Source organism: Nothobranchius furzeri, chromosome 6 (genome assembly GCF_043380555.1).
Source record: "Nothobranchius furzeri strain GRZ-AD chromosome 6, NfurGRZ-RIMD1, whole genome shotgun sequence".
Lineage (NCBI taxonomy): Eukaryota > Metazoa > Chordata > Actinopteri > Cyprinodontiformes > Nothobranchiidae > Nothobranchius > Nothobranchius furzeri.
Window position 1 is genome coordinate 37,889,692 of NC_091746.1, and position 106,073 is coordinate 37,995,764.

The 106,073-nt window shown below is 41.8% G+C and overlaps 2 protein-coding genes across 8 annotated transcripts; both read left to right on the top strand.

Annotated features, from left to right (window-relative positions):
• The first annotated feature begins 15,798 nt into the window (after nt 1-15,798).
• Nucleotides 15,799-18,615, top strand: cetn3 (centrin 3). 2 transcript variants are annotated; one of them, XM_015973817.3, is made up of 5 exons: nt 15,799-15,959; nt 16,811-16,949; nt 17,315-17,429; nt 17,513-17,704; nt 18,074-18,615. In XM_015973817.3, exons 1-5 carry the CDS (start codon nt 15,943-15,945, stop codon nt 18,115-18,117), a joined length of 507 nt encoding a protein of 168 aa, XP_015829303.1. In that variant the 5' UTR covers nt 15,799-15,942; the 3' UTR covers nt 18,118-18,615. The 2 variants fall into 2 exon arrangements, with proteins under 2 accessions (XP_015829303.1, XP_015829312.1); XM_015973826.3 differs by having other exon boundaries at nt 16,814-16,949.
• Nucleotides 18,616-31,196: 12,581 nt separating this feature from the next.
• mef2ca (myocyte enhancer factor 2ca) lies at nt 31,197-90,413 on the top strand. Of its 6 annotated transcripts, none has more exons than XM_054744022.2 (12): nt 31,197-31,415; nt 34,636-34,752; nt 56,807-56,976; nt 62,299-62,502; nt 73,403-73,546; nt 73,623-73,809; nt 75,677-75,721; nt 85,075-85,241; nt 85,324-85,347; nt 88,741-88,855; nt 88,941-89,064; nt 89,836-90,413. In XM_054744022.2, the coding sequence occupies exons 3-12, from the start codon at nt 56,923-56,925 to the stop codon at nt 90,179-90,181; spliced, it is 1,410 nt and encodes a 469-aa protein (XP_054599997.2). In that variant the 5' UTR covers nt 31,197-31,415; nt 34,636-34,752; nt 56,807-56,922; the 3' UTR covers nt 90,182-90,413. The 6 variants fall into 6 exon arrangements, with proteins under 6 accessions (XP_054599997.2, XP_054599999.2, XP_015829277.3 ...); XM_054744024.2 differs by having other exon boundaries at nt 73,626-73,809; XM_015973791.3 differs by lacking the exon at nt 85,324-85,347.
• Nucleotides 90,414-106,073: the final 15,660 nt, after the last annotated feature.

Consider the following 106,073-nt stretch of genomic DNA (forward strand, 5'->3'; position numbering starts at 1 on the left):
ATAAAGTCCACATACTTTTTTCAAAAATTTGTTGAATAAAAATTAATTACTCCAGAAATAAATCCAACCAGTAACAAAAAAAGTCAACGCATTTTCATTTAAAAGTAAAAAATCCACTTTATTTTGTAAATGAGGGTTCTTTATGTATGTGTATATTTCACAAACTATATCAACTTTGGAAAGATGGAGAAATGCTCTGCAGACTCCCAGGTTAGACCATCGACATAACTATACTGGACATCTCCTTTCCATAGGCTCCAATATCACGTTTTTGAGGCCAAATGGGAGGTGGCCACCACCGCCATTTTGACCGTGTCACAGGTTCCGTCAAGCCCAGACAATTCCAAAAAAGGGAAGAGAGGAGGAGCTGAGGGTGGGGCTGTAAGCTGGGATCAACTGACGACACCCGGTCGAACTAGCTACAAGCTAACCCTGGCTAACCCAAAGCTAATGCAGAGGTGTGAGCTGAGCTAATGGAGGTAGCAACCTAGCTACAACCGGAGTTAACTGTGCTTCATATGCCAGGCTGACCGCTGGGTAAAACCGGGTGGAACACAGAAGTCTCCGAGACCTCCACAGAAGCCGTGATCAGATAGAGATGGACCGGGCTGCGGGGAGGGGATAAGGGTGGAAAACATCGGTCTCCCGAGAGCTCCACAAGCCGATAGTCGGAACCCAGCTCCACCAACATGTTATACTTCAACCCATTTTCTAAAGTGCAGCATTATGTTAAATGCATTGGGTTTTACCCTATTACATTTAAATGTCATGGTTAAACTGTACTTGTTAAAATCTAAGCTCAGCTCGGCAGTGACCTAAAATATATAAATACAATTTTACTTACCGAAAAAATGAAGTGGAGACTCCTTGGACGCTCTATTAGTGCAATTAATGCCACAGCAAGTCATTTTGTCCAATTGCACAAATAATATCCAAACAAGAATACACAAACACAGAGACTCCCGGAGCAGTTTCCAAGCCAGACCGAGCCTCTACTGAGGCCTTTCCACGGAGCTAGCTCTGTGGTCACGTGGGTCTGATGCTCATTAATTATACAGAATTTTAGGCTTTTAATACACTTAAACAGAAGAGTGAGAAAAAAATTCACCCCCCTCAGAGTTGTCATGAGTGTAAACTAGATCATTTAAACAAAAAACATGTTTTGGTACCAGGCTGTAAACATGTTTATTTCTGCTGTGAAATTGTTATTTTTAACATGGGAGTCAATGAGGATTTGCTCGCTTCTGACACCAGCCCCCAGCGGATGAGGGTGGAACTAAAATTTATTTCATTTCCGGGTTTGCCTCAATTTAAGAGCTGTATTGTGGGGGCTTGGGTGAGACCCACGCAAGCTAACCGGTCAGCCAGAAGAACATTCCTTTGGCCAAGTAGCCAGGGCGCATCATAAATCGGGTCACACTGATATGACCACCCTGTCAAACGACGATTCTAATTTGTGGGTTTTATTTTAGTATAAGAAAAAAGTAAGTTTTCTCCAGAAGATCTTACCATTTCGCATTAGGCTACTGCCCCCGCGACCCCGACTCCTGATAAATGGATGAAAATGGATGGATGGATGGATGGATGGATGGATGGATGGATGGATGGATGGATGGATATGTGATGAGTATTTATCTGGGACAAGAATGACGGTGAACCAGGTGAGGTAGGTAAGCAGGGACGCAGGTCAGGTTTTCAGGTCATTAGAGCTGTAGAGCTTGGTGCCTTTAGGAGCAGTTTTGGCATGACAGGCTTAAGCCACTTTACAGGAATTGGAATTTGAATACATATTAAGCTGATTGAGTTGTTATAATTAAATGGACAGGGAAAATTTATTTATTTATTCACATATTTTTGGGAGGATGAAAACCTCTTGAGATGAGCCATCTTGTTTTCAAGTGGGTCCTCCATAGATATTAACAATGACAATAAGAAAGACCCAAGATTACATAAACAACATTATAACACAAGGTCAAATGCTGAAATATACACAGTATAAAATAACTAAATATACCAGGAAATAAGTAAATAAGGAAAAAAAACACATAACTTATTTCTCGTGTTTTTATGAATACAGATACAGCTATTGTGATTTTCCAGTGGTTTGCTCAATGTGAACCTTTAGTTTTTTAGTAGAAAAGATGTTTTGCTGAATCATCTGCTAACTGTTTATAGTTGGTTCTTTGTAATTAACCATCTGCTGCATCAGAAATGCATAAGATTTGTTTTGGTTTTGATGCAAATGTCAGTGACTGTGCACCACTGAGGTAAACGTATTATTTTAACCCCGAACTCTCATCCTGCTGTTGCAAACACCTAAAAACTTGAGCCTGTACAGGACATCTGACCATTCAGAGGTCACAGATCAGTGTGTGGTGAACAGTATTCTGATATCTTTCATATCAGTTTGATGCGAGGACTGATCTGCTGCTGAAGAAATGTAGAGTGGTTAGACCTGCTCAGAAGCAACAGCGTCACTTCTGTAGAGCAGTGGTCTGTACAATGTGCATACACACATTGAAAGTGATGACTGACAAATTTTCTACAGACATACAGAGGTTATACAGAGTTAGACTACTATTGGGTGTGTTGTTGGGATTTTCAAAAGATTGTTTTACAAAAATAATATTGGTAATCTCACAATCTCAGCACAAAGATGGGGACCCCCTTGAGGACACCATTGTTGTAGAGGACATTTACATCATACCCAGAACAAAGAACATAACAATGAACAACACCCATTCAGCCTGTAAACTTTTCACAATCCACTTCAAGCAGAAATTGATCAGAATAAAAACTTGAAGAGCAGCTTCCTCACTCATAAACTCTGACCCCTGTCCAGTTGAATTCTGCTCTTTGTTTACTACAGTAGAATTTAGGGTATGTTATTTATTTAAGCTGATCTGCATTACCCATTTAGCTCTCTCATGTCTCAAATGCTGATGAACACAATAAATGCATGTGAATGTTCTCTGACCTCAGCAGGCACGAGACACTCCAAGGGAGCCTCTGTCTGAAGGTCTGTCTCACTTTCCTGTGATTAAAATCAGATGTTTAGACTGATTCTGTTAAAGCAATATCCGGTACACACACACACACACACACACACACACACACACACACACAAACACATTTTCCCTTCAGTTGAAGGACAATGACATCAAGCCACATTTCTAAACATAATCTAACCTTAGACAAATGGAAGATCCAGTTACGTCTGTCCTCACATCTAGGGTGTGACTGTTCATTTTTATTGTACATAACTTTAATAATTCAGATACGAACACACACACACACACACACACACACACACACACACACACACACACACACACACACACACACACTGATTGTCCGTCTGTTGAATCTCATTGTGGATTCATTAGCAGGCTGGTATAGTAAGTGTTTGAGAGTGTCAGGCTGTGGACAATGCATGGGAGTGTTTCTCTCTGAGGGGTTGTTAGTGTGTGCCACAGCACAGAGACAGTACTGTTGGGCCCGTTCCACAAACTAAACAAAAGCCAAGTCTGCTGTCAGATGTTCCAGGGAGGGGGTGAAATAAAACTCCCAGAGTTGTTAACATTAAAGAACTGCTTAGAATTTCAAGTTGTAAAGTCAGCGACAGTCAGACAAGTCAGGATTCACACACACACACACACACACACACACACACACACACACACACACACACACACACACATGTATTGACAGGAAATCACTTTTTGTTTACTAGTTAAACAACAGGAAATCTGCAGTTGGCTTTTACTTTGAAAGTTTCCAGATGTCTAACACTGCTTGGCTGGCTTCCTGTCAGGCCCGATCTGAACTGCAGAGTTTGATGGATTCTTGAAGTGTAGCACATAAAAATTAGATTTCAAACATAAGATCCCTAGCCCCAATGCTTCTGGTTCGCTTCCAAAACATCATGCTATGCAGCCGGTGGAAACGTACCCACCCACTATAACGTTGACTAATTTCTGTGTACAACATTTTGCGGAGATTACGCGGTGCTCGCGTGTCTGGTTGAAAGGCCAAGTAAGAGTTAAAGCTCCTGCCATCTGATGCTACTTTCTCCTCTGGCTGAATGCTCTATATGCTGAAACAGGCACATCTGATCTTTTTTCCCAGAGTATGGCTTACGAGACATTCATTCATACTAGAGACCACTGCAAATGTAATAAAGTTTGAGTGAAGTACCTCTTTAAATGGTCCCTCAGTCTAAGTTGAAATACTGGAATAAATGGACTCTGTATTAGATTTGCCTGGTAACATGGTGTTGGTGTGAAATCACCCCACCCCCTGCAAATCTGGACCTGGGTCAGTTCTGGTCTTCATAAAGTCAAGACAAAGAATATCAAATGTGATGATTTTGATTGTTGTGTTCTGCAGCAACACACCAAACTACATTATTGTTTTTATCTTTAATATATGTAGCCTATTTTTCCCTATAACAAAAAAGAAGGTTTTGTATGTGGTTTCACAGATAAAGTAACTGAACTATATCCATGTTGGACCTGTGCAGTGGAGGAATCAAATCCAATTTTTGTATTATCAGATGCATTTGTATGATCAACAGTTGTCTGAGAGATGGTGAGCTGAAGCCACATCAACCCCAGATCCAGACTAACGTTGACTTCTGATCTTGTTAAACCACAGTCTCACCAGTCGGTGGACCCACCCAGACCAGAAAGTGCAGCCAAACCCCAGGCCAACTGTTAGAATGTGCTATACTGATTTATAACACACACACACACACACACACACACACACACACACACACACACACACACACACACACCTACCTACACCTGGATGTCAGTTGTTTTTAGTTCATTGTCAGATTTAATAATCCCAGAATGTATGACGTGACATTTAATTAATGATGAGCTATTCAAAATTCTGGATTTATCAACCCTGTGAGCTCAATAGTTGGATGAAATTCAAGCTCCAAATGACCCATTATTACCTTTGAAGTGACAATGTGTATTTTCCCTGGTGATAGGGAGCAGTACATAGCTACAGTGGTGTGACAAACTATTTGCCCCCTTCCTGATTTCTTATTCTTTTGCAAATTTGTCACACAAAATGTTTCTGATTATCAAACACATGTAACCATTAGTCAAAGATAACACAAGTAAACACAAAATGCAGTTGTGAAATGATGGTTTTTATTATTTAGGGAGAGAACAAAATCCAAACCTACATTGCCCTGTGTGAAAAAGTAATTGCCCCCCTTGTTAAAAAATAACCCAACTGTGGTGTTTCACACCTGAGTTCAATTTCTGTAGCCACCCCCAAGCCTGATTACTGCCACACCTGTTTCAATCAAGAAATCACTTAAACATGATTGAGTGGTGGAGAGCAGGTCTGTCTGGCCGGGAGAGAGGATATGGTCCAGAGATGAGGCTCATCTGGTTATGGCTGGAGAGCTGGTTGTGGAAAGGATACCCAAAGTGAGTAATCATCTGGCAAGTTGGGGTTGTCTCCCTGCTCCTTATAAGCGCAGACCGGTGATGGAGAATGTGCTGCAGCTGCCCGCACCCCGGCTCCACCCACCTTCAATTGAACACTCACATAGGTTATGGTAGAACCACTCACCTCAGATCCTGACAATTATGGGGCCGCCCAGATCCATATCCAATGGATATTTCCAGAGATTAATGGTAAAAAACTACACATTACTTTAATAATGCTCTCTGAAAAATAAAGCAAAGTAAAGGTGCTGGACAAGCTTCACCCAACAGTCTCTCAAATGTATTGTAATTTGTTATTAATAAAGATACAGAGATGAGATTTGGTTTCATCAACATCCTGTTTACTAGTCTGGATTGGTTTGTTGCTTCCAATAAAAATGCTTCCTTACCTGTTCTCAGAGTCTCAAGTGATTGTCAGCTACGCCTTCGTTTTGAAATGCAAAGCACATAAAGAGTATTGCAAAACCTTATGTTTAAATGTAAAACTGGTCAAAATTAAATAACTGTAGACTAAGAGAAAACAAATGTCCTTCTCAGGGTTACTGTTTGACCAAGTACATAATCCATCCATCCATCATGCATCCAGTCATTCATCATCCATCTATCCATATTCATCCATTCATCTATCTGTCCATCATCCATCCATCCATCCATCTTTTCCCTTTCCCATTCAAGGTTTGGTCATGAGTGGACCAATCCAGTAGCCTAGTGAACTAGACCAAATTCTTGCTTTGCAAAGAATGGTCTAGGCATGCTCCATTGGAACCTCAGCAGCTCCTACCAGGACTCTGGCTAGCCAATCACAGCTCTCTAGAGGGGTTTCAAACACATAAAGAGCTGTGATTGGTCCATAATGGTGGGCCAATCATAGTGCTCTATCTGCTTAGTGAACAAATCACAGAGCTTTATCCGCTTTGTGGGCCAATCAGGGCACTCTATATGCCTGGTGGGTGGGATGATGCAACAGAGTGAAACAAGAGTATGTCACATTCATTGTCCAGTGGAATGCGGAGATCATTTGAAAGACAACGGTAGATCCCGCCCCACAACCGAGAGCTGTCAATGGAGCGTTGCCAGACTAAATAATACATTTATTTAGTCTGGCTTGCCAGGCTACCAATCCAGGAGACAAACACAGACATTTTCTTCGCAGGGACACGCTACAGCTCCTCCTGGTGGACTCTAAGGGATTTCCAAGCTAGAGAGGATTTTCATTAGCCCAGCAGGTCATCAGCTAACTGACGGAGTAGATCAGTGGTACTCAATAGGCCACCTAAGGGGTCCCCTCTTTGTGTCCTTCTACAACCCCACCCCACCCCCAGACCGGCCCTCAACATCATAGGAAGTTTTACCATGGCCCTCGGCCACCCTGGTCTAGATTCTAGGCTAGATGTTTATTTATTTAATAGTTAGTTCTGTCAGTCCCGGGCTCTCCTCCCAGTGGGAGAAAACCTCCAAAGGAAGGCTTTTATAAAGGGATCCCAATCAGATGCCTGAACCACCTCAGCTGAGTGTTTTAATGCTAAGTAGTAGCACCTTCTCAGACTCCATTGGTCATGGAGCTCTTCACCTTCTCTAAGACTGAGTGTGGCCACCCTTCAGAGGAAACTGATTTCAAACACTTGCACCTGGGATCTTGTTCCCCTGCCTTATATTACATAGAACTTATTTTTTCACTAATTGAAACAAATATGTATATGCTGTTCCTTCAAGGGCTTCTTTGGGCTTCAACTGGCCTGAGCTCATGTACAAAACTGGAAGGGAAACAGCCTCAAAAAAGTCTAAGTTTCCTCAAAGCATCAGTCTGATGTGAGACTGAATAGTTTCTATGTGAGGTACGTTAAATCCTCTTATTTACACGAACATACACTTTGGTGGGTGGTTGAGCCCAATCCAGTATCCGTTGGATCTTCAGTTCAACACCTTCACCGTTCAGTCATCCTGCTGTCCATAAAACTTCTGACACCCGAGTAGCCATGAAGCTGTAGTCTGGTACAGAACAGAGGCCACAGGCAATTTATCATTTCTCTTCTGCTCTGTGCAGCAAAGCTTCATGAAAGTAAATGTCACCCAAGTGCAGACTGTGAAAAGTCTTTTTGTCAAGAACTCAACCATCCACACACACACACACACACACACACACACACACACACACACACACACACACACACACACACACACACACACACACACACACACACACACACACACACACACACACACACACACACACACACCAATTCAGCCACCTCCCTCTATAAAAGACAGAGTTTGAGACAAACATGCCACAAACTCAGGAATGTGGAGTTTACACGGGCAGCTTTATTTGGCCGGACGAAAATGTTCCCTTTGAGTTCTGGAAGCCACATCCCTCACACACACACACACACACACACACACACACACACACACACACACACACACACACACACACACACACACACACACACACACACACACACACACGGGCTGCAGTTGCAGAAACAGGCACACATGCAGCACATATCCAACATAAAGCTCCATCTGTTAATGGCATTTGATACTTCAAGTTTCCTTTCTAGAGCTTCTGTGGTTTCTGAGTCACAGAAGTTCAACTGATTCTTCATTATTCTTCTAATGAAGATATTTTTTAAGAAGGAAAATTATTAGAATTCAAAAAGAATGCAAGCATTCGCAACACACCATGAATGTAAAAAAACATCTTTAAAAAGTCCTAAATGAGCACTAATTATTCTAATAAAAATAAATAAATGCAAGATTTAAAAAATAATAATAATTAAAAAAACAGACAACACATTAAAAAACTAAGGGTACAGAAAACATTTTTAATCTGGTCCCTGAGGTTGAATACTGGATCTGAAAAAATCTGTGGATATCTTTTTTGAAATTCTGTAACACCTGCCCTGAGAGAATTCACAGATTGGCCACAGTGAAGCTGCTACGACATGAGATTCATGAAGTGAATAAGTGAGCTCCCGTTCACAATTATTTAACGTTTTCATCTTTTTGTAAACATAAAAACACTCGTGACTTAAAGGAGCGGTTTTGGCCCTTTTGACGAGTTACTGTAAAACAACTGGAGGAACTATCTTGTTCAGCAAAGTAGCTTTCAGATCTGAAACATCTCCAAACTCAAATGATAAACTTTTACATCATATAAAGGTCAGATGTGACCCTGGGTGTGCCAGAAGTGCTACACCTACCTGCTGCTGCTGATATTTATACTAACTTGTGAACAACCAAAGATCTCCAGAACTGTGAAGATTTAAAATGGTAAAACACACTCTGCTTTTGGTTGCACGCAGACTAGCCGTTAGCTTGTCATGCCTGTGTCAACAGTACACCCTGTTTCTCTGAACAGAGGCTTTTCATGAAGGTATTTACAGCAGTTAAGACAGAGATTAATTCTAACTTTTACACTGAAACACACATAAAAATGGCCTGTTAACCTATTTAAGCAGTGAAGGTGCAGCGTATACTGTAGGCTCCAGGAAGGGTTAGTTTCAGTGTAAGAGAAATGGTTGATATCTCGGATTCTGACAGATTTTTACATTTTACAGCTTTAAAAACTTTAATTTCCTTTAACCCTGCAGTCCAAACAAACCCACACTCAGCTACAGTTTGTGCAGACACCAACCATTTCAATATAAACACCTCCAGCCTTTGCATCCCATCAGCCCAAGTATACAGTAAAACAGCACCAGTTCTGTGTAATGTTTACATCCTTCTATGGAAATCCACCCACCGGTTTCCTAAAGCACTCAGCCAGCAGAGAACGAGACGTGTTGTCTTTGGCACTTGAGACACAACTCAGCTGATCCTGTTTGGCTCAAGGCTGCAAAATATGAAACCATTACCAACTTAGACGCACGAGATAGATTTGCTGTTAAAAGTTGATTTTTCCACTAAAGTCACTTGCAAGCCCAATAAATATAGCTTAAACCATTTGAGTAAAATAAATGTTCATTTACAAATATTTATCTTTCAAGTAAAACTCCAACAGTTAAAATGTGGGGAATTTTCATATGTTTTGTTATTAATGCATGAAGGACCTCCATTCAGTAAAATTAAATCTTATTTTGTTTTAACAGTTTATTAGCTTGTTATTTCATTGTGTTTTGTACATGAATGACAGATTTGTGTAGTCTAAACAATCAGACTTTAGTTAGCTTAGACGTGTCCAGGCTGCTCCAGGAAAGGATGATAAAGTGGTCAAACAGAAAACAGTGTCTTGTCTGTCTCAACATTTTAATGCTGTGATTTGTCAAACTGTGAAACATTTTATCTTGAGTAAATGTAGAAACCATTCAGGGAAAATTAATGATACTTCAGTAGCTTGATGAGGTAAAATAGTTTTTATCACTCAATATTTTTGTGCTAAAATCCCTTTTAAAAATTCCTTTTCATGTAATTTTTTAAGAAATTTTCTAATTTGACACCACATGAGTAATGACCAGAATAGAAATGTGTTGTGGATGTCGAGGCCAAAAAAAATATCTAATTATAACTCATTACTAAAACAAATATTAGAAAGCATGAATTAATTTAAACACAGAAATGTGCAAAAGTTTTTCATCTGAACACAAATTAAAAAGCACACTTTTAATGAGACAGGTGAATCTATTCAATATAATAATAATAATCATCTAGATAATATGTGATAATGTATGTTATTTAAAGGTGTGGAACACTGAAAAACATCTTTCAATGATTATTTCTGATTATAATCAGTTCCTCTGAGTTTTTCATGCAGGCATTAGCTTGTGATAGAAAATACACTCAACAAAATATAAACACAACACCTTTGTTTCTGCTCCGATTTTTCATGAGATGGACTTAAAGATCTAAAATTCATTCCAGATACACAATATTACCATTTCTCTCAAACATTGTTCACAAATCAGTCTAAATGTGCGATAGTGAGCACTTCTGCTTTGCTGAGATAATCCATCCCACCTCGCAGGTGTGCCACATCAATATGCTGATCCGACATCATGAGTAGTGCACAGGTGTACCTTATACTGCCCACAATAAAAGGCCACCCTGGAATGTGCAGTTTTGTCTCACAGCAAAATGCCACAGATGCCACAAGCATTGAGGGAGCGTGCAATTGGCATGCTGACAGCAGGAATATCAACCAAATCTGTTGCTCGTGCAATGAATGTTCATTTCTCCACCATAACCTGTCTCCAAAGGCGTTTCAGAGAATATGGCAGTACATCCAACCGGCCTCACAACCGCAGACGACGTGTAACCACACCAGCCCAGGACCTCCACATTCAGCAGGTTCACCTCCAAGATCGTCTGAGACCAGCCACTCAGACAGCTGCTGAAACAAAACTGTCAGAAACCGTCTCAGGGAAGCTCAACTGCATGCTCGTCGTCCTCATCGGGGTCTTGACCTGACTCCAGCTCAATTCTCCATCAACTGCAAGATGCTATCCTATCAATATGGGCCAACATTTCTAAAGAATGCTTTCAGCACCTTATTGAATCAATGCCACATAGAATTAAGGCACTTCTGATGGTGAAAGGGGGTTAAACACTGTATGGTGTTCCTTATAATCCTTTAGGTGAGTGTATATGCAGATGACATTCAGCTTAACTGCTCCTTTAAAGATTCTGAGTTCTACAGTATAAACTGTCTGAATTACTAGAATGTCTTTCAGCTATCACCAGCTAACTAGAAGAAAACTTCCTCCTGTTAAACTCTGAAAAGACTGAATGTCTGGTCATTGCCCCTAAGAGCATGGTTCCCCTGATTAGCCTAAAATTTGGTCATTTATCCTCTGCCGTCAAGACAAACTTGAGAAATTTGGGTGTTGTTTTTGAGCAATCAATGTCTCTTGAAGGCCACTCAAAATCATTGACTACGTTTACATGCAGCCAATATCCGGGTTATGATCGGGTTAAGGTCGGTATTCAGGTTTCTGAGTTGATCAGAATAACCCATTTACAAGCATAAATAGAAAGAGTTACCCCTGACTTGCATAACCCGATTTAAATGCGGACGTTGGGGTAGCGTCAGGACGTATGGACTACGTCAAGACGCAATATGCTGTTCCCTTCTTGTATATTTCGCTGTCTCTGTACTTTCGGCCATCAACAAAAGACATAATGTTCATACTTTTCACCAGACCGATGAAGACAGAGGTTTCCTCGTCACTTCAAAAGTGTGGTGCTGTGCCGCGACTCGCTATGTTGCTCCCAACTTGTTGTTTACTTCCGGTGTTCTGGCACATACAAGACGTCTCGCTATTCAAAAGACCAAGATTCTTTGCGAACAGAGCATGCGCAGAACACACGCTTTGATGGGGATGTCCCGATATGCGTTTACACGACCAAACATTTGGGTTAGAAAAGGGTTACCCCAGGTGTAGTAACCGGGTTTTTAAAAACCCGGTTATGAGCATTTCCGGGTTTTTGGCGGTGTTTACATGGCCGTGCGGAACCGGGTTATTGTGAATATTCAGGTTTTAAAAGGGTTACTGGCTGCATGTAAACACACTGATTGGTCCGAAACAGTTTTTATCACTTAAGAAATATCTCCAAACTGCGAAGGTTGGTGTCAAAACATGAACTTGAAATGGTCATCCATGCCTTTATCTCCTCCCATCTAGATTACTGTAACACACTTTTCACATGATTTTTGACCGCCTTCAGTTGGTCCAGAACTCTGCAGCAAGGCTCCTAACTGGAGCAAACAGAAGAGCACACATCTCTCCTAATGACTCTGCACTGGTTAGCTATTAACTTTAGAGTTCAGTTTAAAATACTGATTCTAACTTTCAATGCTCTGTATCAGGGCAATTCAATTCAGGACCTCAAGGGCCGGTATCCAGCACGTTTTGGTTTTAACCCTGCTTTAACACACCTGATTTCAATAAGTGGGTGATTAACAGGCTTCTGCAGGTCCTGATGGGCTGCTGCACAGGTTATTCACCCACTGTGTTGGACCAGAGAAACCACTAAAATGGGCTGGATACCAACCGTCAAGGCCCTGAATTGTAAAGCCCTGCTCTTCCTGGTCAAGCTCCAACCCGAGACCCCAGGTCCACAAACCAAAACCTTCTAGAAGATCCAAAGACCAGATATAAAAGTCGAGGTGATTGGGCCTTCCAAACTGTTGCACCCCGCCTTTGGAAAGATCTTCCTTTATCCTTATGTAGCATTGACAGTCTGGTCACCTTTAAAAATCTGCTGAAGACCCTTTTATATAAAGCTGCTTTCACAGAAATCTTTTGTTTTCTTATTATTAACAAAAAATTGTAATAATCTTTGTTTAATGAAATTTTATAATTTTATGACTTTAATTTTTTCTGATTTTAATCTATTTCTATTTTGAGATCATAATGTTTTATGTTGTTTTGATCTATGTGAAGCCCTTTGTGATTCAATGTCTGTGATGGGTGCTATATAAATAAAATTTACTTACTACTTGTTGGTTTAGTGTCCAGGAAACAGCAGAGAATGCCTCGACTAGTAGAAGCTAACCGTTAGCATTAATGACTCTACTACAAAGCAGAACTCCTTCAGACTTGTATTATTTGTGGAGATAAAACATCAACGTTGCAGAGTGAACGGAGTCAGTGGCAGAGTCACATAGCTGTTATCCAATCAGAGATGAGATGTCCAAATATGACACATATGACTCCAAATCCCATCGTCTGAAGATCAGCTGTGATGTGGCTCACTTCTAGTTCCTGAACCTGGCGCACCAGAGTTTTTTTTGTTTTTTTTTTTTTACCCAGAGTATGACTTACAAGGCTTTCATTCCTACTGGAGAGAACTGCAAATGTATTGATTGGACGAATGTTTCACTCCTTTAAAATACAGGGTGGCTTTCTCTCTGGTAATAAAAATATATTTGCATTTTAACAAATTCATGCTAAAAATAAAATTAGATGAGAGTTTAAAAAAAACAGGAGCTAAATGTTTTTTTAAAGTGAAACACTATTTGCTCACAATGTTTTTAGTCTTGACTGAACCCTGCACATGTATTAAAGTATGATGAGACCCTCTGGTGTTGCTTCTGCACCACAAACCACCAATCAAGCCCCTCCACCTACAGCCTCATTTCCCAGAGTAAACGCAGCACCACAATGGGCTGCAGCGGTTAGTTGGAAGACAACAGACACAGCCCAGCTCGCTGGTCCAGGCTCACTGTTCCTGTGATAGCGTGCTCACACTGGCTTTTGAGCCTCAGCTCTGTTTATAGAGGGGGCAACCTGTTTACAAGATCCTGAGTTTACACTCAAGAAATGAGCTTTAACGCGTCAAAGACGGAAATGGCTATTTAAATTGGCTTACCTCTTGCAAAAGGCAGATTACAAAAATATCAGGAGTTGCAGGTTTGGAGCCCAGATCTGGACGTCTGTTTTGTTTCAGGTTTACAAACGGAAACAGTTTAATTGTTTTATTGTCAGCAACTCTCGGAGGAAAAACCAGACAAGCTACAGTTTTGAGTCATGTTGCAATTCCCTCAAACACAGAGCGTAAAGGTTGAACTTTTAAGGCAAGGCCAATAAGACTGGCATAACTATGAACCATTTAGAACGAGATCAATACAGTGGGGCAAAAAAGGTTTTCCCACTTAAAAAGATGAGGAAGGTCTGTAATTGATATCATTAGAGATGCATCAATACCACTTTTTTTCCAAACCGATACGATACCGATACTTGAATCTGATTACTTGCCGATACATATTACCGATACTTCTACCACACAAAAAATACAATGAACTGGAATACAGGTTTAATTTAATTTTCTGCTTTCAACAGGAAAAGACTGTGATGTAGATTATATATATATATATATATATATATATATATATATATATATATATATATATATATATATATATATAGATAGATAGATAGATAGATATAGATATGTATATGTATATATATACATACATACATTAATAAAAATGATCACAAAACTAAAATTTTAGGTGAACAGAAATGACAAGTTACAGTGAAGCCACTTTCAGGCAGCTGCATTGCTATCGGTTCCTTGTATTGGTTAACTTTTATCGATACCGATACCAGTATCGCATCGGTGCATTCCTAGTTACAGTTTGCTTCAACTATGAGACAGAATGTAAAAAATCCTGGAAGTCACACTGTAAAATTTTCTAAGAAATTATTTGTATCATGGTGCAGAAGATACATATTTAGTGCCTACATATGTGCAATAATTCTGGTCCTCACATACCTGTTACTTCTTCTTTAAGAAGCTTATCTATCCTCCACTTGCTGACTGAATTAGTGGCAACTGGTATCTGTATAAAAGACACCTGTCTACACCTTCAGTCAGTCAGACTCCACCATGGCCAAGACCAGAGAGTTGACAAACGACATCAGTGTCAGGATTGTACACCTGCACAAGATTGGCTTGAGTAAATCCACAACAGGTAAGCAACTTGGTGGGAAGAGATCAACTGTTGCAGCAATTATTAGAAACTGGAATAAATACAAAATCACTGACAGTATTCCTCGACCTGTGGCTCTGTGTAAGATCTCACCTTGTGGGGTACAAATGATCTTGAGAATGGTGAGGAAACAGTCCAGAAGTACATATGGGGAATTAGTGAATGACCTGAAGAGAGCTGGCACCACAGTGACAAAGGTTACTACTGGTAACATACTACATTGTTATAGATTAAAATCCTGTGGCACTCAAAAAGTCCTGGCGATGTTAGAACATCCACAACTTAGTTTAGAGAAAGAAGATTTTTCCTATGAAAGAGCACTCTTTGGTGGGCAAAAACTAAAAGCAGCACTTTTTGGCAACTCTGAACTCTGGCTGCTTAGAATTTCTGAAAGTTAAGATTTAACTGGGCTTGGAATAATAGTTTTATAAAGCAGCTTGAACGTATGAGACTTTAACAGCTGGTGGAGAGGGTGTCCCCCCACCCCAAAATTTTTTTTAAAACAAAATCAAGATTTGAGGTTCATAAAGACCTTGTGAGTGTTACATTAGCACGTGAAGTCATTAGAATAATTCTCTATGTCCAAATTCACCAGATATTGAAAATTTTAGGAGAATTTAGGTACCTTACATAATATACAGGCCCTTTCTTCTTCTTTATGCAATGGTGATGTGTCAGAATATTTTTGATTCATCATTGGTTTGTATGTGTATATATATATATATATATATATATATACCGGGCATATGTATATCCATCCATATGTATAATATAGACTGTGGTATCAGTTATGAACACGAGGTGGCAATAGTGCTCTAATTGACTGCATAGAGCAATGACAACGACCGGGTAAGCGGCCTTGAAGAAGTAACATTAACCAACCAGATCTCGCCTAACTGCTGCCTGGCAACCAGCGACCAATAGGATTCCTGGTGTGTGAGCGCGGATAAACGGATTTGTTGTGTTTGCTGGAAGCTGTAGCCACATAGCATTCAGAATAACATTTGGTTTAAAGGTTTTATAAATTCACCTGGAATGAGTTTATCTCTAAGGTAAGGAGCTAACCTTTTGTCGCGAGATGTGGCTGTTACAGTTCAGTTGAAACCGGTGGTACGTCGAGATTTGTTCCCCAGTTGAAAAACGTACGCCTTCGCTTGTCTCGTCAAGATGATTTCGTCCTGCCAAATTGTACAATTATAGGCGTAGATGTTATTTTTTTTATCAGGATAAGACATTTATGAGGGAACGAGTCCCTTGTGTATAACTGTAAATTGAGTAATATTATCTAATTGTATCGTAATCTGAATTAGATTAGAATTAGTGATATTCACTAAACATGATGAATTTCACAGCTACAGCAATGACCAAATGATTAAGATATATATTTTTAGGGATTTTCTTGAAATAATATTGCTAAACACAACAGTTTACAAAGAAGCTGGCGGAGAAACGGTGGGGGACCCGAATGTACTAGTTTTTTGTTTTGTTTTGTTTTTTTCCATCTGTCAATAAACAATTTCCCCCAGACTTTTGGAGGTCCTCCCAATGTTTTTGGTAAATGTGGGTTGTTTTTGTTGTTGTTGTTGTTGTTCAGCAGAGGCTTTGGAGAATGAGGTTTACCTTATTGTTGACACATGACCTTAAACCTTAACCAAGTTTGACCTACAAAGCTTTAGATGTTCTTCTGGGTTATTTTGCTTTTGATTTTTTTTAGAACAAGGCATAAGGTAGATTTTTTTAAGATCCTTTAGCCTACCCTGTGTCATCAGAGAGACCCCAATAAACATTACAGAAAATGGTTTAGTTCTCATTGGATAACAAAGTGTATGGGTTAATGCATTAATAAGTCATGGCTGTGATACAGGTAGTGTCTGAGGTGAGACTGCATGTGTGTTTGTTTCAGCAGAACTGATCTTGCAGCTGAGACAACCAAGCGCAAGAAGAGGAGGGAGCTCACCGAGGACCAAAAGCATGAAATTAAAGAAGCTTTTGACTTATTTGACACGGATAAAGATAAGGAGATTGACTATCACGAGCTGAAGGTAAGAAAATGGGCCATAGTGGTGGTTGTTATGGTTACCTTATGGTTTTTGTGCCTGAAATAATGCCGTATATAAGTTATGCTTTTATAACCTCATCATTCCTATTTTTCTTTAACTGCTGTGAATGTGGAGCACCAGGTATTTATGTATTATTATGTAAGTAAAAGTAACTAAATACCATTTAATCACCTTTTGGAGAAACGCTAATGGGTTTTCCATGTCTGAAGGCACCCTGCTGAAATAAAGCTCCAGGGGAATTGGAGCTAACGTTCTACAGCAATAACATTTATTTGTTGTTTTAGTGCTAGTTACTAATTGTTCTAATCCTGAATTCAAACCAAAACAACATTTAAACATCTTGTCAGGTGGCGATGCGCGCTCTCGGTTTTGAAGTGAAGAAAGTGGATGTTCTGAAGATTCTGAAGGATTACGACAGAGAGGGAAGTGGGAAAATCACCTTTGAGGATTTCAGCGAAGTGGGTAAGGTGGTCATCGGCTCTGGTATTACCTCATAGCTTGAGGTGCTTCATTAGCTACTAAACCTTTTCCCTACCCCTCAACAGTTACGGATCGCATCTTGGAGCGAGATCCCAAAGAGGAGATCATGAAGGCTTTCAAGCTGTTTGACGATGACGAGTCAGGAAAGATCAGCCTGAGGAACCTGAGACGGGTTGCTCGAGAACTCGGGGAGAACATCAGCGACGAGGAGCTACGCAGCATGATCGACGAGTTTGACACAGACGGGGATGGAGAAAGTAAGACCGGAGTCTGAGATGAGAGCAACTCTGTCTCTCTTTTGTTGTGATTTTGTGTCTGATTAGAGCCGCAGATGCAACAATACCAACATCATCACTGCATCTTCTGGCACACACAGGCATTTTAATTATTTATATGATTGTTCCTAACATTGTTGCTTTCACTGTTAGACCAGATCCTGTCACGTCAGCAGGCATCTGCTGCCCTGGAACAAAATAGATTTACTAACGACAATGTGTAAACATGTTCAGTTAAAGTAACAAAAATCCACTGCTGCTTCGCTTTTTGTTTGTTTTCTTTCATTCTTGCGTCTAAGCTTTCCAGGTAAATCCAGTAGATCTGACCAGGTGTTTTTCCCTTCTTTTCAGTAAATCAGGAGGAGTTCCTCTCCATCATGACCAGAGACCCATGAAGAGGTTTCCCCATCTGTAAGTTGGACTCTTTGCCCATATTGGGAGGAGATATGGGCCTTGTTCTCTTGCTTCTGAGGTGGACTGGACTTTATCAGGAGCCTGGAGCTTTGTTCTGACTTGGTTTGATAAATAAAAGCACCAGATCGTGTCTGGACCAACATCTGCTCACACTGCTCAGTTCCTCTCGTAGACATGAAGTGTCAATATGATGCTGACCTGCTGGCATTTCTTTAAGAAGCGAGCTTTTATTCATGGAGTGTGTTTGTGTAGAAGACGAGTCTGAAGCTCCGTTAGGAACGTGTTAATGTGATGTAGTAAAACACAGAAGATCAGATCTGTTTCACTCGTATCCTATTTGACCTGTTGCAGTTATTAGTTAAATGTGGCATATTTATTTTTAAATTGTTTTGCCAACCCTACTCATTTGTCATTTCCCAAAGAGCCAGAGTCGTCAGACCCGGCACCATCATACTTTAATAAAGTACTTTCAAAGTTCAGCATCATGTTTGAATGGTTGTTTTGTGTTTGACATGTGCGGTGGCCACAGAAGAGGCAGGAGAGCTTCAGAGTTTCTAGTAAAACACGATAAATTTAGTGTTAAACATGAAATACACACCCCTCAGAAGGTTTGCTCCAGGCTTCAGGAAAGGATAACAGTTGTTGAACCTCAGAATCAGGATTGTGGCTTTTGTCCAGTTCACTGAACACCGGATCAGTTTGTTGCCGAGGTAATCCAGTCCACGTGTGTTTGGTTAGTATCTACATTCTTAGCGGGGATGCATGGATCCCTTTAGGACCATGTAAAACCAAAAGAAGAGGTCCGTCCATGTTCCCAGTGTTGAGAAACTTTAATGTCATGGTTCTGCTGTGGTTTAAACCATGGCCGTTGGGGTGCTCTGGGCCAGTTCACAGTCAGGAGATTCAGCTTCTCCAACTATAAGGTCATGGTTCTGAATCGGATAAAGGTGGAATGGTTCATCTGGGTTTAGAGAAGAGGAGGAGTTTGTGTATGTTGGTGTCTTCTTCACACGTGGATCATGGCCTCAGCTGCAGCAATGGCACAGTTTCTCTGGGTCGTCGGGGCAAGAAGGAGGAGCTGAAAGGAGAATGTCTCCATTTACTTGTGCATCCTCCAGCCTATACGGCCACAGGACTTACCCCTCTTTACCAAATGAAGTCATCTAAGGTGGTCTGGGCATCTGATTAGAATGCCTGCTAGTTACAGCCATCGCAGAACATCCGGGCGCTGGAAAGACATCTTGGGCCTGACCCAGGACTCTCCGGAGTGGACATGTGTTCTCTCTAGCCTGCAAACATATTTGGGAGGAGCTAGTGAGAGTTGCTGAGAAGAGGGAGGTCTGTAATTCCCTCCTGGACTATCACCTCCACGATTGACAGATGGATGGATTGATTTACAACTCTGCAATGAAATAGGACGTCATCTGACTCCTGAACCTAATCGTTTTTGCAGCATGGGGTTATTGATTCCTTCAGGTTCTTCCTAAACATTCCAGAACTGGAACATCTTCAAAGTACATCCTAACATCGCACAGGTGATGGATGGATATTAAAGTAAACACCCGCCAGTTAAACTGTAAGAGACAGAACTGCTGTCAACAAGTAGAGCTCAGTCATTACAGGGAAAACGCTCAACTAAGACGCTAACTCCTGCTAACCGGGGCTGCATGTGGAGAAAGCTAGCCTGGCAAGCCAGACTAAATAAATGTATTATTTAGTCTGGCCATGCTCCATTGACGGCTCTCGGTTGTGGGGCGGGTTCTACCGTTGTCTTTCAAATGATCTCCGCATTCCACTGACTGGACAATGAATGTGACATACTCTTGTTTCACTCTGTTGCATCATCCCACCCACCAGGCATATAGAGTGCCCTGATTGGCCCACAAAGCGGATAAAGCTCTGTGATTTGTTCACCAAGCAGATAGAGCACTGTGATTGGCCCACCATTATGGACCAATCACAGCTCTTTATGTGTTTGAAACCCCTCTAGAGAGCTGTGATTGGCTAGCCAGAGTCCTGGTAGGAGCTGCTGAGGTTCCAATGGAGCGTGCCTAGACCAAACTTTGCAAAGCAAGAATTTGGTCTAGTTCACTAGGCTAGGAGAAAGCCGGACCAGTGCGCAGAAGCTACTGCTTAAAACAAGCAGATGCTCTCTCCTGGACCTGAGAAGCTCCCTGCTGCACTCTAATGGTCCACTAGATGGAGACATTAACTCAGGACTACCGCCAAGAATCAACTGTCAGGTCCACATAATCAGTCTGGTCTTTGGGAGTCTCGAGGTGGATTATCAGACCTTGCTGGGTTGAACTGTGAGCCAGTAAAACTATCTGTAACATTTAAAATATGACACTTGTTAAAGGATAATTAAAAGCAAAAACATTTATAGGCCTACTGTGATGGTGCATCTGCATTACCAATAAGTTGAAAGTCCAGGATGAGTTGTGTTTGCCGAAGCTATCAGAAGAACAGCTGTTTTATTTTATTATAGTTCAAATAATAAAAACGGGCTTACAGTTCTAATGACATGAAAACAGACAGGGCATTATGGTTATACTGATTTATCCATCAAACTTGATTTTCGTAACTTTTATAAGTTGCTCATTATTTTCTCACACTAACACACAACACAACAGGAGACGATGAATAATTCAAAAGCATCAAGCTGACTTTCATCCATGTTCCTGGAATATTTGCAGGTGTAGATGATAAATTAGCATTTAGCAGATTGGTGTTGGAATCACGCTGAATTGGTAGCTAGGTATTCTCACTCTTCTCACATTTTCTAAGCTGACAGGTGACCAAATGTAGATGTGATCCTGACGAGTGGGATGCCTGAGAGAACATTTGTGTTTTCGACATGTTTGAAATTCCAGCAACATGACGGAGCGGCTCTGAGACTCGTGAGGAAGAACTGGAAACCAGCACAAACATTTTGGAAACTTAAAAAGTACGTATGCTGTTTGTTATGATAACTGAAAAATAAAAGTACCCTAAACACAAGTCTGATTTAGCTGGAGCAATAAACTGTTTCATGAACAACATTTGTATGTCGCAAAATTAGATGAAAACATTTGTTCAATGTCTTATTTATTGTCTCCAGTTAATCTGTGTTATTGATGGGGGTCTCCTTCTATTGTCTGACATTTCACACCAATTCTGACTCAAAGTGAATAAAGACGGGGCCAGGACTGGCTCCAGACGTCTGTGACAGCTCGGAGACAGTTTTGAAGAAGATCAAAGTTCCACCATCATGACAGCAAGACCCAAAGAATCCTCACAGATGTTTCAAGCCATTTTGGAAACTTCATCAGTCACAGTCCAGAGATAATGATCATGTTAGAAAGGTCCCATGCTGAAGTGATGGGCTTCTGTATCAGCTCCTGCTCAGACCACAAAGGCAGAGCCACAAACCCCTTTAGGAGGATCCTCGTGAGAGGCTCCCTGTCATTAGCCTCTGCAGGCCTTCCAGGCTGCTCCGGATCAAGGTCTCTGGTGGTGAGCTGCTTCACTGTCCCCGCTCCCGTCTGCTGCCCACAAGAGGACCAGGACTGTGGCTCACTAACCAGTAATAACAGCCGCCCGTCTCACAATGACAGAGTCGGGGATGCTGTGGTTTCTCGGCAGACAGCAGAACTCTCTAGAAGGGTAAACTGGAAGTAAAGCAGTGATGAGCGGCTGGGAAACTGTGTGTGTGTGTGTGTGCGTGCGTGTGTGTGCGTGTGTGTGCATGCACATTCAGGCTGAAGGTCAGCCCTAACGTTGGTTATCAGAACCTGCATCTGGTCTTCTCAGCAGGGATCGAGACTCGCCCTTGTCCTGGCACATGCTCAGCTGTTGGTCCCTGGACCGGAGCGACGCATGTTCCAGAAATAACCCAACCCAGTTCCTCCCCAGCTACAACCTCAAAGCCCCCCAACACACACACACACCCCAGTGGTTTCTACTTTACGACTCTACACAAACGCACAGCCTTTTGTATTGCTAGTATAGTGATCTTTGCCGATGAGACTCCTAAAAATACGTTGGACCGGCGGGGTTCTGCCGGTTCTGGTTAAGATGTGATGGCAACGCTTCCTTAACGCTTTGATTTCTGATGGGCCAACAGGATGAGGGCACATTTACTGAAGCCCTTTAAACTTTGGCTACTTTGTCGATGTGATGAAAATTCAGCATGTGCACTCTGGCAGAAGAAAACTCAGAGACAGAACAGAAAACAGCGGGAAAAACGAACTAGAGCTACGTTTAAAGTAATGCAACAACCGCTGACAACCAAACTTTATTCATTTAAAAGATATTGAAGTAAACGTAGCATCATATGTATTTAATAAAGAGAAAATGTTCATATAAAGGAGGCAAAAACTATTCACTAAAATGATATGAAAACAGTCCTTCAGCACACACATCTTCTAAATATTTCCTTAAAATGCCACTCTCATCCTCACCCACACTGCTCCTCCAGCTGTTGCTGAGTTCTGTAGCTTGTATGAGAATTTGATCCATCTCGTTGGGATATGAAGTATTTGTCAGGATACAACTGGAGACAGAGAGGCATCTATGAAAATGGAGCCAAAGCAAACATTTGATCAGGTGAAATTAGCTCAGAAAAACTCCAGAGCTACATTAATGAGCCTCAATCATAAACTGCCTATCAGACGAAGATGAGTAAAGAAGTCAATCTGAATTTTCAGGAATTATCCGAACTCATCGCTGGCCTATTTCTAACTTATACCAGCATATGTGTAGCAAATGTGTGTGTGTGTGAGTGTGTGTGTGTGTGTGTGTGTGTGTGTGTGTGTGTGTGTGTGTGTGTGTGTGTGTGTGTGTGTGTGTGTGTGTGTGTGTGTGTGTGTGCCGTGGGTGTAACTATCAAGTGTCTGATTGATAACTAGAGTCAGATTTCAGCTTGAGTGTTCACCTGTCAGTCATTAGGCGTAGCTATGCCAACCATGTGACAACATTTCCCCTTTGACCTGCTCTAGCATTGGTCTGGTCCATACAGAATATTTGTTTTCATTTGTTATTTAATTTGTTAGGATACAATGTTCAGCCAGATTTGTTCACAAGTCAAAAGCATAATTTTAGCATTTCAGTAAACACTTTTGAAATGTTTAAAGTCATGTCAATAATTGACAAACCACAGATTTTATTGTCCAGGTTTTTATTTAATTCCAGGGATCTGATATATATAGAACATAAAAGATTAAACTACAAATTAAATATCTCCAAAAAATAATAATGTTTTCTAAACTAGCCTACATTTTAGATTCAAAGTTAAAGATAATTTAAACTAGTCATTTTTTAGTCCTACAATATAGAATTTTAGAAACTGTCATATCTATTCATTTACTTTTCATATGCTTAGTTATTTATTATTACCCCTTTTATTGACCCAGATGAAAAATAATAGAATCACATGTAGTTACAAATAAATCACATCAGTGTGAAACATAGAAATCAATAGAGATCCAAAATCGGGTTCCATGAAGCTAAAGTGCCCCCCGGTTGTGTAGGACTTGCCTCCACATCGTGAGTGAGCAGACTCTGGTTATAAAGACACAACATGGCGGTCCCTGTGAACGAGCTTTAGTTTTCATCAACAAAAATAGGTCAAGATCTAATCTTTTAACGCAACTCAATGTTTTGTGCAGTGACGATCTTTTCACATTTAACTTGTTTTTTTTAAAACGTGTCCATGACTAAATATGCAATTTAGGATTTAGAGCTCTTCTTTAATGGTGATGGAGCTCAAAGCGTGGCATGGTGATTACATCATATCTGATTATAAATTTCCCCAGAATAATCTTTGATACGTGTGAATCAGAGACGGTCAATGTGATGGAGGACGTCTCTCAGGCCGGCAGACACAGACGCGGGGAGGAAATGCTCCGAGACATGCTGTGGACCGTGGACTATGCCTGGCAGTTGGGTGAGGTTGGATTAGTTTACACACGCTCATGGCTTTCACTGTAATTGTATCTCCTGGATTTGCCAGCTTCACCCAGCCTGCATCACAAAGCAGCAGAGCCTCTCGGAGAACCCAAAACCCGTTTTTGCATTTTCGACCTCCTTACATGTTGTCAGAGGAAAATTAAGCACCACCTCACTGTGGTGCTGAGACATTTTTAGAGGATTACAGAAGGAGTGGATGAAGAAATGATTCCAGGAATAATATTTTTAGGGTTTTTCCTTCACTCCTCACACATCTGGTTCTCTTATTGCTTCTGTCTGTGCTTGTTTGCGTTTCTGCAGCGCCTCATCTGGCCGTCCGCACTGAGAGGGGAGAAGGAAGGTCACAGGCAAACACAGGAGCTGTTCTGGAAATGATCTGGTGATGCAGCAGCCATGCTTGTGATATAGAAAAATGTTTTTAATTTCACCCCCATCTTCGCCAACCTACGTACAACTTAACTCAAGTAGCCCAGACAGTCCGAGGAGGACAGAAACACTGAGTCCTGCAGATGAAAATGATCTGTTAAAAAAGAAAGGCCAGTGTGAGAAGAATGAACTGCAGAGGTCAGCTTAGTGTTGTAGGTTTCAGCTAAAGCTGCCCAGGCGTAATTTAGAGGAATTGTCTTTTAAATAAATCCTGAAGCAGAAACTGACTCAACAGCTGTCGATCAATGTCACAGCCCTCATCACGCAGGCATGATTGATATGAATACACTGCATCAAAGTAAAATGCCTTGTTTAAAAGTGACAATGTGTAGTTTTTACCATTAATCTCTGGAAATGTCCATCGCAATGTTCATGTAAATGACTTAAAAGATGCCCAGTTGTTGAAAAATGTTGGCAGTTTCATAAAATATGACCATAAAATACATGGGAGTGGGTCATGTCTCTGGGCGATGCCATGTTTCCTTCCATGGAAGCCCGTGAGGACAAAACACATTTAATGATTTGTAACAAATGGTTACAAAACTTTCACCAATAATAAACATTTAGCTTTACACATTTACTTCTACACTCCTTGCTAGTGATGAAAGGGACTCTGATGTGTTTGTCATTTTGCTGGAGGTTGCACTCCCAGGGATTTTTTACCCTAATTGCCATCTGTTGGTAAGGTCTTATACTTGAACACAAAAATAATGCTTGCTTGCAATGTTATATGCACTGCACCCTATCGCCAGGGAAACTACACACTGTCACTTTAATAAGTAAATCTAACATTAGATTCATGTACTAGTTTTAAGAATTCTAACCAAGCAACTTTTGTTTTCACAGATTTCTTTTAACTCAAAATATGAAAATTTGGATCATATTCAAGAATATTGACCTCATTTAACACTGTGCTGTTTTGGTAGAGAAGAAATGTATTTTTTTATAGACTAAAAATGAGATAAACTGTCTAAAAACAAAGCCTTTTACTTTCTTTAAAATCATTTTTTGAAGTGTTTGGCCAATCCCATGAGGGCCAGTGGATCCAGTGGCTTCTCTGTGTGCTTGACTGAAGCCTTCTGCACAATCAGATTGCCCTAACCCTTTACACTGAAGGAATTTAATTACCTGAGTGGTGGTTAGTTTCCTTACTGGTGGTGAGAAATGATCCTCTGGTAACTGTCTTTTCACTCTTGTAAAATAATACAATAATGTAATAAAATACAATTCAGTGGTCACCCCTGCCAAATTAATACAATTAACAAATTAACAACTACAGTGGATCTAATATGTCTTGATTTCATGTTTTTTCCTTTGACTTTTTGCTTCTATATATTTTACAACTATTGTTAAAGTTTTATTAATTTCATGCATGTATGGTGTAATCTTACCTGTGGATGGGTTTAGCATGTGGTCACAATCCACTTCAATTCAATTTGATTCTGAACTCATGAATGTTTATTATCATTTAATAAAAGTTCTCTTATTTTTTGTTGAAGGAAAAGCACATTTCCATATAAAGAAACTTGGAAAACTATTTTTTTTTCATGTTCTAAATGTAAAAAAAAAGAAAGCATTTTAAATAATTTCTCACAGTGAAAAAATTAGAATAGCATGAAACAACAATATTTTTTCAAGTTGTCTATTTAGATCCTGTTATGCATTTTTAACTGTCTTTTCTAAAACTGTTTTCTGGTCAAAAAAATAATCTGACCACATCTTTTTGGTTGCTGTCTGTGATCTTACAAAGGAACGACTTTGATTCTAATTGTGTCATGGTCTGTGTCTGCGTCTCCCTCATGTGTCTCCTTGTGTGCTCCATTTCCCCCTAAGAATCCCCCTTATGTGTCTCTTTGTGTTCCTCATGTGTCCCCTGGTCTTCAGCCCTCCAGATATCTCTCCCAGGTCCTGTGTTCCTTTAGTCTTCCCCAGTCACCCCTCTGACGTTTTTATAGTTTCAGCTTTTCATTTTATTAGTCTCTTTAGTGTGTTTTTCCCACCGGTGTTTGTAGTTTTCCTTCCCCTTAGAAAATTTGTTATGTGGTTGCTTTTCTTGTCTTTAGGTTTTTCTCTTAGGTCATGTTAGTTTCCTCCCTGATTAGTTAATTGCTTTCACCTGGTTCTCTCTCCACATACCTGCAGCCCATCTGCCTCCCATCATGCCCCAGTGTATATAAGCCCTGTCTTTGTCTCACTGTCTTGTCAATCCATTGTGTTTGTGTCAGCGCTGTTTTGTGCTCCATGTGAGCTTTTGCGCCTTGTCTATAGGTTTTGTGCTCTAAGTGAGCTTTTGTACCTCGCCTCTAGGCTGTGTGCTCTGTGTGAGCTTTCATTCTCCTGGTACTCAGGACTTTGGTTTTTGGCTTCCTGCCATTTTGCATTTTGGTTCATCTCCTAAATAAAAAGGATTTTACTTTTAAACGCTCCTGCCTCGTGTCATCTGGGGTAATCTGCATCTTGGGTCCTAACAACCTCCTCCTTGCTCTCAACGTGACAAAGTCATAATTGTTCCTTTGTTTCATGTTTAAATATTTAGGCTTGAGTAACAGCACAAAAATGTTAGTCAACATGATAAAATACACTGCCTGATCCAAAAAAAGTTGCCACCATACAAAAAAGGTCACGCTCTAATATTTCGTTGGACCACCTTTAGCATTGAGTACAGCACTGTGGCATTGTTTAAATAAGCTTCTGCAATCGCATTATTTGGTTCTTTTCAACACAGAAAAGGATTGTTTTACCTTTTTAACCCTCCCACTGTCTTTATGGGTGACCCCGCGAGAAAAGTTGACCACTGAGCAGGATTGATGGTTTATCCCTTGAGGTCCACGAGCACCATCTCACCCCTGCCACATGGACCCAAGGGATAAACCATCAACCCTGCTCAATGGTCAACTTTCCTCACGGGGTCACACACATTAGGAAAGTGGGAGGGTTAACAAATAATGCAATCAGAAACACACAGAATGATCGCACAAAAGAAGCTTCTGCAATGTCACCAGATTTATTTCCACCCAGTGTTGCATTAATGTGTCACCAAGATCTTGCATTGATGATGGTAGAGTCTGACCGCTGCACAAAGCCTTCTCCAGCACATCCCAGAGATTCTCATTGGGGTTAAGGTCTGGAAAATCTGTGAAAATGATGTGTCATGCTCCCTGAACCACTCTTTCACTATCTGTGCCTGATGAATCCCAGCATTGTTACCTTGGAATATGCCCGTGCCATCAGGGAAGAGGGAATAACCTGATCATTCAGTATATTCAGGTAGTCAGCTGACCTGATTCTTGGAGCACATCTTGTTGCTGAACCTAGACCTGACCAACTGCAGCAACCCCAGATCATAGAACCGCCCCCACAAGCTTGTACAGTAGGCACTAGGCATGATGGTGCATCACTTCATCTACCTCTCTTCTTACCCTGATGCTCCATCACTCTGGAACAGGGTCCATCTGGACTCATCTGAGTTTTTAATAATGCGTTGGACAGTTCTTAACCCAGTTTTAGTCATTCCTGCAATCTCCTTATGTTTTCTCCGCTTGATGCCAATGATCCGATCCATTGTCAGCAGAGTTATGCAAGTAAAGATGCTACAGCAGAAATCTGTTAATTACAGTCCAACATCTTTTACACATGGTTGTTTAAGAAATGAGAAGCAACTTATCGCACCAGTTGGGGTTAAATTACTTGTTGCCAGATAATCGCCCATGCAGTAATTATCCAATAGGAGGCATGTACCTGTTTGCTTAGTTAAATCCAGGTGGTGACTCTTTTTGCCAGGCAGGTTGTGTATGATGCTGTCTTTTTGGTTTGAAATGTAAATGAGCCAGAAACAAAGTGAGGTGTCTGACAGCTTCAGCCGTGCCTAATGTTTTGACAGCTTCTGTGACTCGGACTGAAGTACAAACAATCACTGTTGGCTCTTTCTCCTCCCTCCCACCACATCCCATTTACTCCCTGTCTCCATAAGTCAAAACGGTGCAGACAGCAGCCTTAACAGCTCACTGGAGCAGCAAAAGCAGAGGGTTAAATAGACTACTGGAGCAGCAAAAGCAGAGGGTTAAATAGACTTTTCCGTTGTAGGAGATGAAGGATGGATATAAACCAACGATGAAAAAAATATGTAATTTTGACACACTCAGACATTATACACATTCCTCTGATCCCTAATGCTAAAACTACCTATCGTGTTTGAGACGTGAGACAGTTTATTTTTAGTTTATACTCTAGTAGTCTCCATCAACAGGTAATCACTGACCTACAGCATAAAGGCTGGATGGCCTAGTCAGCAGAGTTATGCAAGTAAAGATTCTACAGCAGAAATCTGTTAAGTGACGTTTCTGATTTGCTCTTTTACCTGCAGAGGTTGTCTCCTGAGGTAAGCAGACAAGAAATGTTTTCAAGCTTGAATAAAACACGTCCCTTTCTGGACCAAACATCCTGCTTCATGTAGGTGGTGGAACAAAGATTGTGCTTCTACTGGGGCAGCAGTAGCTCAACAGGTTGCGCGGGTTGTCCAGTAATCGGAAGGTTGCAGGTTCGATCCCAGCTCCGGACAGAGAATTCTGCTGTTGTGTCCTTGGGCAAGACTCTTAACCCACCTTGTCTGCTGATGGTGGTCGGAGGGACTGGTGGCACCTGTGCTCGACAGCCTCACCTCTGTCAGTGCGCCCCAGGGCAGCTGTGGCTACATCGCAGCTCATCACCATCAGTGTGTGGATGTGTGTGTGAGTGGATGAATGACACACTGTAGTGTAAAGCGCTTTGGAGTCCTGACTCTGAGAGGCGCTATACAAGTGCGGGTCATTTATCATTGTCATTTCAAACCTTGGTTCTCTGCATGTGTTTATGGTGCTTATGGTGATTGTTCATCATTAATGTGAACATCAGCCTTCCCATAAGCTACATGACACCGCAGTTTTTATATTTTGTCCATCCCACTCATCTGCATTTTACTATAATGACAAGAAAGTAAACCAATCCTAATCCAATGCCCAGACTTCCTCAACTGGCTCCTCTCAACGTGGAGGAGCAGCAGATCTCTTCTCACCCTATCTTTAAGGGAGAGCCCAGATACCCTGTGGAGAAAGCTCATTTCAGCCGCTTGTATCCACGGTCTCATTCTTTCAGTCATTACCCAAAGCTGATGACATTAGGTGAGGGTAGGAACGTAGATCGATCAGTAAATCAAGAGCTCTGCCTTCAGGCTCAGCTCTCTCTTCACCACGACAGATCGGTACAATGCCCGCATCACTGCAGATGCAGCCTTTCGTTCTTGTGCTCCAGCTTTCCCTCACTCGTGAACAAAACCTAGAGAATAACATGAGAACAAGAAGTAGTGCTGTTGTCAGTAGTAACAAGCATCAAGTAAGGAGGCCGCCGGTTATGGCAGCCGCGCCGGGGATGACAACACGATCCCAAGCCCTATGGTGTTCAAGCAATAGGGAAACACTGTATTCAGCTGTAACACCCTGGGCTTACGTCTTCACTCTTCGTCTCTCTTCAGATGCAATGTTTAGGCATCTGATTCTCAACCCTGCAGGTCTTTTTTAAGCTGCATCAGGGTCTTCTCCTGTTGCTTCCACCCTGTATCAGCCATCAATTTAGTATGAGGAGTAAAGGCTTCACCAGTAGACCTGTTGTAGGGATGACGGCTACAGTTTAAGCAGAGATCTCCAGACTACAGCAACCTCTTCTAGCTCATCCAGAGGTTAGAGGTGAACTGTCCACCAGACGGTGTGAGGTCTTATCTGTCCAGAAAGTCCTGGTTCTGCCCAGACGTTACTTCTTGGTGCATGGAGGTGTCCAGAAGGTATAATTCCCTGATAAACAAACCACCTCAACTGATTCCTTTCGAGGCAGGAGAGCAGCCACTCAACTCTGAACTCCTCACGTTATCCCTGAGGGCAAGTCCAGACTTTGGTCATTCCCCAAAACTAACAACCTTAGATGAAGATCAACACTAAGGACTCTCTTTACTGACAGATAAGTACAACATCCATGTTACTACAGAAACTGCCTGAATACTAATACTTCTCTAACTCCAAGAGTTGGTAATCCACACTTTCCAGATTTAGGACCATAGCCTCATACTTGAAGATACCGATCTTCATTTTGGCTTATTCACACTTCGCGGCAGACTGTTCCAGATCAGTCCACATCTCTAACTAAAAGCAGGGATGCAATCTGAAATCCCCCAAAGCAGACCCCCTCTGCTGCAGCTTGAACTTCTGTCTATAAAAGTTATGAACAGAATCAGCCCGACACTCAGTGGAAACATCTCTGGTTTATCACCAGCTAGTAAAACCAAAGTCTTTCTTTGGGACTTAAATGTGTAGCTTCAGACTTTCTCATTTCCTTTTTCAAGGGGATATAGCTCAGTGGCCCCTTCCAGGTGAGACACAGATCAATAAATAGAGGCCTCACAGTGTCAGCAACACATTTTTCTGCCTGGTGTACACACACACACACACACACACACACACACACACACACACACACACACACACACACACACACACACACACACCCTGGCAGAATCGGTGACACCTCGCGGCTAAATATACAATGAGTGACAGCCGCAGGTGATCGTGCTCCTCCACAGACTTGCACCCAGCCGGATCGGAGGTCATAGGGTGTGTGTGTGTGCTGATGGGATGGAGGGGGCGGCGTTTGTGCGGTCTACCTCAGCTGCTCAGCTTGCATAGCTCAGATCCAAACGTTGCCCGGCTCTGGGTGCCCCGCTCTCGTAGGCCAGCTGGTCTGGCTTAACGTTGCTTCTTTTTTCAGCATACTTTGGGTTTTTTAAAAGTCAGTTCTTGTTTGATACAAAGGACTGCGTGCTCTAACCCACAGCTGGAGCTGCTGGGGACTCTTCCAGGCGAAGACAGAACACAAAGCGCTGGTGAGTGAGCTGAAACTGGAAAAGATGAAAACAAGATTCCTCTGGGAGATCACTAACTGACCAATCAGGGAAACCGGTGTTTCTGTTCAACTCTGTCTATATAGTAAAGCCACATTTGGAAACAGAAATTAAACACTACGTCTAACTTTTTGTCCACTGGGTGGCAGCAGACTCACCTTAAATCCAACCTCCCACCACTCTAACCCAGATGATTATGCCACATTGCCTTTCTTTAAGCTTAAATTGAAGTTATTGAAACTCCAAACGAGCAGTTTTGACTTTGTTTTTCAAAAAAATGCTATTTTTCTTTTGTGTTTTCTGCTGTGATCATTTCCAAATGAGAGTGTGGCTCTAAGGAGTAGAGTGGCTTTTGAAAAGTGTTTTGAAATGACTAAATTTAGTTCATTTTCAATATTTCTCTATTTATTGTAGTCACAACAGTTTCTACTAGAAATGGCGGAGGAAACAGTGGATCAGTCTTTAGAAAACAAGTTTCTCTTATGGAAAGTATGCAAAATATTTTTTCTGCTGCAAACCTACTTGATAGGATTAAATCCAGGGATGAAAGCTGTCCGTCTTTTAGAACAGTTCATATCTGTTTATGTTGGGTAAAAGTCTGCTGTTAGAGATATTGTGAATGATGCGAACCCCTGAGGCAGATCCAGGATCACAAGAGTTTACACTGCTATTTTAATCATTTATTCATTGCTTTGTTTTTGTTGGACACATGTTGAGTTATTAAGATTACTTTCACTCATTTTCCTCTTTGATGGTCGAAATAAACTTTTCTCATCAAAGCTGATTGCTTACGGAATTATTATTTGGGGTCAACAAGGTGGTTGGTCAGTTTTTCATGTGCCGTGAATAAATCAAACGTTCTTTGGAAGATTAAAGTTGGAGTTGGTAACGGGACCTTGTCTTCTTCTAAAGGTTTTTACATGTGTCGTAGCGTGACCTTCTGTCGCAGTTTTCTCACACAGATTTTGTTCAAGTTGAAATTACAATTAAAATACATTTTTCTTCTATAGAAATAAAGGAAAATAGGGTCAGAATCATGGCTTCTTTGATATTTAATCAACAAAAAGTGTTTTTTATTGTTATTATTTTCAAGAAAAGTATGATTTATTTTACTTTTCATCACTAAAATGAAACCTACAATCAAATTGACCAATTTGTTCTGGTTTGAAACAAAAACTTCAGTTTGATCATTTGTTCACGGCTCTTTTGAAGTCAGGTGTGACTTTTCTTAGGCTGGGTTTGTATTTGATTTGAACCTTTTTTGCTTTTGTTATGAATTTTGAAGTTTTTATTTCCCTTTTGTTTAGCTTGTAATCTTTTAATGGCTTGACATCTTCTATCGTCCAAACAGAATAAACACCTGAACTCTCAGTATTTTGTAACCTAAATCCATGTAGAGAATGAGCTGGTGGTGGCTCTTTGGTGTAACCAGAGACTGCGTGTCCTACACCATGTGTTGGAGTCACTCGTCTTCATACAGATCACATCCCATAATGCTATAGACAGAAACTGCTTCAAAAACTATTGAGGCTGTAAATTCAACATGAAAAGCCAGATCTAAGTGTTAAGACAGCAGCAGAGTGAGAAAATGTTGTGATTATATCAAACTTAACATGCACTCCTCATCCGGGGAGAGCGAGGCTGTGTGTTCAGATGACCTGCAGGTGTTTGATGCTGTTCTGCCTGGCAAACTCGTTATGATGTAAATTTATGAGGGAATTTTGGCTGCTTTCAAGTCTGCATAGGTAACAATAAGATAATGTAATTTGTTATCACCCAAATCATAACAATAAAGTAGAAGAGATTATAATACAATAAGAACTACAGAATATGTTTTAGGTAAAATAATAACGTTCACGTGCTGCAGATTCTGAGCCTAACATCTTAAGTTACGTTTAAAAGTTTGCTTGTATTTTTGCTTAGAAATTAGTGCTAGCTGCAATTTTGAAACAATTTGGTTGTAATGAACTCTAGCAGGGTCTGCAGCTTTTAAAATCAGTTGAAGTCAATAAACAAAACATCTTACAATGCATACAAATATTTAAATTATCCTTAAGATTCACATCTCTTTGCTATAATTGTTGTGAATTTCACATAATTTGACTCAGTCCAGATTTCATTCTGTCTTTGATTAAAATCTGAATATATTAAAATGCTAAAGTCGTTTGCTGGATTAAAGTCACCGTTAAAAATGAACCTGTTGGTTCATAAGTTACATTTTCAATGTTCATTTTATTAGAAGTTTCTAATGTTTTCAGAAGTGTGTAAATATCTCAAAATAGTCCTGTTTGTACAGAGAAAGGCTAATCGAAATGATTGATTTGATCAGATTTTACAGATGAATAAACTTGTGTTCTGATTTTAAGGTGCACTTATTTTAACAAATCAGGTTAAAATAAAGAAACCGCTATTGTTAATGTAATACTAACAATAAAGAAACAGCACAGAACTAAGAAAAGTTTCAAATAAAACATTATAATATTGTAAGTTTAATAATATGAGTATAAGAACAGAAAATTGTTATTATTATTATTATTATTACTAAGATCATTATTAATAATAACTATAATAATAAACTAATTAACTTTCAAATTAGATACTCATCTTTCAAACTTGCAAGAAGCTTCCTCTTCGTGGCTTAATTAAAGGCATTATGTTACATTTAACATTTTACTGCGTAAGTATTACTAATAAGTATTAATAATTGATTTCTTAAAATTCTAAATCAGCAGATAAGCATTTATTACATAATTCATTACATTTTGATCATATGTTTTGGGGCCAACGTGTTAAGTAAGGCTAAACGATTTACTAAAGAATAAAACATACATAATTTTTTCATCATATGCAACGAATTTTATTTTAAATTGCGTCCTAAAAAAGTTTCCTATTTTTCTATTTGTTTCACTTGTAAATTACAAGTGAATTGACCAAGTTGTAATCGGAAATGGTGTGGAACCGATAGTCGCCGCTGGGAGGCAGTGGAGTGCCTGAGCTCTGACTCTGACGCTTAAACCTGTTGAAAATACTAAACTAAACTAGGCAAACAGTTCGTCACCTTTAAACTGGTTCTGGTTCTGGTTTAGTGTTTTGATTAAATAAATGAAGTTTAAATTTAGCAACGCCGACTTCAAACTTTATCTCTTTGTGCGCGTGCTTGTGTGTGCGCGCCCTGTGATGCTGCCTCGTTCCGTGCCTCCAGGTGCTCGCTGACAGCCCGGGAGGCGCTTGCTCAGGAGGAGAGGAGCGTGAATGGACTGGTGAACCGCTGGACGGAGACACGCGGCAGCGGGACGTGACATGCGGGACTGAGCGGGAAGTAAGTGCTGTTCTGGTTCTGTGTGTGTGTGTGTGTGTGTGTGTGTGTGTGTGTGTGTGTGTGTGTGTGTGTGTGTGTGTGTGTGTGTGCGCGCGCGCGCGCGCGTGTGTGTGTGAGAGAGAGAGAGAGAGAGAGAGAGAGAGAGAGAGAGAGAGATCAGAAGCCGGTCATCCTTCTCTGTCCGCGGGGATTTTAACAACAGCGTCACAAGAAGCTGCTCACTTTCTGGAAACTTTCCCTGGCCGACTGAAGCGTTCGGAGCTTTAAAACGAGATAAGAAGCTGGACCGGGTTGAGTTTCTCGCTTGAGACCAAGAGGTGGGACACTCGGAATTCATCACATCAGGAGAGGAATAAGAGTTTCACTTTTCTGCAGCAGCTCAGGGTAAGAGAGCAGGAGGGTATAGCTGTGGGGAACCAAATCAGCTGGGTGAATGTACAGGGCCGGTCCTACCTCCTGGGGGGCTCAGGGGGCAACAATGAGCTGATGTCGGTTCCCATCCTACAGACAACACTGCAGTTTGTTCCATCTGTAGTTTTGTGGATGACTCATTTTTCACTGAGTGCTTCTGTGCAGCGTTCAGCTGCAACACTTTACTGACTTATTGTATTTGAATGCAAAGCGTCCATTTTTTATTATTACATCTGATTCCACGCATACAGCTACAAAGGCTTTAATAAATGCACGTTTCAACTGATTTATTTTCATGTGGTAATTAGTTTTAAGTCACACCAGCTCATGTTTTCTGTTGCTGACTTATTGATTGAGTCATCACAACATTATTTTGCGTGGTTCCAGTCGAACACACACCAACATGACTTACTGAAAATTTGCCAAAACCACCTATGGATATTATTTTGTTCTGTGGTGAGTGCTAGCCTTGGTTCACGTATCATGTCCCCTTCTGTCTTCATCGTCCTTGCCTGTCCCCTCCCATCTCACACACACACACACGCACACACACACACACACACACACACACACACACACACATGCTACTGGGGTATATGCAGAAAGACTAGCCTCCCATTAATAGCAAAAAGTGAAAGATGTGAAAATACATTGTTTCTAATTGAAAGAGGAATTACTTTTGGTTTTTGACGTAATTTCTGGTTTTAGTGTCAAATTTGTTCCATCTGTCAGTTTCTTGCAACGCAAAAATCTTTTTATTTACTTTGAATGGTTTGAGCTATAAATATAACTGTGTTTTTCATGTTTTATAGTGGGTAGATTAATAATTACTTGTTTTACAGTTAATTAGACCTTTACATGGAAGAAGCTGTTAATAGAATATCATTCATCAAGTGTGCGGCTCAGTGTCTGTACCACAAAGTGACTCACTAGCTGCTTGTAAAGGACCTACCTAACCAAACCACATGCATGAGATCATGTGACATTTCATGTCCACATCTGAGGACCTACAAGGTTTAATCTGTAATTTAGTCTGGGTTTGAACATCCAAATTGATTTGGCACTTTGGTAACGTTTTCCTCCCGTGTCATGCATTCAAACATGGTGCTATTAACACATTTTGTAAAACATTGCACATTCTAGGAAAACAGCTGTCATCACTGGTTTAAAGTCACAGGTTCTTTTTCTACAGATTTTCAAGTCGTTCAATCTAATTTTCTTAAAATTTTCCAGATGAAAGATCATATGTGTTTTGATTTGCATTTCAACGGGAGGACCGAAGCTTCAAGAAGTGTTTAGTTCCCCTTCGGCATCAAGCTCTGAACAGATGAAAAACTAAACAAAACTGGGACTCAGTCTTCTTCCAAAACCTTCTAAATCCAAACTAAGAGATTTTATTTTACCACAATAAAAGCTGTGATTATTTGAAACTCATTCATTTACAGAAAGCATGTCACATTTTTGCATATTGCAGCTTATACATGATAACCTTAAGTTATTACTCCAACAACAGCAAGACAACACCAGGACACGTCATTTGGAATTCTAAGATGTCCAAGGAAGATCCCGCCTTTCTCGTCTCTGATTGGCTAGAAAGGCTCTACTACGATTGGCTATTTCATTTAACAGCAAACTGGCTGTCCTCACCAAGTGCAGACTGTGTCCTTTTGCCACCAGCAGAAAGCTGTTTTGGGGAGTTTAGTAAAGAAAATGTGAACTTAGCGCTATAATAAACATTCTGTCCTGGTTTGCAAAATAGTTTATGTTTTATGTTTCATAAAAAAAACTGAAAAACGTAAAATGTTATTTTTAAATCTTGTTGCATTTATCAAACTGTTGGACTTACTTTATATCTCTTGGCTATGAAGCATTAGAGAACATAAACATATGTGCCTTACCTGGGTATGACATTTAATAAAACTGCCCTGTTCTGCCAGCTGTGTGCATCGGGTCTGCTTTTTCTCTAGAATAATGAAAACTGGTGAAAAATAGGTCTAAATCATAGTCAGCTCTAACTTAATTTTTGATTAAATGATTTGCATTTAATCTGATGATGAGAGATGTGCTCTAACTTGTAAACAGCCTTAACCTTTTAAAGCAGGATAGCCTAATAATGAAGTAATAAGATAACCCCAATAGTGCCAGCAGATATAAAGTCAGTCTACAGTGTGATCAAATGCTCCAAGAATTATTACAAGTTGACATTTGATGTTTTTCAGGCTCTTTTATGAAAGAAACTGAACCTGGTTTGTTGCTAAACAGGTAAGGATGTTTATTGTAGCGATGAGTTCACATTTTCTTCAAAAAACTTCTCAAGATCTGGCTGTAAACATAAAAAACCTGCAGCGACTCAGCGAGGAAAACTGTTTCCTCTTACATGAAATAAAATGGTAAATGGTAAATAGCCTGCATTTGATATAGCGCCTTCTAGAGTCCTGGAACCCCCCAAGGCGCTTTACAACACAACCAGTCATTCACCCATTCACACACACATTCACACACTGGTGGGGATGAGCTACGATGTAGCCACAGCTGCCCTGGGGCGCACTGACAGAGGCGAGGCTGCCGAGCACTGGCGCCACCGGTCCCTCCGACCACCACCAGCAGGCAAGGTGGTTAAGTGTCTTGCCCAAGGACACAACGACAGCGACAGACTGAGCGGGGCTCGAACCTGCAACCTTCCGATTACGGGGCGAGCACTTAACTCCTGTGCCACCGTCCTTCCTTGGACATCCTAGAATTCCAAATGACGCCACCGGGACTCATACAGCTTCCTGTAAAATAAGTCTTAATTTGTGGCACGTATACTCAGTTTTGTCTACATTAAACCTTCTAAACATCTAAAGCATACTCATCGACTTGGGAAACACTATTAATCTTATTCTTTCACCTAAGAAATGTGGAAGCTGTTCTTGGGCAGACGCTGCTTTTTAACTCTCAACTGCAAGAGTTTTATTACTTCCTGTTAGCTCCTGCTCATCTCTTCCTTCTCGTCTTTGTAATTAAATGTGATGCCAATGTCTTTTTCTGATAGCCTGACCAATGCACACTGCATTCAGGCTGCAGCTGAATAAATAACATCTTTCTGATCAATCAGTGCTGAACTTGGACACACTATATACTCCTTTCTCTTGTTTTGAACCCAATCCCTGTAGCCTAGGTCACACACACAGTTTCCTACATTAACTAAAGGCTTCATGGGCCTGCTATTGACTCGGTGTTGCCTTATCCAATAACTTGGAACATGGTTGGAACAAATGAACCAAGGTGGCCACTTAGCCAAGCCAAGAAGCTAATAAGGGACTCTGGAGTAGTCCACCTGCACGGCCACCTGGCTTCCGTGCGAGGCTCTAGTCATGCTGGTTGCATGTAGAGCTATAATATGGACTGTTAAAATACAAGCAGAGCCTCAGATTACTGCAGTCAAAGCTGGGCACCCTGGCCGCTTATGTGAGGTCATGCACTGCCTCGGTCGGAGTAGATCAGAGATCAGCGGGAGATTAGCTACATGCTAACGGAGGTTTTTGGGTTGCTTTTAGTGAGAGAAACATGGTTAAGCGTCTCCAAAATCAACTCAAAGAGCAGCAGTGTTTCTGTAATTTCCCTCAGAGAGCTACACATGTGAGCAGAACAACTAAAACCAGGTGTATGCGTGGCGTGTCTTGGCCCCCTCAGGAGATGAGACCAGCAAAGTCCCAAACTCTCTTCAAGCTAGCCTCGATCAGCTTACGAGTTTCGGTACCCAGTCAGCCAGCCATCCCCACCAACACTTTATAATTCAACCCATTTTTACCAAGCAGTGTTATGCACAACATTTACCCATTCAACCAGCAAAATAAAGTATAGAAATATACTTACTGATAAAAATTAAGCAGAAACTGGATGATCTGTCACTGCAGTCAATAACCACAGCTTGCCCTCTTTGTCCAAATAATTCCATGATTAACATCCAAACATGAACACACAGAGGACACAGCTAAAGTTCAGCGTCGAAATAGCCGTGAGGCCAAGGCTGAGGCCTTCGCTTGAACTAGCTGCTAGCAGTGGCTCTGATGCTCATTAATTATTAAGAATTTCAAGCATTTAGTTACACTTAAACAGAGGAGTTTAAAAGGAAAATTCACTCCCATAAGAGTTGTCATGAATGTAAACAATATCTATTACTTTAACCCTCTGGAGGCAGGCGTTGCAGATTTTCAACGTTAAAACCTGCCTACCTGGTTACTCCACATACGTATTTCATGAGCATTTTTTAACTCAGAAGTACCCCTGAAGGACTTAGTTGTTCGTCCTTTTATCAAAACTTATTTTTAGCCTGAGAGGGTTAAACCTAAAAAGGTTTTTTGAACCAGGCTATAAACATGTTTATTTCTGCTGTGAAATTGACATTTTTTAAAATGGGAGTCAATGGGAACTCACCTTTTGTAGAGCAAGCCCCTAGCAGATGAGGGTGGAACACCAATTTTAGGCCCGTCCTTGTTGGGAACAGGTCTGGATTTGGAGGTCCAAGAGTCGTTTGTTGTCTTTGAATTGTGTTTTACTTTTTGGGACTCTGATAGTTTGTACTAAAGTGGTAGCAGCTGGCTGTTCTCCTTCTCTGATATTATCAGCAGAGAACCTCTCACACAAGCGGGTAATGTGTAGAGGGCCTAGGTAAACATGGAAGTGCTGTGGTTTGGTTAGACCGGGGGTCGGCAACTCGCGGCTCTGGAGCCGCATGCGGCTCTTCTATCCATCTGATGCAGCTCTCTGTGCTTGTAAAATAATGAATGGATATTTAAATAAAATGCTTTATATTTTACTGCATTAATTTTACATCTGTATGCCAATTCTAAATGTAAAGATTGTCTACGTAAACCTGAACAGTTCCAACCCGGTCTTACTGTGACACCGGGTTGACGCGTCACGCTTGTGCGTAATCGTAGGCGCTTTCTGAGCTGAAGAGGATGTCAGATTCTGGGATTCTCCTCAGACCGGCTCCTGGATGTGCTGCCACATTGGAGACAGGAACAAGCACTATTCAGCCAAAGTTTCATAATCAGGGAACATTTTCTGTGACAAGTCTCGCTTCAGTCGGAGGAATCTTCCTGCATGCGCTCTGGTTCTGCGACGTGCTCCAAGCTCCTCTCCACATCTTCAGCTCGCTGTGGACCTCACGTACGCGCTGACAGTGATCAGCGTCCAGCTCAGATGTTCAGATGGGAATCATTTCTTGAGTGATTTAGCTACATCTGCGATTTGCGTAGAATAAAGTGTCAGTTCGTCTGCATGTGTCGGGGTAATTCTTTCTATTCTTTCTCCGTCAAAATAAACAGTCAAATACGGGAACTGTCCGGTCAACACAACACATGCCCTGCTTTTAACTGTTCTGTTTTCTTGTTAAAATTGTTGCAAAGAGATATAATTTAACTTGATTAACACCAGAGCCAGGCGCACTGCACCGTTAACTCCGTCGCTGTAAATGAGGGAAAAACAAAATGATCGGATCCTTTTCTGACCTTCCCCACCTACAAAGTTTAATTACAACAATCAAACATGACAGAGCCTGTATTTGTATTCTGAACAGTCTAAACATGTTTTAAAAAGAAACATATGACAAAAGTGGCACCTGCTCAGTAAAACCACCAACAGGGTGAAAAATATCAAAATATTGTTGGCAGAGACGGGTACAACTTCTGGATCCACTTTATATAAATCGTTTTATTGATTATCGTCTTATGAAAGATAACTTTGACGTACACGAGCGACCGGTACTGGCTGCTGTCACCTGTTCTGATTGGTTAAAGCAGCTCTCTGCTGTCTGAGGGTAGGCCCCACCCACAACGCCGCGGCTGCTGTGGCTCCCAGTGTTTACTGTGGGAAACGGGTAATTATGGCTCTTTGATGGGAACAGGTTGCCGACCCCTGGGTTAGACAGACAATCCAGATGGTCCAATTGTTGGTTTTGGATGAAGCCGTGTTATTGGTGGAGGTTTTTAGACAAGAGAGAACTACTTCTTCTTTTTAATTTGTTGTTTTCTTTAATCACCACAATTTATTTATTGCTATACTATGTTAGAACGTTGTGAAGAGGCATGAAAAATAAGTTTTAAGCTAGCTTGTTTTGTAGATTTGCTATTGCAGCTTGACATGCAGTTAAATGGCTGAAAATGGATGCATATCAGAACATCTATGTTCATAAAATCAATACAGTTATTCATCATAAAATAAAAAAATATGTAATGATCTCATGTTTTTATTGATTGTTAAGCTTTTAGCTCCACAGTAGTTTAAAGGCGCGAGATCACAATATTAAAAAGTTTAAGACTTTAATGTTTTAGAAACTTTCAAACAAAACTTTTAATAAATTTATAAATAAAAAAGCTAGCTACTTTAAAGAAAACATTGAAGCTAACACTGCAAGACGTGCAGAGCTCCACAGTACAGAAATGTTCTGGTTAAGGCCAAAACACCTGAGTTTAAAATACGTTTATGTTGCCATTTTTAGATTTAGATTTACAGCAAATGTTTATTTCTGAACATCTGTTTAGTTCTAAAGCACCATAGGGTCAATGAAACTACTCATATGTTGGAAAACAAAGACTTTGTTCTCTATACACGTGACAAGATGAAGCTATGTCAGTATTATGTAAAAATACCTTTAAAACGATTACAGCTTAATTTACCTGAGTTTTGTCCCAGCTCTTATGGAGCTAGGATTGGGACAATATTACAATTTTACTTGTACCAAATTTTGTAACTTGTAACATGTTTTGTAACTGTCATTTTGTTACATGTGATTCTCATTATGTAACTCATAACTTTCGTTTTGTAGCATGTAATTCTTGTTTTGTAACAGGTAACTTTCGGTATATTAAATTTTCATTTTGTAGCTTGCAGAAAAAAATGTGTGTACAAGTTTCAAATCACAATTCTCAAAACACACATCTCAGTCCACAGTTACAAAACTCAAGTCAACGTGTACAAAACATTTACTCCCAACTCTAGCTTCCTTTCTTAAGAACCATTGATTGTCTTATCAGCCAATCATGTGTCTCCGATATGAAATCCTGCTCTAATTTAACATGTAAGTTCTTTATTTACATCAGTTTAATTTCTCTATAAATTACCACCATCTACTGGTAAAGAGTGAGGATCATGGACGTCACTAGGATTGAGATATAGGGGGGGCTTAGCCCCAGGAGCTTGACCTTGAACATTTTTTTCACATCCTGCAAAAACTTTGTCAATTAATTCATTATCTGAAGAACATTTAACAAAACCTATTATTTTATCACTTTCTTTTCCTTTCCTACCTTTGTGCATTTTCTCTCTTCTTTTTATAAATAATAACACTTAATCAGTTCATTAGTGGGGTCTATGTTGAAGAAAGATTTTATATAAGTCCATTAAAAATTAGATATGTTATATTTCCAAATAAAGCTATTCATTTCAGTCTACTGCACTTAACAGGGGGAAATGTTGTAGTCATTTGTTTAATTACAACTTGCTTAATTATAAATGTTACTGAAATATGACAAAGAACAAATGAATAATTGTTAAACTTTTATTCTGCTAAATGAGTGTGCAGTTGACAGTTTTAATATATGAATAACACTGAAAGGAGTATGTAATTAACAATTAAAAGACAAAATAACAGTATATATAAAAATGAGGGCTGGGACTTGATTAAAATTTTTAATCTAATTAATTAGAGGCTTTGTAATTAATTAATCTAAATTAATCGCATTGTAATCATTCAGGAAAATGTGCTCTCAAAGCAAAACTTAATTAAAATTATGAGACAGAGAATTAAACATTAGACATAGTTATTACTGTAAAACTAAAGCTTTTAATAAAAAAATGCAGTTTAATTAATCAAATGTCACTGTGTGATATGAAACAAGACCCAAATCAACTCAAATTTATAATTACAAATAGAAAACACCTGTAAAGGGTTCCCGAGCCTTTAAATAGTCTCTCTGTCTAGTTGAATTACTGAAATAAATTTGACTTTGCACCAGATTCTAATTTTTCCAGTTTCACTTGTTTGTATAATTGGGAGTTTTTATTAGCATTTCTACTCATAATGTAGTAAAAACACATAAATAATAATCCTTCAAAATGACAGTAGAACAGGCACAAATATGATCTAGGACTTAAATGTACTAACTTTAAACACCAGAGCAGGCGTGGCATATTCTGAGAATGATCAGGAACACTAACTGGTTCCAGTTGGATGACTGGAGGTTGATGGGATGATAAAAGATCATGGCGAGGAAATAATGATCTGACGAACATGTGAGCGGACCTTCCTTATATGGGAAGTTCTGCTGTCACGTTAAGAAGGGGATGCTGCAGACCGATCACAACTTCCTCGTTCCTCGCTGCCCCTGATACACCGGGCGGGCAGCTGCAGCAGAGACGATCTCTGAAAAATGTCCGCGACACGGACTCCGTTGTTGTCTGGAAGTTTGTTTTTTTCAAGTTAAGAAAAGAGGCGGACGGGTTTCCTAAATCCTGCATCAGTCCAAGCAAGCCAACTTCTTTCTGTTTTTATTCCGTTAGTAGCCATTAGCACTGTGCATTGTTGTGTGCGTCAGTGATATTCTGTCTACGAGGAAGTCGTGCAATGACAAAGGTTCCGCCGTGCTCGAAATGCAAGCTGCGATTAAATCATGCGTGAAATTTTTTTAACGTGTCGTTTTTTCTAATTAATCATAATAACGCGTTAAAGTCCCAGCCCTAAAAAAACTCAAAATGATAGGGGGGCTTGTGATTATTTTAGGGGGGCTGAAGCCCCCCTAAAACGGACCTAACGACGTCAGCGGTGAGGATGTAAGCAAGATGGTTGTGAGCAGTACAACAGACCTATTACTTCTTGCCATGATTGGATAGGACTCCGAGACTCATGATTGGCTGGTCAGACAAAGCCTGAGTTTTGTAATTGCAGGGCTGCCAACTTTAAAACTTTTCAATGCACGAGAGCGCGGGGGTGGGGGGAACGTGTTTCACGTTCAATGCGTGAGCATTGGCAGCCCTGTAACTAGATTCAGATTAGTGTTTTGAAAATTGTGACATGAAACCAGTACAGAGGTTTTTCTTTCTGCAAATTACAAAATTTAAGTTTCATGTTCATACCAAAACTCACACGTTACAAAATGAGAATTACATGCTACAAAATGAAATTTACATGTTACAAAATGTGAATTGCATGCTACAAAAAGAAAGTTACATGTTACAAAATGTGAATTACATGCTACAAAACAAAAGTTACATGTTACAAAATGTGAATTACATGCTACAAAAAGAAAGTAACATGTTACAAAATGTGAATTGCATGCTACAAAAAGAAAGTTACTTGTTAGAAAATGTGAATTACATGCTATAAAAAGAAAGTAACATGTTACAAAATCTAAATTGCATGCTACAAAAAGAATGTTACATGTTACAAAATGTGAATTACATGCTACAAAACAAAAGTTACATGTTACAAAATGTGAATTACATGCTACAAAACAAAAGTTACATGTTACAAAATGTGAATTACATGCTACAAAAAGAAAGTAACATGTTACAAAATGTGAATTGCATGCTACAAAAAGAAAGTAACATGTTGCAAAATGTGAATTACATGCTACAAAACAAAAGTTACATGTTACAAAATCTAAATTGCATGCTACAAAAAGAAAGTTACAATGTTACAACATGTGAATTACATGCTACAAAACAAAAGTTACATGTTACAAAATGTGAATTACATGCTACAAAACAAAAGTTACATGTTACAAAATGAGAATTACATGCTACAAAACAAAAGTTACATGTTACAAAATGTGAATTACATGCTACAAAACAAAAGTTACATGTTACAAAATGAGAATTACATGCTACAAAACAAAAGTTACAGTTACAAAACATGTTACAAGTTACAAAACTTGGTACAAGTTACATGAAATGTTGTTGCAATCCTAGCTCCACAGACCTCGACCAAGAAGTAATTTTACCTTAATTTAGGTCTAAGTTTCTAGACATTTTTATTATTATCATTATCAAAATAATTTTTGAACTTTTTAAAGTCAAATCAGTTATGTCTTCATCATGATGCATCAGAAACCAGCATCACCACCCTAACACTACCATTTTTTTTTATTACTCAGAAAATTGTTTGTGTTTTATTTTTTTCCGTAACACAGCAGTACCTTTCCATCTTGTTTTACATGCAGGTTTTAAAACTTGGGTTTAGTTGGTCTACTCTCAGAAGGGATGAGAGAAATAAAACAAGACTTTGGACAATGTAATATGTCATTCCAATTTTCTGTTAATGAAAGGAAAAAAAAGGGGGGGGGGGGGATTAAAATTCGTAACAAAAACTGGTAGATTTTATTTTGAAGCCATATCAGCCAGCCGAAGGTGCCACAGAAGCAGGGAGTGACACTTGTATCCCTGGATATTGCCCCACAGAGCATGTAGACATAATCACTGAAAACAATGGAGGGAGTTCTTTGTTCTACACTGCCATTGTGCACTCTTTCTTACATTAGCTCTTTTAAACGCCACCACAAGACACTTGTGATTTTAGGATACAATAGGGATGGAAGTGTGTCATTTGGAAGGAAACACAAAATAAAGAGAGCTTACAAAGTGAAATGTGACAGAAAAGTTTTATAAAATATGAATAGAAATACTATATAATTAATTTGGCCACATTTGTATTTAATGTGGCCGTAAAAAGTATACTTTTTGGTGACTATTAGGAATCAAGTTTAATTTGCAAACCAAATTTGATTAACTGCATATCCCTGCCTCAAAGCCAGAGCTGCTTGTTATAACTTCCCTTATGCTCCATGAGCTGCAGGCTTCTGTAAGATGAACTCAGACAGAGGAGGAACTGTGTGAAAAGTCGCAATCCCTCGGGGAGTTATCCCACGTTACACAATCAGAAAGAGTCATGCTTTATCATTAGGATCATTTGTGTGATTAACTGGTAATAAATCAGATTTATTATGTGTTTAAGTTTTTAAGAGCTCAATAGTCTCAAATTGAATTCCTTAATTAAAATAGTTACTTAGTTGATATCAGGTGATTAGTAGAATGTTCTTCATCTACTTAGCAGCCCTAGGCAGCTCAGGCGAGCAGCTCCTCAGCTGAGGATGTGTGAATATAGTTTATATTTGGTTGCAGATGCCTTCAAGATATGATCACCCTCAAAAGCCTTTTAGAGGTGTTAGGTGAGGCGGTGTTCTCTGAAGAGAGAAGTTTTCTGGAGAATCGTGGAGTTGGATAGGAAGTCCTGTTCAGGCAGCATTTGGTGCCTTCTCCTAAAGCTCTGGGACCTCAAATGAACAGGGCAGTCTGAAGAATAAGCTTCCTTTTTAGTGAACCTGGGTAGATGTTAGAAATCGAAAAGCAGTGGAAGTGTCACTACACCACTGTTGCAGGCATCGTCCTAAAACAGGTGGAGAATCTATCCTGCATGTTTTAGTTGTTTCCCTGCTTTAACTCATCTTAATTTAATCAGGAAGTAATTAACAGACTTTTGCAGAGCTTGATAGGCTGCTGAACAGATGATCCATCCACTGAATCAGGAGTGTTGGAGCAGGGAAAGGCAAGGCAGCTTTATTTGTCTACCACCTTACAACAGTATAAAACCGACCAAAGTGCTTCACAGAAATTAAAAACATTAAAAACAAAACAAAAACTACAACCTCTGTCTTTTTATCATTAAAAAGAAGGGAGTTAGAGAACATTCATTGCCTAACCTCAACAAAACAATCTAAAAGAGACTGCAAAACATGAATAAGGCCCCTCTTAAAGGGCACGTATACCTGGGTATCATCTGCATAGCAGTGAAAATGACACCCGTGTTTCTTAAGCATTGAACCAAAAAGTAGCAGATACAAAGAAAACAACAATGGGCCCAACACAGAACCCTGTGGAACCCCACAAGAGACGGAGGCATTAAAGGAAGTAAAATCCCCCAGTGAGGTATTGTCAGCCAGGCACGACACAAACCAGTCCAGCACGCCCCCGCAAACACCCACAAAGTGTTCCATCCTTGAAATTAGGATAGAATGATCAACTCTATCGAATACAGCCGATAGGCCCAACAATACCAAAATAGCCAAGTCTCCGGAATCAGTTGCCAATAAAATGCGATTAAAAACCCTGAGCATTGCCGATTCTGTACTGTGCACTGGCTTAAAACCAGACTGGAATTTTTTTTCTAAATGTCATTTCCCATCAAATACTCAGTCAACTGTGAGTGGATTACCTTCTCCGGTACTTTAGAAATAAAAGGAAGTCTGGAGATGGGTCGATAAAAGGAAAAAACAACTAAAACATGCTGGATACCGGGCCTCGACGACTAGGGTCCCCACCCCTGTCCTAAAGGATCAGCATCCTGATAGTTTTCATACTGTAGAAGGGAAAGAGAACTGAGGAGAAGAGGTCCAGTGTTGGGAAATTACACATTTAACACTAAACATAAAGTTTACAACCAGGGTCCGAAATTAACACTCGCCACTCGCCAAATGCGAGTAAATTGCTCCATTTGGCGAGTAAATTTTTGAGCTCTACCTGCCACCTGGCGAGTAAATGTTTGCACCAATTAGTTATGTTTATCAGTCATCTTCCATGGATTTCTGATACTCCTCCAGCCTGCATGCAACGTACACAAACGTATGCGAAACGTGAGCGCCGCATCCAACGTCCTTTTCATCCTATCCCATTCAATCAGTTTATCAAGTTAGCAGTTAGCTTCGTGTTAAAACTAGCGGTGAAAGGTGGCGGTTTTTAACTGGAGTCAGCCAGCCTTCCAAAGGAAAACTCGTCGAACTGGAAGAAAAACCACCAGGACCAGTGGCAACCAGAAGATTTTGTGAAAAGTGGCGAACTGGAGATGGCGGAGTCGTGAGACAATGGCTACATTATGATGGCCACATAGCGTTGCTGCCTTTCACAGACAACTTTCCCTCAGCATTCTTCAAATATCCAATAAATGCCCATACTTCCGACTTTGTCTTCTTTGAGGGATAATACATGTCCCGAGTGCTGCCGTCTCCTCCTTTGGCCATTATTTCCGCTTTAGCTTAAAGAAAGTTTTGGTCTTAAACAACAAAGTGCGCATGTGCCGCCGGCATACGGTGGCTGGTAAGGGTCATCACGCCTACACCGCAGCCACGGTAACCCACCGAGATCAATTTTTAAAAAAAAAGAAGGTTATTATTGTTATCAACTTTTTCACCGGGGTTTACCGCTACACCGGTTACCGTGACAACCCTAGCCCTGACACACTTTCAGATATTCTCATGGTACAGCTGTGTTCTCCAGAGATCAAGGACTATGACCCAAATGAGGCTGTAATGCTTTGGCACAAAGACGGTATCAGAAGCAGGAGGCCAGACTTCATGGACAGAGAAAACAAGGAGTCTGACTAGATTTCAATGAAAGAGTTCATAAAAACATCTCTAAAAATAAATAAACAGTAAAAATGACAAAAGAGTTGTTTTTCTTATTAATTGATGTTTTAATTATTTTGTCACTCTGTTTGGAATCAACATAATATAGAATAACATGCTTTAGGTGGATCTAAATCATTTAGAATTTTGGCCGGTAAAAAATACGCTTGGCCGGTAGATTTTCATCATCTACCAGCCAACTTGGCCGGTGAGTAAAAAATTTAATTTCGGACCCTGTTTACAACACAACAGCATCCAGACAATCTCTTACTTTTCAGTAAGCTTTGACTCACTGGATCCAGAAAAAATAAATAAATATACAAGACCGAAACAATCAATAAGTCTCATCAGAACAGAAAGGAAGATGGCCAACGTTAGCCATGAGTTTATTAAGGCCTTCATAGCTGGATAAGTAGAATGAAATATTCAGATTTTGTAAAACATCATAGTAAAGTAATTCCCATTTACTGTTGCCAATTGTTTGTTTTCCAGCGTTGTCCTACCTGTTACTTGCAGTGAGAGTCTGCACAAACATTAGCTGTTAGCCACATGAGTGGCGATGGAGTTAAGAGCTTTGAACTGGAGCAGCTAGATGCTGAAACCAACCCAAAAAGCTGTGTGTTATGAAGACAACACTTAAGCTATCATTGCATGTCAAATTGTATCACATTACAAAGATTTTAATTTCTGAACTTAATTCTGGGCGGTTTATTTATTTTATTCATTTTTTATCTCTGTGACAAAAAAGCTGTAAAAACAAACTCTTCTTTTTAGAAAGAAGTAACATTCAAGTCTCCACCTGTGAAACATCCCAGGATTAATACATTTAATTATCAGCTGACATTGCTTCGGGTCAGGTTCCCAAGATGAAGCTACTTCCAGGTGTCACTAATGCAGAAATACACAGGTTATCAGGACAATGAATTTAGGAAGTTATTGGTGTTCAGACCTGCCTGAATGGACCATCCCATTAGGTTCATCTCAATGTCAGACTGTTGTTGCAAAGAAAACAGATACATATCAGACTCTGTGAGCTTCAGCTGGCTCATGAAGTTCATGCCAGGACAATCTCAAGATTGAACTAGTAAGGCTTGTTTTATGAAAGTCCTCCTTTAAAACGTGACAGCGCCATTTAGATTTGGAAAACAGTATTTGAGCAAACCGTAAGACATTTAGTGCAGTTATCCTTAGACAAATAAAGTGAAAGAGTAGATGTTTACAGCACAGCATAGCAGTAAGTTAAGTGAAATCTTAGTTCTGTTAGCACGGAAGTGGAGTGCTGATGGTTTGGGCACCCTGCCATTATTGAGTCCACCATGATAGACCACCTGGCAGACCAAAGTGTTTTAGAGTTAAATTTGAGTTAATCCAGTCCTGCAGCTGAAAAGTGGACCAAACTGGGTCATAAACCTATCCCAAAAACAGTATCGGTTCTGCATCAGATACATATTACGTATCTGACTTTGTGTCTGACTTCTTTCCACTGCACGTTAAACGGCCGCGAAACGTACTACATGGCAATTAGCCACCGTCATAGTGGATGAGTTCCTTTCTACTGGCAGCAAAGTGTAACATCCCAAAAGCAAGGTGACGCTATCATTACATTTCGAGTTTGGTGTTTTTGGCGCTACGCTTCCAAAACATGGCAAACCCCACAGTTTAGATTGCGCCAGAAAGGAAGTCAAACACAAAAGCAGTGTAAAACATTCAAAAACTTTCAAAATAAAAGCCACATGCATGTAAACATACGTAATTTCCTGTTAAAAAAAACATAGTTGACGTAAACAAAACTGAAAATAAACCACAGACCTCTTTTTGATACATGCAGTTATCTTTCTCCTTGCTTATTATTGCGTATGGACTTCTGAAATCACGCATGATGTTGCAGTTCTCCCATGATTTTGTAGTCTTACTGGATCAGTTGTGTGGAACGCTTTCACTCCCGTTTAATGACAGAATTGCTATCAGTTGGGAATGAGCTGGCAGGTAAAATGCCACACACACACATTATTAGTTGTCTTACAGCTTTTGGCATCAGCTTTTGTTTTCAGGCCAGTTATGAGATGGTTTGAAAACAACTTTAACAAGAGGGAGTGTTCCTCTCTTTCCATTTAGTCTGTCAGCCCCAAGCAGGAGAGCCTGACCACCCCGACCCTCACCTTCAGCCCTGCTGCTAACACCCATATCCGCCCTTTCCGAATCTCACTTATCTAAAGCATCCTGCCAGGCAATACAAGGGCACGACCACATGTAACCCATTAGCTGCTGGCCATGTTCACACAGAAACACACTAAACACACAGCTCATACACAAATACAGTCTGAGGTTTCACGTGTTGGAAAATAATCATCAAGGGAGCAGCTGAAGAGAGTCAGACAGCTGATTTCCATCTCTTCCTCTGTTTGGAGCTCGCTCTACTTTCTGAGCACCAGAAATCAGACGTATTGTTGTTTGGGGTAAAAAGTTCATTCTTTTATTTTTGGAGTCCTTCTGTTTTACGCAGTCTATTATTAGATGGGAGGTTTGTGTGCATGCAGGAGGGTGAGCCGGTTGGAGATTTGCCGTCATCCTGGAAAAGATCAAACTCTTCATAAAACAACACCTTGATGGGTTTTGTTGTTCAAAGCCGTCTTCTTTAGCTCAGAGTTTCTTTTTGACTGCATCGTGCTGAATGTGCACGTCTCTGACTGCTCTTAATTTAAACTGTTGTAGTGTTGTCCTGCAGCGAGGAGGACTCACAGGCGTTGTGACTCACGCTGCAAATATTCATGTACCACTCGACTGACAAGCTCCGGCTTGCTTCAGAGGATTCTGATATGATCACATCCCTCAGCCTAATGTTTTTGTTGTGTTGTGACAAAACACCATTAAAACCAGTCAAAAACAAGAGCAGCAACATCAGGTGAAATGTTTTCTGCTTATTTGGGGGATTTTGAAAGCAAATGTTCACTTTACAATCACATCTATCAATAGAAAACATTTAAAGCTATTACCTAGATACCTCAGATTCAGAATCGTGCCTCATTCTCACACCTTGGATAATAAAAGACAGACTCAGTTGTTTACACTCAAGAAACAAAATGTAATTCAAGTGCAACATCTTCCTTGTGAGAAAACAAAACAGTGGCTCTGTCTGCTGAAAGACCACATTTTTTATGTTTCTGATGATGAGAATTGGAATAAAACCATAAAAAGAGATGGTTAGCCTAGTGGTTGACCGATGTGGTTTTTTTTTAAGGCCGATGTAGATTTTTAAAGAATTTTGTTGCTGATGACCAATATCTAACGCCGATTATTAAGGCTTATATATATATACATACATTGTAGCAGCACATTGATTGTGTGTTTATTTCGATGGTGGCACAGGTGTTAAGTTCTCGCCCTGTAATCGGAAGGTTGCAGGTTCGAGCCTTGCTCAGTTTGTCTGTTGTTGTGTCCTTGGGCAAGACACTTAACCCCCCTTGCCTGCTGGTGGTGTTCGGAGGGACCGGTGGTGTCTGTCCTTGTGAGACTCACCTATGTCAGTGCGCCCCAGAGCAGCTGTGGCTACAGTTTAGTTTATCACCACCAATGGGTGAATGACTGATTGTGTTGTAAAGCACCTTGGGGGGTTCCAGGACTCTAGAAGGCGCTATATCAAATACAGACCACTTACCATTCATTTCAGTAATCCAGCTCAAACTGAGAAACCACCTAAAGGCTCACGAACCCTTTATAGGTGTTCTGGATTCATTAGCTGATTAGAGTGTGACACTTTGAGTCTAGAATAATGAACCTCTTTATAACATTCTAATTGTATGAAATTCTGAATGTGAGGTTTTCCTAAGCTGTAAGCCATGATCATCACTATTATAACAAATAAAGGCCTTGCATATAATGAGTCTTTCTCATGTATTTGTTTTACCTTTTAAGTTGAATTACTGACATAAAAGAACTTTTGCTCCATGTTCTAATTTTTCAAATTTCACCTCTCATATTCCAGCGAGGGACAGATTTTAGTGTAATCTACTGAAAAAAATGGGTAACATTTAAATTTAGAATAAAAATATTGATGACATTTTGCTTCGGGTTTGTTTAAATCATTTTCTATATTTAGGCTAAAAATTATAATTTAGTGGTGGAGCTCAAGTGTATGTTATTACCCCTACTTCACACTGGAAGCATCAGTGGACGGGAACGGCAGCAGAACGGTTTACTCGCGGGCTTCGCTGTGTGCCAGTACACACCGGGAGAATCTCAGCTGCAGAGCGGCTCCTCTGCTGTGCTCTTCGCAGGACTCGCAAGATCACAAAGTCCTTCAAGACTTCAAAGGTCATGGTTTGTTCATGCCATCGGTCATCAAACCAAGAACAAGGAAATCATGTTTGATATTGCTGTTTGATGTCATGATGTTCCTCTCCACTGACAGGATTAAAGCCACGAAAAACACACAGAGCACTTGTGGAACAATGCTCGAAGTAAATAAGCCATTGGGTCACACATGCTGATGTAATATACATAGATATGAAGTAGCATCACTGCAATAGTCTTTTATTTTAAAAATTACTCGAGGCTTTACACTGAAATTGTGTGTGATTTCCTGTCTAGTCCTATGTGAACTGTGGAAATTGATGCACTCCAGAAGTGGCTCGTGGCGTAAATAGAACTGTGCCGCTTCCGGGACGCACCTGTAGATCTCTGCGTCGTGACTGGCTTGAATCACCCTCATAGACTCTAATGGATTGTTTCTGAAGCAGTGACGTTCCGCTACTGTTCCGCACATTGAGTTTAATCTATTTATAAAGTAATTTTATGTTTATAATGGGTTGGATAAATTCATGCTTTCCTTTCGTGTGTCTAATCTATTTGAAAAGAAAGTTTTTCATGTCTAGACCAAAAACCTGTCGTATTACTGAAAATCACCGCTGACACAGCAGGTTCTTGCAGCTCAAATCTTAACACATTTTAATTACGATGATAATTAGAGGCAGGTAGTGTGAAAAAAGTTGCACCATATTTTTTCAGCCCTTTGTCCAGAGTGCAAACTCCGTCGTCATCACCTTACCCCGTCACTAATCCTCCGTTTCATCTGGTGAACCAGAGGCTGCCTCTTATGTCCTCACCTCACTCTGACGACAGCAGACAACACTACCAGCAGAATTGCATCTGTGTGTGTGTTGCAGTGTGTGTGAACATCCATTTAATTTGGCAAGCTGAACATTAAACCTCACTTCAGGAGGTCACATGGTATAAACACACAGAGGATTTGTCACAGTAGAGCACACACTCCTCTTTGAGCTCTTTAAGTTGGGTTTCTTGTGGCACACACAAAATTAACAAAAGTCTGACTACTAATAAAATATCACAGCACTCTGAAGAAGACTTGTTTGTATGAAAGTGACATCCCATTAAAGGTTTAATTTCCTGACCACTCTGCCCTGTTGTGATGTCAGATGTGTGACCTGAAGGAAAGCCAAGAGGTTGAGTCAAATTTGGACTACATTTAAATTTTACAATTTCTGGCACATTTGAAGCAACTGATTTAAAACCTTTAATTGTTTCAGGTTTTTCTGAATGCAAACGTAATTAATCTGAAAGCAGAACGAGGTCTAGACCTCACCTGCTTAGAGAATGAAGTCCTTTGCTGTCTTTGGTCTACACTGATGCCGCCACAGCTGGAGATACTTCGCTGGCATCTAGAAACAAACAGAAGGATGGTGCAAAATAACAAATGACAAACCGGAAATGTAAACACACTTTTTAATAAGTTCAGTCACCTTTCAGCTTTGTTAACAAACAGGAACAACTTCTCCTGCAGTGTAACCTTAAGCCGACACACTTTACAAGCTGCTCTAGAGATGAAAAGTGAGTAACAGGCAGAAATAAATGAATGTGTGTTGAAAGTGTTGCTACTTTACCAGGGATAGTTTCATTGTTCCTGGAGTCTGTTTTGTCTCAAATACCTACAGAGGGATGCGAAATGTGAAGATCTAGTGTATGTAAAATAAATGTTGTTTTACTGGAGTCATAAACACATTAATATATAACCATAATTTATATAGTTGTGACACATAAACCGAGAAATATTAATTTAATAATTTGGTCATTTTGAAGCACTTTTCATTTTAAAAATTATCGCTTTATTATTAGTAGTTATCTAAATAGCAGGTAGCTCCCTGAATGTTCTCTATTCAGAGCTTACTTTGTGCATGATGACAACAACAAATTGCTGCCACCTTTAAAAACTCGTAACATTTCATAAAGCAATGTTATTTTCTAAAGCTTTTACACCTCCGTTAATATCTAATTACAATTATTCACAAGCGCCTCTGATGGCTTCAGAGATCGAGTCTGGCTGAAATTCCCTATTATTGCTGCGATAATAAACATATTACAGTAAATTAGTGGTGAAATAAAGGTTAATAGGATTGTGTTTTCATAAACTGTGATAAAAATTTGAAGTTTGGAGCATTTTTAAGAGAGCAACAGTATATAACAATTAGAACTGGAACAAAGAATTATTATAATTTTTGAAAAGAAATACACTTAAAGAGGAAGAAAACGTTAGCCAGAGAGGGGAGCAGAGCAGGTTTTAGAGTCCTATGTCCTGATTTTCAGATGCCTCACCTCTGATTGGCTAACAGCAACGCAACTCTACCACTGACTCTGTTTGCTTTGCACTGTGGATGTTTTACCTCCACAAATAACACAAGCATGGAGGAGCCTCTGGCGTGTGGTGCAGTTGCTAATGCTAAGAGTTAGCTTCTACTAGTCGAGGCGTTCTCTGCTAATTACTGGACGCTAAACCGATAACAGCCTTCCCCGTTGCAAGATAAGATAGGAGTCCATGAATGCTGATATTCAGTGTGTCGTAGATCTCGCTGGCTTTTCTAATCCTAGCGTTTCACCGTTTATTTTCTATCGCAGGCTAAGGCAGGAAGTAGGGGTAAGAGACCAGGGCTCGAATTACACACAGGCTTCTGAGGGAGCCCAGTGAGAACACTGTAAGTGCAAGGAGGTGGAGTGGGGGGCGGGGGATTAGTCCGTCCGATCACCTAGAGTGGGCGTGCTGGGGGGCGGACAGATCATGTTTTTGAGGTAATTGATTAACAGCAGACAAAGCCTGCATTAATCTGAGGTCTTTATCCCCAATTTCGTTTTCCTTCCTCCAGCTGTGCACACACAAGGAAAACGGAAAAGGCTTTGGATGACATTATATGAACACTTTTGACGTGGTTAAATGTTTCCCTGTAGCTGAAATGTTTAGATTGGGTTATCTTTAGTGTTCTCCACAAGCTTGTGTTCTTCATTTTTTAAGTCGAGGAGCAAAAACACCTTCCAATAGTCAAAGATGCAGAATAGTTCCCCGTAACTGGGCATGATTGTATGTCAGGAAAAAGGAAACTGCTCGGACTCAACCCTGATGAAGGCGAGGTGGTTGTTCAGGTTTTTCTACATGTTTTTTTATTTCATGCAGCTGAGTGAATATGCTGACTCCAGTTGTCTCATTGGGTCTTAAAATCAACGTTAGCAGATCTGAGCCAACCCTTTGTACAATAAATAACAGTAAGGCTTAATCTGGGAGTATTTTTAACTCAGCTGTGGTGTTTCCCACTCGCCGGTCCTGATTCAGCTCCAACAAGAGAGGAAGTCCTCTGGTAAGTGGTTGAGAAAAAACTCCCCTCTCTGAGCGTGGCTTTTCAAAGCAGCAGATGGTTTTTACCCGGCGAACGGTCCAATCAAACTACCGCTCTGTGTTATTTGCATTCTGACATGCTGACTTGTTTCACTTCCTCCCAAATGCGTGGTAACATCCTGAGGAAGCTGTTTTTTGGGCATGTTGGGGATAAAGAAACAGTGACACGTAAAAGGAAGGTTTGTTGCCTGTCTGAGCGTGCACATACCCTGAACTCTGCACCGAAGCACGACTCGGCACCAAAAAACACTCATGTTGTAATTAGATGCAATGCCCATGCATGTTTCTGCTGGAGGTTTTATTCTGCATTCATCATGTTTTAATCTCATGAAATTAATTGACAGGAATCCAAAATAAAAGAATGATTAAATAAACAGTATTTTGTGACCGTTCGGTAATTCAGCAAGTAATTGTTTCCCTGTTTTAAGCTGTATGTCCTCTAAACACACCTGGTGTTGTGATGATTCCTGATTTCAGAGGCCACCATTTTCACTTTTAACTGAACATGGTTGTTGCTGTTCCTCTGCAGGTGCCAGCCAGAAGTTTGAGACTGAGAAGTGAGAATATTCGAGCACCTGGAAGTGAACTGAAGTAGCCAGAAGACACGTGCGACAAAGAGGAAAAGCAGCAGGAACAATTGCGAAGATGGGGAGAAAAAAGATTCAGATTGCACGGATTATGGATGAACGGAACAGACACGTAAGCAAACAGAAACTGGATTCAGATCATGTGCACTTCCTCCTGTTTATTGTGTAGGCCCTAAATCTGGGGAAAAAAAGTACACATAAAAGTGACAGCAAGAATCTTAAAGTCAGATTTCTGTTCAACAGGGTTTAAAATCTGTTAAAGTATTTAAGCAAACATGTGTGTGTCATATTTAACTCATCAGTTATTTGTTCAGTTGCTTACTTATCTGGTTTGTACCACCCGCTGCTGAAAAGCAAGAGGTGGGCAAACATGTTTTTGCCTGTTAGTGGGTTAGTTAGCAAACTATCTGGTGAACTGCTGAACAGATTTTAATGAAACTCATAAAGTCATTGGATGTTGGGGTTTACCTGCACTGGCTAATTCCTTTAGCTGATTATGTTCTTTATCTGTGCAACGTGAGGCAAGAAAGTCAATGTGACGAGGGAAACAAATATCTAACAGGTCATCTGCATCCAGTGGTTAAGCTACAGCTAATGCATCTTAACTGATGCTGTAGTCCTTGATTTGAGAAGCTTTACCAGTTTTTAATCGCGGGTTGTTGCTTACAATCCTTTTGCAGTTTTAACCAGAGGTTATGAGTGTAAACACACACACACACACATACACACACACACACACACACACACACACACACACACACACACACACACACACACACACACACACACACAGGTTTACAGAGTCAGAGTTTCATCTTTATTTTCCAGCAGTTTCTCCAAAGTGAAAAAACACTTCCTTTCAAACCCCTTCATAATAAGAGCTAAGGGCTAATGTAAATACTACCCCTCATCGCCACAAACAGCAAAATTATTCATTTTGAATCTTTTCAAATATATTCAGATTCATTGTGTCTGCATTGCAATGCAATAAACAAAGGTCATATCCCTCATTTAACTAAGATGTGCTCTGGCACGACTAATTTAGTGAGTTAAAACCACTGATGTTAACATCCTGGTTAGTTCGGATGTTGCACCAAACACAACTGTCGTCCTAACACCAGATAATAATTCATCTAGTGAAAAATAACATTTTTATATCTATTTGAAGCTGTGGGGAAAAGTTTGTAATTTTGTTATTTTTTTGTTTTTTAAGTGCAGGTTTCTAAGCACAGAGAGATAAAACACCGCTGTAAACACACACACACTCATACACACACACACTATCATGTGACGCTCACAAGCACTCACTGAGTGCAGCTCAGTGCTACATGACAGCTGAGTAACGAGAACTCATTTTCAATAGGACTTTTGCATTGTCACACGTCACACTGAAGTGCACACAGAAGAACACACACTCACACACACACACGTTCTGTCTGAGGGAACGGTTCCTCTCTTCCTGTTTTGACAGGAAATGCAGGTACATGTGCATCCTGACCCCATACCAGGCACAACTGACCTCAGTGACTGTCCGAGCCTTCTATCGTATGAAATATTACACATCAAGTTTCAGTTCATTAGTTCTGGTTACAGTAAAGCCAAAAGCAGGTCCAATAAACACAATCTGATCACACAGGAGAATAAATTTCATCAGGATTTTATGTATCCAGGTTTCCATAAACGATTAAAAGCTGTTAACCCTCTCAGGCTCAAAATACGTTTTGGTAAAAGGACGAACAACTAAGTCCTTCAGGGGTACTTCTGAGTTCAAAAATGCTCATGAAATATATATGTGGAGTAACCAGGTAGGTAGGTTTTAACTGTTGCAAATCTGCAACGCCTGCCTCCAGAGGGTTACTTATTGGGTTCAGATCATCCAGATTAACTTTTAACATTCTGAGCCCACAGGAGGAGAAACCTCTGATCCTTTAGCTTTGTCATATAAAGGTTTACACGAATAGGCACTTTGTATTGCACCAGCGTCATGTTCTCCAATTTAGTTTGGTTTTTAAGGGATTAATATGTTTGGAATGGACACAGTGAGTTTTGATGATGCCTGCTAGTTTGCTAACAAACCACTTAGAAGAGTTAAGCTGTTAGCTTGTCTTCAGTCTGCAGAAGCATCCTGCTGCCTCAAGCCAACAATACAAACCAACACTTGTTTTGAAATGAGCTTTATTTATTTTTATCTAAATTCCATGTTTTTATCACCTAAAGACTGTTTCATTTTATTGTGGGTTAGAAATAGTACCAGTTCAATGGAAAAATATAAATATGAAATGAAAAGCTTTATTTGTCCCAGGGAAGGGAAATTAGAGTTTCAGTACACACAATTCAGAGATCAGACATACTGGGCAAGGCACATGACAAGAATTGGTGACTGTGGTCATTCACAACTGAGTCGCGCTACCTTAATAGAGAGAGAAAAGGACAACATGAATATAAATATAAAAACATTTTGGGGTATTAACAAATAACAACAAAAACAAAATAAAATGTTTCAGAATGTTCAACGATTAATTAAAGGCCTAACAATCGGCCTGACGGTTCTCAACTACACTATGGGAGTGTCTGAATCCACGGGTAGGATGCTTATGAGTACGGATCCTCGCCGGTCTTGCAAGGCCGGGTCCTTTAAGACCGCTAAAACCGGAACCCAGCGACTCTGAATTTGGACAGTCTAGCCTTCACCTCTACGGTGGCCCGTAGGTCCCGTCACAGCCGTGGCGGCAGCTACACGCAAAGGAAAAATGCTAAAGCTAACGAAAATCGAGCAGGAATATTAAGGAGCTACAGCAGCTTCACGTCCATCAGCAGCGTTTGTTCACAGCCGTTTTCAGGTAAAGTAACTTTGTTTATTCTAGAAGCTTTCAGGACTTACATGTTAACTTTAGATCATTTCATGTATGTTTTAAGCTACAGAATGAACTTGTTAAATGTACACAACAAATTAATACAGAGTATTATCATGTAGGTAATTAATATAAACCAAATGCATTATAAATGTTGAATGCAGCAGGATGTTTTCTAATGTAAATTGGACCTTAGAACTTCTTATTTTGCATCAAATGAGGGTAAAATGCTTTAAAAAACAGGTGTTTTAATAAAATAGCATTGAAGTGTTTTCAATGTGCATTTGTTTATTCAACTTAAGCCTAATGTTTTTTTTTAACATTTTTCAATTAAAAAAACCCTTTTTTTAATCTGTTACAGGTCAGCATGCACTGTGCTGCACATCTGCCTCTGTGCTGATGAAGTTGTGGGTCTGGAGGATGAGCCTGAGGAAGATGTGTGGAGGAGGTCAGTGGTGCTCTGTCCTGCAGGAGGTACCAGCAGACCACCACTGTTAACAGGCAAGTCATTTATGTAGGAGCCTCTGTTAAAAACAACACTGTGGTTTTATTTGCTGAAGAGTCACAATTGTTACACCAGTGGATCCAAAACCATCTCCTCTCATATTTCTGAATACATCTTAGAGATGTAACAGCCGTCGTCTGAGCCAGCTCAGCAGTCCCTGTAGATGGACGAAGGAGTGGACAGTGAGAGGAAGCGTCCCAAAGCTCTCTCTGCAGACCGTCCTGTATGATGTTCCTCTGGCCAGAAACGTCCAGCCACGGGTCTGCTCCAGCCCTCCATCCACGTCTGGATCCTCCTGCAGCAGATCCAGCTGCACTGTTAAAGACCTCCTGCTCACTCAGTTTAAATAAATGATCCAGGAAGAGTCACTCAGGTTAATCCTGCTTTAACTGGTCCATACTGGTTTTGATCTGTAAATATTTGTAACGTATTATAAATAATCTTGTCTCCTTACCATCTTTTCATTTTCTGTTCATGTAACATGTTCAAAAACATCTGTAATAATAAAACTGGTGATAAAATCAATGACCAGAAAGAGTTATCAGTTAGTATTTGTTTTAATAAATGTGTTCAAATATCAAACAGCTAAATAACAATAACATGATGACAGTAGAGGGCCTCTCTCTCAGGAGGACCACCAGGTAAAGCCTCTCCTGACCCTGGACACCTGCAGTCCTAAACAGAGAAAACCAGATCACAGGTGACAAAAAAGCAATAAACACATTTATGTTTATTCATTTAGCAGACGCTTTTATCCAAAGTGACTTACAATTTATAACCTATAGGGCATGTTGTGATCTGTGGGAGAAACCGGAGTACCCGGCGGAAACCCACGCATGCATGGGGAGAACACGCAACTCCACGCAGAAAGGCTGCAGCCGAGTTTCGAACCTGCAACCTTTGTGCTGCGAGGCAACAGTGCTAACCACTGTGCCACCATGCAGCCCACATGAGAAGATAAAAATTTTATTCTTCACACAAACAATTTTAACTTCTTTAAAACGTGACAGCTGGATAAATCCCTGAATGTTGAAATACTTTTCACAGCAGAGCAGAACACAGGAGAAAATTCTGTGGCCGTGTGTAGACAGCTTCACTCTTCACCTCTAAGCTTAATAAAACTGCTCTGTTGTCCCTAAAACAAATGACAAGTTTAATTTGCCACACACACACACACACACACACACACACACACACACACACACACACACACACACACACACACAGGAATAACTACGGGACCCGCATTACAATCCCGTTCTGGCTGATTTCTGCCTAAAATGTAATTTAAAAAACAAATATACAAACGAAAAATGTCTATAAACTGAACCGCTTTAAGCTTTTAAGGTTTCTACGGCTAGTTTTTAAACAAACTTACGTTTAAAACTTCGTAGCTCTCCCCATTTTCTCTGCCTGTTGAAAATCCACAGCCGGCGCGCAAAGCATGCTGGCATAGCCTTGTTCTGTGAGGATGCAACAAACTCGTCCTCAAAATGTGGGCGGAGCGAGGACGCATTTGAGGACGCGAGAATGAGTATTCTTGGAATTCGGACAGTACTCGTCGCTGCGCTGTGACGTCATCGACCTCAAAATGCGCCCTTGCAAGCATCCTTCCCACAGATTCAGACACACCCTATGTGTGTCAGACATCTGAATGGAACCCAGAACAAAGCAGCTGTCCCCCTAGTGGCTGGCTCCAGAATAGGTTTCATGCCCCTCCCTCTCCTTGAAAATAAATGACATTTTTTGGGTTAAAATTTTGAAATACATCTTAGATTCTATTTTCGTGGTCTTATTGTCCGTTTATTCACACAACATTCACTTTGATACTGCACTACTAGGACATTTCTCCAAAATGACCATAAGTTTATTATTTGCAATAAAAATAATAAATAAATTATGGTTGGGGTTATTTTAATAATAACCCTAACCCCAACCCTCTATTCTGCGGATGTGTTTTCATGTGGAAAACTTAGCTAGATGCCATGCAGAAGAAAATTAAAGTATAGCAAGTTTCAGAACGTCCATGAGAAAGCTGGAGGAGTTAAAACTCTTCCTCACTTCCTCTTCTCCCCAGGTGACATTCACCAAGCGTAAGTTTGGTTTGATGAAGAAGGCGTACGAGCTGAGTGTGTTGTGTGACTGTGAGATCGCCCTCATCATCTTCAACAGCACCAACAAGCTGTTTCAGTACGCCAGCACCGACATGGACAAGGTTCTGCTCAAGTACACGGAATACAACGAGCCACATGAGAGCAGGACCAACTCGGACATCGTGGACGTAAGAGAAACGAACTCATTCACACATAAGTACACTCACACAGCCAGGTGGTGGGCTTGGATCATTTCAAAGAGAATACATGTTGAGGTTCCAGCCTGTCAAAGAGGAACATCTGCTTTTAAGTGTCATAATTAGATGATTTTTATATTGTTGACTGAATATTTTTGTGACCTAATTATTGATAACAGGATTAGACACTTTAGTTGTTGTTTAACTCTTTGTACATGAGCATCACATGTTCTCATACCTTTAACTTTTTGCTTTGCAAGTACTTGAATATTGCTGAGATTTACATGTAAAAAATAAGACCTTAAAGGTGTGGAACTCTAAGAAAAACATTTTAATGATGGTTAGGGTTAACATGAAAATAGTCTCCTACACCTAGCTCCTGCATTAGCGTCTGAGAGAAAATAGACGTGAAACTATGATTTGAGAAGCCTGACTGATCTACGTCAAGTAGTTGCTTGGACTCACCCATCTGGGCTCGAGACGGGAGAGGCCGTTGTTGTTTTAATGTACAGGAAACAGCAGAGAACGTCTCGACTAGTGGAAGCCGACCATTAGCATTAGCAATTCAATCACAAAGCAGAACTTCTCCCGGCTTATGTTATTTGTGGTGACAAAACATCCGTGTTGCAGAGCAAACTAAGTCAGTGATAGTCGTGTTGCTGTTGTCCGTCGGAGGTGGCATATGTAAATATCAGGAAATAAGACTCCAAATCCTGTTGTCTGCTGCAGACTCCTCCGTGCTGATCCAGTCGCTTCTTATAATTTATAAATTATTATTATTTAATGTACAGACATGTTGGGTCAAATGAAACATTTTATTTAGAGTTTTAATTTACATTGTGCATTGTTGTTATGTCAGTGCTAAATAAATATTTTCATGGTTTGTAAATGATTTATTGCAATGCCTTGATTTTGGTGCGGTTACACATTGTAGCCATAAATGCTATGGTTTTAATTATTGATATAATAATCTCTTTCTGTGTTTTTGGTTTCGGCCTTGGTTTCCTCATTTTAGGTTTTTGGTTTCGGTCAAGAATTTTCATTTTGGTGCATCTCTAGTTTAAACAGAAGCGGTGGTGATTCTGCACAGATGACAACATTTACTCTTAGGGCTTTGGGTCTGACATGTGCACTAGATCAACAGGAAGATCTTATAAGCTTGTTTCATTAATTCATATTAATTCATATAATAATCATTTAAATGAAAAATTGACTAAATCATGAAAATTTTTATTCTGAAAAATAAAAGCTGATTTGGGGAATTTATCGAACTTAAGTTATTTCCATTTGCCCAGGTGTGAGCCAAACTCCTCAGCAGCTGAATGTCTGACAGCAAACATCTTAGTTTGGTGGATGAGTTTAGACCTGGGAAGTTGTTATTGATTGTTTATGACGGTGTCACACTACACAGTAATACAGTGTGTTCTGGACCGAGGTGTGTTCGGCCATGACTTATATAACGGTGTTAGGAGAGCACAATGGTAAACGTGCGCCGCAGCAGACACATGCTCACACGTTCACAATCTGTGGAGCTAATCACTCCGTGACTCCGAGGTCACGTTTTAACCCTCTGGAGGCAGACGTTGCAGATTTGCAACGTTAAAACCTACCTACCTGGTTACTCCACATACGTGTTTCATGAGCATTTTTAACTCAGAAGTACCCCTGAAGAACTTAGTTGTTCGTCCTTTTACCAAGACTTATTTTGAGCCTGAGAGGGTTAAGTCTCAGCAGGTGCTGTTGCTGTGGCAAGAGCTGGACTTCATCTAGAGCAGAGACTGGATCAAAGGGCATCTGTCACAACTAGAGTGTTACTTTTATCAAGAACTCAGCTTTAGCTTGGGTTCTGTGTGGCGTTTCTGCTTGAGTGATGTGTAGTGGAAGGCAAGTGAACAACATCACAAGAACAAAGTTCTCATGTCACAAATCACATGTGAAAAGGAATTAATTTGGGCGTAAACGTCTCACTTTTGAGAGTGAAACATCCTGATCAGGTGTGTTGACGCTGTTATGAGCCAGCTTGTGCACATGGACAGAACATGCGACATCTATGGCTCTCCACGCGGCCCACCACATGGCCTCCTGGCCGGCCCCATCAGAACTGAGCTTACATGTGCTAAAATCCTGTGTAATCTACCACAATCCTGATTAGCTCATTACTGTAATCTGTCCAGGCACCCTCTTCATCTCTGCAGCACATCCATTTAGTCTGACTGCATCCGTTTTAACCTGTGCAAGAGGTTTCCTCCTTTAGTGTTTGTTGATCATCCATTTTGGTTTCTTTTGTGTTAAAACAATCTTGAATATTTTGTTTCCTGTGCGGCTTCGCGGGAGTTGATGCCGAGCTGAATATTTTTTTTCTACTAATTAATAAGAATTCCAAGAAAAGATAATTCACATTTTTGTTTTATTGCAGACATCATGAATCTAAATACGTTTTCATCTAAAAGTGGGAAAATTAATAAAATAGACCAAACGTTTAGCATCAGCTAGCTCAAAGGTCCTCTTTATATTAAGTCTATGAAAGGAAATCGTCAGCACACAGATTTTCTGAAATATAAATGTTCAGGTATTAATCCTACACAAGGATGTGTTAAATATGTGATGCAGAACTATCCCGTCTGTCTTTCTGCCTTCCTGCTGCATCTGTTCCCACTTCTAAACACACAACGTGGTTGGAACCACACTAGCTCTGCTGCCTGAGCTCCTGTTTGTTAAGTGAATTGTTTTTTTAACCTGTGAGGCTGCACATGCGGCTCTCAGACCTCTTTTCCTCATCATCCAATCAGAGATAAATGAGTTTACCTGAGGCGAGCTGGCCAGGTATTACTAGCTACCAGCTAGTAATAAGACTCATGCAGACACTGTGCATATGCTGTCAGCGTCTTCCCTCACTGACGTTTACTGAACATCTTCAGTACGTGTCACTTATTTCAGACGTAAGTTCTAGATCAGCGCCACTCAATAGGCGGCCCGCGGGCCCCTTCGTTGTGGGCCCCGAACTGCACACTGAACCGCAAACCCCAAAAACATTGCACAATGTAATGAGAACGGATCAATTTTAAAACTGCATCTGAACCAAAACTCAAGAAAAACTATGTTTAAACTTTTTTATCTTTAAAAATAGTTTTGTAAAGTTAAGTTCTTAAACATTTGTCTCATGCTAACTTTGAAACATTAAGCACCTCTGGTATGACTCAACCTTACTCTACAGCTGATGGTTCTGCTAGCCTACAAATCTTTAGTGTCTTTTATTGATTTATTTATTTTTTTAATTAAGTGGTAAATTAAGGAAAATAACCTTTATACATAAAACTGACAGCGTGTAGCACCAGGTGTAACCCAAAGAAAGCAAATTCATGCTGACAGAGGAATTTAAATTGCGGGGAAAGAATGAAAGAAAACCTATGCGATTTTAAATCCATGACTTTATACCACCATAGAATACAAAACATTTCTCACCATCTGTTTACAATTTACTCCAGTTTTATAGTGCATTCCATTTTATTTGTCAGATTCCATAATTCCTTCCACCACTTGGTGTGTGGGGGTCATAACACGAAATGATAAAAGCACTTTTTGTTTGTTTTGACAATGGCTGTCAATGTGTTTTGACCTTTTTCTGTCATCTTTTATTTTTTAACTGGTTAACATGTTGCTTTATAATCAGTGTAATTCCAAGATCTATTAAATGACATGGGAAACCAGGAATTTTGACGTTAAACCTTTAGATGATAGATCACTCACTCCACCCCCACCCCTAGACCACACCTGTCAGTCAGACCTTTCAGAGTTAGAATGTTACAGGAGGACCACTACATACTGCCATATTACCGGCTTAAGCCGGGCGTACATTGTGTGACTTTTTCACTCGTAGCACTCAGCTTCAGCTCAAACTGTACGACTTCCTCGCAGGGCAGATCTCACGAGTCATGCGCTCACACTGTACGACCCAGTTCTCGGATGCGACCTGACTGCTCACACTGTACGTCTGGTAGCAACACGTCGGCCCTAAAAATATGCTAAAAATAGCAGTTTTTACACAACACATCAGACTTTTTTGTCTTGTCTTGCCTGTTGTCCTTCGGGAGTGCTGCAGGAGGACACACAGGGATTTATGGGGGTTGGATGAGGAAAATGAAATAAAGAAAGCAAATGTGTGTTTTGTGATCAGTTTAATTTGACATGAACACGCTTTCTTGACAATCTTTGTGAGTAAAAAAACGTGTAGAAATAAAAACGAACAGCGTGTGTTATTAGGGAAATAGCGGGCGAGCGGTGCTGATGCAGGATTGCGCATGCGCCGTGAGCGGTTCTGATACTTTTTGGGTCGCAGCTGCTCGCAGCGCCACTTCAACAGTGTGATACCCTCACGAGGGACGAGCAAAATATCAAACACGCCAGAAGTCCATGCGAGCTCGCGATTGCTGATCGGTAGCTGGTCACGTGGTGTTAATCGCCTCTCATAACCCCCCTGTACACTACACGACGCTCGGCGCAAAACTCGCCCCGATCTCGTGGATTCTTGCACGAGTGGAAAACCGGCTCAAAAAAGTGAAAAAGTCGCACAGTGTACGCCCGGCTTAAGTCATCTCTCTGAACTTTGTAACGCATGTAAATTGGGCCTCCATCCAGCCGTTTTAATGCAACCTTCCTTCCAACAAGTTAGAGGCGTAGACTTATTTGTAATTATTTCACTTTAAATTCATACTTATTGCACCTTTAAAGGGAGTTTGTTCTGGATTCATTTTTACACTTTTGTCCATCTTGTGTTTTTGTCTCTGCCAGTTCAGACTCTGTATTCACCGCAAACACTGAAATAAAACAAACAAACAAAAACAGTGGAAGAACACATTAAGTTGACTATCTCACCAGCTGCTGTTAAACAGTTAGGAATTTAGTCCACAAGAATAAAGCCACATTGGAGACGGGAAGGCAGAAAGAGTTTTTGATGGGGTCGAAGTGTTTGTGCATTAATGGGAAAAGACTCTGAACCAATCAAATTTCTGCAAACAGGAATCCAGGAGAAAAGAGGCTCCTTTGTTTGGGTCATCTCTATCCTCATGTGGCTGCTTGGCATGCGCCTGTGTGTGTGTGTGTGTGTGTGTGTGTGTGTGTGTGTGTGTGTGTGTGTGTGTGTGTGTGTGTGTGTGTGTGTGTGTGTGTGTGTGTGTGTGTGTGTGTGTGTGTGTGTGTGTGTGTGTGTGTGTTTGAACAGGCTACAGGCCAGATAACTATCAGCATGTTGTTTTGTGCTCATTTAGCCTGGGAACCTTTCTTCTATTTTTAAATCAGAGTAGTTCTGCATTCCTCGCTGTTACTCTGTTAACCTTATTTTCCTTCTGCCTGCTCTGCAGCATTCTGACTGTGTGTGTGTGTGTGTGTGTGTGTGTGTGTGTGTGTGTGTGTGTGTGTGTGTGTGTGTGTGTTAGCTCCACGCTGTTTTCAGATTAGAAACAGATGAAACTGACGCTTCCCGAGTTGGTCCAGTTCCTTTGTGTTGGCTAAGATCCCTCCCTGCTAAATGGCTGGAAACCGGCAGTAGCCTAAAAATAACCCAGAACATGGCTAAGAATAGCCATGACGGGCTCTGAGTGGGTGACTGTGGTTTGCTGTGAATGACTGTGTGTATGTGTGTGTGTGTGTGTGTGTGTGTGTGTGGGGGGGGGGGGGGGGGTAAAGAAAAGGAAGAGAAACAACTTCAGGCTGAGTCTTCCTCCTCTACCACCTCTTTTATCCTTCCTTTTTCCTTTTCTGACCACTACTGTTTACATCCGCAAAGGAGGAGTGAGTGCTCTAATCCAAAATGTATACTGCTGATATTCACATTCAAATATTAGTTTGAGCATTAGAATATACTTTATAATAATACTGATTAGAAGGTAAAGAAACAGGAATATTTCTATATATGTGTATATATATATATATATATATATATATATATATATATATGTATATATATGTGTATATATGTGTATATATATGTGTATATATATGTGTATATATATATATATATATATATATATATATATATATATATATATATATATATATATAGTATTTGTTCTCTCAAACCTAAGAGTTGAAGCACAACATTGAAATAAAACTCACTTTTGCTTTAGGCCTCCTTTGGTACATCCCATCAACATATAAATATTGGACAATGGATATTGGACAATGGGTTTCCATAGACTCCAATAACACGTTTTGGAAGATAAATGGGAGGTGGCCACCACCGCCATTTTGACCTTGTCACAGGTTCCGTCAAGCCCAGACAATTCCCCAAAAGGGAAGAGAGGTGGAGCTGAGGGTGGGGCTGTAAGGCTGGGATCAACTGACGACACCCGGTCGAACTAGCTACAAGCTAACCTGAAGCTAACCCAAAGCTAATGCAGAGGTGGGAGCTAAGCTAACGGAGGTAGCAACCTAGCTACAACCGGAGTTAACTGTGCACAACACCAGAGCTTCTGAGTCAGAGATACGCCGGGCTGACCGCTGGGTAAAACCGGGTGGAACACAGAGGTCTCCGAGACCTCCACAAGCCGACAGTCCGCGTAGCAGACAGGAGCCGCGATCAGACAGAGATGCGCCGAGCTGCAGGGAGGGGAGAACGGGTGGAAAACATCGGTCTCCCGAGAGCTCCACAAGCCGATAGTCAGAACCCAGCTCCACCAACATGTTATATTTCAACCCATTTTCTAAAGTGCAGCATTATGTTAAATGCACTGGGTTTTACCCTATTACATTTAAATTTCATGGTTAAACAGTACATGTTAAAATCTAAGCTCAGCTCGGCAGTGACCTAAAATACATAAATATAATTTTACTTACCGAAAAAAATGAAGTGGAGACTCCTTGGACGCTCTATTAGTGCAATTAATGCCACAGCAAGTCATTTTGTCCAACAATTGCACAAAAAATATCCAAAAAAGAATACACAAACGCAGAGACTCAAAATCCAGGAGCAGTTTCCAAGCCAGACCGCGGCTCTACTGAGGCCTTTCCCCAGAGCTAGCTCTGTGGTCACGTGGGTCTGATGCTCATTAATTATACAGAATTTTAGTCTTTTAATACACTTAAACAGAAGAGTGAGAAAAAAATTCACCCCCTCAGAGTTGTCATGAGTGTCAACTAGATAATTTAAACCAAAAACATGTTTTGGTACCAGGCTGTAAACATGTTTATTTCTGCTGTGACATAGGTATTTTTAACATGGGAGTCAATGAGGATTTGCTCGCTTCTGACACCAGCCCCCAGCGGATGAGGGTGGAACTGCAATTTTTGTCACTTCCGCGTTGGCCTCAATTTTTCACCCGCATTGTTGGGGCTTGGTACATCCTAGACTCTCACCCTGCATCCTGTTTGATGGTTATCTCTTACACAAACAACCAACGCTTACATTGTTATAGTTATTTGTTTCAATATGGCTAAATATCACATGACAATAAACCAGTTTATTTGTAAAATGTTGCTGGTTTTTAGGCAGTAATTCATTTTGAGCTGCAGGTGTTCTCTAGATCCTGCTGCCAGTGCATCTTCTTGGTAGTATGGATAGTATAGTGTTTGTTGCTTGAGTAGAGCTGCTGTTGTGCTGCAGCATCACCTGCTGGTGAGTTGTGTTTTCACTAGAGATGCATCGTTCAACAGGCCATCTCAAAGCCAGAAACATGGAAATTGTTCACGCTGTGGCTGTGGCTTAAGGGACAAGTGTGTTTTCTATAACTAGAAAAAAACTACAATATCATAAATGTCAGAATAATTCATGCAAACACTATTTTATAAGCCTTTCTATCACATTACACAATTTTTGACTAAGTGATGTCCACCCAAAGCAGCAGCTGCTCTGGTACAGTCTCTGTCGCTTCCTGCAGGAATATTTCTGCAGGAAGCGACAGAGACTGCACCAGAGATTACTCCTTTTGAGCCATGTAATATGAAATGTGCAGTGGTGTAAAGCTTCCTCAAATAACATTAAATGGATGCTAAGCAGTTTTGCTAGCTTCTAGCACCCCCTAGCGTCCATTGTTAATTCTTTGTGATCAAACAAAAAATGAAACCTACGTATCTCCTTGTTGTGCGTTCCAGCTAGAATGTCTCCTCAGCCTTCATTGGTGTCCACAGGAGTGATTCATCCCTAAATTAAACAAATCAGCTGAGTTCACAATCTAAAACATTCATGCTTCTGCTTTTGCGTCGGTACAGAGACATGCACAACGTTATCCGTCCTTGCAAGGGCTCTCCAACAGGCTCGCTAGGACGGACGGAGTCAAGCCCACATTTCTAAACATCTGTCGAATGAGACGGAGATCGCAAGCTTGGCCAGGATGCTACTTCTTTTAAATTCATCAACAGCACCACCATTGCAAAGAGAGTCGAAGGTATATAGCTGCAGACATGGAGCAGCATGAAGGATACCTCACGAAAAAAACTCAGCATTTTATTTGTGGATGGAAATGACAGGAAACGTGGCTTTGTAGGTGGTGAATGCATGAAGAGTTGGAGGAGAATGAGGGACAGATTTGTTCGTGTTAAAAAGTCTCTGAAATACAAAAAACACAAAATAAATAAATGTGATAAATGATAAATGACCCACACTTGTATAGCGCCTCTCAGAGTAAGGACTCCAAAGCGCTTTACACTGCATTCATCCATTCTCACACACATTTACACACTGATGGTGATGAGCGATGATGTAGCCACAGCTGCCCTGGGGTGCAGTGACAGAGGTGAGGCTGCCGAGCACAGGCACCACCGGTTCCTCCGACCACCACCAGCAGGCAAGGTGGGTTAAGTGTCTTGTCCAAGGACACAACAGCAGAATTCTCTGTCCGGAGCCAGGATCGAAGCTACAACCTTCCGATTACTGGACAACCCGCTCAACCTGTTGAGCTACTGCTGCCCCAAAACACAAAAGTAAATGCACTACGTTGGACTGGATACATGACAGGATACCCCAGAAATGTGTGACACTCTCTATTGTCCTGGTGGGGAGTTGCTTTGCAATACTCCCCAGGTGAAGTTAGAGAGCAAAACATCTCCATCAGTGCGTGTGGGTCCGTCTCTTGTGGAGCTGATGCAGAAGCATAAACTAGGGAGTAGGGGTCTGAGTGACATTTCATTTACCCTGTTAAAGGTCATTGTAGCATATACTGGCTCAAGAAAATTATTTAAAAATGGGAAAAAGATGCAAAGTATCCCTTTAACAAAAACTACTGTGGTCATTTAGGAGCTGTTTTAAGCAGCAATCCACTCTGTGACCCTGCTCAGCTCATCAATCATGTTTCTCAACGTAGATCCACTTCCCTCTGAAATTTGTACAGAATTGGTTTTATATTGTTTAATAATAATAATAATAATATAAATATGATTAAAAAAATTTTTTTTATTATTGATTTCAGGCATCTACAATGTTACCACACCTGCGGGTGGTTAGGGTTAGGGTATTTGCCCGCGCCGCCATTTTTAAAAGAAGCCATTATAGTTACTGAGAGTGATTACATGGGTAGTATAACACCACAACCCAGAAGCACCAGTCCACGCCGAGGCGCTGAAGATAGGTGCCGGTTGTATTTCAAGTGCTGTGGCATGGCTGCTTACAACATTGTGAAGTACTTTTATACATAAACACAATAACACATGCACGTCCGAACATTTGATTATTATGTAGTAGAGAGCGGTTACCAAAATAGTCCCTTGATGTGTGTGTGTGTGTGTGAAGCTGGAAAAGTAGGTTACCACAGTCAGTTTTATGTTTTAATAGAGCAGCCAGATTGACAGATTGTGAGGGAGGGAAGGGAGTGACGAGAAGCCCTGGAGCAAAAACTAGCCTTCTACGGCCATGCCTCCAGCAGCCCGGCCTGCATTGGTGGGAGCTGCCTCACCCTCCTCCTCCTTTCCCCTAACCACACAACCCCCTCCCCCTCTGTGAAGTAGAACAGGTGGACATGACTAGGATGAGTGGGATAGCTGGTCCAACCACTGTGTGTGTGTGTGTGTCTGTGTGTGTGTGTAAGAGACCCTGCAGCATTCATCCAGTGACAGACTGGACTAATAGGCTAGAAGTACTGAAGCAGGCCACAGCCAGGCAAAACACACACACACACACACACACACACACACACACACACACACACACACACACACACACACACACACACACACACACACACACACACACACACACACACACACACACACACACACACACACACACACACACACACACACACACACACACACACACACACACACACACACACACACACACACACACACACACAATCATCTAATCCTTGTGTGATATTTCTCAGCGTTGACATGTGACACACACTTCACAGTTTTGAGGCATCCTCATCTGAATGTTTGTTCTTTTCCACGTGTTAAATATGTGGGAATCAGAGGAACAGGCTGCTTATGTTCAGTGCTTACAGACTTTCGACTTGTGCATATTTTGCTCACAGAGCGCCCTCTTGTGGTTAACATGTGTGGGTCTGACTTCATTATTCTATCAGTCCAGAATAAGAAGACCAACATCCTGTAACGTAGGAGCTCCACAAGGAGATGGAAGTCAATGAAAAGTTATCCTAAAATGTCTCTGCCATGTCCTGAGGAGAAATGACTGATTTTATCTCTTTATGATGAAAGTATTCTATTCTTGGTAGAGTCACTCTGAAAGCTATTGAAACTTACAGGTGTGTCATGTGTCTGTCTGGTTGTACATTTACCTGAAACTGCGACGTGCCTAAATAAATCTATACATAAATCTGTAAAACAAACAGATAGCAGCAGTTTAACAAAACACAGTTTTACTTTTGAGGCACCCGTCTGACATCTAAAGACAAAAGACAACGATCTAGATCCATCAGGTGTTTATGTGTTTGTTTACCACCAGACGCTGCGTAAGAAGGGTTTAAACGGCTGTGAGAGCCCCGACATTGAAGCCGACGACTCTGCTGGCCAGAGCCCAGAGTTAGACGACAAGTACCGGAAATTTAATGAAGACATTGACCTGATGATCAACAGACAGAGAATGTGTGTAAGTTCACCTCCAAATCTTTTACACCATTAGGTGTTTAAATCAGTGTAATGACTGAGACCTCCTGGTCCTGTAGCAGGGTCTGCCTCCCTCCAGCTACGACATGGGGGTGTCCATCTCAGGAGGCAATCCCAGTGGGCTGCTGTACTCCCACCAGGGCATAGGGGGCGGTGTGAACTCTCATAACCTGCTGCCCATGTCACACTCCTCCCTCCAAAGGAGCAGCATGTCCCCTCAAAGGCCTTCCAGCGCCGGAAATGCAGGTGAGTTTATAACCTTCATCATCACTAGGAACCCGTGTCACTTGGTTTCATTTCTCCTCCTCTATCGTAGAGGACTCTGGAAAATTTTAGGGCAAAAGAAGAAAAAACATTTACATTAGGGTTTTTTTTTACTAAAGGAGGTTATAATTTTAAAAAACGATTTCTGAAGTATTTTCTAACTAAAATTACCGTAAATCCTCTAATACACGTCCGGACCTTTTTTTACTCAAGTGCATTCTGGTTCAGGCCTTTACTGGAAGGAGGCTAGAATTAGAGGCAGGCCTCAATTTCAATTTGAGCAAAATAAACTACCAAGATTTTGTGTCTATTTGAACCTATAAAACACTAGGTTAGTTTATTGAACATGTACAGTTAACATTGCACATGCGTATGCATATCGAACATTTACAACAAACTGTTATTTTGCTGCAGGATTTACCCAACGCTGATGCGATCGACACACAACAAACTATACATAACACACATAACAAACTCATGTGGCAAATATTTTATTACACTGCACACCAAAAGCCTTTTAGGAGTCTGAAAGCCTACAACTATTTTATTTCAGGTTGGTTAACAATTTAGAGATCTGGAGCAGCTTTAAATGACCGTTCTCTTGTTTATGCTTGTTAGATGTGCAATTTTAATTATGCAATTATTTTAATTACGCAAGTAATGATAGTTAATGCCAATTGTGAGTACCTGCTAGCATCTACTTATAACTAACATTTTATGCCATTTTAAATTCAAATTTCTGGTATATTTGTTTGATTTTATTAACCCTCTATTTACGGTGAGAATATATAAAAACAGTATCAAACTGTTTACCTGCTGTTTTTGTAGCTGCGTTTCCAAGCGTTCAATTAAAACACCATAAAAACCTTACCTGTGATGAAGTGATCACTGCGGACTGTAGCATTTTCCATTCCATTTCAGCTCATCTTGCAGCCGGAGATTATGATCCACTATTACGTCTTCGTTCAGTAAGTTTCAGTAAGTCCTTTGTGGCGCACTACTTTCGAGACATGAAAAAAAAACGTTTGTTTTTGTCCTGATCGCACGGAATTAGGGCATTTTTACACCCAGTCAACAAAGTAAATAAGGTTATGTGCCGCAACGGCTACCTCCTGACCCAACTCTGCAGTTGGTGATTGTCACGTTTTGGTGTAGTAGGATGTTTAGGACCCAAAATGCAGAAAACCAGATGAACCAGGCAGGAGGTAGAGGATGAAAATAAATCCTTTATTTAGGAGTAGTCCAAAGGCAGGGAGCCAAAACCAAAAATCCAAATGACTAAACCAGAGATCCAAAAACACTAGAAGCTAGAGAGCTGACGAGACTGACAAGAAACAATGGACCAACAAGGACACAGAGACAGACAGGGCTTAAATACACTGGGAGGAGCAATCAGGGAAACAGGAAGCAGGTGCGTGGGGTGAGCTGCTGGAGGGAAGGCAGGTGACACTAATCAGCTCAATGGGGAAAACAGAAAACAGAGGATGGAGGACACCAGGAGGCACATAAAGGAGGGGGGCAGATGCAGACCATGACAGTGATGTGGATGAAACAGACTTGTAAAACTTAGAGTGACCAATCATATTTAAAACAAAAACAAGTATTAAATGGTTTTATCAGTGAATGAGATCTTTAATAGTTTTTGAATGTAAAATAAAGACAAAATGATTTACTGTATAGAATGTTGGTGGACTGCTGATGCTGTCAGGTTGGTAGAAAATGAGCATCTATAAAGCCAGAACGGTTCAACACAACTATAATAAATACTGTCTAGACTCAGCTGGCCCTGCACCCATAAATGTGACCTTTATGCTGTTAAATAAACATGTATGTTTGTGTCTGTCTGCAGGACTAATGGGTTCAGAGCTGACGAGCACCGTGGTCTCCAGTCTGGGTAAGTGTTCATGTTACTCCCATCAGCAGATCGGAGAATGACTCATCAGCTCCTATTTGAATCCCACAACTCACTATTCTTTCTAGATGGACATCATTTCCGAACTGGTGTTGTGCTCATGAGATTAAACGGTAGCCACGTTTACATGCGCATATTTAATCGGATTGAATGCCCAATCAGATCGAAAATTCTGCATGTAAACATGTCAATCGGAATATTCTGATCCGATTCGGCCCAATCGGATTGAAATTTCAATCCGATTGAGAGAAGTGGTTTATTCCGTTCTTCATTCCAATTGACGTGCATGTATACAGCCATTCGGATTGTTGGGGTAAAATAATGCCCACTGTGCATGTGTGCAACAGGGAGCGGGCCTCTCCGCTGTCATTTGGACTGCCTGACTTCAAAAATGACGGCGTAATTAACGAGCGGCGGCTTTTAAATCCGACAACAAGCCGTCCCGTTTCAGTAATATTTAATTTAGAACTTGCATTTTGTGGAAGTAAAATAAAAATCTGATTATTGCACAAATCATTCGACAAACATGTTCAAATCTGTACTGGAAATACGCAGGTTTATTGCGGGGGTTGCAGCGCACAGATCCCCATTTCTGTCAGCTTTGAACGCAGCAGCTTGTGCAGCAGGTGATGGAGACGCGCTTGTAAAGAACACAGGATAATATGGGTTTTACAGACCTGATTGGAGGCTGATGTTGGGTAGGAAAACGTCCTCGGTTAAATACAGGATCTTTCATGGAGGTAAAGTCAAAGAGTCGGAGTACCCGGCCCGGAGGGTTACCGGGGTCCCACCCTGGAGCCAGGCCTGGGGTTGGGGCCCGTGAGCGAGCGCCTGGTGGCCGGGCTTTCGCCCATGGGGCCCGGCCGGGCCCAGCCCAAGCCGGATACATGGGCTCATCCAACTGTGGACCCACCACCCGCAGGAGGAACATGAAGGGTCCGGTGCAATGTGGATCGGGTGGCAGACCTTGGCGGTCCGATCCCCAGACAAGAAAACTAGTTTTTGGGACATGGAACATCACCTCGCTGGCGGGAAGGAGCAGGAGCTTGTGGCAGAGGTTGATCAGTACCGGCTAGATATAGTCGGACTCACCTCGACACATAGCATTGGCTCTGGAACCCAAGTCCTTGAGAGGGGTTGGACACTCTCCTTTGCTGGAGTTGCTCCGGGTGAGAGGCGGAGGGCTGGGGTTGGCTTTTTGTTAGCCCCAAGACTCTCTGCCTGTGTGTTGGGGTTTACCCCGGGGGACGAGAGGGTAGCTTCCCTGCGCCTTCAGGTCAGGGAACGGGTCCTGACTGTTATTTGTGCCTATGGGCCAAATATCAGTTCAGAGTGCCCACCCTTTTTGGAGTCCCTGGGACAAGTGCTAGGTAGTGCTCCATCAGAGGACTCCATTGTCCTGCAGGGGGACTTCAATGCTCACGTGGGCAATGACAGCATGACCTGGAGGGGTGTGATTGGGAGGAACGGCCCGCCTGATCTGAACTCGAGTGGTGTTTCGTTATTGGACTTCTGTGAAAGCCGCAGTTTGGCCATAACGAACACCATGTTCGAACATAAGGATGCCCATCTGTACACTTGGTACCTGGGCAGCCTAGGTCGCAGGTCGATGATAGACTTTGTAGTCGTATCATCTGACCTGCGGCCGTATGTTTTGGACACCCGAGTGAAGAGAGGAGCGGAACTGTCAACTGATCACCACCTGGTGGTGAGTTGGATCAGATGACAGGGGAAGATGCCGCATAGACCTGGCAGACCCAAACGCATAGTGAGGGTCTGCTGGGAATGCCTGGCAGCAGAATCTGTTAAGACGGTCTTGTCACGTTCTGAGGATGTTAGGACCCAAATATGCAGTTACCCAGGATGACACGAGGCAGAGATGATGAAAAAGTAAAATTCTTTATTTTGAAGGCGGAACAAAAGTAAATCCAGGCAGCGAGCCAGAAGTCCAAAATTCCAGATAAGCTCTGGAGATCAAAAACTCTAGAAAGTCCAAGGGGCAAAGAACACTGGTAATCCAAACGAGACGAGACTGACAGAATAACAAACACTCAATGGACCGACAAGAACACAGAGACAGACAGGGCTTAAATACGCTGGGAGAAGTGATTAGGGAAAATGGGAGCAGGTGTGTGAAGTGAGAGCTGGAGGGAAGACAGGTGAACCTAATAATCAAAATGGGCAAACAGAAACAGAGGAGGGCCAAATAAACCTAAGAAACTCTAAGACACCAAAACTAAATCTAAAGGCTGCGGGAAGGACTAATACACACACACCAAGGCACTAATATATAAACGGGAAAGGGGAATGGACAAGCACACACACACACAGAACAACACACACACACACACAAACACACAAACTGAGCAGGAGACTGGATCTCACACACACACGTTGAGCTGGGGACAAGGAAGCTGGGGACTACAAGGACACAGAATGTAAACGAGACCTGGAGGACCTGGGGAAGAATGAGATGACACAAAACCTGGGAGGACTAGACTTAAAGGACTATAAACATAAGACACTAAACTGACACGCAGAAAAAGGACACATGAGGGCGCCAAAGAGCTACAGCATAAGACACACAACAGGGATACAGACAAGGACACATGAGGGCGCTAAAGGGCTACAACACAAGGGGAGAACATGGAGTGGAGCACAAGAGGAGCTGGGGAACAAAGAGACACAAGAGGGAATCTAGAGAGGGATGGAGGACAGCAGGAGACACATGGGGAAGACAGACGCAGACCATGACAGTACCCCCCCCTCTAAGGGCGGATACCAGACGACCATAAGACAGACAAACACCACAAGCAAAAGACAAGACCAAAACCAGACACGAAACAACCAGAGGGAGGGAGAGGAGGGAGCAAACAAAACACAACCCAAAAAGGGGCGGGCGAGGAGGGAACAGAAGAGTCTGGGGGGCCGGCGACGGGGAACCAGGAGCTGGGACTGTAGGAGTCTGGGGGGCCGGCGACGGGGAACCAGGAGCCTGGACTGTAGGAGTCTGGGGGGCCGGCGACGGGGAACCAGGAGCCTGGACTGTAGGAGTCTGGGGGGCCGGCGACGGGGAACCAGGAGCCTGGACTGTGTCAGCCTGGGGGGCCGGCGACGGGGAACCAGGAGCCGGGACTGGAGTCTGGGGGGCCGGCGACGGGGAACCAGGAGCCTGGACTGTAGGAGTGTGGTGATAGGGGAAACTGGACCAAGACTAAGACTGAGAGGGAAAACTGGACCAAGACTAAGACTGAGAGGGGAAACTGGACCAAGACTAAGACTAAGAGGGGACACAGGACCAAGACTAAAACTAAGAGGGGACACAGGATCAAGACTAAGACTAAGAGGGGACACAGGATCAAGACTAAGACTAAGAGGGGACACAGGATCAAGACCAAGACTAAGAGGGGACACAGGATCACTACCGACAGGGGACACTGGACAAAGACCATGACTAAGAGGGGACACAGGACCACTACCAACAGGGGACTCTGGACAAAGACCACGACTACGAGGGGACACAGACTGGGGAACTTCAGACTGGGGAACTTGAGGGGGCGTAGACTGGGGAACTTCAGACAGGGGAACTTGAGGGGACGTAGACTGGGGAACGTCAGACTGGGGAACTTGAGGGGACGTAGACTGGGGAACTTCAGACTGGGGAACTTGAGGGGACGTAGACTGGGGAACGTCAGCCTGGGGAACTTGAGGGGACGTAGACTGGGGAACGTCAGCCTGGGGAACTTGAGGGGACGTAGACTGGGGAACGTCAGCCTGGGGAACTTGAGGGGACGTAGACTGGGGAACTTCAGACTGGGGAACTTGAGGGGACATAGACTGGGGAACTTCAGACTGGGGAACTTGAGGGGACATAGACTGGGGAACGTCAAACTGGGAGGCTTGAAGTGACTGGAAGGCTTGAGGTGACTGGAAGGCTAGAGACTGGGAGGCTTGAGGTGACTGGAAGGCTAGAGACTGGGAGGCTTGAGGTGACTGGAAGGCTAGAGACTGGGAGGCTTGAGGTGACTGGAAGGCTTGAGGTGACTGGAAGGCTAGAGACTGGGAGGCTAGAGACTGGGAGGCTTGAGGTGACTGGAGGGCTTGAGGTGACTGGAAGGCTAGAGACTGGGAGGCTTGTGACTCGGGAGGCTGGTAGACTTGAACACTCGAGATGGGAACACTTGAGGCTTGGGGAACTGGAACACGTGTGGGGAGACTTGAGACAGAGATGTCCGCTTCAGAGCAGGAGGGGGCGACGTCGGCTTCAGAGCCGGGCGAGTCTGCTTCAGAGCCGGAGGGGGCGACGTCGGCTTCAGAGCCGGGCGCGTCTGCTTCAGAGCCAGAGGGGGCGACGTCGGCTTCAGAGCCGGGCGCGTCTGCTTCAGAGCCGGAGGGGGCGACGTCGGCTTCAGAGCCGGGCGCGTCTGCTTCAGAGCCGGAGGGGGCGACGTCGGCTTCAGAGCCGGGCGCGTCTGCTTCAGAGCCGGAGGGGGCGACGTCGGCTTCAGAGCCGGAGGGGGCGCCGTCTGCTTCAGAGCCGGAGGGGGCGCCGTCTGCTTTGGGGCCCGGGGACGTGGGAGCGTCTGCTTCGGGGCTCGAGCCGGGTACGTCTGCTTCGGGGCTCGAGCCGGGTACGTCTGCTTCGGGGCTCGAGCCGGGTACGTCTGCTTCGGGGCTCGAGCCGGGTACGTCTGCTTCGGGGCTCGAGCCAGGTACGTCTGCTTCGGGGCTCGAGCCGGGTACGTCTGCTTCGGGGCTCGAGCCGGGTGGCGTCCGCTTCTGGACCACCGCTGAGGCGAGGTGCGATGCGTCCACCTGGACCACCGCTGAGGCGAGGTGCGATGCGTCCACCTGGACCACCGCTGAGGCGAGGTGCGATGCGTCCACCTGGACCACCGCTGAGGCGAGGTGCGATGCGTCCACCTGGACCACCGCTGAGGCGAGGTGCGATGCGTCCACCTGGACCACCGCTGAGGCGAGGTGCGATGCGTCCACCAGGACCACCGCTGAGGCGAGGTGCGATGCGTCCACCTGGACCACCGCTGAGGCGAGGTGCGATGCGTCCACCTGGACCACCGCTGAGGCGAGGTGCGATGCGTCCACCTGGACCACCGCTGGAGCAGGAGCCACCTGAACTGTTGCCCCAGAAGACCTCTGACGGCGGCTGCGGCGACGTCGTCGACGTGGGGAGTCTTGGGTCAACAGAGGTGTGGAGGTGACGCTGGCAGGCACTGAGGATGAGATACAGCCCACCAGAGAGGAAGTGGTGGTGCTGTCGGGACCAGGTGAGGGTGTGGTAGAGCTCTCTGGAACTAGTGGAGGTGTGGTGACACAGACCACAGGAGGCTGAGCCATGGAGACGGCAGGAACAGTTGGAGAAGTGTGGTGGCAGCCCACCGTAGAGGAAGTGGTGGTGCTGTCAGAACCAGGCGGAGATGTGGATGCGTGGTGCTTTTTAGATGCTGAGAAGGCAGCTCTTAATATGGCGCTTGCTGATGGATTATAATCCACAGAGAAGGAGGGAAACTGTGGGCTTCTGCAGGCGTCCAGCAGATCCTCTGCGAAGTCCCAAAACACCAACTCCTGAATTGGATTCTGATCAAAATATAGGCTGGCCCATTGCAGAGCTCTCCCCCTTAGGAGGAACACCAGGTTAATTACCAGATCAATGTCTGGCGTGTCCGTGTCATGAAGCCTAACAAAGTCCAGAAGAAAAGTCTTACAGGAGTCCGGGTCGCCGTGGAAGGTGTACATCCGTGGCCGCTGGGTCCTGGTTGGTCGGTCCATTCTGTCACGTTCTGAGGATGTTAGGACCCAAATATGCAGTTACCCAGGATGACACGAGGCAGAGATGATGAAAAAGTAAAATTCTTTATTTTGAAGGCGGAACAAAAGTAAATCCAGGCAGCGAGCCAGAAGTCCAAAATTCCAGATAAGCTCTGGAGATCAAAAACTCTAGAAAGTCCAAGGGGCAAAGAACACTGGTAATCCAAACGAGACGAGACTGACAGAATAACAAACACTCAATGGACCGACAAGAACACAGAGACAGACAGGGCTTAAATACGCTGGGAGAAGTGATTAGGGAAAATGGGAGCAGGTGTGTGAAGTGAGAGCTGGAGGGAAGACAGGTGAACCTAATAATCAAAATGGGCAAACAGAAACAGAGGAGGGCCAAATAAACCTAAGAAACTCTAAGACACCAAAACTAAATCTAAAGGCTGCGGGAAGGACTAATACACACACACCAAGGCACTAATATATAAACGGGAAAGGGGAATGGACAAGCACACACACACACAGAACAACACACACACACACACAAACACACAAACTGAGCAGGAGACTGGATCTCACACACACACGTTGAGCTGGGGACAAGGAAGCTGGGGACTACAAGGACACAGAATGTAAACGAGACCTGGAGGACCTGGGGAAGAATGAGATGACACAAAACCTGGGAGGACTAGACTTAAAGGACTATAAACATAAGACACTAAACTGACACGCAGAAAAAGGACACATGAGGGCGCCAAAGAGCTACAGCATAAGACACACAACAGGGATACAGACAAGGACACATGAGGGCGCTAAAGGGCTACAACACAAGGGGAGAACATGGAGTGGAGCACAAGAGGAGCTGGGGAACAAAGAGACACAAGAGGGAATCTAGAGAGGGATGGAGGACAGCAGGAGACACATGGGGAAGACAGACGCAGACCATGACAGGTCTTCAACTCCCACCTCCGGCAGAGCTTTGACCGAGTCCCGAGAGTGGTGGGGGACATTGACTCCGAGTGGGCCTTGTTCCACTCTGCGATTGTTGAGGCGGCTGTTGGTAGCTGTGGTCGCAAGGTAGCCGGTGCCAGTCGTGGTGGCAACCCCCGTACCCGCTGGTGGACACCAGAGGTTCGGGGAGCCGTCAGGCTGAAGAAGGAGGCCTACAGGGCTTGGCTGGTCTGTGGGTCTCCGGAGGCAGCAGACAGGTACCGGATAGCCAAGCGGGGTGCAGCAGTGGCAGTTGCCGAGGCAAAATCTCGGGCGTGGGAGGAGTTTGGTTAGGCCATGGAGAAAGACTATCGATCGGCTCCAAAGAGGTTCTGGCAAACTGTCCGGCGCCTCAGGAGAGGAAGGCAGCAACTCGCTCACACTGTTTACAGTGGGAATGGGGAGCTGCTGACGTCAACTGGGGCTATAGTTGGATGGTGGAAGGGATACTTTGAGGAGCTCCTCAATCCCACCTATGCGCATTCCGAGGAGGAACCAGAGCCGGGAGACCTGGGGATGGACTGTCCAATCTCGGGGGCAGAAGTTGCTGAGGTAGTCAAACAACTACACAGCGGCGGAGCCACGGGGGCGGATGAGGTTCATCCTGGGTATCTCAAGGCTATGGATGTTGTAGGGCTGTCATGGTTGACACGTCTCTGCACCATTGCGTGGTCATCGGGGGCAGTTCCTGTGGAGTGGCAGACCGGGGTGGTGGTCTGAGGATCAACACCTCCAAATCTGAGACCATGGTTCTCGACTGGAAAAGGGTGGCTTGCCAATTCCGGGTCGGGGGAGAGGTCCTTCCTCAAGTGGAGGAGTTTAAGTATCTCAGGGTCTTGTTCACGAGTGAGGGTAGGAAGGATCGAGAGATCGACAGGCGGATTGGTTCAGCGTCTGCAGTGATGCGGACGCTGAGCCGATATGTCGTGGTGAAGAGGGAGCTGAGCCAGAAAGCCAGGCTCTCGATTTACCGGTTGATCTACGTCCCAATTCTCACCTATGGTCATGAGCTTTGGGTAATGACCGAAAGAACGAGATTGCAGATACAAGCGGCCGAAATTAGTTTCCTCCGTAGGGTGGCCGGGCTCAGCCTTAGAGATAGGGTGAGGAGCTCGGACATTCGGGAGGGACTCGGAGTAGAACCGCTGCTCCTCTGGATCGAAAGGAGCCAGTTGAGGTGGTTTGGGCATCTGATCAGAATGCCTCCTGCCCCCCACCCCCACCCCGGGAGGTGTTTCGGGCATGTCCTGCCGGCAGGAGGCCCCCGGGTCTACCCAGGACACGTTGGAGAGGTTACATCTCCAATCTGGTCCGGGAACGTCTTGGGGTCCTGACGGAGGAGCCGGTTGAGGTGGCCGGGGAGAGGACGGTCTGGAGCTCCCTAGTTGGGATGCTGCCCCCGCGACCCAGACCCGGATAAGCGGAGGAAGACGACGACGACAGTAAAGTCCGTGTTAAAAGCACGTAAACGCGGATGACCTGAGATGCGGTTCATTAATGATGAACACAGGTTTCTAAACTTTCTGAACATCTTCTGTTATTTTGTTTGAACAGATTTTTCTCAACAGTTTCAGCTGATTGTCACATGTTATTAATAATAAGCCACAACAGAGCTCAGTAATAAAATATGAGTCTAACCCCCCACCCCACCCCCCCACTCTGTGCCGCAGAGACCTGCGGACCAGCTGATCAAGAGGCAGAGACATAACCCTCCCTTATTTTAATCAACAATAAAATGCAGCAAAGCATATACCTGCAGTTATCCACTGAAGAAAACGTAACTTCTATGAGCTAAATAAAAATATTAAATTGAATAAATGGATCAGGAAAGCAGGAAGAATAGTTATTTCTGTTTTTACATTTTTCATTTTGTTTCATGGCGTTTGTTTACAATTTTTCTTTCGGGAAAAGCAACTCTGCGCATGCTCAACATATTTAATCGGATTAAATGCTTGGTGCATATGTACGCACGGCATGATCGGATCATTTCAGTTCGTGTCCATGTGAACAGAGGTTCAGAAATTCCGATCAACCAAGATTTCAATCGGATTGAGGAAATTTGGCACATGTAAACACAGCTATTTATTTAACAGGACTAAATAAACCATTTCAAAGCAGAAAAAGGCAGAAGCGCTTCATGTTTGTGTATTGAGGTGTTCTAAATAAAATGATGAAACCTGAGAGGAACTACTTGAGCTCCAGGAGAAATAATAGCTGGATATTTTCTTTGACAGCTTTATGGAGGAGAACAATTTAAATGACAAATACCTAAAACTTATTTTTGGAAAGTCCATTGATTCTGTCTTTATCTGAAGTTTACCCTAAACTGCTTTGATAGAAAAGGAAAAGTTTTCTTTGTTAATAAACTTAGATGCTATTTTTACACCGATGTGGTCGTGTATGCTAGACAGGAACATCCATGCAGATCAGAAATCGTGAGCAGCTTTGTGTCTACTAATCGGGTAAAAACTAAAAACAGGCTGATCAAAGATTAAACTGAGAGCAAACTGAGAGCAGGTCAGAGGAAGATTCAGGTGATACCTAACATCTTCGTCTTTTCCTCTCAGGAAACGGCAGCTTCAGCACCCACTGCCCCTCCCCTGGCCTCATGTCTCCAGGCAGCATCTCCAAAAACCTGCAGGACAAGAGTCCTCCTCACATGAGCCTGAGCCGCAAGCCCGACCTCCGCACTCTGATGCCCCCCTCCAACAAGTGCACCAACATGCCAACTGTTGTGAGTCACCATTGTGTTTACTATGGGTCAGTTTTAATGTTCAGAGACTAACTGGGATTTGTGTTTTAACGCTGCGCTCCAGTGTGAGGACTTTGACCTTATGTTGGTGAGTAATTTTATCAGCACTGAGTAGGAGGAGATGTTCAGAAATAAGAGTTAGGTTGTCATATTGTATCATACAGGGAGACTAGTATCTGTTTTGCTCCTACATCTTCATTCAGCCACTTTTTAAGTTAATATTAACCATAACAACAGCATCGTAAATAGACCTCCAGCTAACTTAATTTGAGTTAGCACTTTGTGGCCTTTGTTGTTGTGAATAAAACTGTTTTAATTAACAGTTTTTGAGAAAAGTCACATCAGAATGGTCAGACAGCTGAATAAGGAATAGAAAACCCATCAAACTAAATAAGGAGCCTATGTCTCCTCCCTTTCCCATAGGCTCATGGGTCTCCGGAAGAACGAAAAAATGAATGCAAGTCAATGGAGCTAAAAGAGCTATTTTCTAATCCGCTTTGCCTTAGGTCCTGGATCGCACATATGGTGTACTTCAATTGAAATGAAAAGTTATGATGTGTGTTCCAACCACGCCTGTCACGTACTTTAGGATTTTTCAGCTTGTAAAAATTCGTAATTAACATGACTACAAATTGGACATCAGTTATTTGCATATATGACATCACCACAGGATCTCCTCTCCCCTAGCGTAGATGCCACTTACCACACGGCAAAGTTCGCTAAACGTAGCCATTTTTTCCCTGCTCTTCTCCATGTCTGTTCGATGACGTCACTTTGGTGGGGTGCATTTGTAGTCCTGGACGTATTTTCACATAAAACCTAAGATAACTTTCCCCCCGTTTGAAAATAAGCGCATTCATGGCATCAAAATGCATCTTTAAAATTCACAAACATCATATGTGAAATCTATGGCACATAACAAGTGGAATTAGAAAATTGCGTTTTTTTGCCCCATTGACTTTTTTTGTTCTTTGTTTATTTCATTCAAAATAAAAACAAATAAAACATGAACAATAAGAAATACATAACAAAAAATCTAATTTGAACGAAAAGGAGCAGAATGAAGAAAAACATTTTATAATTTCTTCTCCCTTTTCCAGTAGAAATAATCAATTTATATATAATTACCATTTGTCAGACACACATACAGATTCATTTTAAACTTTTTCCTGTTCTAAATTCCAGAGTGATCATGATCACTGATTTAATTTACATTTTCATAATTATTTAGTACACTCAGTTTGGTACATTTTTGAATATATCAAATGACAGAGTTTTTTAAATTTCCCTTTTAAGGTTATTCCATAATTTAACACCATTTACAGATATATTCCATTCCTTAATTTTAGTTCTAAATCTAGGTTTTGTAAACACATCAGTTTCTTTCAGCATGTACTTACTAGTTCTCTTTTCAAATATCCCCTGAGTGTTTGTTGGCAGAGTACCTAAATTGGCTTTATACATGGTTTGTATGATTTTCCAGTCTTTTAAATCATGAAATTTCAGTAATTTATATTTAATAAACAATGGGTTTGATGGATCTCTACAGCCACTATTATTGATGATTCTCAGAGCTCTTTTCTGTAAAATAAATAAGGGTTGTGTATAGTTTTTGTATGTTGCTCCCCAGATTTCTACACAATAAGTCAAGTATGGAACAATCAGTGAATTGTACAATGCCAACAAACCAGAATTAGTCAGTAAAAACTTGACTCTATGTAATACTCCTAAGGTTTTGGCAATTTTACCTTTTATGTAACTAATATGGAATTTCCATGACAAGTCTTCATCAATAAGATCTCCAAGAAATTTAGTTTCTTTTACTCTTTGAATCCCAATCCCATCTATTTCCAGTGACACGTCACTGTTCTTTTTATCACTAAACAGTATAAAATTTGTTTTATTAAGATTCAGTGTCAATCTATTTATATCAAACCAGTTTTTAATTTTAATTAGTTCATCATTCATCACTTTAGCTACCTCCTCAATATTTGATCCTGAGTAAAACAGTGTTGTATCATCTGCAAATAGAATAGTACCGAGTGTCTTAGATACATTGACCAAGCCGTTAATAAACAAAATGAACCGTTTCGGTCAGAGGACCGACCCTTGTGGCACTCCACAATTAATTTCACATAGTTTTGATTTATGGTCCTTTATCTGAACAAACTGTTTCCTTTTTTCTAAATAAGTTTTAACCCATTGAAGAGCCACACCTCTTATTCCATACTGACTTAATTTTTGAAGTAACCTTGAGTGATCAATGACTAACAAAGTCATTTTTATTGTCAATTGCTGTTGATATTTTACCCGTTAATTCCATTATTGCCATTGCTGTGGAATGTTTAGTTCTAAACCCAGATTGTTCATTGTTTAAAATATTATTTTTTTGACAAATTTATCTCATCTTGATACAAATACTTTTTCCCATATTTTAGAAAACTGTGGAAGCAGTGACACCGACCTGTACATTTGTTGAAACTATGTTTATCACCACTCTTGTACAAAGGAATGACTTTCGCTGTTTTCATTGCGTCAGGAAAATTTCCAGTAGAAAGTGATAGATTACAAATGTAAGTGAATGGTTCAATGACAGATTCTATGATGGTTTTAACAGTTATTGTGTCCAGGTCCTGATAATCGGTTGATCGTTTGTTTCAACAGTTTTTTACCTTTGTCTACTTTGTCAAGGACAATACTGTTGACAGTACTAATCATTGTGGTCAATTTATCTTCTATTATTGGTTTGTTCTCCATCAAACTCCTACCTACATTTACAAAAAAATCATTAAACTCATCAGTGATTTCTTTATCATCATAAATATCTTTTTTGTGCTCGACAAAGTGATTTGGAAAACTGGATTTTGTTTTCTCTCTATTAGTCACACTGTTTATTATTCTCCAAGTAGCTTTTGTGTTATTTTTATTCTAATTCAATAGATTACCATAATAATCTTATTTTTGCTTCCTAATTATTGTTACCAATTTATTTATATATTTTTATATCTATCTTCTGCTTCCCTTTTTTGCAATTTTAAAAAACTCCTATATAAATCATTCACTTTTTCACAGACCCATGGTCCGAAGTAAATGGGCATGTCTTAGGCTCACGTTAGAAAGGAATGTTAATTTTTATGTATTTGTCATGAATTAACTTATCATACATGCAAATATTGTGCATCTGTCTTTATATTAATTTGCCACACTACCTCATTATTTACATGTAGTTTGTCAAATATTACTACTAATAGTTACTCTTATCTCAGATAAACAGTGTGTTTTGTCCTTTGATACTATGTTGGATATTCTGGTGGTAGTGGGGGTTGTCAGCATACATTACAATCATTTTCTCTCTGCTCTGATGTTGATTGCTTTAGAAAAACACAAAGGCAGACACGCTGCAGATGAAAAGCCTGGCATCAAACACCTCCTGCTCTTGATCCAATGATTTAAAGTGAAAGATTTTTCCCATATTTTCCAGAACCAGAGAATAAATCACTCCCAGACGGCTCAGACTCTGTCCACTCCTGCTGTCTCCATTGCTGCTCCGGGAATGGGAGGGTATCCGTCCACGCTCTCCTCCTCCTACAGCACAGGTGACCATTACTGAAGCGTTTCCCCTCCTGGATGAGATCTGGCTCTTCTGGGATGTGTGTGAAGGGTTTTCCCTTTGTTCCTCAGAGTTCTCCCTCGGCAGCGACCTGGCCTCTTTGTCCGGGTTTGGAGGTTCCCCTCTGGGATCGGTGACGAGCTGGCAGCAGCAGCAGATCCAGAGCCTTCAGCAGTCAGCACTTGGACACATGGGGTGAGACTTTATCTCATAGTTGTTCTCCACCAGCAGCCATGTTGGGTCATCATCCAGACTAGTGTTTAGCAAACAAATGTAATATTTTTAAGATCTGGAACTAAAAAACTATTTTCATACAAACATCAAATATCTTATCAGCTTTACTTCAAGCTAATGGCATTTTTTTTAAAAACATTTAAAAAAATCTAGAGATTAAAACTCTGTTGCTAAACTTTACTAACTCGGGGGTTGCTGGCTTCTCCATGAACAGGAAGTTCAGTCATCAGCCATATTTGCTCATGAAGAAGAAATACTAGACGACACAGTTGGTCAGAAACTAGGACAATAAATTCTATAAAATAAAGGCCATCATGGACAAAATGTAATTATAGATAGAAACTGATATTCCTGTGGAGACTCCGTGTTTTTACTCCTAAGCTGAAAACACACCAGGTATGTTGCGGTGCAACTCGTCAAAATACAGCATCCAGTAATGTCCCCAAACTCACAGACAAAGCCACACTTTATAATTTTACCAAAGTTTTTTTTAACCTTTCACAGTTGGATATTTTCAAGGGTCAACTTCAGTAATACACACACACACACACACACACACACACACACACACACACACACACACACACACACTAAAACACACATCTAGGTTCTGCCTACTGTCTCTCTTCTGGACACCTCTACTTCCTGCATGTCAACCATATAACCTATAATATAGTGTGTGTCTGATGGGAGGAGAACCCTGAACCTCACTTTCCTTCTCTCTGATCATAGAAACTTGTGCCAGAACTCAAACCTCCCATCCACCCACCACAACCTCAACATCAAATGTGAGCCCGCCTCTCCTCCCAGAGACCGGAGTGTGGCCATGGTCGGGGCGGGACTTGGAGGAGGCATGACCCCCACTGGATACTCTATCGGCAGTGGCCGGGGTCCCCACGAATCAGGCCGTTCCCCTTGTGACAGCGTATCCAGCTGTGGGAGCTCATACGACGGCAGCGAGGAGCGCGAGGATCACCATAGCAACGATCGCTTCCTGCTCCAACCTCTGCCCAGCCAGGATGAGCGCCACAGCCCGTCGGTCAAACGGATGAGGCTGTCAGAGAGCTGGGCCACATGATGTGGGCCGCTCCACAGCTATGGGGAGGGGGTAGAGAGTTACCTTACAGTGTTATTATTATTATTATTAATATTATTATTATTATTATCTTCTGAGTGTGTGTGCTTTACGGCGATGTGTACATGAGGGGTCTGCTTTTAAACATGCTGCAGGTGAATGTTTCAATCTTCACAGGTCAGGGTCAGGCAAACTGGATAATCTTAGCTCAAAAGTTTGACTCGGGTCTCCGTAAGAAGTGTCATTCTGGAGCAAAGAAAACATTTTCAATAAAATTAAAGATTAATACTAACGATGCGCCAAAAGGATCCCCATGGGATGGGAATCTGTTTATATCAGCAGACATGAAACTCTAAAGTCAGGTGTTTAAGTGTTCAGGTTATGAGCTCACCTTTGTTGAGCAGCAGTAGAAAGAATCCGACGTTAGCCCGGTCCGTGAACTCAACTTCCCTAAGCCCTAGTTCACAGTAGCCTCCGTGTAGGGAATTGGTTGTCACAATCACGTTTTATGAATTAACAAGAAATTCTTTAGTAAATTCACTCTGTTTTGTCTTCTAAATGCTTTTTAAGCTCTTTTTTTAAAACACAGGAAAGGTTTTTCTTTTACCTTGCTAACAGTTTCGATCGCTCCTGCAAGCTTCTTCAAAGCTAGCCGCTAATGATGGCGTCACTTCCTTCTCGGTTTATCCGTCTTAATGCAGGGCTATTTAATTCTGGGCCTCGAGTTAACTCTGCTTCAACACACCTGATTTCAAGCAACAGGCTTGTGCAGAGTCTGATGAGCTGCTGCACAGGCGACTCCACCACTGAATCTAGTGTGCTGCAGCAGATAAGCCACTACTGGCCCTCGAGGCCCAAACTTGAATAGTCCTGGTCTAATGGAACAAGAAAATTCCATTTAGAAATAGCAATCTTATTTCTCGTTGAGACAAATCAGTTCTCTGATGAATGCCAGACCAAATATACTCAGATAATCTAAGAGTTTACAAGAGCTACGTCCTGCAGGATCGATGGGCTAACAGCTAGTCTGAACTAGCTGAAACCAAAGTGTGCTGCTGCCATCTTAAATTGGTCCAATCTCCAAAATTACACACTAATCCACGTGACATTTATATAAACCTTCTCACCTCTGTCAGTTTCATGTTACACCTTTATTTGACCATGCTTATTTATGGAATGTTGTGGTTGTTTACAAAGTGAATATCACCAAACCCAGCTAAATGTTCACTTATTGTGAATCCTGGAATTAATGACCATTTCTGTAGAAACAACTCTGTAATGTGTAACTGACAGCATTGTAGATGTTGATGTAAAACCTCTAGAATTTAGGAGCCTGTGGATGTTTTAGGGCAGCAGAAACCATTTGGGCTTGGTTGCAGTCTGACTAGCCTTTAGCTCATCAATCCCACAAAGCTTAACTCTAACTCTCTGTTAAGGAGGTTGTCCACAATGGATAGAATAGTGATAATTGTTGTTAACTTTTACACAGTAACACTTTTCAGAATGGCTTAAATGTCCCAGTAAGTCCACCTGAAATGTTTAAGTAAGATGTAGAATCATCGCTAACTGTTTTCAGCTCAGAAACCAAACTTGTCCATTTACTGCTTGTTTCGTGTGTGTGCGTGCGTGCGTGTGTGCGTGCATGCATGTGTGTGTGTGTGTGGGGGGGGGGGGGGGGGATAGGGTGGGGGTTGTAAGTAAATAACAGATGTAAACTGCTCATGGATGCAAACAGAAAAGTTAAGCTGAAGAAGTCTGGTACTCTGAACAGTAAAGCTACTGGTGAGTTTTAACGCTTCGTGGACCCCTGCAGGTGCTCTCGGTTACACACGTCCCGTTGCAGGTTCAACACAGATACTGTATGTCAGCGTGTTGCACATTTAAACAAGACTGGGGGGGGGGGTATGAAGGGGGGGGAAATGAATGTGTAGGAGGAAGTGAACAGTTAAGGCTTTTTAACAAACACAGACCTGGTCTGATCAAACGGGATCCGCTGACACATCTGGTTCTGTGATGTTCTAAAGCAGAGGGAGAGGCTGAGATGGATGATGGAGGTTGTCGTCGGAGAACAGAAATGCAACAGGTTGCATGAAAAAAATGTTGATTAAATTTCTCTATTTGTGAAGATGCTCTGAAGTTTTGATCAGTTATTTGAGTCGCTTTGTGACCCAGATCCACAAAAATGTGGAGGTGAAGACTGGATCTCACACTGAAAACCTGAGTCTGGATTTACTTCAGATAAAAACCCAAAGAAACAACCTTGCGAATAAATGTTCAGTTAGCAGAAAGGAGAGACTCTGGAAGCAGAATCTGTGAACTCAAACACATAAGGCCACTTTAGAGCTGCTGTTTGGTTTGTCACAAATGGGCTTCTGTAGAAACATTTTCATGGTGGAGAAAGTAAATCTTTGCGTTTTATCAAAAACTAAATCTCACTTTAATTATTCACATATATTATCTTTAAGAGTCATATTATGATTAAAATGATCCTAAAAGACTCAGGAACAGTTCACATTTTAATTTTCAAACTCTTGGATTCACAAATTCTACTTATTTTAAAAATGTTCCTGTTGAACGATTTTCACCTCTGAAGTCCTGATAATATAAATATTGTCTTCCAGTATAAATAAAAAGATTTAAACCTTTTTTACTCAGCAAACGTTGGCAGGTTGAGGTCAGAGAGGATGTTAAAGCCATAAGAAGCACGACAAAGATACTCCTGCAGCACAAACATATTTTCTAGACTCCTGGAGGTCTGAGGTTCAGCTGTGGACTCCAGGAGACGTTTCAGAATAGCATCAAAAATAATGCCTGAGTCATCTTCATCAGATTCTGGAGCTTTGTTCGGTTCTGATCCAGCTCTCAGTTTGTGTTCCTCCAAGAGTTATCAGCTTTAACCAGAAAATCTCCTCAGATGTTCTGAGTAACATCCCACAACTGTTTGAGCCGTGCTTCAGCCGGTCTGACTCCAGCCACACACATGCTGTACAGATGAGCTGCAGGACGGGAGCCATCCACGTTTAGATTATTATTATTTTTTTTTTTTTGTTGTGCTCATGATTTTTATCATTATTATTATTATTATTATGGAGGGACAGAGGTGGCTGAGGGTTCTTCATATTTGAATATTTTGGCTGAAAACTGTATATTTGGAGCTGAAACCCTCAGCACCTCTCCACAGTCTCGACTGTAAAAGCCAGCAGCTAAATGAAACGATTGTGGAGTTTAGTGACAGACCACGGGTGGCCGAGCCCTACCCGTGGTCTGCTGTCCCCTCATCAAGCTGCATGGGCTCTGGGCTTCACTCCTGTCTCAGACGAGGGATGTGAGGGTCAGGAGCTCGTCCTGCTGGGCGTGGGTCGAAGCCTTTAAAAGAGGAGACTCCCATCTATCTTCATCGTTTGATCTGATTATTTCATTCATTCCTGCTGGACCTCTAGTCTCATCTGTACCTCAAAAGCTCCAATAAAATTGTTGTACCTAACTTAATTTTCACCTGGCGACATGAGTGAATGTCCTCTGCATTAGAGATGTAGACCTTGGGCTGTAATCCCGCATATGCTCCGGGCACTAATGCTTCTAATAACCACGGCCTGAAGGTTTAAGAGATTGTTAGCGGCATGAGCTGGCCTTTTGTCGCCACCAGAGACAAACCAAGTGCACATCTGTTGTTGCAGATTCTGTACAGAAATCCCTTGCTCAGATTTGTGCTAGTATTTGTATTTTGCTGAAGAAAATATATGGGCTCTGTTACAAACCTGTGTGTGTCTGTGTGATTTGTTGTCTTTGTTTTCAGATTATTTTTGCCTTGCAGTCTTGACACCATTAAAAAGTGATTCAAGGGGGCTTAGACATCCCAGAGGAGTTATGTGGCATCTCAGGGGGCATGGAGTGAAATGACAAGTTTAGTAAAACTCCAAACAGATTTAGAGAGCCCACAGGTGGAGTCAAGATGAACAAACAGAAAAACTTCAAACTTGGTCCTTATCTGAGGACTGACTCTTGATAAATGTTTCCAGAAAGTGTAAATTACCAGATTTTTCATATGTCTAATGTTTCAAAAAACATGGCGCCTCACTCCAGAGTTGTAGAAATTCCAACCCCTCTCAAGCCATGTGTTGAGGTGAGTCCGACTATATCTACAGTTGTGGTCAGAGGTTTACATACACTTGTAAAATATATAATATAATGGCTGTACTGAGTGTCCCGTTATTTCTAAAACTCTGATTTTTCTCTGATAGAGTGATTGGAACAGGTACTTCTTTGTCACAAAAACAGTCATGAAGTTTGGTTCTTTAATGTCTTTATTATGGGTTAACAGAGAAAAGTGATCATATTTGCTGGGTCACAAATATACATACAGCAACATGATCTAGCAATTTAGGTGACTTAGAAACGTGTCAGTGAACTGAGCTTCATAGCATGGCCTCTTAACTTCTTGTGAGTGATTATGAGTGACTACAGCTGGTGACTTCTCTTAGGCCAAGTAAATAGGGCTCATTGGATACAAACGCCCACAAACGCTACAATGGGAAAGTCAAAGGACCTCAGCATGGATCTGAAAAAGCGAATTATTGACTTGAACAAGTCAGGAAAGTCACTTGGGGCCATTTCAAAGCAGCTGCAGGTCCCAAGAGCAACAGTGTAAACAATTGTTTGTAAGTATAAGGTGCATGGCACTGTTTCATCACTGCCAAGATCAGGAAGAAAATGCAAGCTATCACCTGCTGCTGAGAGAAAATTGGTCAGGAGGGTAAAGAGTGAACCAAGAATCACCAAAAAGCAGATCTGCCAAGAATTAGAAGCCGCTGGAACACAGGTGTTATTGTCCACAGTCAAACGTGTTTTGCATCTCCATGGACTGAGAGGCTGCCGTGCAAGAAGGAAGCCCTTGCTCCAAAAGCGGCACCTTAAGGCTCGACTGAAGTTTGCTGCTGATCACATGGACAAAGATAAGACCTTCTGGAGGAAAGTTCTGTGGTCAGATGAAACAAAAATCGAGCTTTTTGGCCACAATGCCCAGCAATATGTTTGGAGGAGAAAAGGTGAGGCCTTTAACCCCAAGAACACCATGCCTACAGTCAAGCATGGTGGTGGGAATATTATGCTGTGGGGCTGTTTTGCTGCCAATGGAACTGGTGTTTTACAGAGAGTAAATGGGATAATGAAGAAGGAGGATTACCTTCACATTCTTAAACATAACCTAAAATCATCAGTACGAAGGTTGGGTCTTGGGCGCAGTTGGGTGTTCCAACGGGACAATGACCCCAAACACACATCAAAAGTGGTAAAGGAATGGCTAAATCAGGCTAGAATAAGGGTTTTAGTCCTGACTTAAACCCCATTGGAAACATGTGGACAGTGCTGAAGAAACAAGTCCATGTCAGAAAGCCATCAAATTTAACTGAACTTCACCAATTCTGTCAAGAGGAGTGGTCAAAGATTCAACCAGAAGCTTGTGGATGGCTAAGAAAAGCTCCTAATTGAAGTGAAAATGGCTAAGGGACATGTAACCAAATATTAGCACTGCTGTATGTATATTTGTGACCCAGCAAATGTGATCACTTTTCTCTGTTAACCCATAATAAAGACATTAAAGAACCAAACTTCATGAATGTTTTTTGTGACAAAGAAGTATCTGTTCCAATCACTCTATCAGAGAAAAATCAGAGTTTTAGAAATAACGGGACACTCAGTAGAGCCATTATATTATATTTTTTACAAGTGTATGTAAACTTCTGACCACAACTGTAGTTGGAACCTTTCAACCTCACACACAAACTCAGGCTCCTTCCCCACCAGAGACGTGACATTCCATGTGCCAAGAGCCAGCTTCTGTAACCGAGGATCAGACCGCCAAGGTCTCCGCCCCTTGACTACCACCCGTCACACACTGCACCTGACCCCTTTGGCCCCTCCCACGAGTGGTGATCCCATGGGAAGGGGGACCCACGTTTCCTCTTCGGGCTGTGCCCGGCCGGGCTCCATGGGTAAAAGCCTGGCCACCAGGCGCTCGCCAACGTGCCCCACCTCCAGGCCTGGCTCCAGAGGGGGGCCCCGGTGACCCACGTCCGGGCGAGGGAATCTTGGTTTCCATTTATATAATTCATCATAAGAGCTCTTCGGGCTGCACTTTGTCTGATCCCTCACCTAGGACCTGTTTGCCATGGGGGACCCTACCAGAGGCATAAAGCCTCAGACAACTTAGCTCCTACTTCCATCAGAGAAAAAAACAGTCCACATCTCTGGGCATTTTCAAAGCCAAACTAAATCTTTATTTCAGAGAAATTTGCTGGTTTATTAATGTTTAAATTTTTTTTCTGATTGCCCTCTTTTTGCTTTTAATTATTGTATTTTTTGTGTTTTATGCTTTTATTTTAATATAATGTTTGTTTATACAGTGTTTTCATGTGTCTCTGCATTATGTATGGTACTTTGGGCTTCCAGGAAAGGTCTTTATAAACAAGTAGTTCAATTTCATATTCAACCATGAGCTGCTTTAGACTTATCAGCAGGGGGTGACAGACTCCAGATAGCTTCCTGGTGAAGTTCAATGGGCTGCAGCAGTTTAGCAGCTTGTTTTTTATTAACTCGTTAAAATTTTATTTAAATAAGTAATATATACCCTGTTTTTTTATAGGGCCTTCCTAGGGTTCTACAACCCCCCAAGGTGCTTCATAACACAATCAGTCTTCATCCATTCACTCACTGATGGTGATGAGCTACGATGTAGCCACAGCACCCCTGGGGCACACTGACAGAGGTGATGCCTGCTGAACATTGACGCCACCGGTCCTTCCGACCACCACCAGGCAGGTTAAGTGTGTTGCCCAAGAACACAACAGCAGCATTCTCTAGTCAAAGCCAGGATTGAACCTGCAACCTTCCGACCACCACCAGGCAGGTTAAGTGTCTTGCCCAAGAACACAACAGCAGCATTCTCTAGTCAAAGCCAGGACTGAACCTGCAACCTTCCGATTACTGGTCAGACCTCTCTACCTCTTGAGCCACTGCTGTCCCATATGAAACTGTCAATTAGGGTTTAAAGCAAAAAAAAAATCTATTTTGTGGGGAAGCCCGCAACCCTCCGTGGTGACGAGAAACCATAAAGTGATTTCAAAATGCTTAATGTTGATGAAATTATCGGACAATTAAAAAATGTTTTTACTTTTGTCAGTCAAACTGCAAATGACTTGACATGAAAAACTGAACAAAACTGTTACATATAATATATACGCATTTGCTCAAAAAGTAAGAGACACTTATCACACAGGTCAAAGTCACCAAGAAATTTCATCTGATGCAGCAGGCTGGTCCGATTTGCTTAAATGTCATTGCAGCAACACACCATGGTGAGTAATATGCATGAAGCACTGCTCCAGGTAGGAACGATGTGATGGAGACAAAGTAAACACTTCATGTTTAGCTTCAGAAAAAGGGGTCTGAGGCACTCAAGAGGAGGAGGATGTTTTCAAAGCCTTGGATACAACCGGCTAGTTTCAGCCAACTTGGCCTTCGTCAGGACAAGAAACGTTTGATAGCTCACTTCTTGACCGGATAATCAATAGATAATCAGTGCCAGTTGCTACAGTTGAGCTGTCACATGACCAGTATTTTCATAAAATAAAGAAAAATTATGTTGCATAAAGATATAAAACTAAACAGTCGATGAGAATTTCAAGAAAATACAAGATATTCTTTTGCAAGATAACAGAGCTGAAAATAAAGGAAATGAGGTTTTTACAGAAAAGAAGAGGAATCAGTTTCTCCATCCAACCCAAACCAACATGTAGCTTTCAATGTGTAGGTCCAGACTGATTCTCTGCAGTTTCCAGATCTAATTGCATGTTTATGCCTTTTGCTGTTCTTTAAATCATTCATGTGTTTGAGAGGGAATTTCATAAGAACCTGACCCAGTAGTGGTGGATCTACTCACACCACCCTCAGCTGGGTTTAGTACAAGTCAAGGACGCCTGTGAGTTGGCCTCCAGCCGACATTCCTGCCAGGAACTCAGTGTGCAGACCTACCTGCAGGAATCTGTTGGTTTGATGCAAATTCTACTCGATCAAACATGCAAACGGTCACAAACAATTCACTAAACGCAAATGTGAAAACAGCAAGCATGCATTCTGAACCTTTACCATGGCAGAGCTGCTTTGTTGTTGTTTCCTTTGCATTTCCGTAAACGTGTTGCTGCTGAGCTGCAGCGGACAGGAAATCAATCTGACCAAAAATACTCCAGAAGTACGAATGTTCATCTGAAACAGGTTCGGCCACATTTTAACAGCCTGGTGTAGGGTTTTATTCTAGTAGATAACAGGTTTGGGTTGCGTTTTCTGCTATTTACCAGACTGCAAACATTTCTCAGTGTCTGCTCTTTGACATTGTTTCAGATTTTCCAGATTTTTAAACTTTCTTCTACTTTTTCAGTATTTTCATCATTTCACAATACTACACAGGCGTCTCCTATTCCTTTGGCCCAAAGTGAAGCCATGAAATCAAACTTACCTCAAACACTGGTTTGTACCGGAATCAGCCACTAGGGGAGATGGAAGTACTTATGCTCACTTTATTGGGTACACCTATACCGGCTGGATCAGGGCCGTCACTAGGATTGAGAGATACAGGGGGCTTAGTCCCAGGAAGACGTTGAACATTTTTGTCACACCCTGCAAAGATTTTGTCAATTAATTCATTAATTGAAGAACATTAAACAGAACCTGTTATTTTATCATTTTCGTTTCCTTCCCTGTGTTCTTTCTCTTCATCAAAGAATAACTGTAAATCAGTTAATTAGCGGGATCTGTGTTTTATGGATGTATCTATTAAAATTAGATCTGTAATATTTCCAAATAAAAGCTACTCATTTCAGTCTACTGCACTTAACAGGGGGAAATGGTGTGGTCATTTATTTTATTAGTTTAATTACAACTAGCTTAGTTCAAAATCCAACTGAAATCTGACAATAAAGAACAAATGAATATTTGTCAAACTTTTATTCTGTCAAATGAGTTAACAGTTGAGACATTTTAATGTCATGGTATGAGGTGAGCTCATCCTCTAATCAGCTTCTATTCATTCCAGGTGAGCGGTGTCTGAACGGGACCAGCTGCAGCAGATTCATTGTCAGCCACTGCTGGCTTCAAAAGAGGAGGGAGACCACCTCACGATGCTGGTTGATTACTCTACACGGGTATTTTCTAGTTGGACAATTGCTTACCAGCTCTAGTCTCCAGTTAATTCTAAGTTTAGTTACATTACCTGTAAGACAGATCATTTGCTGCTGTGGCCCCCAGACCCTGGAACTCTCTCCCCCTGAGCCTGAGATCAGTGGATTCAGTGGTCTCTTTTTGAAAGCAGCTGAAAACTTACCTGGTCAGAATGGCTTTTGTGTGACCTTCATCACCATCTCCTTGTTCTGCTCTCCCTATCTATTCCACCTTCCTCAGGATCCACTAATTTCCCTATTTCCTATTCACTCTCTCTCTCTTTCTTTACATTTTTAATCACAATTGTCTATTTTTTGCTCATTTTTAACATATTTTTATTCATTTTCTAAATTATTTTTTATACTTTTACATTTTTGTGAAGTTCCTCGTGATTATTATCTTGATAGGCGCTATAGAAAAGATACCTTCTTCTTCTTCTTCTGTTAACCCCACCTGACATTTGCTCCCTGTTTTCTTCAGATCTTGCTGAACTTCTCACCTCCAGCCATGCATACTCTTGGACCTCTCACCAGCCTGTGTCTCCCTCCGTGTAGTCCTGCTCATCGCCGCTAGTCCACCCTCCCTCTGCTTGTCACTTGGACCCCGCTACCTCAAACCTGACAACCCCTTCACATGCAACATCCTGAAGCTGCCCAGTTAGACCTCCACTCCTCCTCCATCAATCCACCAAACCTCCAACTAACCCTGATTCTACGTACTGACCAGCTGTGTCTGCATTGCCCAGTCTGGAACACCCTTAGTTGCTCATCGTTTTAATAAAACCTTTGTTCTTATTTACATTCATTTCCTGTATTGATTCTGCGTGTTTTGGGTCAAGCACTTAAACCCCAACAGGATATTTTAATTTAAATGACATTGAACAAAGGAGGTATCCTTGAATTAATTAATAGACAAAATAACAGTAAATTGAAACTATCAAGCAAGTAGTCCTCTTTAACTGAACAAAGCTTAGGAATTAGCTACGTTTCTCTTTCTTGGAAGTCAAAATCTGGTCACCCTAATCATGACACATGAATTACAACAAGGCAGAGAGGCCTTGTAAGTTGTGAGTTGAGTGACAGCAGGGAGGGATCTGCACGTGTGGAGGCAGATTTGAGTGAGCAGATTGTTTTGGTCTAAATTAAATTTTTGTAAATGCTACCACACCAACTATTGTGATATGTATAAACCTCTCTTTCAGCAGACGACAGACGTAGGTCAGTATAAATGGATGTTTTTCTCATATTATTCATATACACACTAGGGTTGGGTGATTTGTACAATTTTTCCCACCGCCAATCAGTCTAGTAAACGACAATGGGTGATTAATTCCTGCATGTCTGGTCATGATGGGCTGCAGCCCCCCTAAAATGGATCTAACCACATCAGTGAGCTGGATCCCATAAGACTCCTTAATGTGTCATGCTATAGAGTCAAAAACATGTTCAAACCTTCCTTTGTGGTTCTGGTCTACACTGATATGACAGCATCACCCAGTTCCATCCATGATGAGAAGGTCCCTTTCCACTATGGTTGTTTCAGACACCGCCTCTCTAACCTGCGGGGTCCCACAAGGTTCAGTTCTAGGGCCTCTACTATTCGCGTTCTATATTCTTCCTCTAGCTGGCATCATTCAGTCTTTCCCTGACATCTCCTACCACATATACGCTGACGATATTCAGCTCTATATGTCCTTCATGCCACACCAGTTGGACAGGCTGGCCATTCTTGTACTCTGCCTGACCCAGATCAGTAACTGGCTGTCCAGCAACTTTCTTGTTCTCAACGCCAACAAGACAGAGACCCTGATCTCTGCACCCCCGGAACTTCAGCCAAAAATCGAGCAGGAAATTGCCTCCTTTTGCCCAACAGCCAAGTCCAACGTTAGAAACCTGGGAGTTATTTTTGATCCAGTTTTAATTTTAGACTCAAAACCATCTCCCGCTCTTGTTTCTTTCACCTGAGAAACATTTCAAAAGTTCGTAAACTGGTTTCGACTGCGGATCTGGAAATAATCATCCATGCCTTTGTCTCATCACGCTTAGACTATTGTAATGCTCTTTTTACTGGTCTCAGCAAAACCTCCCTCTCACACCTTCAAGCCATCCAAAATGCAGCAGCCAGACTCCTAACCAAATCCAGCAGACGAACTCACATCACTCCAGTTTTATAGTCCTTCCACTGGTTCCCAGTAGAATGTAGAATTCAATTTAAAGTTTTAGTGCTGACCTATAGAGCTCTTAACAACCAGGCTCCAAGCTTTCTACCTTAGATCCACATCTGAAAACCTCCTGGCTGTTCCTCTAACCAGACTAAAAACCAAAGGGGACAGGGCCTTTCTGTCTATTGCCTCCAGACTTTAGAACAGTCAGCCTTCAAAACTCCGTCTCTCCAAAACTGTAGAGGTCTTCAAAAAACATTTAAAAACTCACCTTTTCATCCAGGCATTCCCTCGCTAAATATTCTGAAAGATGGCTTTGTCTTTGTTCATACCTTGACTTTGTTTTTACTCCTGATTTTGTTTACTTTTTTGTCGCTGCTGTTGTTTTTTATGATCTGTTTTTATCGGTTTGAGGCATTTGCCCTGACTTTACTCATGTTGTACAGCGCTTTGTGATTCAAATCTGCGAAAGGTGCTTCATAAATAAACTTTTACTGACTTACTTACTATGGCTGTGGACTGGATTGAGATCTGGTGCCTGTGGAGACTACTGGAATCATCATGATCTAGAAAGCAGTTAGAGATGATCTGAACTTTGTGACATGGTGCATCATCCTGCTGGAAGTAGCCATCAGAAGATGGGTCAATGTGGTCATAAAGGGATGGACATGGTCAGCATCAATGCTCAGGTAGGGGATGTTTAAATCAGGCTCAGGCGATACTAAGGGGTCCAATGTACTCACATTGTTACATCACCGGCAGCAGCCTCAAGTACTGTTACAAGGTAGGATAGATCCACCAAATTCTGACCCGATCATCTGAATGTTGTAGCTGAAATCCAGACTCATCAGACCAGGAAACATTTTCCAGTCACTTGTGGTCCAGTTCTGTGATCCTGTGTGAATTGTGGCTTCATGTTGCTGTTCCTAGCTGACAGGAGTTAGTGACATGGGATGGTAAAAAGCCATTGAACTGGTGTACCTAACAAAGCAGCCATATTACAGTTTTAGTCCATTGCTTGAACACACTTTGCAAAACTTGGCTCATGGTGCCAAAACTCCACACACAAGGAAGTACGGAAGAACACTGGGAAATAAACCATTCACATCTATGCCAGATACAAACTCTGCCATCAAAACTGAACAATCCTTTGTCAAAACCTCACTTTGATGACTAAATGATGCCCACTTCCACATGTCAATACACTCTCATATCTGCGGCAACACACTAGTCTACTTTAAATAAAACACTGCAGTCTTTCACTTGTACTGTATTTATTCAGTTACAATTCCAGATGTTTCTCATAATTCCAAAAATAAAATACTGAAATCAACATTACTGCAATTACATTACAGTAGTGAAATTCATATGACAGGAAATTCAGTTACCGTAAAGCAAAAATAAAGCAAACTGAACTTCACACAAAAGAAGTTACATGTTTGGATCCTGCCGTCTGTCGGGGTCGGGCCACATGACCTCGTCCACATCGCAAGCAATATCTTCTCCGGCTAAACATCGGGGAAAAAATCCCCTTGTGTGTCTAATCCATCCCTGAATTGACCTGATTTCAATATCCCCGCAGGCCTGTTCCATTGCTTGTGAAAGTGGCTTTCGGGCGTGGGGTTGGCGGTCATATACGCGCCATCTCCATGCTGAAAAGAACTCCTCTATAGGATTCAAAAATGGGGAGTAAGGGGGCAAGTACACCACTTCAAATCCTTCATGATGAGTAAACCAGTCTTGGACCAGAGCAGTCCAGTGGAAACTAACATTATCCCACACAACAACAAACCTGGGCTGCTCTGGTCTATTCTGTATGACGATGTCATGTAGACCATCAAGAAATGTGAGTAATTCCTGTGAATTGTAGGGCCCCAATTTGGCATGATGGTGCAGTAGCCCTTGAAGGCTAATGGCAGCACACAATGTAATATTTCCTCCACGTTGCCCAGGGACGTGCACAATTGCCCTTCGGCCAATAAGATTACGCCCCCGTCGTCTGTTTTTTGTCAGCTTGAATCCAGCCTCATCGATGTAAATACACTCATGAGGCTGAGCAGCTCCATCCATGGCGAGCATTCTCTGCAAGAAAAAGTACATATTACTGTACTGTACAGTACTGTATGGATGGCATTACTCAAAGTACACAACTACACTGATACAGAATTGAACCACCTCATCACACAGGGGCCGGTTTAGCTTTCTGAATATACAGTGTCAATGTGGTACTGATCCAATGGTACAGACTCAGCAATTTGACTGCTCCTCTTTTGTATTGTAAATGTAGAGGACTGAAACACTTACCTGTACGTATTCACGTCGAAGTTCCTTCACTCTGGCATTGTTCCTTTGAAATGGAACCCTGTACAGTTGTTTCATTGTAATATGGTGCTTTGTCAAGATGCGTCTAATGGTGGTAATGCATACTGTATTTATATTGCCAAAACTCTGTCTATCTGCAATTATGTGACTCTGTAGCTGGTGGAGACGGATCGCATTATTTGCCCTGACCATGTCCACTAATGCAAATTGTTGTTGTTCAGTAAATAGGCGTTGACGTCCACCGCCAGTAGGTCTTCTGATCATTCTGTAGAAAACAATGCAACCAGTATTTGGAATCGTTTTGTTTTATTTTTCAGTACTATACAAACTGTATTTTACTGTATTTACTGTACTTGTATTACAGTACTGTAAAACATCTCAAGACATGATTATATGTGTCACAACACAAGGAGCCACCCTTCAGTACAGAACTGGTGTAACAGTACATGTACGTTACATATACATGTAAGATGAGACAGTACTGTAAATACTCAAGCTACATTACTGTAGTAGAGGAATTGAAGACATACCTGTTTTCCTGTCTGAATGTCCTTATGATGGATGCGACCGTGAAACGGCTAAGATTGGGGTGGACTCTCATGGTCAGACCATGGTTTATGACATGGTCCACCACAGTTGCCCTAATGTCATCAGAAATTATGGTCCTTGCACGGCCTCTTCGTCCACGTCCTCCTCTTGCTGTGTTTTCCCAATGGTACTGCGAGATTTACTTTTTGAACAAAGTGTCTTATGTATGAAATAGTGTGTTGTGAGCAGGAGCAAGTGTGTTGTAGAAAGGAGCTAGTGTTTTGCAGAATTGCAACCAAAGTGCAAAGCAGCACTTTTGTCTAAGGTATGGTTACACTTTGTTTAAGGCAGAGCCACAACAACTTCAAGTTGGGTTCCTTTGGTTTTAGCATCTGTCAGTCGTGTTTAAGCAAATGGCTAAAACTGTAACATTTAGCCTAATAATCAGTGTGTGTTTCTTTGCTGTAATTGGAAGACGTTGTTTATCTCATAGACATAGAGTAGGCAATGCTGTCTTGTTAGCTTGTCTTTATTTGTTCTCTTGAACAGCAACTCTGCCTCTGTCCTCATCTCACACATTGGGCACACATTAGAGGCTCAAGTAGCCAAGGCCTGTACGAACCAGAGCAATGGTCACGCATCAGAGAGTTGATGGAGCCGTAGGTTTCTCAGACTAATACATAAGTGCAGTTAGCATGGAGTATAAGCGTTGACATGCTTGTTCTGCTCCAGATTCTTCCAGAGGATCATGTGTCTCATGATTCAATAAGACAACACAAGCCCTTTTCAGTTAGCCCTCTCACATAAAAGGAGCATCACCTTTCATTAACAGGAGCAGGTCTCTTTAAAGGCGTGATGCTTATCATTATGTGGGTCTGTTAGCGGTATTTCCTGTTTCTCCATCCAGCTCAAACCAGTTTGTGTTTATCAGCCCAACAGAAGGAGGCTGTACACAGAGCCAAAACAGACTCCATGTGACCTCCCATCATCTGTCTTAATCTGTGTGTGTGTGTGTGTGTGTGTGTGTGTGTGTGTGTGTGTGTGTGTGTGTGTGTGTGTGTGTGTGTGTGTGTGTGTGTGTGTGTGTGTGTCCTGATGAGTCAAGGTAAAACAGACAGAACAAAGGTTGAGAGCCTTTCGTAAACAGACATGTTTTGACTGTGGCTGATGTGCAGCTACCATTTATATCTGACATGCCCTGAACGCATCCTCACTCTGGACCGGGGATGGTCTCCAAAGCACAGATGCCATCAGTTAGACTCCACATCCATCTCAGACTGAAAGTTTATCCAGTCCAGCTCCTTGTTAGGAACACAAGCAACCATTTGGAGCTGGTCTCCTACAGAGGTGGTACTGGTTGAACTCTGGCAGGTCTGCCCCTTCTCCTGCAAGATCTGAAGGTGTAGCCCTGGAACCTCATGGAAAATGTGGATTTTATCAGCACCAAATTTCTCATCCCTGATTATCTGCAATGCTGTTGTTGGTTTATTAAATGAGATTGGTGGAACTCATAAATGATATTTAGAAGAACTCTTGTCCACAGAGAGGCTTCAGCCCTTCTAAATAATAATGAATAATAATGATAATGAAAGCTTTTTGTTCCTTGAGTGCTCAGTTGAAAATGATATCTGTGGAACAGTCAGTTGATTAAAGGCCATGACTTGATCTAGGTCA

Coding starts and splice junctions, on each gene's coding strand:
- cetn3 (XM_015973817.3), top strand. Junction 16,950..17,314: donor TTGACTATCACGAGCTGAAG/GTAAGAAAATGG, acceptor ACATCTTGTCAG/GTGGCGATGCGCGCTCTCGG. Junction 17,430..17,512: donor TGAGGATTTCAGCGAAGTGG/GTAAGGTGGTCA, acceptor ACCCCTCAACAG/TTACGGATCGCATCTTGGAG.
- mef2ca (XM_054744022.2), top strand. CDS start 56,923: ATGGGGAGAAAAAAGATTCAGATTGCACGGATTATGGATGAACGGAAC. Junction 85,348..88,740: donor AGGACTTTGACCTTATGTTG/GTGAGTAATTTT, acceptor CATATTTTCCAG/AACCAGAGAATAAATCACTC. Junction 88,856..88,940: donor CTCCTCCTCCTACAGCACAG/GTGACCATTACT, acceptor TTTGTTCCTCAG/AGTTCTCCCTCGGCAGCGAC.